This window comes from Nerophis ophidion, linkage group LG17, assembly GCF_033978795.1.
Source record: "Nerophis ophidion isolate RoL-2023_Sa linkage group LG17, RoL_Noph_v1.0, whole genome shotgun sequence".
In the NCBI taxonomy this organism is placed as follows: domain Eukaryota; kingdom Metazoa; phylum Chordata; class Actinopteri; order Syngnathiformes; family Syngnathidae; genus Nerophis; species Nerophis ophidion.
The window spans coordinates 44,058,625-44,202,803 of record NC_084627.1 but is presented as its reverse complement, the minus strand read 5'-3'; the positions used below and the strand labels follow the sequence as shown (position 1 = coordinate 44,202,803).

The 144,179-nt window shown below is 39.5% G+C and overlaps 3 protein-coding genes across 3 annotated transcripts in view; 1 reads left to right on the top strand and 2 right to left on the bottom strand.

The window, feature by feature from the left end:
- Positions 1–11,108, bottom strand: part of si:busm1-57f23.1 (uncharacterized protein LOC368621 homolog) — a 17,049-nt gene extending 5,941 nt beyond the window's left edge. The window contains exons 1-2 of the mRNA XM_061877013.1: positions 10,891–11,108; positions 10,638–10,804 (exon numbers count right to left, since the gene is read on the bottom strand). Of these exons, the coding sequence (XP_061732997.1) occupies positions 10,638–10,804; positions 10,891–11,093 (370 nt within the window). The 5' untranslated portion in view covers positions 11,094–11,108. The remainder of the gene's footprint in view (positions 1–10,637; positions 10,805–10,890) is intronic.
- A 17,143-nt stretch (positions 11,109–28,251) lies between these two features.
- Positions 28,252–137,958, top strand: il11ra (interleukin 11 receptor subunit alpha). Its single transcript, XM_061877008.1, has 12 exons — positions 28,252–28,405; positions 94,644–94,740; positions 104,494–104,560; positions 107,207–107,373; positions 107,784–107,898; positions 110,287–110,450; positions 113,472–113,635; positions 113,939–114,083; positions 119,375–119,467; positions 121,798–121,900; positions 124,423–124,502; positions 131,102–137,958. Exons 2-11 carry the CDS (start codon positions 94,644–94,646, stop codon positions 124,499–124,501), a joined length of 1,194 nt encoding a protein of 397 aa, XP_061732992.1. The 5' UTR covers positions 28,252–28,405; the 3' UTR covers position 124,502; positions 131,102–137,958.
- Positions 137,959–143,783: 5,825 nt separating this feature from the next.
- Positions 143,784–144,179, bottom strand: part of tmem267 (transmembrane protein 267) — a 7,669-nt gene continuing 7,273 nt past the window's right edge. The window contains exon 3 of the mRNA XM_061877007.1: positions 143,784–144,179. This exon is cut by the window's right edge and continues 152 nt beyond it. Coding sequence (XP_061732991.1) covers positions 143,996–144,179 — 184 coding nt within the window. The 3' untranslated portion in view covers positions 143,784–143,995.

Here is a 144,179-nt window from a genome sequence, read left to right as displayed (position 1 = left end):
GGATGCAAGTCTTTGTACTAACCTAAAACCAGTGAAGTTGTCTCGTTGTGTAAATGGTAAATAAAAAGAGAATACAATGATTTGCAGATCCTTTTCAACTTATATTCAATTGCATAGACTGCAAAGACAAGATAATTAACGTTAGAACTGGTAAACTTTGCTGTTTTTTTTTCAAATATTAGCTCATTTTGAATTTGATGCCTGCAACATGTTTTCAAAAAAGCTGGCACAAGTGGCAAAAAAGACTGACAAAGTTGAGGAATGCTCATCAAACACTTATTGGGAACATCCCACAGGTGAACAGGCTCATTGGGAACAAGAGGGTGCCATGATTGGGTATAAAAGCAGCTTCCATAAAATGCTCACTAATTCCCAAACAAGGATGGGGCGAGGGTCACCACTTTGTCAACAAATGCCTGAGCTAATATTCCAACAGTTTAAGAACCACATTTCTCAACCAGCTATTGCAAGGAATTTAGTGATTTCACCATCTATGCTCCGTAATATCATCAAAAGGTTCAGAGAATCTGGAGAAATCACTGCACGTAAGCCGTGACATTATGGACCTTCGATCCCTCAGGCGGTACTGCATCAAAAAAGTGACATCAGTGTGTAAAGGACATCACCAAATGGGTTCAGGAACATTTCAGAAAACCACTGTCAGTTGGCCGCTACGTCTGTGAGTGCAAGTTAAAACTCTACTATGCAAAGCCAAAGCCATTCATCAACAACACCCAGAAACGCCACCGGCTTTGCTGGGCCCGAGCTCATCTAAGATGGACTGATGCAAAGTGGAAAAGTGTTCTGTGGTCTGACGAGTCCACATGATTGTTCTAGGCGCAAAGTGTAAAAGCCAGCATCAGTCATGGTATGGGGGTGTATTAGTGCCCAAGGCATGGGTAACTTACACATCTGTGAAGGCACCATTAATGCTGAAAGGTACATACAGCTTTTGGAGCAACATATGTTGTCAACCAAGCAAAGTCTTTTTTCACAGACGCCCCTGCTTATTTCAGCAAGACAATGCCAAGCCACATTCTGCATGTGTTACAACAGCGTGGCTTCGTGGTAAAAGAGTACATACATACAAAATTTAGGCCAAAGAACCACCATTAAATGTTATGTAGTGTTTAGAATGTAGAAAAATTCCTATTTTGAGCCTGTTAAGAAATGTCAAACATCCATATTGGATGTCCTCAACGGAACTGTTCAGTTTGTCTAAGCCAGGGGTCGGCAACCCAAAACGTTGAAAGAGCCATATTGGACCAAAAATGCAAAAAAACAAATCTGTCTGGAGCCGCAAAAATTAAAAGTCTTATATAAGTGTTATAGTGAAGGCACCACATGACGTAAGTGTCTATTTTAGGTATATTAGCCTACTATCAAAATGACTTTAAAAGTCTTATCTAAGTGTTATAATGAAGGCAACACATGATGTAAGTGTTTATATTAGCCTACTATCAAAATGACTACGTGTCGCAGGCTGAAACAAATCTTTGTTGACAAAAATGTGGAAATGTAATATTTATTCTACACATTTTTACAACATTAGTAAATCAGAGGCTGCTCAGAAGGTGAGATAACTCTTGGAAATGACTGGTTCAGGATGGCCAAAAGTTTTCTAATGGATTTATTACAATCTTTGGCAAGCTAGGTAACGTTTGCTGTGGTCTGGAACAACATGGCACACACACAACTATCAGAAATTCAGCCAATATTACATACAAATAATGTGTCATGAGACATGCAAACAGGATAAAAGTAAAGGATATTAAATGATCTCAAATAGAGCTACAACTGAGGCACAATGATGCAATATGTACATACGGCTAGCCTAAATAGCATGTTAGCAAGTATTAGCTTGCAGTCATGCACTGTCCAAATATGCCCGATTAGCACTCCAACAAGTCAATAACATCAACAAAGCACACCTTTGTGCATTCACGCACAGCTTAAAACTTTTGGTGGACAAAACGAGACAAACAAATGTAAACAAACTGTTGCGTCACAGTCCACGAAATGGTGAGTTCAAGAGCCGCCGAAATTGGTAGGAGAAAACAATCTTCACCAAATAGTGTCATGAGTGAAGCATACACACAAACATATTAAACGGTGGTTGTTCTAACAGTTGGGAAGTTTTGTGTCATGTTTGTCCTTGAACTAAAAACATACTGAAAAATAAAATGTTCCCCCCAATCTTTTTCCAAGTTCAATCTTTTTTAAAAAATGCTTAAGGGAGCTGCCAGAGTGGCACTTAAGAGCCATGGGTTGCTGACCCCCGAGCTAAAAAGATGTTATGTCTCACACTCCAGCGGTTTGTGCACACAGACTTAGATTGGTCACATTCAGTCTGTCACACCTTGTTTTTTTCTTTCTTGTGATTTGCATGTTTTATTTTGAAAAGCAACTCCTTTTGTTTCAGATCACGGGCCCTTCCTCTTGTGTCACCAGTCTGACGTCATCCCTGACCCTTGATTGTTTCCACCTGTTTCCCATTACCCTCATGTTCCACATAAGCTCATGCCTCCCCTTGTTCTATACAAGATCGTCTCGAACTTTCTTGTCTCTCTAGCGTTCATGTTCATGTTTGTGTCCATGCCTTGCCTCTTCCCACGTCTACTCCCTTGGAACAAAGAATCCCACGCTGTAATTTTGAAAGTAACTTTTTTCCCTCCTCGGAGCGACTTTTGTAATCTAGCCTTTGTTCAACCGAAGTGGTGAGTTTTGATTTTTTTTCTAATAACCTTTTCTTCCTCAATGTTTTTGAATGATTTTTTTGTTTACCTTTATTAGAGTAGAAATTTTCATAGTGATTTTTGTTTTTCCTCCTGTTGGAGCGTTTTATGTTAAATTTTCATAGCAAAATACGACCCTAATTATGGTTTGTCTTTTTGTTGATATTTTCCTCCTTCTTAGGAGTGATTTTCGGTTGATCCCTTTTGGAACTTTTTCTGCTCTCAGTTTTTTTTTTGTTTATTCATAGAATGCGTATTACTCTGGCCCTGGATGTTTAATAGTTTTTCAAAATAAAAGCTTGCTGATCCGCCTCCGCTTGGGATGGTTTCCTGCTGGCTCCGCTGTGAACGGGACTCTCGCTGCTGTGTTGGATCCATTATGGATTGAACTTTCACAGTATCATGTTAGACCCGCTCAACATCCATTGCTTTCCTCCTCTCCAAGGTTCTCATAGTCATCATTGTCACCGACGTCCCACTGGGTGTGAGTTTTCTTTGCCCTTATGTGGGCCTACCGAGGATGTCGTAGTGGTCTGTGCAGCCCTTTGAGACACTAGTGATTTAGGGCTATATAAGTAAACATTGATTGATTGATTGATTTACTAAGAACCTCAACTCTCCATCTAAATCCACTCCTTAATCCAAGCCTGACAGTCTAAATTCTGGTCCAACTTTTTATTCTCCAAAAAGATGAAAGCGTGCCCAGGCAAGGAAGGTTTCGCCCTATTGTGGTGTAAATAAACCAACAACAAGGAAGCAACGACTCGATCAGAATCAAAGCCGACTGCAGTCATCAGAATGGAATTCCCCCTCGTTAGCACTTTGGTATTGTGTGGAAAAACAACTGCTGCCAGCCCAAAATCAGTCAGTAGACTAGAAACGACCACGTTGGCGTTCCATTCAGTTTTATTATTGGCACAAAAGGGACACCTCTTGTTGGAATATAAATAGTTGGGGCTTTGACAGCAAAATTCAAACTATATCTGATCAACCTGAGTCTATGAGCATGAACTGATTTGAATGAAAAGTCTTCTAGGAAATACTGAACAGTCTAGTTGCAATTGATTGAATTCCCTGAGAAATGAATAATATTCAGTCGTGGTCAAAACCATCCGCAAGCTTCTGGTTGACCACTCCTTTTGACAAAATTGGTGCAGTTCAGCTAAATGTGTTGGTTTTCTGACTTGGACTTGTTTCTTCAGCATTGTCCACACATTTAAGTCAGGACTTTGGGAAGGCCGTTCTAAAACCTTCATTCTAGCCTGGTTTAGCCATTCCTTTACCACTCTTGAGGTGTGTTTGGGGTCATCGTCCTGTTGGAACACCCAACTGCACCCAAGACCCAACCTCCGGGCTGATGATTTTAGCTTGTCCTGAAGAATTTGGAGCTAATCCTCTTTTTTCATTGTGCCTTTTACTCTCTGTAAAGCACCAATCACTCTTATCAAAAAAAAAAAAAATGAGTTGTAGAAATGATTGGAAACTCAAGTCATCCATGACATGATGTTCTTTACAAGTGTATGTAAACTTTTGACATAAATCCCATTACAAGAAAAAAAAAAGTGTAACTGCCCAAAAAGAGGGGACCTAAAGTGGTGCTTTGAGGAACTCCGCGGTTATTTAAAACACAAGTTTTGGATGACTATGTTCTATGTTGTTTGCTAGCTAGGTGAAAATGTCAACTCAAGGATCTGCCGACGTGGTTGCAGTGCAGGTCCAGCTTTCTCTACACAACAGTTTCTCTACACAACACTATCTGTCAGGGTTATTTGGTAGTGCTGAACCCCAAGATGCAGAGACGGAGGCAGGCATGGTATATGAAAACCTGATTTAATTAAAACTACACAAAAACAAACAAAAAGCACGCACGTGGGCGGAATAACAAACTAAGAGAGCTAGCACTGGGAGCTAGAAAAACAAAAAGGAACTTTAGCATGGAAGCTGGAGGATAACAAACAGAAAAACTGGAAATAGCTAATGGCTAACAAAAAACGGCTTACCGCTACGACGACCAGGACAAGATGCAGCACGACAGGTAATAGCTGAAATGATGCCAGAGACGACAGGTAGCAAAGACACAAGAGTGACATGAGGCAACAACAATACAATGATCCATGAATTGATTAACGTGGACCCCGACTTAAACAAGTTGAAAAACTTATTCGGGTGTTACCATTTAGTGGTCAATTGTACGGAATATGTACTGTACTGTGCAATCTACTAATAAAAGTATCAATCAATCAATCAATCAAAGCAACTGACACAAGACAAAGCAGGTACAAATAGGTGCAGGCTGATTGGCAACAGGTGTGGCCAGGTGCCGATCAGCCACAGCTGAGGAGGAACGCAGCACTCAGGGAACAAGACAGGAAGCTGACAAAATAAGAGCACTAGACAGGAACGAAAGACAGGAGATACTAAACACAGAGGAAACAGACAAATGCAGAGGAAAAAACTAAAACATAGACAAACTGTCAGGGGAAAGCCTGACAACACTTTCTCTACACAACAGGCGCACTCTAATGTTGTTAGGAATTTTCTGCAAGAACTATTGTCTCCCAAGTTTTGAACCAAACTCCACCCTTTGACTAGCCGTGCTACACAAGTACTTCTCTACATAATAATGATGACTGCATGATGCTGATAGTATATATTTGTACCATGAATTGAGTACCGTGGACCCCGACTTCAACAAGTAGAAAAACTTATCGGCGTGTTACCATTTAGTGGTCAATTGTACGGAATATGTACTGTACTGTGCAATCTACTAATAAATGTTTCAATAAATCCATCCATGACCTATTTTACTTGAATATGTATAATAGAGCCATTCCTAATATTGTGTTGTTTTTTTCTCCTGCCTCCACGCTCAGTACCGAATGACTCAGTTTTTCTTTCCAAGTGGTTAACAAACCAAACTCTGCCAAACCAAATAACAGCACAGCAATGACGGCTTTGGCCAACAAAGCCTCTGACTCACGCTCATGAGGCGTTCTGCATGTTGCCATTGTGTCATTCTGTCTGGCATACGCTGGCTTTAGTGTACAAAGTACTGAGTTCATCAGGTAGTATTGCAGTACAGCCACGGTGTCAGTTTGTCTATGTTTTAGTTTTTTCCTCTGCATTTGTCCGTTTTCTCTGTGTTTAGTATCTCCTGTCTTTAGTTCCCGTCTAGTGCTCCTATTTTGTCAGCTTCCTGTCTTGTTCCCTGAGTGCTGTGTTCCTCCTCACTTGCGGCTGATTGGTACCGGGCCACACCCGTTGCCAATCAGCCCGCTCCTATTTGTACCTGCTTTGTCTTGTGTCAGTTGCTGGATCATTGTATTGTCGTTTGTATTGTCGTTGCCACATGTCACTCTTGTCGTGCTACCTGTCGTGTCGTTTTGTTACAGCTACTACCTGTCGTGCTACATTTTGTCCTGGTCGTCGTAGCGGTAAGCTGTTTCTGTTAGCATTAGTTATTTCCAGTTTTTCTGTTTGCTATCCCCTACCTTCCATGCTAAAGTTCCTTTTTCGTTTTCTAGCTTCCAGTGCTAGCTCCCTTAGTTTGTTATTCCACGCACGTGCATGCTTTTTGTTTGTTCTTGTTTAGTTTTAATTAAATCATGTTTTCATATGAGCCTAGTGTTCATTAAATTTGTTCTAATTTCCATCCATCCATCCATTCATTTTCGACCGTTTATTACCTTTTGGGATCGCGGGGGGCATTGGCGCCTATCTCAGCTACAATCGGGCGTAAGGCGGGGTACAACCTGGACAAGTCGCCACCTCATCGTTTCATTGTATGCATATCTGGATGTTTTCCATGGGTTACAGTATTTGTGATAGGCCCTAATATATTGTTGTTTTTTTACATTTTGGCAAGGCAACATAATGTCACAATTCATGCAGGAATATTTTTAATGGCGGTTTGTATCTTTATTATATGAAACAAACTAATATGAACCCAATATGTTTTACACCAAAAATCACTTCATATTCTCTACTGCTCGCTAGTGTTACCATATCTGAGTTATTGTGCAGAAATATGTGGAAATAACTACAAAAGTACACTGAATTTGTCTTACAAAAAATATCAGCTATAATAATACATAATGTTGGATACAGAGAACATACAAAGACTTTATTCATTGAATCGAAAATACTGAAATTCCACGACATAGTGAATTTGCAAACAGCTGAAATTATACACAAAGCATAACCTGCTACCCAAGAATGTACAATAATTATTCTTAAAAAAGAGGAGAAATATACAAAATTTAAACATTTATTTTAAACATTTGTACGCACGCAGAACACTTCAAACCTGCAGTATATCAGTATGTGGAATGAGAGCAATTATTGAGAGAATAAATCAAACACTGTACTAATATGATCCACTTCAAGAAACTCTTCAAACTTAAAGTGTTTACAAAGTACAAAGAAGAAGAACCATGATAAACATTCTGAATTTATTCCATCCATCCATTCATTTTCTAGATCTTACTCATCTCACCATATAAAATATAACTGACAGTACTTCACAAATTATTATTATTTTTTTTTTTTATGTTATTACCTATGGAGTATATTGTGAATAAATTGAGAACGGGAAGTGAACAAAAGTTTTAGCAACTGCTATGTAAAAGAAAAGGGGTAGGATTAAATCAAGTCTGCTTCATCCTACCCCTTTTCAAGCATGTTGAAAAGAGAAACTGGAAATTGTGATGCATCATGTTGTATGTATGCATGTTCCAAATAAACTCAAACTATGTACAGTAAACAACACATTGATATCGCAAAACACTTTTATTAAAGGGGAACATTATCACAATTTCAAAAGGGTTAAAAACAATAAAAATCAGTTCCCAGTGGCTTGTTTTATTTTTCGAAGTTTTTTTCAAAATTTGAGACCTCCTGGAATATCCCTAAATAAAGCTTTAAAGCGCCTTATTTTCGCTATCTTCGCAACCACTACCCATTTCCCTGTGACGTCATACAGGGCTGCCAATACAAACAATGGCGGTTACCACAGCAAGATATAGCGACATTAGCTCGGATTCAGACTCGGATTTCAGCGGTTTAAGCCATTCAACAGATCACGCATGTATTGAAACAGATGGTCGGAGTATGGAGGCAGATAGCGAAAACGAAATTGAAGAAGAAATTGAAGCTATTCGGCCATAGTATGGGTGTACCTAATGAAGTGGCCCATAGCATGGCTGCGTTATTAGCATCGCCGGAAAAATATGTAGACCAAACGATCAGGACTTTCGCATCTTGTGACACTGGAGCAACTTAAATCCGTCGATTGGTAAGTGTTTGTTTCGCATTAAATGTGGGTATCTCGTTTCAAATGTACATACAGCTAGCGTAAAAAGCATGTTAGCATCGATTAGCGTAGCATGTTAGCATCGATTAGCTGGCAGTCATGCTGCAACCAAATATGTCTGATTAGCACATAAGTCAACAACATCAACAAAACTCACCTTTGTGATTTAGTTGACTTAATCGTTGCAAATGCATCTGCAGGTTATCCATATATCTCTGTGCCATGTCTGTCTTAGCATCGCCGGTAAAATGTGCAGACACATTCAATGGGGGTCTGGCGGTAGATTTCTTGCCAGTGGTGCAACTTGAATCCCTCCCTGTTAGTGTTGTTACACCCTCCGACAACACACCGACAGGGCATGATGTCTCCAAGGTTCCAAAAAATAGTCGAAAAAACGGAAAGTAACAGAGCTGCGACTCTGTGTTTGTAATGTGAAAATGAAAATGGCGGGTGTATTATCTCGGTGACGTCACGTTCTGACGTCATCGCTAAAAGACCGATAAACAGAAAGGCGTTTAATTTGCCAAAATTCACCCATTTAGAGTTCGGAAATCGGTTAAAAAAATACATGGTCTTTTTTCTGCACCATCAAGGTATATATTGACGCTTGCATAGGTTTGGTGATAATGTTCCCCTTTAAGGCTTAAATAAGCTCCGCTTTTTCCTACTCCTTTTCAAACATGTTGAATAGAGAAACTGGAAATTGTGATGCATCATGTTGTATGCATGCATGTTCCAAATAGACTCAAACTACTGTATGTAAACAACAAATTGATATTGTTAAACACTTTTTTAAAGGATTCAATAAGCTCTGCTTCTTCCTGCTCCTTTTCAAACATGTTGGATAGAGAAACTGGAAATTGTGATGCATCATGTTGTATGCATGTTCCAAATAAACTCAAACTATGTAAACAACAAATGTATATTGTTAAACACTTTTATTAAGGATTACAAAGACTCTGCATCGTCCTACCCCTTTTCAAACATGTTGAATAGGGAAACTGGAAATTGTGATGCATCATGTTGTATGCATGCATGTTCCAAATGAGTCACACTCAAACTATGTAAACAACAAATTGATATTGTTAAACACTTTTATTAAGGATTCAATAAGCTCCGCTTCTTTTTACTTCTTTTCGAACGTGTTGAATAGAGGAACTGCATTATGTTGAATGCATGTTCCAAACAAACTCAAACTCAACTCAATATGTATTTCCTATCCACTGTAAGGAGTAATAAAACCAGACAATAATTGACTATGAAATAAAAATATAACAAATAAAAGTGTTGGTGACCTTTTGGTAATGGAATGCATCTAATGAACGATTTACTGCAGTTGTCGACATCATGTCCTACACATTTATACTACATACTGTTAATATTCTAGTTATATACTCCAATGAATCCTCTTTATATCCTAAGTCAGGGGTGTCCAAACTTTTTCCACAGAGGGCCGCACACGGAAAAATTTAAGCATGCGGGGGCCATTTAGATATATTTAATTTTCAAACCATAACAAAAAATATGGATTTATAGTTTTAATCCTTAGGGGTCCTGTGGAGCATAGAGGGTGTCAGTCACTAAAATGATAAAAATAGGTCAAATTATTTTATTTTTTTTAATTTAATGCTTACAGTAAATCTCTATATCAACTTGAGGTTGATATAAAGTAAAACAAATAAGGTTTTATTCCTTTTCTGTCAAAGACAACTTTGTTTTTTATAGTAAAACTGAAATATGCAGTATTTAGATGGATAGATAGATAGATAGATAGATAGATAGATAGATAGATAGATAGATAGATAGATAGATAGATAGATAGATAGATAGATACATAGTACTTTATTGATTCCTTCAGGAGAGTTCCTTTATTTAGTAATTAAAGGCCTCAAAGATCAATAATGCAGGACACCATTGATTTTAATCATTTAATATTTTTGTGTAATCACAGTGAAAAGTTAAATAAAATCCTACTAAATATATTTGAGATCCGAAAGGTTCCCCACTCATAAATTGATACATTTTTTTTTTCATTTTTTTTTTTTACTTTTAACACTTAAATATCAAGATCAGCTTCTGATATATCTGTCGATTTTATGTGAGCTATTATATTGTTTGTTTTATGCTCTTTTGTCAAAACTTTGATGTTTTTATATGGCAACCACACAACACATGCAATATTTTTTCCACATAAAACATTTTAAAGTGGTCATTTTTAAATACTAATTCATTATAACATAGATTTTTTTTGTCTTTTTTTTTTTTTGAGCTATGGGAAAAAAAAGAAAATAAAGACAAAAGGAACAAAAAAACTGCCTGCATGGCAGCTTTGTGTCAACATTGCCACTTTTTCTCATTAGATTTCACCTCATTCCACATTTTTTTTATGTTTTTATTTTTTTATTTTTGCAATACTATCAATTTTGTAATTTTCGCAGAATGTGTGGCGGGCCGCAAATGGCCCCTGGGCCGCACTTTGGACACCCCTTTCCTGAATCAACTGTTCCCATTATCTCTGTAACCAAGTCCAATAATAAAGTTTAAAGTTTTTTTTTTTTTAAATGTCATAGTTTCCATGCAGCTTTACTTACTTGGCACGATGACTTCCTCCACAGTCTCATCTCCAGCACACAGCCTGACAACTGACAGACAAATAAGCACCGATAAAGGCAGATTCATCTCGGCTTGGTTTAGTCGGCCACCACCGAACCAAACTGGAAGTTGAGAGTGCTGATGAAATATCCTGAGGATCGACAGCCTGAGGAAATAAAGAAAGAAATGTCATGTAAATATCAACAACAGAAACAAGGATACAAAGTAAGAGGTGGTGTTTAAATAACTTGCCTGTGTGACTTCACCCTCTGGAGTCCTGCAGCTGAGTGTGTATGGTGGGGACTCTTCAGCATGTAAGAGAGCTGGTATGTTTCACAAGTCAGTGATGACCCAGCCCCTGAGCGCCAGTGACGCCACACTGGGATTAAACACTCGTTAGTGCCTTTTGTGTGCATGGGGGTCAGATGTGTGCTCTTCTCTGGGAGCGCTGACATGTTGGGCCTCTTTTAAGCTTTGTTATTCATCTTTGTTTTGGGCCAGTCCACCAAAACACTGCCATGTCTATAAAAACACACTTAAAAGGGGAACATTATCACCAGACCTATGTAAGCGTCAATATATACCTTGATGGTGCAGAAAAAAAGACCATATATTTTTTTAACCGATTTTCGAACTCTAAATGGGTGAATTTTGGCGAATTAAACGCCTTTCTGTTTATGGCTCTGGAGGGGATGACGTCGGATTGTGACGTCGCCGAGGAAATACAGCCGCCATTTTCATTTTCAACACATTGTAAACATTGGGTCTCAGCTCTGTTATTTTCCGTTTTTTCGACTATTTTTTGGAACCTTGCCTCGTCGGTGTGTTGTCGGAGGGTGTAACAACACTAACAGGGAGGGATTCAAGTTGCACCACTGGCAAGAAATCTTCTGCCAGACCCCATTGAATGTACCAGAGTGTCTTCACATTTTACCGGCGATGACAGACATTGAATTGACACGGAGAACAGACAGACATGATTATATTTACTGTGCAAAACATAAATCAGTGTCTCTTTAACGATGCACTTTCCACTAGTCTGCAGTAAGAAAGTTCGCTCCGCTTCAGGTCAGACAAAACCCAGTCCAAACCAAATGATTGTGTAATGATTTACTGTAAATACTGGGAACAGATACAAGAAAGACAGAAGGGAGAATAGCGTGCATTTTCATACAGAATGCATCCGGCTAGTCGTAACACATGCATATACTGTGCATAGCAACCCTTTATACTGTATAAAGCTCCTATGACTGCTGGTCAGACTGAAAAAAAGTATAATGCCACCCTTTGTTACTACATTGAATCCTCTTTTATCGCTGTTAATTGGTTCCAGGCCTGACCCTGGTCAATTAACATCTGCTAAAGAGGAATAAACAGTGGAACCTAAATTAATGAACTCTTTATTGTACATTTTTTTCTATTTGCAAACCACAGACAGAATGAAAATATGCTTTGTGTACAATCATTTCATCCACCCATTGTGTGCCTCCATCCCCGGTGCTCACTGCTCATTCAGTCAGCAAAATGTTGCTGTTGGCCACTGTGCTAATTGCTACTTTGTGTGCTTTTTAAAGGGGAACATTATCACCAGACCTATGTAAGTGTCAATATATACCTTGATGTTGCAGAAAAAAGACCATCTATTTTTTTAACTGGTTTCCGAACTCTAAATGGGTGAATTTTGACGAATTAAACGCCTTTCTGTTTATCGCGCTGGAGGCGATGACGTCAGAATGTGACGTCGCCGAGGTAACACACCCACCATTTTCATTTTCAACACATTACAAACACCGGGTCTCAGCTCTGTTATTTTCCGTTTTTTTGACTATTTTTTGGAACCTTGGAGACATCATGCCTCGACGGTGTGTTGTCGGAGGGTGTAACAACACTAACAGGGAGGGATTCAAGTTGCACCACTGGCCCAAAGATGCGAAAGTGTCTGCCGCCAGACCCCCATTGAATGTACCAAAGTGTCTCCACATTTTACCGGCGATGACAGACATGACACAGAGATGTATGGATAACCTGCAGATGCATTTGCGACAATAAAGTCAACGAAATCACAAAGGTGAGTGTACGGACTTCCTGCCGTCCTCGTGTGGGTTGCGGGGACACCTGACACAAGACGCATCATAGCATCGTTGGCGTTGATTTATTATTTCAACAAATCTTGGCCCTTTGGTCGAGTCACTTTTCAGTGCGCTCCTTCGTGCTGCCTGCTGCCGCTGCATGCCTTTCGGCGTCCGGGGTTTGCGTCCGCTGCGGGGGTGTGTCATTGCTCTCGTGGTGTGGGTTGTCGTGCTTCTGGTCTGCTGGCCGATGTTTCCTCCTCCGTGCTGCTCCCTCGCTCGTTCCTCCTTCGCCCTTTTTGTACTCTAGCAGCAGATAGACAGACTGTGAGCAGGTGTGTAGTATACGCACCTGTCTTAGATTGGCGCTGCAGTGTCGCTCCGCGTGTGTCACGCCTCTTCTTCCCGTCGCATTCCCCGCCTCCCGGCCTCAAGGTGGGCCCGCGCTGCTGCTTTCCGCCCGTTGTCGGCCCGTCGGCGGTGTCTCTCCACAGTGAGTTTTGTTGATGTTGACTTATGTGCTAATCAGACATATTTGGTCGCGGCGTGACTGCCAGCTAATCGATGCTAACATGCTACGCTAATCGACGCTAACATGCTATTTACCGGCGGTGCTAAAGCAGACATGACACAGAGATGTATCGATAACCTGCAGATGCATTTGTAACGATAAAGTCACAGAAATCACAAAGGTGAGTTTTGTTGATGTTGACTTATGTGCTAATCAGACATATTTGGTCGCGGCATGACTGCCAGCTAATCGATGCTAACATGCTATGCTAATCGATGCTAACATGCTATTTACCTGCGGTGCTAAAGCAGACATGACACAGAGATGTATCGATAACCTGCAGATGCATTTGTAACGATGAAGTCACAGAAATCACAAAGGTGAGTTTTGTTGATGTTGACTGCCAGTTAATCAATGCTAACATGCTATGCTAATCGATGCTAACATGCTATTTACCGGCGGTGCTAAAGCAGACATGGAACAGAGATGTATGGATAACCTGCAGATGCATTTGCAACTATATTACGTTTCCTTCCACCCACATTTAATGCGAAAAAAACACTTACCAATCGACGGATTTAAGTTGCTCCAGTGTCACAAGATGCGAAAGTCCTGATCGTTTGGTCCGCACATTTTACCGGCGATGCTATGGCTATGAATAGCGTCAATAGCTATTCGTCATAATTACACAACGTTTTCAAGACGAAACTCCCGGGAAATTTAAAATTGCAATTTAGTAAACTAAAAAGGCCGTTTTGGCATTTCCCCAGGGTTCGGTCCTTGGCCCTGTACTCTTCAGCATCTACATGCTGCCGCTGGGTGACGTCATACGCAAATACGGTATTAGCTTTCACTGCAATGCTGATGACACCCAACTCTACATGCCCCTAAAGCTGACCAACACGCCGGACTGTAGTCGGTTGGAAGTGTGTCTTAATGAAATTAAACAATGGATGTCCGCTAACTTTTTGCAACTTAACGCCAAAAAAAAACGGAAATGCTGATTATCGGTCCTGCTAGACACCGACCTCTATTTAATAATACAACTTTAACATTTGACAACTAAATAATAAAACAAGCTGACTCGGTAAAAAATCTGGGTGTTATCTTCGACCCAACTCTCTCCTTTAAGTCACACATTAAAAGCGTTACTAAAACGGCCTTCTTTCATCTCCGTAATATCGCTAAAATTCGCTCCATTTTGTCCACTAAAGACGCTGAGATCATTTGTTACGTCTCGTCTCGATTACTGTAACGTATTATTTTCGGGTCTCCCCATGTCTAGCATTAAAAGATTACAGTTGGTACAAAATGCGGCTGCTAGACTTTTGACAAGAACAAGAAAGTTTGATCACATTACGCCTGTACTGGCTCACCTGCACTGGCTTCCTGTGCACTTAAGATGTGACTTTAAGGTTTTACTAATTACGTATAAAATACTACACGGTCTAGCTCCATCCTATCTTGCCGACTGTATTGTACCATATGTCCCGGCAAGAAATCTGCGTTCAAAAACTCCGGCTTATTAGTGATTCCTAGAGCCCAAAAAAAGTCTGCGGGCTATAGAGCGTTTTCCGTTCGGGCTCCAGTACTCTGGAATGCCCTCCCGGTAACAGCTCGAGATGCTACCTCAGTAGAAGCATTTAAGTCTCACCTTAAAACTCATCTGTATATTCTAGCCTTTAAATAGACCTCCTTTTTAGACCAGTTGATCTGCCGCTTCTTTTCTTTCTCCTATGTCCCCCCCCTCCCTTGTGGAGGGGGTCCGGTCCGATGACCATGGATGAAGTACTGGCTGTCCAGAGTCGAGACCAAGGATGGACCGCTCGTCGGGACCCAGGATGGACCGCTCGCCTGTATCGATTGGGGACATCTCTATGCTGCTGATCCGCCTCCGCTTGAGATGGTCTCCTGTGGACGGGACTCTCGCTGCTGTCTTGGATCCGCTTTGAACTGAACTCTCGCGGCTGTGTTGGAGCCACTATGGATTGAACTTTCACAGTATCATGTTGAACCCGCTCGACATCCATTGCTTTCGGTCCCCTAAAGGGGGGGGGGTTGCCCACATCTGAGGTCCTCTCCAAGGTTTCTCATAGTCAGCATTGTCACTGGCGTCCCACTGGATGTGAATTCTCCCTGCCCGCTGGGTGTGAGTTTTCCTTGCCCTTTTGTGGGTTCTTCCGAGGATGTTGTAGTCGTAATGATTTGTGCAGTCCTTTGAGACATTTGTGATTTGGGGCTATATAAAAAAACATTGATTGAAATAGTACGTCCACGGGTGTCTTGACGCGCAGTGTCTCGGGGGAGTCGACGGCAGCTATGAAAGGGGCGAGCTCAGCTTTTCTCCGGTAAGAAGCGACTTTTTAACAACAATTTTCTCCCCGAAACCTGCTGGTTGACATTCCGTCGTGTTTCATGTTGGCTTGACCGCGCTCTGATCCATAGTAAATTTTCACCTCCAGGAATTTTAAACAAGGAATCACCGTGTGTTTGTGTGGCTAAAGGCTAAAGTTTCCCAACTCCATCTTGCTACTGTGACTTCTCCAATATTAATTGAACAAATTGCAAAAGATTCGGCAACGCAGTTCTCCAAAATACTGTGTAATTATGCCGTTAAAGCAGACGACATTTAGCTGTGTGTGTGCGTAGCGCTCATACTTCTTAAAAACCCGTGAAGTCTTGCGTACACGTCATCATTACACGACGTTTTCAAGACGGGAAATTTATAATTGCAATTTAGTAAACTAAAAAGGCCGTATTGGCATGTGTTGCAATGTTAATATTTCATCATTGATATATAAACTATCAGACTGCGTGTTGGGTAGACTGGTTTAGTGGGGCTGAAACGGGGCTTAGGCTAGATAATTATTCCTTTAATGGTTAAAGGACTTAGTGCAGACATGGCCTCAGAGATAGGACGACTGTGAGAAGCTCCGTCATGCCAGAGGAATTCCAAGTAAAGCCACTGCTTCTCCACACGTAGGAGAGATGAGGTGGTCCGGGGCAAGGAGCCACGGGAAAGACCGTGGGTCTCACACTCTCTGAGGGAGAACCCACCGAGCATTTCGGACGATATGTAATTACTGAGAACTTATTGGAATACGAAAATACATCCGACCACAAAATGGCTGCCTAAACATAAACTTTTATTTAGACAAGTGATGAAAAGTCAAGTTTTTCCTTGACCAGTGTGAGTGGCTGCAAGGCGCCGACTAGTGGTGAGGATGACAAGTCCTTTAACACAGTTCTGGGCAATTATTTTCACTCGGGGGGCCACATTTAGAGGAAAAAAATGTGTTTCCTGAAGAAACTGTTATGATTAGCTGCCCGGATCATATTCTGATTTAGGTTTTTGAGTTTTTTTGTGTTTTTTTGTGTGTATTAGACACTATCGGTTCATGGTTGTACTTCCTTGTTTAGTCTGTCACCATAGTTACGCATTAATTTCACCTGCCCCTTGCTTTTGACGCGCACCTGTTTTTGTAATTACTGACCTGATTTAAGCCTGCCTTCTTTGTTCACTTGTTCTTTCTTCCTAGTTTGTGTTACATGCAACAATTGACGACTCTGATTCCATTTCTGTACTTGCTAGCCTCCACGCTAATCCTTTGTTAGTTCCCTAGCTCACATGCTAGCGCTTTTGGTTCTTTCTAGCTCTAATGCTAGTTCTGTTCGTTTTGCTTTCTGTGCCTCGTGCAAGTCTTTCTGTTTCATAGTCTGTTTTATTTATTAAGCAAATCTTAATTTCTTACCTTCACGCTGGGTTCGAGCCCGACTGCATCAAGAAAGAACGAACTCGCATCACGATGCCTCGTGATCGTCACAGGAACTCTCCTGAAGGAATCAATAAATTACTATCTATCCATCTATCTATCAATCTATCTATCTATCTATCTATCTATCTATCTATCTATCTATCTATCTATCTATCTATCTATCTATCTATCTATCTATCTATCTATCTATCTATCTATCTATCTATCTATCTATCTATCTATCTATTCTTAGGAACACTAATACAAACCTTCAAAATAATATCTGATTGAATGCTAAAAACGGTCTGACAGACCATCTTACAACATGGAATTGAATTTTAAATATTCTGAATGAATGCGACACCCAGAATGTACATGAAAATAAAGAAAGTGGGATTTGCAATATTAAGTATGAAGGGTAAAACACTGAATATTGACAACATATGAAAGTCACACCTCTCGATACAATCACGCAAAACGCAACAGAAATGCAACAAACACTGTGAAATATGAACGTGAATGTCAGGCTTGTCCCTGACAGTTTGGCCATGTTTTAATTTTTCCCTATGCGTTTGTCTTTGTTTCCTGTCAGCGCTCTTATTTTGTCCGTTTCCTGTTTGTCTCCCTGAGTGCTGTGTCTCCCCAGCTGTGGCTCATTGGCACCTGGCCACACCTGGCGTCAATCAGCCAGACACTATTTAAAGCTGCCTTCCCTTCCAGTCACTGCTAGATTATTATCGTGTCCATGTCACCACTACCTGTCAATGTCATTATTAATTATTGTTGCAGCTGTGTCTACTTCTGTTCACTCTGCTCATGCCATAGTTATTTCGTGTCACAGTAAGTGGTTTTGTTCATAGCCTAGTTTGTTCTCCGCCTTGTGTGCGCCTTTTGTTAGTACCCTTTTGTTTGTTTTTGTTTTAGTGTTTTAATTAAATCATGTTTTCTCACTTAATGCCTGCCGCCTTCTCTGCATCTTGGGATTCGTCAAAAACTCACTCTGACAGTGAAGGTAAAAAAAACAAAACACTTACAATCTGATATATCTGTTGTATCACTAAGCCAGGGAAATGTTGAAAGAGCCATATTGGACCAAAAATAAAATAAACAAATCAATCTGGAGCTGCAAAAAAATTAAAAGCCACATATTAGTCTTATAAAATTGTATTTTGACTGTGGGGCCAATTTTACAGTTAAAAAAATGTGTCTGGGGGCTGGTATATCTATTTTTAGGAACGAAACCTTACAATAATGTCTGATTGAACACTAAAAAACGGAATGGAATTGTAATTTTTTTAACTTAGTGAGACACCCAGAATGTACATGAAAATGAAGTATATGGAATTTACAATATTAACTGTGAAGGATAAAACACTGAATATTGACAACATATGTACGTCACCTACCCTCTACATCCACATATTTTACAATCAAGCCAAACACGACAAAAATGCAACAAACACAGCAAAATATGAAAGTGAAGGATAAAAAAAACCCCACCTACAATCCTATATATCTGATAAATCACCAAGCTTTAGAACTTTGGTGTAAAAATCTCCGCTGGCTGCTCTGGAAACACTCTGTGGAAACGCTCCCCACCCACACTACTTGATGCCTTGTCTGAGCTGCTGTGACTTAGATTACCATAGTAACTAATTAGATGACCATAGTAACCAATTAGATGACCGTAGTAACTAATTAGATGACCATAGTAACTAATTTTATTACCATAGTAACTAATTAGATGACCATAGTAACTAATTAGATGACAATGGTAATTAATTAGATGGCCATTGCAACTAAATAGATGGCCTTAGTAACTAAATAGATGGCCATAGTAACTAATTAGATGACCATAGCATCTAATTAGATGACCATAGTAACTAATTAGACGACCATAGTAACTAGTATATCATGCAAAAGTGCAGATTCGACACTTACGGTCATTAGAAAACATGAGTGCACATCATAATAGCAGCTACACTTTCCGTCTTAAATATCTAAAAAAAATATTTGGGAATGTCCTTTGGGCCAGATTGCTAAATTTAATGTTTTTAATTAAGGCTCCGGGGCCTTAATTTGCCCAGGTCTGCTGTAGATGCATCAATATGAGTCTCGATTGTTGTGATCACTATAAAAGGTCCTGACAGTTTGAATGGGAGGGGTTAAATGCACAAAGGAATGAAAATGACAAAATCCGTCATGTCGTTGACAGTGTGAGTCTGTCTTTAGAAAAGCCACAGACTATAATATCAAATAAAGGTCTATGACAGGGTGTCAGAATAGTTTTCACTGAGGGCCACATGGCAGTTATGACTGTAACAGTGAGTAATTAATGAATATAATTGTGTAAGGATTGTGATATTATTATTCAATTGCACAATCATTGCATCATAATGTCATTTGTTTACCTTCTCTTTAGACAGGCAGCTCATCATTTTACTGTACAATTTACACAGTTTTTTTTTTTACAGCAAATTTTTGTAAATGTAAAAATGGCACCACTGTGTTTTTACGTTAAAATTCTGGCGACTGAGAGGCCATTATTTCATATCTACGCTTATTGTTGAATTACTGTACATTTGAAAAACTGTTTTTTTCTGGCCAGCAGAAAGTTTAAAAAACATTGTTTTACCTAGTGTCATTTTTACAGTGTACAATTAAATCAGGGGTGTCAAACTCAAATACAGAGCGGGCCAAAATTTTTAACCGAACAGAGCAATCGGGCCGAGGTTGAACTAATTAACCTTTTAATAGGGACCCAAACAAGTTTTGCATTGAATCTTGAACAAGCAAGGCTTACAGTATACAACTTTATGCTGACATGCAAAATCGAGTTTCAAATTATAATGATAATTAAAATAATGTATATTGAAGCGTCCCGGAAGAGTTAGTGCTCAAAGGGTTTGTGGGTATTTGTTCTGTTGTGTTTATGTTGTGTTATGGTGCGGATGTTCTCCCAAAATGTGTCATTCTTGTTTGGTGTGGGTTCACAGTGTGGCGCATATTTGTAACATTGTTAAAGTTGTTTATACGGCCACCCTCAGTGTGACCTATATGGCTGTTGACCAAGTATGCCTTGCATTCACTTGTGTGTGTGTATAAGCCGCATATATTATGTGACTGGGCCGGCAAGTTGTTTGTATGGAGGAAAAGCGGACGTGGCGACAGGTTGTAGAGAACGCCAAAGGCAGTGCCTTTAAAGCCCACCCCCAATATTGTTGCCCGGGATGAAATTCGGGAAGGACACTGAACTTCGGGAGTCTCCCGAGAAAATCGGGAGGGTTGGCAAGTAAGAGTATTAGCGGTGAATACGGTGTTACATCGGCGGGCCAGCTCTAATGTTAATTTGATATTGCCTCAAGGGCCAAGAAATATTACACGGCGGGCCAAATTTGGCCCGTGGGCCAGAGTTTAACACCCATGAATTAAATTGTTAACTCACTTTAAAATCATAAGTCAATCAGATATTTATTTTATTTAAATAAAAGTGTAATGTTTGATAAGAAATTATTTATAGCATTACTAGGAAACATGAATAATAACTAATATTATTTGTATTAATACAGATTACAACTACTTTCCAACCTAAATTCGTAGAAATTTAACTAACATTACATGAACATTAACCACATTATTATTTCACATTAATTGATAAGTACTTTCCCTTTCTAAATTCATACAAATTTAATTAAATTATTCAATAGAATTGAATATTCCTTACGTTATTAGATAATATGAAATATTAAATACGCAGTGGGAGAGTGGCCGTGCGCAACCCGAGGGTCCCTGGTTCAAATCCCACCTAGTACCAACCTCGTCACGTATGTTGTGTCCTGAGCAAGACACTTCACCCTTGCTCCTGATGGGTGCAGGTTGGCGCCTTGCATGGCAGCTCCCTCCATCAGTGTGTGAATGTGTGTGTGAATGGGTAAATGTGGAAGTAGTGTCAAAGCGCTTTGAGTACCTTGAAGGTAGAAAAGCGCTATACAAGTACAACCCATTTATTTATTTATTATATATGCAATCGCATGCAATACAAGTATTTTTTCAGTCCAAACAGAAAGAAGGAAAACATTTAGTAAAATAAAAAAAAGATAATGTACTCAACTTTTGCGGGGCCACATAACTGATGTGGCCTTTGGGCCTTGAGTTTTACGCAGATGACGGCTGAAAAACATATTCACTTGTCAAATAATTAGGTGTGGCTGCATAATTTAATAAGTGCTGCATCGTGATAAAAAAAATAATAATTTAATTAAAGTAGAAAAATTCCGCTTTTGATTCACACGACATATTAATGTAACAATATGGAACAAGCGGTAGAAAATGGATCGATGTAGCTAAGGAATATGATCCATATGCTGATGTAGCTTAGTTTACACCACTAGAAAACAAATAAACTACAATATTAAATATATTGTTCATTATTTCCAAGTTTTTAACAATTTTGGCCTCTTTTTTAAAATGTACAACGCAGCGTAATGACGTCACCTGACTGTTTTGTTTCCAAGGCTTGTTGCAATGAGTCCAAATGCACAACAGGGGGCGCAAGATGCATTATGTTCAACAGGTGGCATGCACACTCATCTACACCATGCAGGGGTGCCCACACCTTTTTCTGCAGTCCAGGACCAAGTGGAGGTGATCTACCACATTCATCCATCCATCCATCCATTTCCTACCGCTTATTCCCTTTCGGGGTCGCGGGGGGCGCTGGCGCCTATCTCAGCTACAATCGGGAGGAAGGCAGGGTACGCCCTGGACAAGTCGCCACCTCATCGCAGGGCCAACACAGATAAACAGACAACATTAATATATATCATTTATATTCATTTATTTTATGAAAGAAATGTTTTTGTCAACAAGTTAAAGGTGTTTAATATAATACATTCCTTTTTTTCATGAAGACAAGAAAATAAGTTGGTGTATTACCTGATCGTGATGACTTGCATTGATTAGAATCAGACAGTAGTGATGATAACGTCCACATTTTCCAAATGGAGGAGAAAAAAAATTCCTCCTTTCTGTCCAATACCACATGAATTGATTGATTGATTGATTGATTGATTGATTGATTGATTGATTGATTGATTGATTGTCCTTTTTTTTTCTTTTTTCTTCTTTGTCATGAAAAAGGGACGTTTTTGTCATGAAAAAGGGAGTTTTTTGTGGTTGGTGCACTATTTGTGTTTTTTATGTTGATTTAATGAAAATATATATATATATATATATATATATATATATATATATATATTTTTTTTTTTTTTTTTTTTTTTTTTATTATTATTTTATTTTTTTTATTTTTTTTTTTTTTTAATAAAAAAATTCTTCTGCGGCCCGGTGGTTGGGGACCACTGGTGTAGACAAAATAATAGGTGTATAAATGGCACAATATGTTACTGCATGCGTCAGCAGACTAATTAGGAGTCTTTGTTTGTTTACTTACTACTAAACAACAAGTTGTCTAGTATGTTCAACATTTTATTTAAGGACTAAATTGCAATAATAAACATGTGTTTTTTTTGTTCAAATAAAGTCAATAATGCCATTTGTTTGTTGTCCCCTTCACTCGGAAAAGTATCAAAAAGTATTGGTATGGAGACAACACTAATTTCTAGTATTCTCCCCTGTGTAGTACAAGTAGTTAAAGGGTGTACTCACTTGTGTGAGATGTTCCATATGCCAATTAAAGTTGTTTTCAATATATTATTTAATCATGAAGTGTAAATTTAGGCTTGATGTGTTTACCTACATGTGTTGTAACAGCAAAAAATACCACCAGACCGATCACTTCCCTTTTGATTGCTATATTTGCTGTCACTTTGACTTAATAATGAGAGTGACTCAGTCAAAGTCCGACTATTATAGGCTTGTTGAAACTTCCTCATCTCACGAGAGAAACTGATCTGAAGACACTTCTCAGAAAAAGACATTCATACAACTCCAACACTCCTTCTGAATTAATGGGGCGACCCACACCCGAGGGGGGGGGGGAGGGTTGGGGGCTGCGATGCCAGGGATGGCAGGTATGACCCTGGGTAACATGCTTTATCAGTATCATCATGCTTTAGACCGCAGGTCTCAAACTCAAAGCCCGTTTCATGTGGCCGGCGAAAGCCTGGAAATAATGTGTCGGAATAATTGTATCTAAGTTATCACAAAACGTTGTGTTACATTGAATTCAGCTCGCCCTGCGAGAGGACAGAAGCTGTCTTTGATCCTACCAAGCAGAAGGCCTGTAAAACTCCACTGTGTACGATGGGAAGCGACATGAAGGTGTCGGTTTCTTTGATGTATTGTAATCAACAGGAAGATATCATCTTGACCCGAGATCTACAAAGCGGAGAAGAAGCAGGACCTGACGCGAGCTCTGGGTACCTTTTCTTTGAACTGTTTTACGACTTTTTCTTTGAACTGTTTTGTAACCAAAGGCAATGGCTGTTTACGACCCCCCCTCCCTTTGAAAAAAGCTGTTGCCATATAATCAGGGAAAGTCCAAATAAAAGAGGAGGCGTACAATCTTACGTCAGAGCGTGGGACGACACAGTGCAAGGGCACAGTGTCTACGCGTTTTTCCTCAATTGAGCTGAATTGAATTCTGTCTCTGTTTAATTCCTTGTTTCTTGTCTTGTTTAATAGACGTCACCAGTGTTTGAACCTGACTATATGCGTTAATAAAATGCTTAATCTTTTCTTACTAAATACATTTCCCTTTTGACATTAAAAATCATGTACTGCATGCATTTGAATATGTTTTAAAATTCAATATTATCAAAATGTTTGTTAAAGTTAAGATAAATACTGTACTTAAATATCTGCTTGACTTATGATTTCAAAACAAATGAGCAATGAAATTGTAGACTGTAAAATTGACGATATATTTTCCGGTTAAATTCTACCGACTAAGTATTTTACCGTAAAATCAACTTTTGTACAGTTTTTTTTTTTAAATATACAGTAAGACATTATAACACTAAAAGACAAACCAAAAAAAATTATTTTTTTTCATTAAAACAACAAGATTTTATGGTAAAAAAAAAAAATTGGGGGGTAAAATAAACAAACAAACTGGCAGCTCTGTTGCATGAATTTGACCGCTAAAAACAGTGGTATTGTTTCTCCATTCCATTCTATTTATTCCATTTTTTATATGCTGTAAAAAAACAACAACACTGCTTTCACTGTCAAATTCTGGCGACTGAGCTGCCAATTTTTACAGTCCATCCATCCATTTTCTACCACTTATCCCTTTCGGGGTCGCAGGGGGTGTCGGAGCCTATCTCAGCTGAAATCGGGCGGAAGGCGGCGTACACCCCGGACAAGTCACCACCTCATCACAGGGCCAACACAAATGGACAGTAAAATAAAATAAAACATCATGGAGCTTATGTAAACAAATGTATTGTTAATGAACTATATGTATATTCATATATAGCTCATTCTTACAAGCGGTTCTCTAAAGCAGTGGTCCCCAACCACCGGGCCGCGGCCTGGTACCGGGCCGCAGAAGAATTTTTTATAATTTATTTATTTTTTTTTAAAATTAAATCAACATAAAAACACAATATACACTTACAAATAGTGCACCAACCACAAAAAACTCCCTTTTTCATAACAAAGAAGAAAAAAGAAAAAAAAAGGACACCCCCCGGGCCGCGGGACAAATTATTAAGTGTTGACCGGTCCGCGGGTACAAAAAGGTTGGGGACCACTGCTCTAAAGGGCAACCATAACTGTGATGTGGCCCTCAATGAAAACCAGTTTGGGGACCCCTGCTGTAGACCCTTGCTTGGAAAAGCTGTGCAAGAAAAACCTGCTCATTGTAGACCCTTGATTGATTGAGACTTTTATTAGTAGATTGCACAGTGCAGTACATATTCCGTACAATTGACCACTAAATGGTAACACCCCAATAAGTTTTTCAAATTGTTTAAGTCGGGGTCCACTTTAATCAATTCATGGTCACCATCAAGCCTGACTCCTGATGGAAAAAAAAAAAAAAACAGTAATATTTACCAGAGTGAAATACCAAAAAAAATCTAATTATGACTGACACATAAGAAAAAGGGAATTTTGCCAAGAAGTTGTTTATTCATATTTTATTTTAGAACATTTTTTTCAATTTCGAGTAATATCCTATTAAGACGACTAGCGTTGCATTATTTTTGAAGGATATAGCTCAGGTTTTAGTTTTATTTAATGATAGTTTTGTTATGGTAGTTTTATTTATGTAAGCACAAAATAATGAAAGTTTCTGTTTATCAAATGTTATGTTTAATCTAAACAAATCCAATAAATCAAGGATTTGTTTTTATTGACCAAGACAACAGTTTTCTTAGCAGTTTTGAGAATAAACCCCTGGTTAATCAGATCAGAGAATACGCCAGATCTGGTCAAATTAAGGCCTGGGGGCCACATGCGGCCCGTTAAGATTTTCAATCTGGTCAGCCGGACATTCCCAAATATATCTAATACATTGTCAAGAAGGAAGTATTTCAATGGTTGGAATCTGTGCTTTTGCGTGATAAACTAGTTAATATGGTAATGTATTTAGTTACTATTGTTACCTAATTAGTTACTATGGTAATCTAAGTCACAGCAGCTCAGACGAGGCTCAAAGCAGTGTGGGTGGGGAGTGTTTCCACAGAGTGTTTCTAGAACGCCGGCCTGAAATGTGGGTGTCAGAGACAGGCGCAGAAGGAGATTTTTACAACAAAGTTCTAAATCTTAATGATATGTCCGATTTATCAAATAGTAGGTGCCTTTTTTTTTTACCCTTTGCATTCATGTTGTGCTGTTTTTGTTGCATTTCTGTTGCCTTTTGCTTGATTGTAAAATATGTCGATCACGAGTGTGTGTGACGTTCATATGTTGTCAATATTCAGTGTTTTATCAGTCATAGTAAATATTGTAAAATCCACATTCTTTATTTTCTTTATTTATTTATTTATTTTTTGTCAGTCCAGCTTCTCAGGCAAATCATATAGTTGATGTAGATGTCCATATCGGCTGTTCAGATTTACTTTACAAAAGAGAAGTGTAGGATACTTCTCTTTATGCCTTATTTGAATTTGACTTTATTAAATGTATTTATATTATCATTTGGTGTAACGGGCCGGAGCAGGAGGGGGATAGAAAGAGAAAAAAAGGAAGACAGAGGGGGAAATTGTGGGGATAAGAGGGGGATTAGACAGAGAGACAAAAACAACAAAAGCAAATACAACAATAACAACAACAACAATAGAACCACACCAGCACATACAATATGTACAAATATGATCGTAAAAGTGATATCAAATAAACAGTTGGTGAAATAAATAATATAGTAATGACAATGACCATTTTTACACTAAAACTGGAGCAATACAAATACCAATAGAAAAAGCGCTATTGATCATGAACAAAACCAATAGTTTACCTCTATTATCAACAATACAGTTGTTCAAATGCAACAATACGTATACATAATGATAGCTAGAAAGATAATTAAAAAAAAAATACATGCAATAAAAAAAATAAAATAAAAAATTATAAAAAAATATATATCTTTATTTTCATGTACATTCTGATGTTTTATTCAGTAAAAAAAAAATGTAAAATTCCATCACGTTTTTAAGGCGGTCTGTCGTTCCGTTTTTAGTATTCAGACATTATTGAGAGGTTTTGTATTTTTCCCTCAAAATTTTGGACCCCCCGGTCCAAATATTTGCTCAGCCTTGGAATACACTGACCAATTGCAAGCGGGTTTAAGCCATTCCACTTCATTCTATACCCAGCCAACGTAGGGGTGTCCAAAATGTGGCCTTGGGGCAATTTTTAGCTGCATAATTTTTGGGGTGTGCGGGGAATTGGGGTTGAGTTAATGTTTTGCATCTGGACCTATTTGAAATGTTGTTGAATTCTCCTGATTTAGAGGTTTTGGTTTTAACTGTATTGGTAATTCATCATTTTGGATGTTCATATTCTTTTCATGATGTTGTTTTGTTGTTTCCGTAAGTGACATGGAGTTAATTGTTTGCATGAACCCCTGGAGCCCTTAATGGTTTTAATGTGTTTATGTCCTCACAGTCCCAGTCATAGATAAATATAGAAATAGATGAGCTTCCTGTAAGCTTGGTGTCCTTTTATAAATACTCACTCCTGTAACAAATTAAAATCTATTTTAAATGACGGTAAGTGATTGTTGCCAACCAGCTAACAAAAACCCGGCACCTAATGAAGTCATGCACATAGATTATAAATATATATAAAGATTATTGGCTTCACGGTGGCAGAGGGGTTAGTGCGTCTGCCTCACAATACGAAGGTCCTGCAGTCCTGGGTTCAAATCCAGGCTCGGGATCTTTCTGTGTGGAGTTTGCATGTTCTCCCCGTGAATGCGTGGGTTCCCTCCGGGTACTCCGGCTTCCTCCCACTTCCAAAGACATGCACCTGGGGATAGGTTGAATGGCAACACTAAATGGTCCCTAGTGTGTGAACGTGAGTGTGAATGTTGTCTGTCTATCTGTGTTGGTCCTGCGATGAGGTGGCGACTTGTCCAGGGTGTACTCGCCTTCCGCCTGATTGTAGCTGAGATAGGCACCAGCGCCCCCTGCGACCACAAAGGGCATAAGCGGTAGGAAATGGATGGATGGATGGATTTCTACACATAGAAGTAATTATCAACTTAAAGTGCCCTCTTTGAGGATTGTAATAGAGATCCATCTGGATTCACCAACTTAATTGTAAACATTTCTTCACAAAAAATACATTTTTAACATCAATATTTATGGAATAAGTCCACAAAAAAAATCTAGCTGTCAACACTGAATATTGCATTGTTGCATTTCTTTTCACAGTTTATGAACTTACATTCATATTTTGTTGAAGTATTATTCAATGAATTTATTTATAAAGGATTTTTGAATTGTTGCTATTTTTAGATTATTTTTGAAAAATGTCACGTACCCCTTGGCTTACCTTCAAGTACCCCCTGGGGTACGCGTACCCCCATTTGAGAACCACTGGTTTACATGACCAAATAAAAAACACCTAATGGAAAAAAAAAACAATCAGGAGGAAAGTTTTCCTTGCACAAGATAATATGAACTCCAGTCCAGACTTAGTGTGTTGAGTTTGCACCTTGCAAAATGAATGTAGGCACATTTGGTCCACAAACATCTCCCTCACACGCTGTTGTTATTCCCAGACTCAATATAATCGCTTTACAGTCACGCCCCGCCCACCTACGTCATGATTGACTGCGCTCTCCTCCAATCAGCTTGCAGATAGCACGCCCGGCCTCCTTCCTTCTGCCCCGGGTCGGACTTGCTGTGTGGCGCCGCTGGTTTACTTTTCTGCTTCTCGCCGAGGAGCTGCAACTATCACACTTCCAAACATGGACGGCGACAACATCATAATGTCCGCTTGACTCGGAGGGGTTTTCCAAGGTAGGTGCTGGTTCATTTTTTGAGCTGCTTAACGGCGAGGGAAGGGATTTAAGCAGCGAGCATGCGGTGGGGCAGAAAGTTTCTCTCCAATGTTTATTCCCGGTGGATGTGTGCACCTCTACAGAATATTTCAACATTTAATTCCACAGTGAGCTGGTGAAAAAGGTAAGTTGTTGCCACGGTGGATCATGTTTTTGAAGAAGCTGGCGCCGGGTCTATTAATATTTGTTAATTGTTATGTGACTGGTGTGTGTCTAGGAATTTTCCAAATGGGGTCCCAGGGACCCCATCAAGTCATAAAAATGGAGCCCCACTTTTTTGTAACCGTTTTCAAAACAAATGATGCATCACATTGTCCTGTTTTAACTCCATCCATCCAGCTTCTTCAGTTTATCCGAGTTAGGGTCGCGGGGGCAGCAGCCTAAGCAGGGAAGCCAAGACTTTCCTCCCCACAGCCACTTAATCCAGCTCCTCCTGGGGGGTCCACATAGTCTTCCCAACGTGTCCTGGGTCTTCCCCGTGGCCTCCTGCAAGGGCGTAGAATTGGGTAGGGACGCTAGGGACACGTCCCTACCAATATCCAGCCGCTACTGTGTAGTCAATATCAATACAAGCGCTGCCCGTAATGTTTAGTCAATGATTATGGCACAGAAAGGGTTAAATGTCGGTCTCTGCTAGAAGTCCCGCCTCTAACCTAATTATCGCTCCCTGATTGGTTTTCACTTTCATGCTAACTTACGTGTGATTGGCTGTCCCCGCTATCACTCCTTCTGCTTGTAAAAGCTAGCTTACATGCTAGTTGCTAGCGAGCGGACAAGAGTGTTACGCCAAATTTCTTCCCCCCTACAAAAACCTTACCCCCCCTCATTTACTTCCGGGGTCATGATTAATACAGACGTTTTGTTAACGCTATATTATGAAAATATAACACCATATTATAAAAATACAGACGTTTTGTTAACGTTATATTATAAAAAAAATTAAAAAACAATTTACAAACTATGGGATGACGCGTTTACTTCCGGGGTCACGTTTCCTCTTATGTCATCCCATAGCTTGTGTTTGTAAATTGTTTTTTTTAATTTTTTTATAATATAGCGTTAACAAAACGTCTGTATTTTTATAATATAGCTTTATATTAGATCGCCGGATTTCACCTTTCCGTTTTATTTTTGAAATTATTTTTTTAGTTTCATGTATTTGTGTAGAAGTGAGCAACGGTTTGAAAATACCAAAGTGGTGGAAATACAATAAACCCTCACTAGATGATCACGGCTTCACGGTGGCAGAGGGGTTAGTGCGTCTGCCTCACAATACGAAGTTCCTGCAGTCCTGGGTTCAAATCCAGGCTCGGGATCTTTCTGTGTGGAGTTTGCATGTTCTCCCCGTGAATGCGTGGGTTCCCTCCGGGTACTCCGGCTTCCTCCCACCTCCAAAGACATGCACCTGGGGATAGGTTGATTGGCAACACTAAATTGGCCCTAGTGTGTGAATGTGAGTGTGAATGTTGTCTGTCTATCTGTGTTGGCCCTGCGATGAGGTGGCGACTTGTCCAGGGTGTACCCTGCCTTCCGCCCGATTGTAGCTGAGACAGGCGCCAGCGACCCCGAAAGGGAATAAGCGGTAGAAAATGGATGGATGGATAGATGATCATGTGATTTTACAATGCTAAAATATAATTCATGAATATGAAGTAATATTCATATTTAGTAAAAGCCTTTTTGCTCAGGCAGTAACTGCACCATCAAGCTCTATGGTCATTGTCCTTAATGTATCTGTCGTGCATCAACATATTTTTGGCCAGCAGTTCATTTCTGTTACAGACCAGGCGGAGGCATGTGTTTGGCTCTTTCAAATAGGAACAACCAGTGGACACTAATCTGCTTGTATTTGAGTATTAGTGACAAACATATTTACAGTACAAAAGCAGCAATAGAAAGAAGTAGTTGAAGGGAAAAAGTGTGAGTGATTTAAACACAAGTTGGGGAAAAGATTATTACAGTTCATTTATGTTTATTTACAATGTTGTATTGCAGGAATGTATTTCTGATGTTGTTAATGGACAGTAGGCTATGTTCATTGACAGTATGATGCACAGTTGCACTACAGCCCTACACTAAAGAGTAAAGATGAGAACTCTTCCAAGTTGTCTCCTTTGCTTTCATTTTAGTTGCTTTACCCTATAATATATGCATGACGTGAAATTATGATTGCTAATGTAAAAAAAAAAAAAAAGTAAACTTTCAGAGTGCTGCCTTGGAGCACTTTTGTGTCCCCACCAATCTCAAAATCAAACCTACTCCCTTGGCCTCCTACCAGTCGGACGTGCCCTAAACACCTCCCTTGGGAGGCGTTCGGTTGGCATCCTGACCAGATGCTCGAACCACCTTATCTGGCTTCTCTCCATGTGGAGAAGGAGCGGCTTTACTCTGCGTTCCTCCCGGTTGACAGAGCTTCTCACCCTATCTCTAAGGGAGAGCCCCGCCACCCGGCGGCGGAAACTCATTTGGGCCGCTTGTACCCGTGATCTTATCCTTTTGGTTATAACCCAAAGCTCATGACCATAGGTGAGGATGGGAACGTTGTAGATCGACCAGTAAATTGAGAGCTTTGCCTTCCGGCTCAGCTACTTCATCACCAAAACAGATCGATACAATGGCCACATTACTGAAGACGCCGCACCGATCCGCCTGTCGATCTCACCATCCACTCTTCCCTCACTCGTGAACAAGACTACGAGGTACTTCAACTCCTCCCCACCTTGGAATGGCACTCCACCCTTTTCCGGGTGAGAACCATGGACGTAGTAGATCGACCAGTAAATTGAGAACTTTGCCTTCCGGCTCAGCTACTTCATCACCAAAACAGATCGATACAATGTCCACATTACTGAAGACGCCGCACCGATCCGCCTGTCGATCTCACAATCCACTCTTCCCTCACTTGTGAACAAGTAGAGGTACTTGAACTCCTCTACTTGGGGCAAGATCTCTTCTCCAACCTTGGGATGGCACTCTACCCATTTCCTGGTGAGAACTATGAACTTGGACTTGGAGATGCTGATTCTCATCCCACCTCCAAGTGCCATCTCCAGGTTGGGAAGGAGATCTTGCCGATATCTAAATGTATTCAGTTATAAACATTCATTCACTTTCTTCTTTCCTTCATGGATTTAAACTTTACCGCTGCCGGTAGTTTTTTTACTATATTTTAATTTTATAAGTTGTATGTGTATTTATTTCATTATAAAAGTGTAAAACCTTTTTTGCTCCAGCCATGAAATGATGATAATGGTGTGTCAGGGCATACATACATATGACAAAATGAATTGATTATTCTCACCTGTCAGTAGATCATCAGTCGTTTAAATAAACCGCTGCATCTACACTTTCATGGCAAATAGAGCCAACAAACTTAAAATTTCGAAAGTTAGTTTTCAATGTCATTTCCCTTGACAGGAAGGTATTACAAAGCACACGCAACCTTTTTTTTTTCAATCACATCCACCGGAGCTCGCATTCTCGTTGACTCTCCTTCAACAAGTGGACAAAGTTTTTCTTTAAGTAGAATCACAGCTGACCCGGGCATCTTGCCATCTAAGAAGTGTTGTATCCCAAATAGCTGCAGTGACTTTCTCTTAAGGTATTCATGTCTGATTTCCACAAGTGTCCGTACAGACGGAAGGAGAAACACGGGCATGTCTGGATGACTCGCGGCTAGCTCCGAGTTACGAAACCACTTTATTATGAAGCTGGCTGTGGCGCGTTACTTTCTGACGTCACTTCCTGTGCGGGGCACGGCCTTTCTGGTGTCACTCCCTCTCCGAACTCCGTCCGTTAACGATCAATGAGTCCATACAAAGCTAAGAGCCGGAGAGTCAAGAAATACACGGTGCACTTACCCTGTGTAAAAATTTGTCCGAGGACGGGGACCTTAAACAATAGTTTGGTGTGGCCGAAACGGGGCTTAGGCTGAATTATCATTGGTTTAAGGCAGGGATGTCAAACTCAAATACAGACTGGGCCAAAATTTAAAACTGAACAAAGCCGCGGGCCATGGTTGAAGAAATTAACCTTTTAATAGGGACCCAAACAAGTTTTGCAATGAATATTGAACAAGCAAGGCTTAAAATAGGGCAGCATGGTGGTACAGGGGTTAGTGCATCTGCCTCACAATACGAAGGTCCTGAGTAATCCTGGGTTCAATCCCGGGCTCGGGATCTTTCTGTGTGGAGTTTGCATGTTCTCCCCGTGACTGCGTGGGTTCCCTCCGGGTACTCTGGCTTCCTCCCATGGAACAGACAGAGCTTATATAACGTAATAGTGCAAAATCAACTTTGAAAAAACAAACGAAAAAACATCAGTGGTATATTAAATAAAATTTAATTAAAAAAATTAATGCCTCTTTTCTATTTGCAGCCTTCTGAGGTAAATATCAACATCAACTTTTTCCACAGGCTAACAAATTCGAAAATAAAATAAAAATGAGGTGGACAGGGTTTGGTGGTATCGGGGGGTGTATATTATAGTGTACCGGTAGAGTTAGTGCTGCAAGGGGTTCCGGGTATTTGTTCTGTTGTGTTTATGTTGTGTTACGGTGCGGGTGTTCTCCCGAAATGTGTTTTGTCATTCTTGTTTGGTGTGGGTTCACAGTGTGGCGCATATTCTTAACAATGTTAAAGTTGTTTATACGGCCACCCTCAGTGTGACCTGTATGGCTGTTGACCAAGTATGTGTGTGTGAAAGCCGCATTTATTATGTGACTTGGCCAGCACGATGTTTATATGGAGGAAAAGAGGACGTGACGGCATGTTGTAGAGGACGCTAAAGGCAGTGCCTTTAAGGTACGCTCCCAATATTGTTTTCCGGGCGGAAATCAGGAGAATGGTTGCCCAGGGAGATTTTCGGGAAGGACACTGAACTTCGGGAGTCTCCCGGGAAAATTGGGAGGGTTGGCAAGTATGAGTATTAGCGGTGAATGTGGTGTTACCGGCGGGCCAGCTTTAATGTTAATTTGATATTGCCTCAAGGGCCAAATGAAATTAAACGGCGGGCCAGATTTGAGTTTGACACCCATGATTTAAGGGGTTAAACGGCTTAGTGTAGACAAAGCCTCAGTTGTGCTGACGTTATCCTTCTTTGTGGGGACATTGTTTGATTGTCATGTCATGTATGGACACACGCTGCAAGTTTTTGCTGTCGTCCAGCATTCTGTTTTTGTTTACTTTGTAGCCAGTTCAGTTTTACTTTCGTTTTGCATAGCCATCCCTATGCTTCAGAGCCTTTTCCTAGCAGGACTTGCCTTTTGTTCATTTTTGGTTTAAGCGTAACATACCTTTTTATCTGCACACTGTCTCCTGCTGTGCTCTGCATATTGGGATCACCACAAACCATCCTCGAAACGTTCCCACTTCTACAAAGCAATAAACGTCCCGCTTCCACCTACAGATATGGAGTATCACATGTTTACCCTGCCGAGCTCTATATAGCACAGACACTAGACAACGGCACATTATTTGCAGATTATAATGATTTATTTTTCAAATTATATTTTTTAGACCAATTAGGTGAAGTTGCATAATTTCCCACGGCACACCAGACAATATCTCACGGCACAGTGGTTGAAAAACACCGGTCTAACCTGCACATGCTAATGTCTTCAAAAAACAACGTGCACTGTATGATTTGAACATAGTTGCTAGTCTTCCTTACAAATACAAGAGAGTTGGGCTGGAGTACTACAGATGTGCATTCCTGCAGCCAGTGGAGTGATCAAGGCTTTAAATAGAGCCCAACAGGAATGCAAACAGAGCCAGCACTCGGCGCAACCTTGGGGCCATCTCAGGAGGAGTTGAGTGAAAAGGTGTTTTGCTTAAAATAAGACCAATTTGTGCCCCTGGTTGGATGCCACTTAAATGAGAAAGGATTCTTGTGAAAGGAGATGCCACTCTTCTTTCTGCAGCTGAAAACCCACTAAAGCAGGGGTGGCCACACTTTTTCTGCAGGCCAGCTACTTTTCAGTTGACCAAGTGGAGGGGATCTACCTCATTCATATGTATCATTTATATTGATTTATTTATGAAAGGATAATTAACAAGTTAAAGGTGTTTAATGATAATATAAGCATGTTTAACATTCCTTTCTTTCATGCAGACAAGAATATAAGTTGGTGTATTACCTGATTGTGATGACTTGCATTGATTGGAATCAGACAGTAGTGATGATAACGTCCACATTTTCCAAATGTGGAAGTTTTTCTGTCCAATACCACATGAAAGTCCTTGCCTTTTGCCGTCTTATTTGTCCAGCTTCCATACTCCTTTTTATACACTTTACAAGAAATACATTGGCAGCAAACTCTGTAGCTTGCTGACTTGTGCACGCCAGCTTTCTGAGACTCTTATTTTATCAGCGCAGACAGGATGAAGCAGCGCTTTTACTGTGAAAGCAGGAACAGTGCAGTCAGTCTTTAGAGTTTTGACGGCAGGTACGGCACGAGAGTCTCTTGATTTCTTTGTTAGTTTGTATTTGTTTATTTGAAGGACAATGTGCAGTTACATTTAGAAGATAAATAAATAAATAAATGGGTTGTACTTGTATAGCGCTTTTCTACCTTCAAGGTACTCAAAGCGCTTTGACACTACTTCCACATTCACCCATTCACACACACATTCACACACTGATGGAGGGAGCTTCCATGCAAGGCGCTAACCAGCACCCATCAGGAGCAAGGGTGAAGTGTCTTGCTCAGGACACAACATGCCTGCACCATGTTAATTTCCATCTGTAGTCCTTTTATGGTGCATCTAACATCCACACTATTAATATACGGGATTAAAAATACACAATAATATTGAAATGACATAATGATAAATAATTTGAAATACAAGTACAACACATAGAGGGTGTGTGAGTTACAAATCAGTGGGCGGTCAAGTTCATTTAAAGTGCAGAAGTATATAAGGTGCAGCAGTTTTTTATCAAAGTCCACATGCAGTGCAGTAGCCATCAGATGGTACCCATAAGGGTATCATTCAAAAGCCATATACCCCATTGGTACTGCATACGTACAAACAGTTTGCAATGTTACGAGATTGAAATTGTACTCTGGTGACCATTAGACTGCTCCCGCCAAGGTATCATCTGATGGTCCAATACCTGCCGGGTATTGCTAGCAGGATTGGTGGTATAAAAGCCAGTGTTTGGTTATCCAGGGTAAATCACACCTAACCTTTTCCGTCTCCACACACAACAATGTCCAGTGTTGTGGTATTTCAATTAACTGGAATCCAGTGTGGTGTGGGGTGATTTTTTTTTTATTACGTATGTTGGTTCTCATGAAGTGTGCCATAATTAGTAGTAGTTGTTATTGTAGCAGGAATTGTGGAAGGGAAAAGCGTTTGTGAAATGAATGCACTGCCGTACGCCTAAAATGACCAAAATACCTAAATTTGACATGTTACTATGAATGTGCCTGATACATATATACTTACCGCACATATATAAAATGTTGATGGAAGTGTTTGGATGGTTGTTAAGCGCTTAATATGCAGAATAGAGCAACTCTCATAAGCTCCATTGTGGGAAGATTTATTTACTAGTTGGAGTGCATAAAAAAAGGAATAAAAACATCCATTATAGTCGCACATAAGGATTGTCAATGATGGACAAAATTCCTAAAAAAATTGCATTTCCCCTTCAACTGCGTGGCCTGAATGGCGGTGCGGGTTTCTATTTGGCCAGTAATTAAGTCCTTGCACACAAAAAGATGAAAGATGAGACCACTGTTGTGCTCGCTGGCAAATTTTACTTCAAAACAGACCAAGAAAGGACTTTCGATCAAACCGTGAACACGTATAGAGCAAATAAATGGCGTGCGTTCTTGTGTAGCATTTCAAAAATGTTGTTGTATGACATTCTGACAATACTGAAGAGTCGCATTTGTGTCCAAATATTGAAATTATTAAAGCAAGTAAGAATCTGTGAATAATCATGATTTATCCAAGTTCAAAAGTGAGATTTATCTGATTGATAAAAAATCATTTGAAAAAAAAAACATTCTTTTACAATTGAATAGGAATTTTCTTAAATTGCAGTGCGGATTTTGATAAGATGACTGGCGTTCAATGCTGTCACCTAAGGATGTCTGGTCTATACAGTTGTATCTTAGTTTATGAGCTCAATTGGTTCTATGACCGAGCAAGTTACTGCATTACTGCATTATTATCCACAATACTTTTATGTACTCCAGCGACACAACAGACATTTTTAAAACCACAATGAAACCATATTTGTTTCCCTGTACCTTTTATATATGCTTAGATGAAAGGTGGGGCTCATTGTGGACTGAGACCTGTCAACCACATTCGCATACAACTTAATGAACATAACTGTACTTCCTCATGTAGTGGCCTCTGGGGTTTATTTACTCAACTGCAGAGATTACCAGGCTGGCATTGAACTGAACAGCCCTTTTATATTTGCAAAAATAATATTTGGCCATTTGTATTAACTATGCTTCCATATGAAAATATTTTCTAAAATATGCAATACAACAGGTATGACGCTGCTTTTAAAAAGTCATTCACCTAGGAATAGATTTATTGCCAACACTAAATTGGCCCTAGTTGGTGTGAATGTTTTCTATCCGTGTTGGCCCTGCGATGAGGTGGCCTGAGGTCTGTTAAGCGTTCTCAAGTATCTTGAAAGGAGCTGTACTATAGTCCAAAACATGATTACTAATATGCTAATATTAGTAATCATGTTTTGACGGTGTGGCGCAGTGTGAGAGTGGCCATGCGCAACCCGAGGGTCCCTGGTTCAATCCCCACCTAGTACCAACCTCGTCACGTCCGTTGTGTCCTGAGCAAAACACTTCACCCTTGCTCCTGATGGGTGCTGGTTAGCGCCTTGCATGGCAGCTCCCTCCATCAGTGTGTGAATGTGTGTGTGAATGGGTGAATGTGGACGTAGTGTCAAAGCGCTTTGAGTACCTTGAAGGTAGAAGAGCGCTATACAAGTACAACCCATTTATAAGTAACTCAAAAGACGGATATTGCAAATTAGCGCTACTTATTGTTATGAGTTAAAGTCAACGTAAGCCGTGCTTGCCTCCCCACAATAGACCACCATTTTACATGTAACATGCTTTTTAAAATAACAAAATCAAACCCACTTTTAGATAAGAAAGATTGTATGCAAACAATACTATAAAATGTGCGACGAACAACTACAGGAGTTTTATGAAGTCATGTAATAATAATGTACAGCATTTACCTTGGAGAGTGGACTATTGTGATGTGTTCGTCCGTGCAACAATAGGAAAGACAAAATTGTTGTTTACACACGGACATCTTTGAGTGACGGACCTCAGAGTTGACAGCCACAGACACGTATGTCTGCATAAGACCCAGTGAGCAAGGCTAATGCTGAAATACGTCTTTTAGACCATTGGCCAGCTTCTCCATATTTTCATGGATACATTTTCGCTGTGTGAATATTTTATGAAACTGAATTCTGCTTTGGTGTAGTGCAGACTGGTGGTCGGACTGCTTAGTCGAGTCTGCTACACAGTAGGACACGTTTTCAACAGTTCATTTATTTTATAAGGTGGGTGTTGTCCTTCGCGCTCATTTCGTCAGTTCAGGTGGTTGGAGGGCAGGATTGTGTCGATCTCTGGCTGTGGACAATTACTACCCGCGACTGGGCAGGCTCCAAACTCAAATTATGTTTACAACCTAAAGCCAAAAGACCAATTGTTCTTCAAAATAGTCATAAGCTGAGTAGCACTGTACTTATGTGTACGTAGTTCATGCATGGATCCAAAAGCAGTCCTAGAGAAGTGACCAACAATTTGTAAATACATGAAATAATAGCTCACGTTGGTACCCAATTGCTATCATTAGCTGGCAATAAACATTATGTGGGTTGTAGTTTTACATTTTGGGAGCAGCATGAGCACTCGCAGGACTTTCGGAAGTTATTGCCTTCTCGGCAGCCACCTATCCGTGCAGTACAGCTTAAAGATGATAGAGGTGGGAGACTTTGAGAAACTCACGATTGGATTACAATTCAGGAGCTACGATTCCGGGCCTCACGGTGGCCGAGGGTTTAGTGCATCTGCCTCACAATATGAAGGTCCTGAGTAGTCAGGGTTCAATCCCGGGCTCGGAATCTTTCTGTGTGGAGTTTGCATGTCCTCCCTGTGAATGCGTGGGTTCCCTCCGGGTACTCCAGCTTCCTCCCACTTCCAAAGACATGCACCTGGGGATAGGTTGATTGGCAACACTAAATTGGCCCTAGTGTGTGAATGTGAGTGTGAATGTTGTCTGTCTATCTGCGATGAGGTGGCGACTTGTCCAGGGTGTACAGCGCCTTCCGCCCGATTGTAGCTGAGATAGGCACCAGCGCCCTCCGCGACCCCAAAGGGAATACGCGGTAGAAAATGGATGGATGGATGGAGCTACGATTCCATTAAACATCGATTATTGATGTAATTTATGTATATTGATGCAGTTTTACATTTCTTTATGTCTCACCAAGTAAGTGTTTATCACTTGCAACTTTTAGAAACAGTGGATTTGTAATAAGAATCGGTTAAATTAATTCCCATCACAATAGTGTGCAAAACTGCAACACAAATGCCCTATAATTAGAGGTGGAAATCTTTGGGCACCTCACGATTCGATTACAATTACAATTCAGAAGGTACGATTCGATTCAAAATCGATTATTGATGCATCTTTAATTTATGTATATTGGTGCAGTTGTGCATTTCTTTTCGTTTCACTAAATAAGCGTTTAACACCTGCGATGTTGAAAAAACAGTGCACTTGTAATGAAAAACCGTTAAAATAATTCCCACATTTATTACATGAAAGGAAATATCTGCAAAACTGGAACATAAGAGCCGTAAAATAAAGGATCTGATTGGATCGCTCGGTGAGGTGGCTCTCTGCAGTCAGCCAAAGTTTAGAACTCTCTGCATTACTTTATTTAAAATAAATAAATCGGTTAATGACGCTTACTAATCGATTTTATAACAGACCATGTCCGACTTATGATGCATCTAAATATCAATTATTTCCCCCACTTCCACTTATAATAAGGGCGCTAGTCGGATCTCTCAGTCAGGTGGTTCGCTGCCGTCAGACCTGTCTGCCTTACGTTACATACAAAAAATAAATCGATAATCGATTATTGACGTTTACTAATCAATTTTGTAATTGTTCATGTCGGAATTGCGATGCATCTAAAAATCTATTATTTCCCCCACCTGTGGATAAAACCAATCTAATCATTATCTGAAACAATCATTGACATTTTAGCTTTGTGTTGTGGCTTACAAATCAAAATAGTGTAATATCTAATACTATAGTTTTTTAATTATAAATTAATAGGATTTTAACATTGCAATGTGTAAAGGGACAATAACAAAGTAAAAACAGTCTCAGTGTAATTTTATAGTAGGTGGCCCCTTTGTAAGTGTAGGGATTAATGGGATATCCTAGATTGTACCCCTGGTGATTGGTTTGGGGAGAATAGCACATCATTATCATTGTAGTTTGTTGTCACTTTAGCAACGGTTGTCAAGTATAATGCTAAGTTTACAGCACAGGCTAACACTTCTGGTTGACAAGACAGTCTTAATGTGTTAATTTTTCACAGATTTACTGTGAAGTTGGTTAAGAGTACTACTGCACCAGATCACCACTATTTTCAATCTTCACCTTTATGACACGGTTTTGCTCTTGTAAACTCTACTTTGTCCATTTTTGGGAGACAATTGGATGTGAAATGCTTATGTAACCAGACAATCTCATGCTTATTCCACTGTCAAAGTAGGAATACACACAGATTAGTTAAAAAGCAATGTGTACCTTGCTGTTTTCTCCTGGGAATCAGTCCATTATAAATCCAATGATTTGTCTTCCAGGAAGGAATGTGCATAAATACATTTTAATGTTGCTGAAAGAAATTTTTTATGTGATTTTAGAGTATTTTGGATTCACCCCAAATTCAGATCTTTGCAACTTCAAGCCGCAGGGCAATTCACTGTACTGGTTTCACAGTATGTACTGTACCTCGGTTTTCGTACGCCCTACGTTTCGTATGTTTCGGTTTTCACCAGAAATTTTTACCAAAGTTTGCCCCGGTTTTTGTATCTTGTCTTGGTTCTTATGCGGCCAAACATCGCATGTAACACACTAATCCGTTTGCCTGCACATCATTCCGCTGAATCGTTTTCCATTTCGTACAGGCGAGTTTTTCCTCTTCAGAAGGCATTTTACTTGTTTTAATCGTGGGGGCTTGAGTGCAAACAATGATTACATAGATTTCAATTAATTTTAATGGGTTGATTTGAGTTATCAGCGTTTGGTCGTAGAACCAAATTAAGTAGGAGAGTTGAAGTACTGTTATATAATTATTTTTTTTATAAGATGGGCCTTATGTGTAGATATGTTTGGCGTTATTAACAGATCGATTGAAAATGCAATATTTATTATGGGAAAACTGATTTGTTTTCTGTATGATTTGGTCTTTATCTGACCTCTTGGAACAGATTATAACAAAACTGTACTGTATTTTCGTAATTAGTTTTACACTGGTTAATGTTATTGCGTATAGCATAGTCAAAGTGGTTGCCTGGATCTAGAAATATTTAAGAGGTTCCAATAAAACACAGTTATTGACAGATGTTTTGCATTTACACTTGCCATTCATTTGAATATACACGCGTGGAGAAGAACTATCTTTGAGTGACTGAGCCCACATTTTGTATTGATTCCCAGAACAATACTTTTTAACCTCAGTCAGTTCTTTCTGCTTTTTGGGAACAGTCTTGCATTTCAGGCAAGTTTCAGGTTTTTCAGTTTCTCTTCAGCTCCCCTTGATAGTCTGCAGACAACTCTTACTGGCAATCCAATCTTTGCTTTCATGCTGGCCAAAACCAACACACAGTGTATATGTGTACACAGGCTGACTCCATATGGACCGGGCCTCCACACACACTCATGCATGCACATACGGTATATACATTTTTCCACATGGTTTCAGACTCAGCCGTTTCCAAATGCTCATAAACACATAATCACATGTGCACAGAGTACTTACACGTTTTCATACTCTTCTCTGCACTCATATTTCAATCCTCACACACATGTGGGCCCTCGGTAATCAATTCAAAATTAGAGAGAAAGCTGCTGCAAGAGCAAGAGTATTGCTTGCCAACTAACTCTGAGGCCATACTTTTCTTGGTATGTGTGTGCGTGTGTTTTTCTATGTGTGAGGCAGAAAGAGCCAGCTTTTGATATTGAACCAACTCTGAGAGGCCTACAATGGGACAGTTCTTCTACTCGGCCCCTTTAAATTCAGCTTAAACCCCACTCACCAAACGCAGAGCTCAATTGCTCAGTGTTTTTTTTGGGTAGTCCTTTGGAACAAAACTATCTAACATACTATCAAATCTCTACGACTTGGCAGTTGGTGTCTTTTCACTACTACCGTGGTTCTCCATATTAATTGCAGCTTCTACATCTCCCAGCCACAGGGTGAAGCCACCAAAGTGGAGTCTGGTTTTGTGGCTCAGAGTTTTGGCTTCTTTCAGGCTGAGCTGGCCAATAAAAATAGCGATAGAGTTGTGATAATGATGGTTAAGTTATGATTGAAAATAAAGGTTGCACAAAAACTGGTTCCTTAAAGATAGTTGAGTAATGAGGCAGATTTGTGTTCGCATGCAGAATACTTTCAAAGCTACACAAGGCTAAATGTCTACATTTGATCGCCTATGCAAATCCTAGTTTATGGCTTTAGGTAATTAAAGCTATTACCAAAAACAGTATATTCCCTTATCCCGATATTTGGTTCATAGCAGAGATGTCCTGATCAACATTTTTGGCCTCCGATCCTGAACATAATTTTTGGGCTTTATTGAGCCCCTATCTAATCTTTGACCATAGATCATAGAGCTAAAAATGTTTCACCGCAAGTTACTAAAGTAAACACAATAACATATCTTTATAAAGCTTATCTTATTAAAGTTAGGATTTGCTAGTATTGTTGTAAATCAGATGATATATTCAATTTGTGGTTGTGCTACAAAGCAAAGTGGCTGGTGCACCAAAACTAAACAGTAGCAAAAGCAACCCACAAATGGTTGTGTAAGACATATAACAAGAAGAAAAATATCGATTTAATCACTTAAATATTGTTCATATACAATGCTATACTAGGTATTGACAATATTGACATTATTATTTTTTATCCTGTTTATTTATGTTTTTGCCTATCTGCAAGTGTGATTTGGTTACCATATGGTTCATATATACCATATGATTCATTAGTATCGCGGTACTATACTAATACCGGTATACCGTACAACCGTAATATGTATGTATATATACAAATGTATAGTCTGTGTATATACATACTGTATCTTTTGGACTATAAGGCACACTTAAAAACCTTTCATTTGCTCAAAAATCGACTGTGTGCCTAATAACCCAGTGTGCCTAATTTAGGGAATAATTCTGGTTGTGCTTACCAACCTCAACATTTTTATATTTGGTACATGGTGTGATAAGTGTGACCACTAGATGGCAGTCACACATGAACGATATGTGTCGACTGTATGACCATATGTTAAAACATACATATGGTCCTAAGTTTTTAAACTTTTTTAAAGTCCTAAAACAGTATGACCATATGATAAAATATGTAGACCATTAATATATGGTCTATATTTTTTTTCTATATATCTGTTTGAATCTAATAATGATTCATTGGAATCTGTTATTATTATTATTATTATTATTATTATTATTATATAGTATTACCCCTACTTTATATGTAAGTTTTAAAGCTAAGCACACTTTGTGTGTGTGTGTGTGTGTCTGTGGCATGCTTAGCCATTCACTTTCCTCTAGTCCTACAGTGATAATGATGCTTGAAAGAAACTTACTTTATTTTCCGCCATTGTGATGAGCATTAGTATCTTGGAAGCGGCTTTGCACTGCGTATAGACTACGGGTGCCCTTTACGTCGATCGCGAGCTACCAGTCAATGGCGGAGGGTGTGTCAGTCCATCGCCACCCGGGCGTTTAAAAAAATAGACCTAAATCTTCACCAACACGTCACTCAATTGACATTCACGGCACCCGCGGGTCTTGTGAGATGACAGTGGTTGCTGCGAGCTCATTATTAAGAAAAATTGACCGACAGGAAGGCGAGAAACACTTTTTATTTCAACAGACTCTCGCACCATACCTGCCGTCAAAACTCTAAATACCGAATGCACAGTTCCTAGTTCTTTACAATAAAAGCGCTGTTTCATCCTGCCTGCGCCAACAAAATAAGAGTCTCAAAAAGCTGGTGTGCACAAGCTAGCAAGCTATGGAGTTTGCCGTCAAATTGCGTCAATGTATTTCTTGTAAAGTGCATAAAAAGGAGTATGGAAGCTGGACAAATAAGAAGGCAAAGAGCAAGCACTTTCATGTGGTATTGGATAGGAAGGAGGACTTTTTTTGTCCTCCATTTTAAAATGTGGACGTTATCATCACTAGTGTCTAATTACAATCAATGCAAGTCATCACAATCAGGTAATACACCAACTTATATTCTTGTCTTCATGAAAGAAAGGAATTTATGTATTAAACATCCTTGTATAATCAATCAATCAATCAATCAATCAATGTTTGCTTATATAGCCCTAAATCACACTATAAACACCCTTAACTATTTGACAATAAACTCTCTTTCATAAATAAATATAAATGCTATATAAGAATGAGGTAGATCACCTTCACTTGGTCCATTGAAAAGTAGCTGGCCCGCAGAAAAAGTGGAGGCACCCCTCTTTGCAACGTACTCTCAAGACTTTAAAGGGGAACATTATCACAATTTCAAAAGGGTTAAAAACAATAAAAATCAGTTCCCAGTGGCTTGTTGTATTTTTGGACGTTTTTCTCAACATTTTACCGGTCCCAGAATATCCCTATATAAAGCTTTAAAGTGCCTTATTTTCGCTATCTTCGAAACCACTATCCATTTCCCTGTGACGTCATACAGGGCTGCCAATACAAACAACATGGCGGTTACCACAGCAAGATATAGCGACATTAGCTCGGATTCAGACTTGGATTTCAGCGGCTTAAGCGATTCAACAGATTACGCATGTATTGAAACAGATGGTCGGAGTATGGCGGCAGATAGCGAAAACGAAATTGAAGAATAAATTGAAGCTATTGACGCTATTCGGACATAGCGTGGTTGTACCTAATGTATTGGCCCATAGCATGGCTGCCTTATTAGCATCGCCGCTAAAATGTGCGGACCAAACGATCAGGACTTTCGCATCTTGTGACACTGGAGCAACTTAAATCCGTCGATTGGTAAGTGTTTGTTTCGCATTAAATGTAGGTATCTAGTTTCAAATGTACATACAGCTAGCGTAAATAGCATGTTAGCATCGATTAGCATAGCATGTTAGCATCGATTAGCTGGCAGTCATGCCGTGACCAAATATGTCTGATTAGCACATAAGTCAACAACATCAACAACACTCACCTTTCTGATTTCGTTGACTTAATCGTTGCAAATGCATCTGCAGGTTATCCATACATCTCTGTGCCATGTCTGTCTTAGCATCGCCGGTCAAATGTGAAGACACTCTGGTACATTCAATGGGGGAAGATTTCTTGCCAGTGGTGCAACTTGAATCCCTCCCTGTTAGTGTTGTTACACCCTCCGACAACACACCGACGAGGCATGATGTCTCCAAGGTTCCAAAAAATAGTCGAAAAAAACGGAAAATAACAGAGCTAAGACCCGGTGTTTGTAATGTGAAAATTAATATGGCGGGTGTGTTACCTCGGTGACATCACGTTCTGACGTCATCGCTAAAAGACCGATAAACAGAAAGGCGTTTAATTTGCCAAAATTCACCCATTTAGAGTTCGGAAATCGGTTAAAAAAATACATGGTCTTTTTTCTGCAACATCAAGCTATATATTGACGCTTGCATAGGTTTGGTGATAATGTTCCCCTTTAAGGAATCGTGTCTCCCTGAGCGTGCATCTCTTTTTAAGGGAATCTTTCACGTGAGTACAATCTTTACCATGTAAACACTGAGAAACCGCTGCGGTTCAGTTCAGCTTGGCTCAGCAGCTCATCAGTCAATGGCCAATCAGTTAAAAATGGCAATTGTCAGCCTTGATCCCATCTTATACTCGGGATCAGGACATCTGTAGCTCACAGTAGTTAGAGGGAGTATCAATACGCAAATGTGGGACTTGGATCTCGCTCTCATTTGATAGGGAATAACCGAGGCCGTCCTAAGAATACCATGCAGGCTCAAAATGTAATAGTGGAATGAAATGTTTGCGCATGTGTTCCCCTCTTATGCAGATGTTCTACTGGCTTGTCCAGAGGTTCTCTGGATTTTTATCGTTTAACCACAGTACGTTTTCTTAGAATCTGCACACAGGCTTTAGCAGTTACCATCCAATCTGCAAATTGCATGCTATCATGTATTGAGAATGTATTTGTGCCTGGCTTTTTGTGCACAATTGACATTTAGCTGCTAAGTTGGGAGTAAATGAAAAGAGGTATTTATACTCTAAATTCTTAGTTAACAGAAATACAGATGGAGATTTTCAGAGCTTGGTGAATATGATGCTATACAGGAGAAAATTAGTCAATGTATAAAATAATTTTGGCCAACTTGCCAAACCAACATGAGGCATACTTTTTTATTGAACACTTGTAAGAAAAAAAGAGAAGCTTTTTGGTTGGTGATTCACAATCACCCCTTTTAAAAGCTCTTTGTGACGCAAGTATTTCTAGGTCCCGGCCTGTGTCTTTGTTTTTAGTACTGCACCGATTTAAACAATCTGGTAAGATGCTTTGGAAGTCAGGGATGGTTGGGACAATTGTGCATATCTGTTGACGAAACCTGTTTCGGTTGGGCCTGCATCCCTAAGATGTACACATATATTTATTTGCATGTACGGGTGAAAATGAGGATGTTTGATGTCCTTTGTGTGATTACATTTGTAATTTTCTAATGGGATTGATCAAGTCCACATGCCTGTGTCATAAAAGCCATTTAGCCAGTTAGTTATGTTATCTAATAGAAATTAGCACACTGGCACTATGGTTGTGGATATCGACGATATCAATGATTTAAATTTGGCCAACGATTACTATTATTATATCATGATAATGCATGTTGATGACACATTCAAGCTGTATCCTGCAAATTTGAAACCAACAAGCAAACTTACGCATCCTCAACACAATGTGGCATTCTTGCTAGCGGCTAACATCCCTCCACAGTACAAAGATACTTCCAAGTCATCAATACATGCATTTATGGGTGCAAATAAACTACATTTCTTACATGTATCATTCCCGAAGGACGAAGAATACTTAACCATGCTACGGTACACACCGTAGGAAGATAAGCTTACCACTAGCTGTACGCTAGAGCTCTTGAATGTAAACAAAGGTGCTTGGATCAATAAAAATATCGACAGTAACGATACCAAGTAGGATAAAATTTGGTCGATCTCACAGCGGTTAGATCGATATTTCTTACTGTCAAATTTCTTTAAATCATTTTTGTTATTGTTTACAACCTCAGGAAAGAAGTCCCTGGACACAGGGGGGCTTTGAGGACAAAAACTCAAAATATATAGATCAGAGCCAAAAGTAGGAACTCATTTAAATACTCATTGATACACCGTTATCCAGTGTTTTTGTCTGATTGTAAGCTGCAATATATGTCGCAATATCGATTGTAAAACATCGTCCATCCCTAACTGGAGTACTTTATTGTGACTTTTGTGGGGGGAAGGCCTCGCTTTATCATTTTGTCATTTTGTTTTTTTTTAGCTTTAGGATTCTACAACCTAACATGCAGCCAGGCAAAGTTACTATTTTCGGCCGGTCCATTTATAATTGACAGACTTGCCAGTTTCAATTATGCACCATTTTTGTTATGATGGCGCTAAAGCTCTGTCTGAGACACATCTGCCGGTAGAAAAAGAACTGGGGGTGAATATTTCGAGACTCATTTGGGTCGGTCCTTTTGAGGGTGGTTTGAAGGGTTTGGTGGTTTTATTAGTCAATAGGTTCAGATATGTACACTCTGATATGTGTGTGCCTAAAATGTTCCAACATAATTCCGCTGGAATGTTAATTAAAGATATGCATAAACCTGCATTTTTAAAGGGAAATTGTATTTTCACCTTTGACACACATATGGGTTTGTTTCTTCCACCCCTTTTTAACTATGTTTTTTGTGATTTTATTGGCCTGTGTCTCTGTTTTTATGCCGCCAGGCTCCCCGCTCCTGCTGTGTTTGTTGTTTTCATAGAGCGTTACTGTTGTTAAAGGAGGTTAAAGGGACGTTATCGAGCGTGATGATGATATCACATTTGGCAAGTACATGGCAGAAACAAATGGAAATGAAGTTTAAACTCCACAAAATATTTACTTCAGATTGTGATCACACTGCGAAATGTGTTTTTTTTTCGCCAAAGCTAGTTTTCACCTGATATACCCTTGTTAGTCCCCTGGTTGTCATATTATCTTAGCCTGTCAGTTTATTACTTCTTTTTACACTTAATTTGACATTGAATGCAATTTATAGTTTATCAGCTGTTGCTGTTTAGGGTGTTGTGAAGATCTACCCATTTGTTACATGAACATTTAATGTATTTTCCTTCACATAATTGTTGCTTCGTATGCTACATTTAATGCAATGTCTGCTTACAAGTGGCAATTAACCTTTTGCCATCCTGCTTTGAGGATGTTCAATTATATGTAACAGGACAGGAACTGGTGTCTGGGAGTGGGCGCCAGCCCTGAGCAACACCGTTGTAATGCACTTTCTCCACTCATCACTAATGCTACAATTACCTCAATTGGTGCAGAATATGTCTAGAGCAGGGGTAGGGAACCTACGGCTCGCGCGATAAGTAATGAATGATTCCACTTGTTAAAAATAACGTTCAAAATATAAAACATTCTCATGCTTTTTTATGTTCAAGAAGTTGCGTTAATGGTAAGAAGTAATTTATTTATTATTGGTTAGTGTGGGGTTTGCCCTCCTGGGGGTTCTTCAGACCACCAAGCACAGACATGAGAGCCTGTTTCAGGGTTACAATATTGTTTTATTTTTCAATTATGCAAAAAAAGAAGGGGAAAAAACGAAGGGAAAAAAATGTAGACAGCAGAAACAAAAGGAAGAAAAAAAAAGATTAAAAAACAAATTTAAAATGAAAAATAAATGAGAAAAACCAAAAAGAAGAAAAACAAGAAAAATTATACAAAAAACTAAACAATAAATTAAAGGAAAAAACCAAAGGAAAAAAAATAAGACTACAAAATAAAAAGATTAAAAAACAAATGAAAAACTAAAAATTACTGAGATAAACAAAAATGAAGAAAAAGAACAAGAAAAATTGTACAAAAAACACAAAACAAAAATAAAAAGGGAAAAAAACAAAGCAAAAAAGTTAAGTCAACAAAAACAAAAGAAAAAAAGAATAAAACAAATCAAAAATGGGCTCCAGTTTCAACCCTGTCTCTCCTCCTGGCTGCTGCTTATAACAGAGCGACAGCTGATTAGATAACAAGGCCCAGATGGGCCATCTACGCACCTGTCGCTGATTTCGAGGCCGGTCCTGGCACACCCTGCTTTGCTGCAGGCCCGCAGGCCACGTCTCCTCCACAGTTAGCATCAGAATAACAATGTTTTTCCAAAGAATAAGAGACTTATTATACTCTAGAAATGTTGGTCTTACTTAAAAATGCACGCGTTATTTGTGTTCAGTGTTAAAAAAAATATTATACGGCTCTTACAGAAATACATTTTAAAATATTTGGCTTTCTTGGCTCTCTCAGCCAAAAAGGTTCCCGACCCCTAGTCTAGAGGATGTAGATTATCTATTGTCACTAGATTACCTTTGATCTACGAGTAGCATATCTACATTCATGATGAGTTAAATGTGACACTTGGCTGGCATTGTGGTGCGTGTTTGTTCTCTCAGGAAGCAGTCGGATATGGACACAGCGTGAATGTAGTAATGATGATTTATTTAACACTACAAAAACAGACTACGAACAGAAAACACTGGCACAAGGCACTAAAGACAAAACAAACAGAACTAGCATGGGAGCGAGAAGGAAATAAAGGCATGTATTCGTTAGCGTGGAAGCTAACGAATACAAAAAGTTCTTTACCACAATCAGGGATAGCGACGTCACCAGTTTCATCGTACAGCAAACTAGTCTGTGAGAGTGAGTAACTGAAAAGTCAGGCTTATATAAGGACAGAAATTAGGAGGCAGGTGCGCGTGAAAAACAAGATGCAGGTGACACTAATACGTGACTATGGCATTGGAAACAAACAAGTGCCACCAGGAACTAAGGGAGACAAATACTAAACAGGATGTGAAAGGACGGAACAAAAACAGAATATGACATGATCCAAGTAGTGGATCCTGACATTAAATCAGGGTTAGGGAACCTACGGCTCAAGAGCCAGGTGTGGCTCTTTTGATGGCTGCATTTGGCTCTCAGATAAATCTTAGCTGACATTGCTTAACACAATAAGTAATGAATAATTTCGCTGGTAATCACAGTGTTAAAAATAATGTTGAAAATACAAAACATTGGCATGCATTTTAATCCATCCATCCGTTTTTTTACCGCACCTGGTCAAGAAGTCACATGGAAATACATTTTAAAATATTTGGCTTAATGGCTCTCTCAGCCAAAAAGGTTTCCGACCCCTGAGTTAAATGAACATAATTGTTTTAAGAATGCATTTTACGTCAACTGATTTTTCAAGATGGTGTAAATTAATTAATTAGTTCAAGAGAGGCATACATAATCTATTATTGATGTAATAGTAAACAATATAATAACGCCCCACAGTAACATTCCAGACGGTTAGTAATACCGTTTAATTTTTTAATTACCAAAAAAACGTAATTTATTGAAGGAGAACTGCACTTTTTAAAAAATTGAGCCTATTGCTCACAATTATTATGAGAGACAAGAAGGCAGAAGTGTTTTTTTAATGCATTATAACTCGTAACTAGATATAAATAAAAGTCAGTTTACAATGGCACAATGAGAAGTCCTCTTTTATGCCCAAAAGACCCTCTGAAAATATATCCAAAAAACGCCCAACAATACTCCATTTACATTTCCTGACCTGAATTTTAACCATGTGATGTTATTTTAAGTGCTAATGCAGACAAACTATTATTAGCGACGCATTGTCAAAATGCTTGTTGCTGCTATGTTTACATCCGTGGCTGGTGAGCTGCATTCTTGCCTCTAAGCTTGTTAAAGTTTGTTCTAGATCATGAATAAGGTCTCTCACGTTGATAGTAGAAGGAAATTAGTCAACGTTGGCATCCAATTTCGACTTGAAAATGGTGAGAAGGACACAAAAAGACGTTTGGTTCTTCCCCTCCTTTTTTTCTCACAAGGGTTATAAGTCATTGTTCATCTATTTCGCATATATAATAGTTACCGTATTTCCTTGAATTTTCGCCGGGCCGCTAATTAATTTAAAACCTCTTCTCACTCCGGCGCTTACCAAAGACGTGGTAAAGGTAAGAATGCGCTAATTATTTCAAAATATCTTCTCACTCCTGCACTTACCAAAGGCATGCAGTAAAAAAATGAGTGTGATGTAAGGATACCATCATGAAAAGCACATTTAATTAAAAAAAACTTTATTATGGTCTTACCTTTACTTATAAATGAGGTCCATGCCAGCTCCTTCTGATCAAAAGCATCGATAACTTGTTTATAGAAGTCTCCTTATCCTTCTTCAGTTTTAAAAGTCTCTCTGTCTCGATGGAGATCTTCCTTTGTTACCTCCTGCTTCAATTGAAAGTCCAGTTTAGAAAACTGCTATCAGACCGCTGCTATCAGTTAGCTCGGCTCTTCACGTGCGGGCGACGACAGAATTATCCTCCCGTTCTGCTCCGTGGGTGATCTCTTTATCCCACCGCTGCCACCATGAATTGTTATTGTATAAATAATACACTGGGTATTTCGGACTGGAACATGCTTTATTTCAGCTCGGTTGTTCACATAGCCAGCTAAGGAGTAGTGGTGTTACATCCTAGAAGATCCGTCGTGTACCCCACGCGTTAAATCCGTTCCCAGCACATATCACGTCACTCGTTGTCATTTCTTCTGCAGCCGAGTAGTCGCAAGAAGGATCACTAGCGCCCTCTACCACCAGGAGGCGGGAGTCATTTAATGACTCATATTTGACACACGCAGCTATGTTATATTAATAAAACATAGCTGCTTACTGTTTCTTTATAGCATATTCAATAGCTTGGACCTTGAATCTTACAGAATAGCTCTTAATCTTTTTCCCTTTATGCGATTTCAATTGAAATCAGCCTCCTCCATTTTGAAAATAATGACAGGGGAAGTGTCACTTGTGACGTGACGAGTTTGACCCGGCGGTAATACTAAGCATGCGCTAATTATTTTACGAAGCGAGTTTGATCCGGCAGTAATTCAAGGCAGACGCATATTATATACCCGGCGGCAAATCAAGGAAATATGGTATACAACAAACAGACCAACAAACTATGGCGAAAACATAACCTCTGTGGCGGCGGTAATAAAGCGGAATCGGTCAAGGTGCGTCGTCTCGAGGAAAAGCACCTGCTGCTACCTGATAAGCAACCATCACCCGGAAAGGATGAAGCCTGCAAAGCTAAACGTCAATTTGCAAGGTATTTACATTTTTAAAAGTTAAAATGTGAGTCAACTTTTCTGAGAAACTGCATTTTCAAAACCGATAGAAACAAAATGTCCAATGTATAGGAAACTGCTTCTCTGGAAGAGAGACACAATTAATGTTCCGCACAATTCTTTGCACTTAAATGTACTTGTTTGTAGTAGTAGAAATAATTAGAACACTTTAGCATTATGTTTGTGTTCAATTACAGTAAGTATGGTTATCCTAAACATTCCTGTCACTTCATTTTACACAATATGACATTTTTAAATATTTTTTAATTTTTTACATATATCACAATAATATTGCACAGTGAGATTTTGATATTGTTACATCCCTACACTGGATTGTCATTTTTAGGCTAGATTTGATACCACAAATTTGGCAGTCCATGGTCATAATCTGATTAAAATCTCCCTACAATTTCAAATATCAAACAGGATTAAAATTTGGAAAAAAATAACGTTTTTAGAGACTCACTCTGTTCAAAATCATCTAGCTCCTTGTTTCCTCCCCGCTATTCTCATGTCCTTGTTCATGAGGGATCTATTGTTTGACTCTAGATATTTAACAACATATCTGCTTGACCTTGTGACTGTATCAAGGTCCCACTCGCTAAATATAATTCAATAAAAAGTTTATCAGCCCGTTGTAATTTCTTGGTTTTGTCTTGTTTTTGTCGGTCTAATTTCAGCTGCATGTTTCTGTGGAATCTGTGATGCTGTTTCCCCTTTGTTCTTGCGCTAACCAGAGCTTGTGACTATAAGTAGAATAGAATAGATATTTATTGCACAATAAGTACAGGACAGTGCAGATACATTGGAATTATTGTGCGTTTCTACCTGAGTCAACTTCTACAAAAACAAGAGTTAGAAAAAAAATGGCGGGGAGGTACACATTCACACAAAAACTGAGTATAAAGTAAAAAAAAAAATATTTAGATATGTTGTATTAATAGGTAAATACATTAAACTGAACTGTACAGAAGGTATAAACCAGGGGTGTCACACTCATGTTAGCTCAGGGGCCACATGGTGGAAAATCTATTCACACGTGGGCCGGACGGGTAAAAACATGGCATAATAACTTCAAAATACAACTACTACAACTACAGATTTTTTGGTTTGTTTTACTTCGGTCCAAAAAGAACAAGGACATTCTGAAAATGTACGTATCACAAATAATCCTCTTGACAAAACACTTCAAGTAAGTAAAAAAATATGAGGGAAACAAATTGGTGCAGTTTCAAAAACACCATTAAGAACACAATAAAATTAGACTTGATCCCAGTGTTACTACAAACCAATTAAGATTTTAATCACAGCCCATCCATGATTGAACAAAAACAAAATAAGGCATAAATAAAAATGCTTCTATGCATCAACTATATCCAGGTGCAGTGCCTCATGCAGTTTTTTAAAGTGGGGTTACCAATTGTTTATTTTACATAGAGGACGAGTCGCAGCCCTGCTTTACTGTGTACCTCTTGCTTGGTATACTTGTTCGCCCCAATATAAACTATTTGGTTGCCTGACAGAATTGCTATTGTGACATCCAATAGAAACTTTTAGAACAGCAGTTCCTTTCATTTATGAATGAATGAATGGTTTATTTTGAGCCATGCAAACAAAACAAGAGAATGACATAAAATACAAAAGAAATATATAAATACATTATTTTTACACCTACATTGAAAACATTACATGTGACTAATCTTTTGTAAATGTCAAGATTGGCTCAAAGGGAGTGGGAAGAAGTAAACTTATTAGGTCCCACCCCTATACATATACAATATATATATATATACAATATATAATACTATAATATGTATAACATAATTAAATTCAGTGGTTGCTGCATATATGCTATATATTATCTATATATAATACATTTAAATTCACACACACTTACATATATACATATGTACACACACATATATACACAACACACACATATATACAATTTATATATATATACATATATATATATACATATACATACATACAATACATACATATACACACATAATCACATACGTACACATATGCATGTACCCAAAATACACACACACACACACACACACACACACACACACACACACACACACACACACACACACCTATATAAATACTATATACATAATAGTATATATAGTATGTATATTTAAAAGTGCAGCTCAATTTTACACTTGGCAAACTCATCTCGCAGGCCGGTTTGAACCTGTTTGCGGGCCTGATCCGGCCCACGGGCCGCATGTTTGACACTCCTGGTATAAACCGTGTCAGTAATACAAGTAAATTAAAAAAAATATCAAAAAGGGGAACATTGTACAATGAAATAAAACAAGTAAATATGTTTTCCTATTGCACTTGGGGTTATTGCACGCATTGTTTTTATTATACAGTAACACTGTATTGTGTGACAATAAAAATGTAGCTGGATCAGTAAATTGAGCGCTTGACATAGGTTACGGCTCCCAACCCGGAGGGCACAACCCACCCATTTTTTTGCCATCAGAGAACCTTGGCCTCCAATTTTAAAGATGTTATTATTTATCCTATAAGCTTCACACATGGCTGCGAACAGCCCAAACAATTTCTCAAGGTCACTAGATGAGATCCTCAAGACGTCTGCAAATAACTGAGATGAGATTCCAAGGCTACTGAACTGGACACTGTCAACTTCCACAAATACAATCACAGGTTTTTAGAGCGTATTCTACATATTGTTGGCCTAATTTAAGCATATTCAAGCATGAAAAAATTAAATTAGGTAAACATGTCAATACCGGGCTTCACGGTGGAAGAGGGGTTATGGGTCTGCCTCACAATACGAAGGTCCGGAGTAGTCAGGGTTCAATCACTGTGTGGAGTTTGCATGTCCTCCCCGTGAATGCATGAGCTTCCTCCCACTTCCGAAGACATGCACCTGTGGATCGGTTGATTGGCAACACTAAAGTGGCCCTAGTGTGTGAATGTGAGTGTGAATGTTGTCTGTCTATCTGTGTTGGCCCTGCGATGAGGTGGCGACTTGTCCAGGGTGTGCGCTGCCTTCCGCCCGATTGTAGCTGTGATAGGCATCAGCGCCCCCCGCCACCCCAAAGGGAATATGCGGTAGGAAAATGGATGGATGGATGTCAATACCACACAGGTATTGGCACTAAATGAGATTTCATGTCTGGAGGGCTCGAATAATGATAAAAAATGTTGGGTCGAAAAAAGTTTTTTATGCTCTCTGAAAACAACCTCGTTTTTAGCACGTAATTAGTTTTGGAAATAGAAAACTTTTTTATTGAAGCACATTTTCTTCATAAGAAACTATGTGAACATGACTAATGGGGTCCAGACTCGACAAAAGTCTACATTTCAGTTGAAATTTTGACCGTGCGACAACGCTGTGGCTATTTTCTGAATGTTTCAAACCTCACATCGCTTGACCATTGCTTTTTTTGGACCAAACTGAGCTAAAAAAAATCAAATTGTTGTAGAAAGGCCTAAAAACGCTTAAAGGGAAACATTATCACAATTTCAAAAGGGTTAAAAACAATAAAAATCAGTTCCCAGTGGCTTGTTGTATTTTTTGAAGTTTTTTTCAAAATTTTACCGGTCTCGGAATATCCCTAAATAAAGCTATAAAGTGCCTTATTTTCGGCTCTCTGCGAAGACACTGGCCATTTCCCTGTGACGTCACACAGTGCTGCCAATGTAAACAAACAATGGGGAATACCACAGCAAGATATAGCGACATTAGCTCGAATTCAAACTCGGATTTCAGCGACTTAAGCGATTCAACAGATTACGCATGTATTGAAACAGATGGTTGGAGTATGAAAATATTGATGAAGAAACTGAAGCTATTGAGCGAATAGCTATTGACGCTATTCATAGCCATAGCATGGCCGAATAGCTGCGTTAGCATCGCCGGTAAAATGTGCGGACCAAACGATCAGGACTTTCGCATCTTTTGACACTGGAGCAACCTAAATCCGTCGATTGGTGTTTTTTTTTGCATTAAATGTGGGTGGAAGGAAACGTAATATAGTTGCAAATGCATCTGCAGGTTATCCATACATCTCTGTACCATGTCTGCTTTAGCACCGCCGGTAAATAGCATGTTAGCATCGATTAGCGTAGCATGTCAGCATCGATTAGCTGGCAGTCAACGTCAACAAAACTCACCTTTGTGATTTCGTTGACTATCGTTGCAAATGCATCTGCAGGTTATCCATACATCTCTGTGCCTTGTCTGCCTTAGCATCGCCGGTCAAATGTGGAGACATTCTGCCACATTCAATGTGGGTCTGGCGGCAGACACTTTCGCATCTTCGGGCCAGTGGTGCAACTTGAATCCCTCCCTGTTAGTGTTGTTACACCCTCCGACAACACACCGTCGAGGCATGATGTCTCCAAGGTTCCAAAAAATAGTCAAAAAAACGGAAAATAACAGAGCTGAGACCCGGTGTTTGTAATGTGTTGAAAATGAAAATGGTGGGTGTGTTACCTCGGCGACTTCACATTCTGACGTCATCGACTCCAGCGCGATAAACAGAAAGGCGTTTAATTCGCCAAAATTCACCCATTTAGAGTTCGGAAATCGGTTAAAAAAATAGATGGTCTTTTTTCTGCACCATCAAGGTATATATTGACGCTTACATAGGTCTGGTGATAATGTTCCCCTTTAAAAAGCACACAAAGTAGCAATTAGCACAGTGGCCAACAGCAACATTTTGCTGACTGAATAAGCAGTGAGCACCGGGGATGGAGGCACACAATGGGTGGATGAAATGATTGTACACAAAGCATATTTTCATTCTGTCTGTGGTTTGCAAATAGAAAAAAATGTACGATAAAGAGTTCATTAATTTAGGTTCCACTGTTTATTCCTCTTTTGCAGATATTAATTGACCAGGGTCAGGCCTGGAATCAATTAACAGCGATAAAAGAGGATTCACTGTAGTAACAAAGGGTGGCATTGTACTTTTTTTCAGTCTGACCAGCAGTCATAGGAGCTTTATACAGTATAAAGGGTTGCTATGCACAGTATATGCATGTGTTACGACTAGCCGGATGCATTCTGTATGAAAATGCACGCTATTCTCCCTTCTGTCTTTCTTGTATCTGTTCCCAGTATTTACAGTAAATCATTACACAATCATTTGGTTTGGACTGGGTTTTGTCTGACCTGAAGCGGAGCGAACTTTCTTACTGCAGACTAGTGGAAAGTGCATCGTTAAAGAGACATTGATTTATGTTTTGCACGGTAAATATAATCATGTCTGTCTGTTTTCCGTGTCAATTCAATGTATTCCCGCTCTTATTTTTTCCAAAAATTGGTTTCTCTTCATCGCTAATTTTCCATCCATACTATGTTATCTACTTTTCACTCTGTCAGCTCAGTATATGAGAATGGGCTGAAGCTTGGAGTTCCCAGCAGTGACTCACTTCTCTAGCCATTCGGGATTGGTGTGTGGGACAATCACTGTGTGTGTGTGTGTGTGTGTGTGTGTGTGTGTGTGTGTGTGTGTGTGTGTTGAGGGGTGGGTGGAAATGGATGGTCGGGCGTATGTGCTTCCAAATATTTTTACTTCCTGCTTAACACATGGTGGAAGCTTTTTGTTAAAGGTCATACGTCGGTGAGTGTCCTCCACGAATTGTGTAAAAACAAACACGGTGCCTACCAAAGTACGTGGACGTACAAAAATCATGATTATTGCTAATGGCAAGTCGTAAGGCGGAATAGAAGAAACGACACCATGGTGAAGCTTGCCAACAGGAAATCCATAATCACAGTGCTGAAACAGGGAAAGAAGCGAAAGGGTAGGAATTTGTAGATGTCGATGAATGAGCACCTCACTGAACGCAATGCTGACATCGCCAAGAAAGCACACGCTTTGAGGAAGCGGGGGAAAGTTCTCAGAACTTGGAGCGCCAACTCCAAAATCCACGTCAGGGGTGCCCACACTTTTTTTCTGCAGGCCAGCTACTTTTCAATGTACCAAGTGGAGGTCATTTCCCTCATTCATATATATCATTTATAATAATTTATTTATTAAAGAGAGGTTTTTGTGAACAACTTAAAGGTGTTTAATGATAGTACATACCTTTCTTTCATGTAGACAAGAATTTAAGTGGGTGTATTACCTAGGGGTGTAACGGTACATGTATTCGTAATGAAACGTTTCGGTATGGGGGTTTCGGTTTGGTTCGGAGATGTACCGAATGAGTTTCCACACGGACATTTTAAGTTGCGTGAACAATGCACAACACAAGGCATGCTAGCAGCGACTGGGCTACGATCGACTGACCATACCTCCTCTTTTCACCGGATATGTCCTCTTTTGCGGGGCTGTCCGGGTGGAGTTTCTTAAATGCCTCAAATTTTAAGTTAGGGTGTATTTTCAATGTACGTTCAGGGTTAAGCAATATTGCACGCAGCAATATTCGTGAGGGAGGGGCAGAGACAGAGAGAGCGAGAAAGTTATGATAAACGCGCATGCTTTTTACCCACAGATTTATCAGATTTTATTTTTCAATATCTATAGCAGAGGTGTCAAAAGTGTGCCCCGGAGGCCATTTGCGGCCCACAGCTACTGTTTTAAAGGCCCACGGCACATTCTAAAAATACTGTTAAAATAAACAAAAACATAACAAAAGTGAAATAAAAAAAGCTTTAAAGTTAAATGTAATTTAGAAAAGGTTGTAATGTTGACTAATAAAACAAAGCTGTTTTTTTTTCTTTCAAACTGTCATTGCTCAACATAATATTGAATCCAAATCAATATTATTATGAATTATTGACCTATTCAAGGTTCCGATTACTTCACATCAAATATTCCACTAAGAAAAATATTTTTGGTGGAAGATTTTGCAAATTTGGTAAATAAATAACTAAAAAAATATATTTTGTTGTTTTCTTACTGTACCAAAAATGAACCGAACCGTGACCTCTAAACCGAGGTACGTACCGAACCGAAATTTTTGTATACTGTTACACCCCTAGTATTACCTGATTGTGATGACTTGCATTGATTGGAATCAGACACTAGTGATCATTACGTCCACATTTTCAAATGGAGGAGAAAAAAAGTCCTCCTTTCTGTCCAATACCACATGAAAGTGCTTGCTTTTTGCCGTCTTATTTTCCATCTTCCATGCTCCTTTTTATGCACTTTACAAGAAATACATTTGCGGCAAACTCCGTAGCTTGCTCGCTTGTGCACGCCAGTTTTCCGAGACTCTTATTTTGCTAGCGCAGGCAGGATGAAGCAGCGCTCTTATTGTGAAGATAGGAACCATGCAGTCGGTCTTTAGAGTTTTGACGGCAGGTACGGGGCGAGAATCTGTTGAAATAAAAAGTGTTTCTCGCCTTCCTGTCGGTCATTTTTTCTTAATAATGATCTGGCAGCAGCCAGCGTCTTCTCACAAGACCCTCTGGTGCCGTGAATGTCAATCAAGTGACGAAAGTGACGTCTTGGTGAAGATTGAGCGCTAATTTTCTGGTCTATTTTTTTTTTTTAATGCCTGGTTGGCGATGGACTGACACACCCTCCGCCATCCACCGTTAGCTCGCCATCCACGTAATGGCATAAGGCACATGTGACAAATGTTTGTTTACTTTCAAGATGCCGTCACACACAAGCTTCAGCTTCGCTTGTTTTATTAAGAAGATCGTTTCGAAGACAAAGTTTTTCTCGAAATATGCGAGTACTGGAGCATCAGTATGTAAAATGTTTTTCATTGCGTATTTGTGTTTGAAGCCAATATTTACTTGCAGTAGCACAGGTTTGAAATCCGACTAAAACCATGAGTCATTATTACAAAAATCATTAGTTATGCTTATTACTTACATTTGTGCGTTTCTCTGGGTTTCTGGTCAGCCATCTTCCTTTTGGCACTCGATAGTGTAAGGAGGTCTGCCAGCTCGCTTCACTTTAAGGGATTTACTTTGCCCTTTCCCCCTACCTGACGGAAGATTCGAACGCCTTTTAACTGCAAAACCAAGGAGGGTGGGCAAAAACAAGAGTGTAGGTCATTTTTTTATTCATTATTTCCACAGGGCACAACTGGACATCCACCATGCTATTAACGCTCCTGAACATGCCAGCGCTACTTCTCCTAACTCACTCACTCACTCACTCACTCACTCACTCACTCACTCACTCACTCACTCACTCACTCACTCACTCGCATCACTCACCCCACGTACTGCCATTCTTAAAGGAGCCCACACACATACACTACTTTCACAACAGCTGCTTTAAAACACACCTCGCCAAATGCTTCAAACTTAGCTAAACATTTAAATAATAAGCATTCAAAGCTGTACAAGGAGTTTGAATACTGACAGGTAATAATGTAGTTGTTACACCTGTCCTGCTGTTTGGTCCGGTGCAGACCTTAGTCAAGGAGCACAGGGAAGACGTTCCCTTCAGGGTCGATGCTGTCACGCCAAATTTCTTCCCCCCTACAAAAACCTTCCCCCCGGAAGAAACTACTTGAAGGACCCCAATGAGGATGGAAGGGCCTTGAAGCAGCCAACTCAGCTGCCTGTTTTAAAAGCATTATAATTGGCTGATTGTCATAGGTGAAAAATAACGGTGAGGAAAAAATATTAGCATTCCAGCATGTTAACCTTTCAAGCTATTTTTGAATCGCTAATTTTGCAGCTGTAACCCTTAACGGTCAGGAAAAAAATATTAGCATTCCGGAATGCTAACCTTTTAAGCTATTTTTGCTTTGCTAATTTTGCAGCTGTAACCCTTAAGAGTCATATAACTTGGTATTGTCACGCCCTCATTGGGGTCCTTCAGGCAGTGGAGGGGCTCTCACGCCAAATTTCTTCCGGGGGGAAGGTTTTTGTAGGGGGGAAGAAATTTGGCGTGACAATGCCATTTCAATGCCTTTTAATTTCTATTTTAACCTTGTACAACTGTTCTTTGACTGACTGTTTAATGTGGTTCAATATTTTCTGTCAAAATAAAGCAAATATTTAATATTTTCTTAGTTTCCTTTATTTGGAAACGTATCAATCTACATTTTGGTACCGGTGCTAAATTATTGGTATCGGGACAACCCTACTGTGAACACAAAAAATAGTGGTTTGTGAAAACCGAGGACACGCACATGTGTGTTAAGTGTTCCATCTAGTACGCGATAACTAAAAAAAACAACTAGGTTTTTGATGTGTTCGAAAATTCATATGCTTCTTGTTACCATTGTTCCATTATATCTCAAAAATATTTTGAGCACACCAAGGGTATTCAAGGCCAACGCTGAGTGCTTGAAGTCAATTGTAGATCATATTTTGCAGGCTTTTTGTGTATCCTAAATGTTGCATAAAATGGCATTCTCTCTCCATTCCCAACTATCTGCTTTATGTCTCTACTGTATAATTGCTCCCAGCAGCAGTGTGGCGCCAGACAAATGCAATTGGACGCAGCATTTACTATCGCACACACACATTGTCAGTGTGCGGCAACACAGAGTTGGCCAGAGTTGTTTTGGCCTGTCAACCTGCTGCTGTCTTATAGACTTGGACTGAGTTAAGTACAGCTATCATTGTCTGCAGCCGAGTGTGGTCATGTGCTTGGTGAACTTATTTTCTTCCAAGCACTGCGAGCTAAACGTATCGCTGGTTTATCACAGTTGATATTGCAGCAGCAGATACAGTTGTTGCATTATTGGTTAGTTTGGCTAACTAATTGTTTACATGCAGTACATAAATATCAAGAGCAGATGCACAGTCTGACTTTTGTTTTGTTATTTATTTGTCTGGTCGAAGTTTGTTGAGCTGAAAATTGATCAAATAGTTTTAGCACTATGTGTGTGTGTAACTTATACACTATGTTGCCAAAAGTATTTGGCCACCCATCTAAATGATGAGAATCAGGCCTCCTAATTACTTAGCCACAGGTGTATCAAATTAAGCACTTAGGCATGGAGACTGTTTCTACAAACTTTTGTGCAAGAATGGGTGGCTCTCAGGAGCTCAGTGATTCCCAGTGTGGAACTGTCATAGGATGCTACCTGTGCAACAAATCCAGTCGTGAAATTTCGTAAATATTCCAAAGTCAACTGTCGGCTTTATTATAAAAAAATGGAAGAGTTTGGGAACAACAGCAACTCAGCCACGAAGCGGTAGGCCACGTAAACTGACAGAGAGGGGTCAGCGGAGGGATTATGGTGTGGGGCTTGTTTTTCAGGAGTTGTTCCAGTGAAAGGAACTTTGAGTGATCCAGGATACCAAAATATTTGGACAATTCCATGCTCCCAACATTGTGGGAACAGTTTGGAGCGTGCCCCCTCCCCTCCCTCTTCCAACATGAGCAAGGTCCATAAAGACATGGATGACAGAGTCTGGTGAAGATTGGCCTTGACTGGCTTACACAGAGTCCTGACCTGATAGAACACCTTTGGGATGAATTAGAAGGGAGACTGAGAGTCAGGCTTTCTCGACCAACATCAGTATGTGACCTCACCAATGCGCTTTTGGAAGAATGGTGTTAAATTCCTATAAACACACTCCGCAACCTTGTGAACAGCCTTTCCAGAAGTGTTGAAGCTGTAATAGCTGCAAAAGGTGGACTGACATCATATTGAACCCTGTGGGTTAGGAATGGGATGGCACTTCAAGTTCACATGTGAGTCAAGGCAGGAGGCCAAATACTTTTGGCAATATAGTGTATCTTGCAAGACTTGTCCACTGGAAAGCAGATGTGAATGGGTATGGACTGCATGTTTAAAAAGACTACCTCGACCATCATTTTGTTTTGTGCTATATTTGCAAACATATCGGAAAACCTGGGAGTCATTAGGTGGATTCCGTTCGTCCAATAGAGATCATGATTTACAATCTTTATTCATGTTCACCCCAAAGGTCTGTGGTCAGACCATTGGCTTAATGTATCATAGTAAGTACTGACAGGGATTTTCAATTTGAATTCATTATTAAGGCAGCCATTGTCATCCTAGTCCTCAAAATGATAGAAATAAAAGATGTCCTGTCTGTGCGGGTAAGCAAAAATCCTTCCAATGTCCGATATATGCTCATTCAGCCACGCCTCCAGCAGCTGGTCTCTGATGCAAACATGGCCATGGCAAAAAGACGGATTCAAAAATCCACAAAAAAGTAACGCAGAAGTCATGAAAGTGCCACCCTTTGTTGTCCAAACCAAAAGTGGAAAAAAACCCCACATGAAAACAAGAGGGAAACATCAGAGTAAATAGGACACTGATAAAGGAGGATTACGTCCAAATTATTCAGGACAAGCTAAAATCGTCAGCCCGGAGGTTGGGTCTTGGGCGCAGTTGGGTGTTCCAACAGGACAATGACCCCAAAAATACGTCAAAAGTGGTAAAGGAATGGCTAAATCAGGCTAGAATGAAGGTTTAAAGGGGAACATTATCACCAGACCTATGTAAGCGTCAATATATACCTTGATGGTGCAGAAAAAAGACCATCTATTTATTTAACCGATTTCCGAACTCTAAATGGGTGAATTTTGGCGAATTAAACGCCTTTCTGTTAAGCGCGCTGGAGGCGATGACGTCAGAATATGACGTCGCCGAGGTAACACACCCACCATTTTCATTTTCAACACATTACAAACAGCGGGTCTCAGCTCTGTTATGTTCTGTTTTTTTTACTATTTTTTGTAACCTTGGAGACATCATGCCTCGACGGTGTGTTGTCGGAGGGTGTAACAACACTAACAGGGAGGGATTCAAGTTGCACCACTGGCCCGAAGATGCGAAAGTATCTGCCGCCAGACCCCCATTGAATGTGCCAGAGTGTCTCCACATTTGACCGGCGATGCTAAGGCAGACTTGGCACAGAGATGTATGGATAACCTGCAGATGCATTTGCAACGATAGTCAACGAAATCACAAAGGTGAGTTTTGTTGATGTTGACTGCCAGCTAATCGATGCTAACATGCTACGCTAATCGATTCTAACATGCTATTTACCGCCGGTGTTAAAGCAGACATGGTACAGAGATGTATGGATAACCTGTAGATGCATTTGCAACTATATTACCTTTCCTTCCACCCACATTTGATGCGAAAACAACACTTATCAATCGACGGATTTAAGTTGCTCCAGTGTCAAGAGATGCGAAAGTCCTGATCGTTTGGTCCGCACATTTTACCGCGATGCTAACGCAGCTATTCGGCCATGCTATGGCTATGAATAGCGTCAATAGCTATTTGCTCAATAGCTTCAGTTTCTTCTTCAGTATTTTCATACTCCAACCATCTGTTTCAATACATGCGTAATCTGTTGAATCGCTTAAGTCGCTGAAATCCGAGTTTGAATCCGAGCTAGTGTCACTATATCTTGCTGTGGTATTCCCATTGTTTGTTTACATTGGCAGCACTGTGTGACGTCACAGGGAAATGGCCAGTGTCTTCGCAGAGAGCCGAAAATAAGGCACTTTAAAGCTTTATTTAGGGATATTCCGAGACCGGTAAAATTTTGAAAAAAAATTCAAAAAATACAACAAGCCACTGGGAACTGATTTTTATTGTTTTTAACCCTTTTGAAATTGTGATAATGTTCCCCTTTAAGAATGGCATTCCCAAAGTCCTGTCTTAAATGTGTGGACAATGCTGAAGAAACAAGTCCATGTCGGAAAATCAACAAATGTAGCTGAACTGCACCAATTTTGTGGTCAAAAATTGAAGAAGAAGCTTGTGGATGGCTAGCAAAAGCACCTTATTGCAGTGAAACTTGCCAAGGCACATGTAAACAAATATTAACATTGCTGTATGTATACTTTTCACCCAGCACATTTGCTCACATTTTCAGTAGACACATTATCAATTCGTAAGACCAACCAAACTTCATGAATGCTTTTTGAGACCAACAAGTATGTGTTCCAATCACAGAAAATAATAGTTGTAGAAATGATTAGAAACTTGAGACAGCCATGACATTATGTTCTTTACAAGTGTATGTAAACTTTTGACCGCGACTGTATCTGTATTTTTGTTATGCATTCATGTTTGATGACAATAATGTGTTCTATTCTATCCTTTCCTATTCTACTCTATTCATAGAACACAAGTCTGTCCCATAAAGTAGGAAGCAAAGACATATCTGTAATGTTTTGGTTTACTGAATGGACAATTCCATGCTCCCAACATCATATGATTAGGTCATTTTTTGCATAGGAATGGAATAGAATATTCCAAAAGCCGATGTTACGGTAACAGCAACAATAACGCTTTTCTAGGGTAGAGTCTTGGTACTTAGTAACAGCTGAATATAGTCCAAGAAGTCTAAACCTGGTTATGCAGTATGCTGAAGGATGTGGAAAAGTGGACTCAACCAACAATCTTTAGTAAACAAAGAGTAGGTTTCTGGCGGTCCGTTGTGACTCCCGTTTGGAGTGAATAAACGCTTGTCACAGGTGCTCCGGCACTTGTTTAGAACTATTAGGTCTGTAGAATGTCTTGTGTTGCAAAAGTAACAAAGGAGGTGTAATTTATATATGTAACGGGAATGAAACAATGTCTGACTGCGTTAAGAAACATGAACTTTTACTTCACCCATACATTTTCATGACCAGGTTTGTCAGTCTAATACAGGGATGTCAAACTCAAATACAGAGTGGGCCAAAATTTTAAACTGAACAAAGCCGCCGGCCAAGATTGAACAAATTAACCTTTTAATAGGGACCCAAACAAGTTTTGCAATGAATATTGAACAAGCAAGGCTTAAAATAGGGCAGCACGGTGGACCAGGGGTTAGTGCATCTGCCTCACAATACGAATGTCCTGAGTAATCCTGGGTTCAATCCCGGGCTCGGGATCTTTCTGTGTGGAGTTTGCATGTTCTCCCCGTGACTGCGTGGGTTCCCTCCGGATACTCGGGCTTCCTCCCATGGAATAGTGCAAAATCAACTTTCAAAAAACAAACGAAAAAACATCAGTGGTATATTAAATAAAATGTAATTTAAAAAAAATAATGCTTCTTTTTTATTTGCAGCCTTCTGAGGTTAATATCAACATTAACTTTTTCCACAGGCTAATAAATTCCAAAATAAAATAAAAATTAGGGGGGCGGGGTTTGTTGGTAGCGGGGGGTGTATATTGTAGCATTCTGGAAGAGTTAGTGCTGCAAGGGCTTCTGGGTATTTGTTCTGTTGTGTTTATGTTGTGTTACGGTGCGGGGGTTCTCCCGAAATGTGTTTTGTCATTCTTGTTTGGTGTGGGTTCACAGTGTGGCGCATATTTGTAACAATGTTAAAGTTGTTTATACGGCCACCCTCAGTGTGACCTGTATGGCTGTTGACCAAGTATGTGTGTGTGAAAGCCGCATATATTATGTGACTTGGCCAGCACGCTGTTTATATGGAGGAAAAGAGGACGTGACGGCATGTTGTAAAGGACAATGCCTTTAAGTCACGCTCTCAATATTGTTGTCCGGGTGGAAATCGGGAGAATTGTTACCCAGGGAGATTTACGGGAAGGACACTAAACTTCGGGAGTCTCCCGGGAAAATCGGGAGGGTTGGCAAGTATGAGTATTAGCTGTGAATGTGGTGTTACCGGCGGGCCAGCTCTAATGTTAATTTGATATTGCCTCAAGGGCCAAATGAAATTAAACGGCGGGCCAGAGTTTGACACCCATGGTCTAATATGTGATGTTTATGAATGTCCTAAAGCAGACCACAGTTTGTGGTCCTTGGGTTGTGTTGCAAGCTAACTTGAACACAATGGCTTGGCGTGTGTGTGGGTTATAAAATGTAGAGGCCATGAAGATTATTACCAGGCAAAGCAGTTGTTAGACACACCTTCAAAAAAAGTTTTTTTCCCCCTTTACAGCAAGAGCTGTATTGTAATGGTGCCGTGGCAAAATAAAAGCTGCCACACTTTAAAAATGTGTTTGTTTTTTTTACATGAAAACAAATTAAAGTATCATAATTAAGGCTGTCAAATGGTTAATTGATTTAATCAAATTAATTACATTTGGAAATTTGGAATAAACACAGGCGATTACTTACTTGCATAATAAAAATTTGATTAAGAATAGACCCCAATATTTTCACAAATGTAATTTTTAATGTCAGAATGTCATTCAGGATTTTTTTAATGAACGTTTTACCAAAATGGATGTCATTTATTTGCATAAAACTTGGCAACAGTTGCATGGGTCAGTTGTACGAAGAACAAGTCACAAAAGATTGGAGAAGTATAAAATAGAGCTAAACAATATAAGAAAAAACATATGTTAACACTAATTATCCATCCAACCATCCATCATCTTCCGCTTATCTGAGGTCGGGTCGCGGGGGCAGCAGCCTAAGCAGGGAAACCCAGACTTCCCTCTCCCCAGCCACTTCGTCTAGCTCTTCCCGGGGGATCCCGAGGCGTTCCCAGGCCAGCCGGGAGACATAGTCTTCCCAACGTGTCCTGGGTCTTCCCCGTGGCCTCCTACCGGTTGGACGTGCCCTAAACACCTCTCTAGGGAGGCGTTCGGGTGGCATCCTGACCAGATGCCCGAACCACCTCATCTGGCTCCTCTCGATGTGAAGGAGCAGCGGCTTTACTTTGAGTTCCTCCTGGATGACAGAGCTTCTCACCCTATCTCTAAGGGAGAGCCCCGCCACACGGCGGAGGAAACTCATTTCGGCCGCTTGTACCCGTGATCTTATCCTTTTGGTCATGACCCAAAGCTCATGACCATAGGTGAAGATGGGAACGTAGATCGACCGGTAAATTGAGAGCTTTGCCTTCCGGCTCAGCTCCTTCTTCACCACAACGGATCGGTACAACGTCCGCATTACTGAAGACGCCGCACCGATCCGCCTGTCGATCTCACGATCCACTCTTCCCTCACTCGTGAACAAGACTCCTAGGTACTTGAACTCCTCCACTTGGGGCAGGGTCTCCTCCCCAACCCGGAAATGGCATTCCACCCTTTTCCGGGCGAGAACCATGGACTCGGACTTGGAGGTGCTGATTCTCATTCCGGTCGCTTCACACTCAGCTGCGAACCGATCCAGCGAGAGCTGAAGATCCCGGTCAGATGAAGCCATCAGGACCACATCATCTGCAAAAAGCAGAGACCTAATCCTGCGGTTACCAAACCGGAACCCCTCAACGCCTTGACTGCGCCTAGAAATTCTGTCCATAAAAGTTATGAACAGAATCGGTGACAAAGGACGGCCTTGGCGGAGTCCAACCGTCACTGGAAGTGTGTTCGACTTACTGCCGGCAATGCGGACCAAGCTTTGGCACTGATCGTACAGGGAGCGGACCGCCACAATAAGACAGTCCGATACCCCATACTCTCTGAGCACTCCCTACAGGACTTCCCGAGGGACAGGGTCGAATGCCTTCTCCAAGTCCACAAAGCACATGTAGACTGGTTGGGCAGACTCCCATGCACCCTCAAGAACCCTGCCGAGAGTATAGAGCTGGTCCACAGTTCCACACTAATTATTAACACAGTTTTGTTATTGTTATTATTATGTTTCTTATTTTAGCCTTTTAAAGAAATTATTAAGCAAATTTTTGATGACATCATATTAACCACACCCCTTGCCATGCCCCCACTCCACAGGTTTACTGGCAATATGGGGGGGAAACCTGGTACTGTTCAATTATTTATATGTTAATCATTATGTTTTACATGTAGATTTAAGGTTTTAAACTATTTATTTTTAAGCACATATTGCCCCAACTATGTCCATCTGAAGTAAAAGCTTTCTATTTAAGAGCCACATACCTCTTTTTTATGTTTATCCCAGGTGGTGAGCATAAATCGCTCACACAAAGCTCCCATTGTCATCAAAACAAGGCATGGATATTTTAAGTTGAATTCAGTAAATTCATTTTCATTTGCACTTACATGCATCGGACTTGGTAAGGACTTAAGAATAAAACCTTTACTCAGTCGTCAGCTCCTTACATTATATTCTGTAATTTTGTATATTCAGTATATTAATTAATAATTAAGTAATAATATCAATATTATTTGCTTAAATTTCAAATTCCATTAGTCAGAAATAATGATTCTAGATTTAGCCACACACCCTGTTACCAGTGTGACTTTGCTTGCATTTTGGATTCTTGGCAATCCTCAATAGTCACTTTTTAATGCTCGAGTAGCGCTGCAGAAAGGCCCATGCATGCGTTTTTTTTTTTTTTTGGACTGTGGTTAGCTTTAGCACCTGGTGCTGTTTACAATGGCTCTCAAGCACCATGGAGGGAGTGTAATATAATCACCTAACACCTTGTGGCATTCACGACTGACTTATTTTTCTGTGCCGTGGGCTAAACAGTTGTCTCAGTAACTCTTCCACTGACCATCTTCAGACACTGTAAAGTTGTCACAGGCCACTGTAGGCCAGACCTGGGCGATATACGGCCTGCGGGCCACATGCGGCCCGCCGGACATTCTACATCATTTTTTTAGACCTTTAAACTGTCGCCGCCATTATGATGTCCAGTGGTGTTTTCAAATGACTGTAAGTCTTGAACTATAAAAAGTATTTCAATGGTCTAAATCTGCGATTTTGGGTGTTACAGGAGTTGTCAGGTTCAAACGGCGATGACATCTATTAGAAAAGACAAGAAGCAAGGAATCAGATAGACAGGATTCAATTTTGCTCATGAAGAGAGCACATGTGTGCCTGCACCCTTATACGCTCTCTGAGGAGGGAGCTCCCCACCTCATTTATTTGGGCATTTCCTGATTACATGGTTTTAGCTGTTTCTAAGGGGATGGGGGTCATAAACAGCTGCCGCAGTCGGTCATAGACAGTTTCAAGAAAAGGTGCCTGGAGTGGTGTCAGGTCTACTCCCTCTTTGCTTTGTAGATCTCGGGTCATGACAAGGTCTTCCTGTGGCTGTCCAATAGATCAGGAAAACCAACACGTCCATGTCCCATTCCATCGCACACAGTGGAGTTTTACAAACCTTTTACTTGATAAGAACAAAGACAGCTTTTGTCTTCTCGCCGTGCAGCCTGAACTCATTGGAAAACAAAGTTGTGTGATAACTTATAAACGATTATTCTGACAGAATTTATTACGGTAATCTACGTCACAGCAGCTCAGACCGGGAACAAAGCAGAGTGGGCCGGGTTTGTTTTCAGAACAGCCGGCCCCAAACGCAGGAACAGATGCGGAAGCAAATTTGTACCACAAATTTCTCCATAAAAGTGATAATATATCATATTGTAGGTGTTTATTACATTTTGCATTCATATTTTGTTGTTATTTTTTGTTGTATTTGCTTGATTGTAAAAGATACACAACTATCGAGGAACTGGTCTGAGAAGTAAAAGATGTTTATATGTTGTTTATATTCAGTGTTTTATTGTTCATAGGTAATATTGTAAATCCTGCTTTCTTTTTTTTTTTCATGTTAATTCAGTAAAAAACTGTAAAATCCGATTTAGTTTTTTTGAGGATAACGTTTTTAGAACAACGGACAACGTCACGTTTGGTATTCGTGTTCACAAAAAAAGGCAGCAGGTTTTTTCAGCTAAATGTGTACATATCATTTATACACACATTTACTTAGGTCCTCTCAGACACATTTTTTTTCTCTCAGTGTAGCTCCCCGAGTCAAAATATTTTGGTTGTGTTTTGCTCGATTGTAAAATACACTACTATCGAGGAGCTGGTCTGAGAAGTAAAATATGTACATATGTTGTTAATATTCAGTGTTTTATTGTTCATTGTTAATAGGGTAAATACTACTTTCTTTATTTTCATGTACATTCAGTAAAAAAAAAAAAAATGCAATTCTATTCCGTTTTTTTGAGGATAACGTTTTTACAACTCCATCGGACATTGTCACTTTTGGTATTAGTGTTCCTGAAAAAAAAGGCAGCAGATTTTTACAGCTAAATGTGTACATATCATTTATAAACACAGACACATTTTTTTTTCTCTCAATGTGGCCCCCGAGTCAAAATATTTGCCCAGCTCTGCTTTAGGCGGTATTGATTGGACCTGGTATCAGCATTATTTCCTTACATGAGTAAGGAATAGAAATCATGATTTTGCGGACACTGGATGAACGAGATTTGTTTGCGTTTACCTGGCACCAGCTCCACCTTTTAAGACGTCATCCATTGATGGATAACTTGGTGTTCTTACTCCATTTGTATTCTGAAACCTGGGAACACAAATTAATGCAACAACTACACTGTCCTTGTGTAATTCTTCAAACTCATATGCACAATTTAACAGTTTGGGACCCCAAAAATACAGTTTTAGCACTGCCTACCCAGTGCATATACCGTATTTTTCGGACTATTAGTCACAGTTTTTTTTCATAGTTTGGCCGGGGTGCGACTTATACTCAGGAGCAACTTATGTGTGAAATTATTAACACATTACCGTAAAATATCAAATAATATTATTTAGCTCATTCACGTAAGAGACTAGACGTATAAGATTTCTTTGGATTTAGCGATTAGGAGTGAAAGATTGTTTGGTAAACGTATAGCATGTTCTATATGTTATAGTTATTTGAATGACTCTTACCATAATATGTTGGGTTAACATACTAGGCACTAGAGATGCGCGGATAGGCAATTGTATCATCTTCAACCGCATCACCAAAGTCGTCATCCACCCGCCGTCCACCCGAACGAACATTTTATCAGAACCGCAACCGCCCGCCACCCGCCCGTTGAAATACATCAGAGGTCGGCCACCTTTACCACTCAAAGAGCTATTTAAACCCGTTTCACAGAGTAAAGAAGACAATGGGAGCCGCTAACGTTCTCGCGAATATCCAATAGTGTTCATCCTGATGACAAGAATAAGGGCGTGCTGTGAAGCCATTGCCTTTGACACCTTCAACAACATGTACAAACCGATTGTTAGTCCAGCAACAAGTTGTATGCAGATTCCGCAATCACACGTACAATATTGAAAGGCATACTGAGTGATACAGAGTACACTGATGGTTGTGATATAAACAATTTTAACACTCTTACTAATATGCGCCACGCTGTGAAGCCACACCAAACAAGAAGGACAAACACATTTCGGGAGAACATTCTCACAGTAACACAACATAAACGCAACACAACAAATACCCACAATCCTTTGCATCCGTGACGTTTCCTGAATATATTTTAAACCCCCGCGCCCCCAACCCAGCCCACCTTACCGACGCACGGGAGGGGGGTGTAAAATATATTCAGGAAATCTCACGGATGCAAAGGATTCTGGGTATTTGTTGTGTTGCGTTTATGTTGTGTTACTGTGAGGATGTTGTTCTCCCAAAATGTGTTTGTCATTCTTGTTTGGTGTGGCTTCACAGCGTGGCGCATATTAGTAAGCGTGTTAAAATTGTTTATATCACAACCGTCAGTGTACTCTGTATCACTCAGTATGCCTTTCAATATTGTACGTGTGATTGCGGAATCTGCATACACCTTGCTGCTAGTGGGTGTATAAAATAGTCATGCTTCGTCATGGATGCAAAGGATTCTGGGTATTTGTTTTGTTGCGTTTATGTTGTGTTACTGGGAGGATGTTCTCCCGAAATGTGTTTGTCATTCTTGTTTTGTGTGGCTTCACATCGTGGCGCATATTACTAAGAGTGTTAAAATTGTTTATATCACAACCATTAGTGTACTCTGTGTCACCCAGCATGCCTTGCAGTCGTGTGCGTGTGTCTGCGGAAGCCACACACAACATGTTGCTGGACTGTCAAAGCTGTAGATTGGCGACAAAGCCAATGGCTTCATAGCACGCCCTATTACTTATTAACTGGGTGAGTGCCGGCAGTCATTCTAGAGAATGTTTGCGTCTCCTATTGTCTTCTTCGCTTTGTGACATGGGTCCTAAATGGCTCTTTGAATGGTAAAGGATACCGATCCCTGAGCCATGTATATCAAATATTTCCGAAGGGTTCAACCGCCACCCGCCCGAATCTAATTAAAATCTATTTTTTCGTCATGTCACCCGCCCGACTCCGCGGATGAGTCCGTAAACCGCAAATCTTTTCTAGGCACCTTCTCAGTTGGTTATTTATGCATCATATAACGTACACTTATTCAGCCTGTTGTTCATTATTCTTTATTTATTCTAAATTGCCTTTCAAATGTCTATTCTTGGTGTTGGGTTTTATCAAATAAATTCCCCCCAAATATGCGACTTACACTCGAGTGTGACTTATATATGTTTTTTTTCCTTCTTTATTATGCATTTTCGGCAGGTGCGATTTATACTCCGAAAAATACGGTATATATTGTTTGTGCATGTATTGACGGTCTGTTATTGTAATTCTAATGCATTTGTACAATGCATGTGTGGCTTTCACGTTATGGTTCAATGTTTTAAGGCCGTATGCAAGCTAGATAGTGATATCCACATCCAATCATGTGCAGGCTTTTTTTGCACTGTATGAAAAGCTGGCATATGGTAGCCATCTTGCCCTGGCCGCTGAGCTTAAGGAAATTCCAGCAGTGTAGAGTGTGGGCCAAAATTGTACCGCAACACACCCATGCACACCCGCTTGCACACAGCACCGCTCAGGTTTGTGATGCTCGCTCCAAATTAATGTTGAAATACTTCTGAGGAGAAGTCAATAACAAGCCCCGTGGAGTTTGATATATTTCTTAGCATGTTATTATTCAAATCCTCTCACATAAAAACTCTCTCATAGACACGCTGGCCTTGGGACGCGGCTGAATGTTATCTCCGTATACACATGGCAGCCATTATTTTTTTTCTGTGTTTAGTCTTTGGCATTTTCCACAGGTTGTATATGACCCAAGCCATTGTAAAAGAATATCCTGCTCCGTGTCCTGTTGAAGAACACACCGCATCTGTTCTTCCTTACCCTAAAAGAGAATATACAGTCGCCATAACAAGTTTACTTACACTTGTAAGGAACATCATGTCATGGCTGTCTAGAGTTTACAATCATTTCTACAACTCTTATTTTTTTGATTGGAACACATACTTGTTGGTCACAAAAAACATTCATGAAGTTTGCTTCTTTTATGAATTTATTATGGGTCAATTGAAAATGTGAGCAAATCTGCTGGGTCAGAAGTATACATTTGCTTACATGTCCCTTGGCAAGTTTCACTGCGATAAGGCGCTTTTGTTATCATCCACAAGCTTCTGCTTGATTTTTTGACCACTCCTCTTGGCAAAATTGGTGCAGTTCAGCTAAATTTGTAGTTTTTTTTTAATTGACTTGTTTCTTCAGCATTGTCCACACGTTTAAGTCAGGACTTTGGGAAGGCCATTCAAAAATGTTCATTCTAGCCTGATTTAGCCATTCCTTTACCACTTTTGACGTGTGTTTGGGGTCATTGTCCTGTTGGAACACTCACCTGTGCCCAAGACCCAACCTCTGGGATGATTATTTTAGGTCAGGGGTCGGGAACCATTTTGGCTGAGAGAGCCAAAAAGCCAAATATTTTAAAACAATTTTCCGTAAGAGCCATATACTTTTTTTTTTTTTAACACTGAACACAACTAAATTCGTGCATTTTTAAGTAAGACCAACATTTCTAGAGTATAACAGGTCTCTTATTCTTTGTAACAACATTGTTATTCTGAAGCTAACTGTGGAGGGGGCGTGGCCTGCGGGCCTGCAGCGACAGGTGCGTAGATGGCCCACCTGTCGCTCTGCGCTCTGTTATAAGCAGCAGCCAGGAGGAGAGACTGGGTTTGGGCTGGAAATACAATTGCTGGAAAGCAACTAAGAGACTTATTAAATAAAAAAAATATATATTGTAACCCTGAAACAGGCTCTCATGTCGGTGCTTGGGGGTCTGATAAACCCCCAGGAGGGCAAGCCCCACACTAACCAATAATAAAAAAATAACTTCTTAACATTAACGCAACTTCTTGAACAGGTGCGGTAGAAAACGGATGGATGGATTAAAAATGCATGAGAATGTTTTATAATTTTAACATTATTTTTAACACTGTGATCACAAGTGGAATTATTCATTACTTATCGTGTTAAGCAACGTCAGGTCAGATTTATCAGAGAGCCAGATGCAGTCATCAAAAGAGCCACATGTGGCTCAAGAGCCATAGGTTCCCTACCCCTGTTTTAGGTTCTCCTGAAGAATTTGGAGTTAATCATCCTTTTACATTGTCCCATTTAAAGCACCAGTTCCATTGGCAGAAACACAGACCCAGAGCATAATACTACCACCACCATGCTTGACAATAGGATTGGTGCTCTTGGGATTAAAGGCCTATTTTTTTTTCCTTCAAACATATTGCTGGGTATTGTGGCCAAACAGCTCAATTTTTGTTTCATCTCACCACAGAGCTTTCCTCTTATCTTTGTCCATGTGATGTCAGATGAAACAAAAATTGAGCGGTTTGGTCGCAATACCCAGCAATATGTTTGGAGAAGAAAATGTGCGGCTTTTAATCCCAGGAACACCATGCCCACTGTCAAGCATGGTGGTGGTAGCATTATGCTCTGGGCCTGTTTTGCTGCCAATAGAATTGGTACTTTAAATTAGACAAATGAAAAAGATGGATTACTTCCAAATTCTTCAGGACAACCTAAAATCATCAGGCCGGAGGTTGAGTCAATTTAATTTTATTTATTTAGGATAATCTTCCAGTTACTGTACAATTCTACAGTAACGAAAAATAAAAGTGTATATCCTTTAAAATGGTAGCATGCATTTGTATTTTATATATGATGAATACTTTATGATCACTGTAAAGTTTTTATCAGTTATTTCTTCAGTTTAAGAGCATGATGTAGACCAGGGGTGTCAAACTCAAATACAGAGTGGGCCAAAATTTAAAAACTGAACAAAGCCGCGGGCCAAAGTTGAACAAATTAACCTTTTAATAGGAACCCAAAAAAATTTGCATTGAATATTGAACAATCAAGGCTTATATAACTTTATAGTGACATGCAAAATCCGAGTTTCAAATAATAATGATAATAATAATAATAATAAAAAAATAGCAATGGCATATCAAATAAAATATAAAAAAAATGTAATGCCTCTTTTCTATTTGCAGCCCTCTGAGGTAAATATCAAAATAAACTTTTTTCCACAGGCTAATAATACATTTGAAAATAAAATAACAATAATGAATGAATCAAACGCCTTGTGATGAGGTGGCGACTTGTCCAGTGTGTACAAGCTGAGATAGGCTCCAGCGACCCCGAACGGGACAAGCGGTAGAAAAATGGATGGATGGATGGAATGAATCAAACATTCAAGCCTTGAAGTAGCCAGAGAAAGTGCATGAATAAAAACGTTAATTATTGCTCAGTTTGCTACACTGATTTGCTTTAACACCGAATAAGGAACAAGCAACGCTTATATAACTTAACAGTGCAAAATCAACTTTCAAAAAACAAATGAAAAAACATCAACGGCGCATTAAATAAAATGAGAATAAAAAAATTGGTGGTAACGGGTGGGGTGTATAGTGTAGCATCCCGGAAGAGTTAGTGCTGCAAGGGGTTCTGGGTGTTTGTTCTGTTGTTTTTATGTTGCGAATGTTCGCAACAAAAGCCGCATATATTATGTGACTGGGCTGGCACGCTGTTTGCAGAGAGGAAAAGAGGACATGACGACAGGTTGTAGAGTATGATAAAGGCAGGGTCCTCAATATTGTTGAAATCGGGAGAAATTTGGGAGAATGGTTGCCCCCGGGAGATTTTTGGGAGGGGCACTGAAATTCTGGAGTCTTCTGGGAAAATCAGGAGGGTTGGCAAGTATGAGTATTAGCGGTAAATGCGGTGTTACAGCTGCACCATTGCTGTATAATACCGGCGGGCCAGCTCTAATGCTAATTTGATGTTGCTTCAAAGGCCAAATTAAATTACACGGCGGGCCAAATTTGGCCCGCGGGCCAGAGTTTGACACCCTTGATGTAGACAAAAGCTCTGAATCTGTTTGCATAAAGACAAGTGTTTTTGAAAGTAGATTATTGCACATTATGTGTGGCACTTTGAGACAAAAATATGCAACATGTCTTCCGTGATGTCATTTTCGCAGTTTTATGCGTTTATATGCAGAGGTGGGTAGAGTAGCCAGAAATTGTACTCAAGTAAGAGTACTGTTACTTTAGAGATGTATTACTCAAGTAAAAGTAAGGAGTAGTCATCCAAATATTTACTTGAGTAAAAGTAAAAAGTATGTTGTGAAAAAACTACTCAAGTACTGAGTAACTGATGAGTAACCTGTTCGTTGAATAATTACGGCAACAGATAATGCACAAAAACATAAAAATAGCAATGAGCAAATTCATAGCCAGGAATATCTCTTAAGCAACTAAAACAATAATATATATTAAAAAATAATACATTAAAATAAAACCATTAAGGCAAATTGAGCCACAATAACTTAACAGCACCATAGGCTCAGTAGGCATTTATTGATTGATTGAAACTTGTATTAGTAGATTGTACAGTACAGTACATATTCCCTACAATTGACCACTAAATGGTAACACCCCAATACGTTTTTCAACGTAAATCAATTACTTAATAAATGACCAAGTCGAGGTGATCTACCTCATATACACATACACACATATCATGTATATATATATATATATATATATATATATATATATATACAGTATATAATTTATAGTTTTTAATTTTTCTGTTTTTGTTGAAATGTTAAAGGTGTTTTAGTGAATATACATGCATGTTTAACATATAGATTCCTATCTTTCATGAAGACAAGAATATAAATTGGTGTATTACCTGATTCTGATGACTTGCATTGATTGGAATCAGACAGTATATTGCTGATAATGTCCACATTTTCAAATGGAGGAGAAAAAACGTTCCTCCTTCCTGTCTAATACCACATGAAAGTCGTTGGTTTTTGGCATTTTATTTGTCCAGCTTCCATATTCGTTTTTATACACTTTACAAGAAATACTTTGGCGGGAAACTCCGTAGCTTGCTCGCTTGTTTGTGCTGGCTTTCGGAGACTCTTATTTTGTTAGCGCAGGCGCGATGGAGCGGCGCTTTTATTGTGAAGACAGGAACTGTGCGATCAGTCTTTAGGCTTTTGATGGGAAGTACGGTTGAAATAAAAAGTGTATTTTTTCCTTTACACTTTAATTGATTGATTGAAACTTTTATTAGTAGATTGGGACGGCGTGGCGCAGTGGGAGAGTGGCCGTGCGCAACCCGAGGGTCACTGGTTCAAATCCCACCTAGAACCAACCTCGTCACGTCCGTTGTGTCCTGAGCAAGACACTTCACCCTTGCTCCTGATGGGTGCTGGTTGGCGCCTTGCATGGCAGCTCCCTCCATCAGTGTGTGAATGTGTGTGTGAATGGGTAAAATGTGGAAGTAGTGTCAAAGCGCTTTGAGTACCTTGAAGGTAGAAAAGCGCTATACAAGTACAACCCATTTAACCCATTTATTGCACAGTACAGTACATATTCTGTACAATTGACCACTAAATGGTAACACCCCAATAAGTTTTTCAACTTTTTAGGTCTGATTCGACGTGTGACGGTCACGTGACCGCCTGGTTTTGTTTGATTGGTCCAACGTCACCAGTGACTGCATTTGATTGGTGAAACGCAGGCATGCGTAGTTCCTACTTTGAATGTGTGTCTGACAAAATCAAAACAAACAAAGCGTGCATTAACAGATCGATAAAAAAAAAAGTAGCAAGCAACGAGCTGATTGTAGATAAATGGAGCGGAGTAAAAGTAGCGTTTCTTCTTTATAAATATACTCAAGTAAAAGTAAAAGTATGTTGCATAAAAACTACTCTTACATTAGATTAGATAGTACTTTATTTATTCCGTCAGGAGAGTTCCTTCAGGAAAATTACAATTTTCAGCACAATCCCATTCAAGATCAGACAAACATTACAGGGAGACAGAACAGGATCGCTGACGGGTCTGCCGGCTTCCAGCGCCCCTTACAAAAAAGATGACATACAGGTAAACAAGGGAGGGGGGGGGAGAGAAAAGAATAGAAGATTAAAAAAAAATAAAAAAAATCGGTCATAGCCTGGGCCCTGGAGTGGGGGTGCAGACTGAGGCCAAGGGAAAAAAAACAAAAAACAAAAAACAACAACTCATAGCCATAGTACACATCCCTCTTAAATGTGTGTAAGAGGGAAACATCAAACATCAAAGAACACAGAGGACATTAAAGACATTAAAGCAGCTGATACAAGCAGACACTTCTACATACAGCTATGAATAAAAAGTAAAATAAACATATCCACTGTGGTGGCCTCTGCGGTGTTCCACGCCATTGTCCGCTGGGGAGGAGGGAGCATGGCCAGAGACAGAAGCAGACCCAACAAAGCAAGCAGACCCAACAAAGCAAGCAGACCCAACAAAGCAAGTTAGAAGTACAATTTATCCCAAAAGTTACTCAAGTAGATGTAACGGAGTAAATTTAGCGCGTTACTACCCACCTCTGTTTATATGTAGAGAATATAAAAATCCCAAATGGAATCGCAACTTTAAAGAGAAAAATGTCATTGTGTGTTTTTTCTCCAAACAGTGCAGCCCCAGAGGACACTTGGTTTTGTTATCATGGCTGCTTCCTGCTATTGACATAGCACGTATTTAATCAGTGCAAGATACATTGGAATCTTAAAACTGTCAAGGCATTCTGGAGTAAAATGTGTTGCCCAGTGTTAGAGAGCCGTTTCAGTCGCAGGCTAAGGGTTCTCCAGCAGGTCAATGACCCAAAACATACTGCAAAAAAACACTCAAGAATGGCTCAGGGCAAAAATATTGAACTATTCTCAACTGGCCTTTTATGTGTCCCCATTTAAAATCCATTTAACATGAACAGAAAGCGATGATACATGCAGTTTAGGAGAAGGCAACGTTTACAAAACCCAAAACCAGTGAAGTTGGCACGTCGTGTAAATGGTCTATGAAACAGAATTCAATGATTTTCAACTTATATTCAATTGAATAGACTGTAAATACAAGATATTTAATGTTCAAACTGAGAAACTTCATTTTTTTTGTCCAAATAATTATTAACTTAGAATTTAATGGCAGCAATACATTCCAAAAAAGTTGGTACAGGGGCACTGATTTCTCCAGATCCTCAGAACTTTTTGACGATATTGCGGAGCGTAGATGACAAGATCCCTAAATTCCTTGCAATAACTGGTTGAGAAATGTTGTTAAACTGTTGGAAAATTTGCTCACGCATTTGTTGATAAAGCGGTGACCCTCGCCCCGTCCTTGTTTGTGAATGACTGAGCATTTCATGGAAGCTGCTTTTATACCCAATCGTGGCACCCACCTGTTCCCAATTAGCCTGTCCACCTGTGGGATGTTCCAAATACGTGTTTGATGATCATGCCTCAACGTTCTCACTCTTTTTTGCCACTTGTGCCAGCTCTTTTAAAACATGTTGCAGACATCAAATTCCAAATGAGCTAATATTTGCAAAAAAATAACAAATGTTTACCAGGTCCAATGTAAAGTATCTTGTCTTTGAAGTCTATATAAGTTGAAATGGATTTGCAAATCATTGTATTTTGTTTTTATTTACCATTTACACAACCTGACAACTTCATTGGTTTTGGGGTTTGTAGTTTTGATGACCAAATTTGGAGGAATTTAAAATCGCCCTGTAAAACGGCTAATGTTAGTCAGCAGCATGTATATGGGAAATCCAATGTAAGTTAGCATCGTGCTAGCTTTGGTTCTTTCCTGTACTTTTGAGCACCTCTTTGATTTGTTCGCATAGAACAATTGTAACCTATCTTAAGTGCTTGACTGCTTGTTTCCTGGTCAGGTGTTTGAGCCGGTGCCGAAGCTGCATTTGGATGTGACCTCCTGTGCAAAAAATTAGGTATTTAAATACGGCACTGTTTGATTTTACAAAAATCAATGGACTTTGGTTGGTATCTATAAGCATTCTTCAACTTTCTCAGTCTTTTTTGCCACTTGTGCCAGCAGTTTTGAAACATGTTGCAGGCATCAAATTCCAAATGAGCTAATACCTGCAAAAATAACCAACGTTAAGTATCTTGTCTTTGAAGTCTATATAAGTTGAAAAGTATTTGCAAATCATTGTATTTTGTATTTATTTACCATTTACACAATGTGACAACTTCACTGGTTTTGGGGTTTGTAGTTTTGATGACCAAATTTGGAGGAATTTAAAATCGCCCTGTAAAACGGCTAATGGTAGCCAGCAGCATGTATATGGCAAATACAATGTAAGTTAGCATCGTGCTAGCTTTGGTGCTTACCTGTACTTTTAAGTACCTCTTTGATTTATTGGCATAGAAAAATTGTAACTTATCTTAAGTGCTTGACTGCTTGTTTCCTGGTCAGGTGTTTGAGCCGGTGCCGAAGCTGCATTTGGATGTGACCTCCTGTGCAAAAAATTAGGTATTTAAATATGGCACTGTTTGATTTTACAGAAATCAATGGACTTTGGTTGGTATCTATAAGCATTCCTCAACTTTCTCAGTCTTTTTTGTTTTTGCCACTTGTGCTACCTTTTTTGAAACATGTTGCAGGCATGAAATTCCGAAATGAGCTAATACCTGCAAAAATAACCGTTTACCAGTCCCAACGTTAAGTATCTTGTCTTTGAAGTCTATTCAATTGAATATAAGTTGAAAAGTATTTGCAAATCATTGTATTTTGTATTTATTTACCATTTACAAAAATCAATGGACTTTGGTTGGTATTCATAAGCATTCCTCAACTTTCTCAGTCTTTTTTGTTTTTACCACTTGTGCTAGCTTTTGTGAAACATGTTGCAGGCATCAGCTAATATTTGCAAAACACCAACAAAAATTTACCATTTTCAATGTTAAGTATCTTGTCTTTGAAGTCTATTCAATTGAATATAAGTTGAAAAAGATTTGCAAATCTTTGTATTTGCTTTTTATTTACCATTTACACAATGTGACAACTTCACTGGTTTTGGGTTTTGTACAACGAAGAGAGCTGAAACAGTTTGCTACACACACAAACACATCAAATGCTTATTAATACACGTTTGTGGTAAGGTCGACTTATCTAAACAAAAACACCGGCGGCCAAGACTGCACTGAGGTGCTTCACATATGGACATATAACACACACACACACACACACACACACACACACACACACACACACACACACACACACACACACACACACACACACACACACACGCACTTGTCTGTCAGCAGACTTGTTATCGCCTCAAAAGGCCAGATGAGTGTGCTGTGGTTGCCGGAGAAACCTGGATAAACACGGGAGCCATTGTAGTATTTCCCCGATCGCATGGCACACATTTTGGCTGGACCCTTCAATCTTGTTGATTTAGTGCTTGAAAGTCTTCACGCACACAGTATCTCTGTTTTCTCACTTACTGACTCACACACACGTTGGTCGGACTGGGCTTTTAGATGATCCCTCAACTTGTCACCACTTATTTGATTATGAGCACAGCTTCCCTCGTAACACACAAACACGCACGTAAACACAACATGCAGACAGTAAATTGGACTAAATTAGAGTCTTTGTTGTATACAGTACACAGTCTGGTGTGCCGTGGGAGATTATATCATTTCTCCTAATTGGGTTAAAAACATATTTTGCAAAACCAGTCATTATAATCCGCAAATAATGTGCCCTTATTGAATGTCTGTGCTGTCTAGAGCATGGGTGTCCCCCCCTCCACTAGGGAGGGGGGGACGGAGGAGAAAAAGAAAAGAAGCAGCATATCAACTGGTCTAAAATCAATAAAGTACTTTCTATCCTATTCTATTCTATTCTATTCTATTCTATTCTATTCTAAACCAACAATAAACAAACGGCGAGTGACGCTAAGAAACGGTGTTGAAGCCTATGCATGGCTATGCAGAACGGAACTAAAACTGAACTGGCTGCAAAGTAAACAATAACAGAATGCTGGACGACAGCAAAGACTCACAGCGTGGGGAGCAGACGGCGTCCACAAAGTACATCCGTACATGACGTGACTATCAACAATGTCCCCACAAAGAAGGATAGCGTCCGCACAAATTAAATAGTCTTGATTGCTAAAGCAAAGCAGGTGCGGGGAGTAGCGCTCAATGGAAGACAGGAAAATACCAATAAAAACAGGAAAAGCCATAAAAAAAAATGAGCTCAAAAACAGTACACACAGGAAAACACAAAAAAAACTCCAAAATAACTCAGGGTGTGATGTGACTTTGAGACAAGAGCTACAGTGATGCATGCTTGGTTATGGTTTGAATTCACATCCAACAATTGCAAGAACAACTTTTTATCGTCTACCGAGTTTAATTTTTCAATAATTTCTGCCGGTGGTGTGCCTCGGGATGTTTTCAGTGCCTTTGCTCAGAAAAGGTTGAAAAACACTGCTGTACATGACAGACTGTGTTGTTTATGTTCATGAAGGGGATGTCCTGTTATTGACTGCATTTCAAGTGAGGATGACTTGGGAAACTAGTCTGGCTTTAATCAAACTACAAACGTGTTCCTGTAGTCCTGCCCTAGCCTGGTAGACAACACTCCCTCTCCCCGTTTTCAACTCCACTCCCATTTTCACTTTCTCATCGTTCACTGCCACTCCGTCTTGCTCCTTCGGCCTGCTGGATGAGTGAATGTGCAGTGGCATGCAGGAGTGTGGGTGACTCACGCTGTGGGATCGTGCTGCCACAGAGAGGAAGAGCTAAAAGCCAGTACTTCTAAATTGAATTAGTCATCATGCACGTGTGTGAAGAGTTTAATTTAGCACAAGGTTGTTCTGTCGTGTATCTTCTTCTGTCTTGCAACCGCTCATGGCAGGGCTTCAAGAATGAGCTAATGCCTGACCTTTGTCACCATTCCTTGCCTCTGTCAGCTCTTCTTGCAAGAAATGGTTTTTGAGTAATTTAAGTCTCCTTTTTTTTATACAAAACACAAAAGCAGTGAAGTTGGCACGTTGTGCAAATGTTGAATAAAATAGAATACAATGATTTGCAAAACCTTTTCGACTTATATTCAATTGAATAGACTGCAAAGACAAGATACTTCATGTTCCAACTGAGAAACTTAATTTTTTTTGCAAATAATCTTTAACTTAGAATTTAATTGCAGCAACACATTGAAACAAAAGTTGTCACAGTGGCATTTTTACCACTGTGTCACATGGCCTTTCCTTTTAACAACACTCCGTAAACGTTTGGGAACTGAAGAGACACATTTTTTTGTCATGATTCCTTGCCTCTGTCAGCTTTTCTCGTAAGAAAGGCTTTTTGAGTTATTAAAGGCTCATTTTTTTAAATATTATTTTATGGTTGTGGTTGCGTTGGAACCACAACCACAATTGCGTTGTGGTTCCAGTAGCTATTTTATACAAATTTAAATTCTTGACCGAAACTGACAATGAGAAAATCAATGCCAAAAACAGAAAACCAAAATAAATCATGTTATTTATTATTACCATTGCCATCCATCCATCCATCATCTTCCGCTTATCCGAGGTCGTGTCGCGGGGGCAGCAGCCTAAGCAGGGAAGCCCAGACTTCCCTCTCCCCAGCCACTTCGTCCAGCTCTTCCCAGGGAATCCCGAGGCATTCCCTGGCCAGCCGGGAGACATAGTCTTCCCAACGTGTCCTTGGTCTTCCCCGTGGCCTCCTACCGGTTGGACGTGCCCTAAACACCTCCCTAGGGAGGCGTTCGGGTGGCATCCTGACCAGATGCCCGAGCCACCTCATCTGGCTCCTCTCGATGTGGAGCAGCAGCGGCTTTACTTTGAGTTCCTCCCGGATGGCAGAGCTTCTCACCCTATCTCTAAGGGAGAGCCCCGCCACCTGGCGGAGGAAACTAATTTCGGCCGCTTGTACCCGTGATCTTATCCTTTCGGTCATGACCCAAAGCTCATGACCATAGGTGAGGATGGGAACGTAGATCGACCGGTAAATTGAGAGCTTTGCCTTCCGGCTCAGCTCCTTCTTCACCACAACGGATCGATACAACGTCCGCATTACTGAAGACGCCTTTGCTGAAGACTGAAGATTACCATTGCATTTATGGATATGACTGTTTTCAATAACCTCACTAAAATCAAAGCATTCCAATCGCACATATTAATATTTATCCTTTAAAGAATAACACAATCATACAGCCATGAACATATTTATTTATCACTGGTATTCCAGGGATATACAATTTAAATAATAATGTACAGGTCAAATACTGGATGGTGCCACAGTACCTTTCTTTTCTGTGCAGCGTCGTTCACATAATCCAAATGGCGACTGGAATGTTTGAATTTCAGGTGATTTAACCGGACAACTTGCATTCAGGGTACACAACTGAATCTTTAAATTGGTGTTTTTCAACCTTTTCTGTGCCAAGGCACATATTTTTCATTGAAAAAATCTCGAGGCACACCACGAGGAGAAAACATTAAAAAATGAAATTCAGCAGCCGATATTAACAATAAAAAGTTGTTCTCGCAATTGTTGGATATGAATTCAAACCATAATCAAGCATGCATCAATATAGCTCTTGTCTCAAAGTAGGTGTACTGTCACATCACACTTATTTTGGTTTTTTTGCTGTTTTTCTGTGTAGTGTTTTAGATCTTGTCCTGCGCACCTGTTTTGTTGTTGATTGTCATGTACGCATGTACTTTGTGGACGCCGTCTGCTGCTCCACACGCTGTAAGTCTTTGCTGTCGTCCAGCATTCTGTTTTTGTTTACTTTGCAGCCAGTTAAGTTTTAGCTTCGTTTTGCATAGCCATGCCTAAGCTTCAATGCCTTTTTCTTAAGAGCACTTGCCTTTAGTTTATTTTTGGTTTAAGCATTAGACAACTTTTTACCTGCACACTGCCTCCTGCTGTCGTCTGCATGCTGTGATCAGGACAAACCATGTTACCGACATCTACACAGCAATCAGCTACCTGCTGCCACCTACTGATATGGAAGAGTATTACACGGTAACTCTGACAATCTCTCGACGGCACAGACATTTAACAACGGCACATTTACGGCTTATAATTACTGGTTTGCAAAACATATTTTTAACCCAATTAGGTGAAATTACATAATCTCCCACGGCACACCAGGCAATGTCTCAAGGTACACTAGTGTGCTGCGGTTGAAAAACACTGCTTTAAAGTATGCATAACTGCTATTTTTTTTCATGTATAACTAGATTTTTCTCAGATTGATAAACCAAATACAGTGTTCTATTTAAGTTTGCATGTTAAAAGGATGCAGGTTTTAGAGCATTGGAAGTGTTTGTGTGTGTTAACTGTGTGGAGGGCTTATAACAAATTTAAATGCATACAATATACATACAAATCATAAAATAGTGTCCCTACTTTTGCAGAAATCAACCTACCATAGGGAGATGCAAGTTATTTTTTTACTGCTTTCTATCGTCTGTGTACGGTGTACACGTTACTGGGATGCCGTCTTTGCATTTTTTTACTGGCGTTCCATGCTTAGATCAGGTGACCCTAAGACAGGGGTGTCAAACTCATTTTAGATCGGGGGCCACATGGAGAAAAATCTACTCCCAAGTGGGCCAGACTGGTAAAATCACGGCACGATAACTTAAAAATAAAGACAACTTCAGATTGTTTTCTTTGTTTAAAAATTGAACAAGCATATTTTGAAATTCTACAAATCATAATGTTGTTGGGGGTGTTTTACACTTACATGTTATGGCTACTAGTATTCTATCTACTTGTCATTATTTATACTTTCTGAATGAATGATATGATAATGTTTATCAGTCAGCTCATTGGTGTTCATTTTCAATCTATAAAGATAAAAAAATTATGTTAAAAATCAAATTACAGGTTGCTATTTATGTAGTTTGCTCATTTTCCTCAACTGGAAGAACTAACATCATGTAGTTTATTTATTTTTTACATATATAGCATCATCTACAAAGATACAAAGAATTGCTATTGCGGCATCTAGTGGACAAATTTAGAACAGCAGTTTCTTTCTTTCGGATCATTTTTATACTTAGGGAACTCATCCCGCGGGCCGGATAAAATGTGATCAGGCCCGCGGGCCGTACGTTTGACACTCATGCCCTAAGACACCTTTGAAAAAGTACCATTAATATATACCAGATTTTAGGAGAACCCTGGACTATAGGAGTGGATGAGTCATTAAATCGTTAACTAGCATTTGTGGTCTAATCTAGTTGTCTTTTTCTTAATATTCTGCATATTCGTCTAGAGTTGATTGAAGTTATTTACTATTTGTAAACATTTCCTGCACACAGACAAGCATCAGTCTGTGGTGCGACTGTACAGTATCTCAGCATCACATATTTGGGATCATATGCACTCTGACTTTGTAAAGAACAGTCAACTTATGACTTGAAAAGTAGTTTAGTTTTCAGATTTTGTGGTTGATTAAAGTATGCGTTTTGGTTCGCCCTGCGTGCATTTGGCTTGTTTGGGAGTTGAACCCATCAAACGGGTGTAGATGATAATCAGTGTACTGAATATGGGCCTGTAAAGTAGAACTACTGGCCAACATCAGTGCATATGATCACGTCCAGCTTGGCTTTGGCAGACCACCGTGCAATTTTCAGTCAGCAATCCCAAAGTGGAAGAGGATATTTTCCGCAAGGTTAGGAATTAACCATGGTGTCAGGGGGACAAGAACATGTGTACGCATGCACACACTCCGCATAGTTGACTGTAATGTGGTCGCTCCCCACCAGTTAGATTTAATAACCGGCCTATGCCACAACACAAATCAATAAAAAATCGAATCCAAAATACTAAATTTTTCTGTCAGGCATACATGCAAGAGGTGGATAATCCATAAATTGGTAGTGTTGATACCAAGGGTTCAGGGCTATATAAATAAACATTGATGGATTGATTGATATATTTAATACCCAGTGATTTTGCTTTCTTAAAATCTAACTTTGTTGTTCTCGTTTTTGTTAATGCTTACAAACTAGGGGATTAAAGCCCCATGCACCGGAGGCATTTGAGGGGGAAAAAACAGGATTTCAATAAGTAATAGCAGATTTTGCTTTTGTTTAGGTATTGTTACGACTTAGTCACTGCTGACTTTGTTTTGATCAATTTTTAGAATAAAAGAAAGTAACAAACGAGGAACTCGTATCGTTAAACTGTCAATAGCATTCCCCATGAATAAACAATAAAAATGACAGTTAATGTGATTGGTGTCGGCCAATATTTACTCATGAATGATTGGAATTGGCAGCATAAAACTCTGATCGGATCGTCCCTATTTCTAGCTCATAAACAATATGTTAACTGATATATTCAAATGTGTTTTATGAGGTTTTTTAAAAATAAAGTACAACTGTTTTGAGAGCGTGTTTGTGTGAAAAGAAACTGGTTCAAAATAGTTGATGACATCTATTAAACAGACAAGAAGCAAGGAATCAGGCAGAGACAGAGTTTAATTTTTCTCATGAGGAGAGACGTATTGGGCTGTACACTCAGTTACAGTTCCAACCTACGCTCGAAGGCTCAGCCCATGTGCTCCCCTATTTATTCAGCAGGTCCCTAGTTACATCACCGAGGCTGCTTCTGAAGGGAGGGGTAATGCCAACAGCCCCAGTTAGACACAATACATGATTAGTCAATCAATCAATCAATGTTTATTTATATAGCCCCAAATCACAAATGTTTCAAGGGACTGCACAAATCATTACGACCACGACATCCTCGGAAGAACCCACAAAATCAGAATGGAAATGTGCTGAGACTCGTGATTTCGCCTTGTCTTTGTTTTGTCCGCACCAAGGTACTCAATGTCCGTCCTTGGCAGTTTGCAGGCATTGTCTGTAAACAAACTCTGATATGAGAGAACTCGCAATGCGAGATTTCAAGTTGTCACTTTGCACATATAGAACAGTACAACTTTAGCACAATTGATAATAACTATAGCAACAGCCTTTAAGCATAAGAGTTGTGTGATAATTTACACATACTTATTCTAACAATAGTACATTGTTTGACACTGCCTCTTAAAAGAATGGGAATCAAGAATCTCTGGGAACCGGAATTAAAACAACGAACTGGAACCGTCCAAATTCAAACAGTACTCAACCCTCGTCGGCAAACTCAATCAGTGTAAGAAAAAGAAAAAGATTAAGGGAGTGAGGAAAAAAACACCTTTAAAGATAAAGGGGGGTGGAAATATGAGATAGTTAGGCTGATTTGGAAACGTTTAATGGGAGCGACAGAAAGACGCAGTAGAGCAAGTGGTTGCTGCCAGTATTTGCTGAGCTCCAGTTACTCTGGAGGAGAGCACTAACAGGTAGAGGGCACACCATTAGAGATGTTGACACAAATGTGTTTGCTGAACCTTGAACCTCCTGGCATCAGAGTGCTGGAAAAACGTAGCCAAGGATCGACGTCAGAGTGTAGCGATAAACAAATTGTAAAGCAAAACAAAAACACTAACATTTCTGGGACCTATCAACATAGCAAAAGATAGTTCGACATGACAGAGTTGTACTTTGGTCCAATCTCCGTCATCAAAATGCCACATTCCCCCCAGCAGCATTTAATAAACCCCAACACTAATGCTTTGATTTGTACTCGATTGACTCCGTTTTCTAAATGAAATTTAACGAGCGCTGTTTCCGCTGGTTTGCAAGTACAGAATGTCCCCGATTTCAAAAGGCTTTTGATCAGAAGCAAGGTGGCATGGCTAGAAAAGGAGGAATGTAAACAAGAGGGGTTTGAATTTGCTGAGTGTGCTTTGAGAAGTCGCAGTGCCCGAGTGGTGAATGTGACACCTCCATGCCAGATTGAGACCACAATGCAGACTTTTATCTCAACTCTCATTTAGTTTTGATCACCACGGTGAACATTTCAAATAAGATTGTGAATGTCCCGCTTCGATATCATGACTATTACTACTTTCTGCATGACATTATTGGTTTCTCCAGTCCGAACTTAGCCATTCATCCAGAACGTGCGTCAGTTCAGATGTCGTTACTGTTTACCTACAATCTCTAGTTCAACCAAAATGTGTTGAGGCCCAATTGCAAGTTCTTTCACACCAATTCAGCTATGTCTTTTTGGCCTTTCCTAGATAGGAAGCATACGATTGTCTCAAATGTCTTGGTTAGATGAGGAATTAATGGTGTGTTTCATTTGTACTGGGTGGTCGGAATGTCCTGGTTGGAACGACCCCGACCTCGAAATTCCTACTTGGAATGTGGAAGAGTCCTCACCACACCAAAGTTGGATTTTAAGAAGGTTGCTCTGAGCGTAATCAATAATAGCTTCCGTAATGGCCGTTATTAGCGCTCCTGACTAGTTTTTGTCACACTAAATGGTTCTGTTCTACATGGTAGTGTGCTAAGAAGGACAGCTCCAGACTTGAGAAACTGATCAGGCGGGCCGGTTCTACAATGGGAATGAAACTGGACTCACTGGTGACGGTGGCAGAGAAGAGGACTGTTGACAAACTAGTAAGCATCCTGGATGATGCCAGTCACCCTCTGCATAGCGTTATCAGTAGCCAGAGGAGCCTGTTCAGTGCTAGACTACTTCATCCCAAGTGCAGGACTAATAGACTCAAAAACTCCTTTATCCCACACGCCCTTAGACTGTACAACTTCTCTCTGGGGAGTGGGGTGGGGGGTACAAGGATGACAGGGGATGCAAAACATTAACAGTGCAATACTTTTTCTTAACATGGTCACTACTGCCTACTTTGTCTTGTTATATTCTTATTTTACTGTTATATTGTTATTCCCATTGTTTTTATTCTTTTTGTAATATTTCTGTATTTTGTTTCCTTTTAAACCCCCATTATTTACTTTTTTTTTTTTTTGTAAATTGATCTCAACTCTGTACACTGCTGCTGGAATTTTCATTTTCCTGAAGGAACTCTCCTGAAGGAATCAATAAAGTACTATCTATCTATCTATCTATCTATCTATCTATCTATCTATCTATCTATCTATCTATCTATCTATCTATCTATCTATCTATCTATCTATCTATCTATCTATCTATCTATCTATCTATCTATCTATCTATCTATCTATCTAAATCAGCTTTATACGTTACATTGTTGGACGTGTATGCATGTTAATGTTGTACTTTAATATTTAGACAAGGCAAGTGCAAGAATAGCTTTCGTGGATGTAGCTATCTCGATTTCCGACTTTGTAACTGGTACGCTCATAGCTTGGCTGTGATGTCATTTCCAGCTCTGACTCCATATTTCCAAGATAATGAAACACGCCATAAGATTCAAGGCAATACCTGATATAGTTTTTCACAGATGAACCCAAGCCATTGGTCCATATACTTCAATATAGTGGTTAGTTAATCCACTAAGTGATAGATACAGTTTTGGTCCAAAGCTTACATACACTCGTAAAGAACATAATGTCAAGGATGTTTTGAGTTTCCAATAATTTGTACAACTCTTATTTTTTTGTGATAGTGATTGGAGCACATACAGCAATGTTAATATTTGCTTACATGTCCTTTGGCAAGTTTCACTGCAATAAGGCGCTTTTGGTAGCCATCCACAAGCTTCTGCTTGAATTTTTGACCACTCCTTTTGACAAAATTGGTGTAGTTCAGCTAAATATGTTGGTTTTCTGACATGGACTTGTTTCTTCAGCATTGTCCACACGTTTAAGTCAGGACTTTGGAAAGACCATTCTATAACTTTAATTCCAGCCTGATTTAGCCATTGCTTTACCACTTTTGACTTGTGTTTGGGGGGTCATTGTCCTGTTGGAACACCCAACTGCGTCCAAGACCCAACGTCCGGGCTGATGATTTTAGATGGTCCTGAAGAATTTGGAGGTAATTCAGTGAAACTTGCCGAAGGGACACGTAAGGAAATATTAACATTGCTGTATGTATACTTTTGACCCAGCAGATGTGCTCACATTTTCAGTAGAGCAATAATAAATTCATAAAAGAAGCAAACTTCATGAATGTTTTTTGTGACCAACAAGTATGTGCTCCAATCACTACATCACAAAAAAATAAGAGTTGTGGAAATGAGTGGATATTCAAGACAACCTTGACATGATGTTCTTTACAAGTGTATGTAAACTTTTGACCACGACTGTATACAATCAAAACATGCTCTTCTTCTTGTTTCTTGCTAGAAGTTTTCCGATAATTTCACAAGAAATATTTTGCTGATCTGTTGGAAAATGTCGGGCATTTTTTTAGCCATTGTTAAAATATTTGCAGACATACAATACAGATGGTTCGAGTTGCCATTTTAATTGCATTGTGGTCTTCTGGCCTTGGAGGAGGCATGTGCTCTGAGTGCTCTTCTATTTTGATGCTGTGATCCCTAGAGTCTAAAGTCCTCATCCTGTTTGACCTAAACTGTCTCGTCATCAACTTTTAAAATATCCCCGCAATCAGTTTTCATAATGCACCCCAATACCTTTGTACAAACACTGTTTAGATTCTGGCAGCGTCACTGCAGTTATATGAGCCAATGATAATTCTTTGGCCTGATGAAATGCTGTTGATTTTCTTTTCTTAATTATTTGCACAGAATGCCAAAAAATTGCATCTGGATTGCAGTCATTGTTCGTAACGATGTTTGCAAAAATGTCAGCATGACAGATGTGGAGACCGTGTGAGAGCGCCTAAGCGAACTTTCCTGATTGAATCCTGCTTCAGGTTTTATAAACAATATGTCTGAAATAGAATTGAAGATATATTTATCTTAAAAGCTGAAGTAGTACTACAAATCTCAGGCTGTACCTTGTCCTGTCTTGTGTATTGAACCACTTTTGTTTGATAAGTTGAACTCCCAGTTTAAGAAACGGGTATTTAATATCGATTACAATGAAGTTTAGGTGAAAGGGTATTGCCATGCTCTCGTATCTTAAAAAGAGTGCTATAACATGAAAAAACTGTCAAGCTACTGTCAGGGTGATGCATAAGTGTTTTTTTGAGTTTAGTAGTATATACACAACATAAGTTGTATACAAAATAGCTGGACAAAACTAGGAAATAGGTACCGAACAGGAAACGGGACACGGTATGTTTTCATCTATAGTATATTTTAGAAAATGTAACTTTATAGAGCCTAGTCTGGAAGTTAAATATCCCTAAAACCATACGAGAAAAACTCAGACTTTTTTTTTGTTTTTGTTTTTCCCCAAGTCCGAGTCCATGGTTCTCGCCCGGAAAAGGGTGGAGTGCCATCTCCGGGTTGGGGAGGAGACCCTGCCCCAAGTGGAGGAGTTCAAGTACCTAGGAGTCTTGTTCACGAGTGGGGGAAGAGTGGATGGTGAGATCGACAGGCGGATCGGTGCGGCGTCTTCAGTAATGCGGACGTTGTATCGATCCGTTGTGGTGAAGAAGGAGCTGAGCCGGAAGGCAAAGCTCTCAATTTACCGGTCGATCTACGTTCCCATCCTCACCTATGGTCATGAGCTTTGGGTCATGACCGAAAGGATAAGATCACGGGTACAAGCGGCCGAAATGAGTTTCCTCCGCCGGGTGGCGGGGCTCTCCCTTAGAGATAGGGTGAGAAGCTCTGCCATCCGGGAAGAACTCAAAGTAAAGCCGCTGCTCCTCCACATCAAGAGGAGCCAGATGAGGTGGTTCGGGCATCTGGTCAGGATGCCACCCGAACGCCTCCCTAGGGAGGTGTTTAGGGCACGTCCAGCTGGTAGGAGGCCACGGGGAAGACCCAGGACACGTTGGGAAGACTATGTCTCCCGGCTGGCCTGGGAACACCTCGGGATCCCCCGGGAAGAGCTAGACGAAGTGGCTGGAGAGAGGGAAGTCTGGGCTTCCCTGCTTAGGCTGCTGCCCCCGCGACCCGACCTCGGATAAGCGGAAGATGATGGATGGATGGATGGATGGCGTACGAGAAAAACGTTGACCAATAATACTAAATCAAACAAATGTTTTGAATTCGACAGCGGTCATTGAAGCGTTTCCGGTTAAAATGTTCTCAGAAGAACAATTTCAATAATGTGATTTATTCTAATTCCAATTGATTTAAAACTCAAGCAATTTGAAGTCTTGAAGTCTTAATATTGAACGTTCACCAACACCCCAGAATAGATTGTGTTGCTCCTCAAATGATGATACAGTTTTTGGTTTAAAAAAAGGGTGCTGTGCTAATATAAAATTCTGGAGCTGTTTCACAGTAGAAGGGCATATTTGGAAATAGAACATAACAACAAGCACAATTCTTCCATCAGAAAACGTCTTTTATTGCAGAAGTAAATATACGGTACATTATTGTATGTTTCTAAGTGGTTCCAGCTACAAATTTGCACTCGGACCTCTCGGTGTAAAATTAGCATGACCTCCTAAGCTTGCATGGGTTAACTCTGGTGCCACAGTTTGGCCCCACATTCTAAAAAAACCCTCACATGCTATCTTACTTAGAGCCTGTGGTTTGCCCATAGAAAGTAGAAGATGAGTGAATGAAAATCATGCAGCTCAAGGGCCCATGTTGTTAATGTCACTTCTAAAAAGCTGGACTGACTCGGCAGTAACTCTTCATGATTATACCTTCTGTGTCTTTGCAGATGCCAGGTCTTTTGTCTTGTCCTGGGAGTCTGACAGTCATCTGTTTTTTATCTTGGTCACTGTGTCCCAGTGGTGCTCAGAGTTGGACCCATGAAGGTATGGACACACACCTTTGCACCACACGCACTCCTCTTATCAAAAGGCCATATTTAAAAATGCATTTGCATTCAAACACTTAACTGTGCATTCTGCACGCATGCACACACACACACACACATACACGCAAGTCAAGTATTTCCCACTGCAGTACCTACGGTCCTGGTCAAAAGTGTACATACACTTGTAAAGAACATCATGTCATGGCTGTCTTGAGTTTCCAATCATTTCTACAACTCTTATTTTTTTGTTATGGAGTGATTGGAGCACATACTTGTAATCTGCTGGGTCAAAAGTATACATACAGCAATGTTGATATTTGCTTACGTGTCCCTTGGCAAGTTTCACTGCAATAAGGCGCTTTTGGTAGCCATCCACAAACTTCCGACAAGCTTCTGCTTGAATTTTTGACCACTACTTTTGACAAAATTGGTGCAGTTCAGCTAATTTTTTTAGTTTTCCGACATGGACTTGTTTCTTCAGCATTGTCCACATGCTCTCAATGGGGTTTACGTCAGGACTTTGGGAAGGCCATTCTAAAACCTTCATTCTAGCCTGATTTAGCCATTCCTTTACCACTTTTGACATGTGTTTGGGGGTCATTGTCCTGTTGGAACACCCAACTGCGCCCAAGACCCAACCTCCGCGCTGATGATTTTAGCTTGTCCTGAAGAATTTTATAGGTAATCCTCCAAGTCCATGTCAGAAAACCAACACGTTTAGCTGAACTGCACCAATTTTGTCAAGAGGAGTGGTCAAAAATTCAAGCAGAAGCTTGCCAGAAGTTTGTGGACGGCTACCAAAAGCGCCTTATTGCAGTGAAACTTGCCAAGGGACATGTAAGCAAATATTAACATTGCTGTATGTATACTTTTGACCCAGCAGATTTGTTCACTTTTTCAGTAGACCTGTCATGAATTCATAAAAGAAGCAAACTTCATGAATGTTTTTTGTGACCAACAAGTATTTTCTCCAATCACCTGTTGTAGAAATTATTGGAAACTCAAGACAGCCATGACATGATGTTCTTTACAAGTGTATGTACACTTTTGACCACGACTCTTTGTTTGACCACTTGTCATACGCACTTCACACAACAAAGTTGTGTAATTTGACCCCCCGCGGACCATTATATTTTTTTTATTCATTTTTATTGACTTAAATGTTTTGGACTCATGGGGTGACAAATTCTGATATCACGGGTCGAGCGCATGACTCAAATGTTAGGTTTTTGGTCCCTCCAGGATAGAAACACACACACACACACACACACACACACACACACACACACACACACACACACACAGACGGCGCAAACTTCAGAACTATTTTAGTGCTATTGACTCATCTCAGCACGTTTTGAAGCTGAAGCTACTTTTAAAAAAAAGAGCGAGGAAACCCATTTAGCATTTAGAATGAAATAACCGGTTACACTGTATGGTTTGTCTTCTCAAAAAACACCATAAAACTCCACATACTTTATTTTACCACAACATTGTCCATCCTCCTCTTTCCCCAATTATAAGCCCATTTAAATTTCCTGTTTTGTACCAATTTTTTTCCTTACCCAATTTATGGATAATGTCTCTGGTATTAACAAATGTTCATGTCTCATCTTTTTATATTACAAAGCTAGTTGTTACCCTTTCCATGTGTATAACCTAACTCAAGTTGAGGCTAACACATTAATTTCATTAATGAGTAAACTGGCCTTTAGCCATTAACACAACTTATTCTTTTATTGTTTGAAGAGCACTGAGTTTCATCGAACTGGAAATCTCTGCCTCTCCCCACCCATCTGATTTCAATGAAGAACCCTTTTTTTTTTTTTAAATACGTTTGTGTGAAAATATGCTTGCATGGAGACATGCACCTACAGTCATATGTGTGTGGTTGTGTGTTTGGTACTTCTGCGTGAGCTGCGGCTCTCTAACCAGAGGCAGAAATCAGATATGAGTGGAATGCTGCGGGTTTGGGGAATAATGTGCTCGACTGCCAATAAAGCATGAATACACACATTTAAACCAGCCAAATGTACGCAACACCAATGCTTTTGCACACAACACGCAGTGTGAGGGTAAACAATGCAATATGTGTTGGTTGACTCAAAAATACAATTTGATTAAAAGTTGTACAGTGTTGGATACATTTCTATTTTCAATGGAGTTCAGCCTTAATGTGACCCTTTTTGAAAAGTGTTGTTATCAATGGGAGGTAAAATTGTTGTATGCTTCCCCTAATAGGCCTCTTTTACACTAAGTAGGAGAGGAAAAAGATGGGAAAAGGCGGCCAAAATGGTCAAAAGTCCCAATTTTGTCCAAAATACCTTACCCAAGTTCCAGTCCCAAAATGTCCAAAACGCGCCCAGCAAAGACCCTCAGGATGGCGGGGAGAAAAGTGAGAAAAGTCGTCAAAAGTCCCAAAAATGTTCCAAAATCATACATAGGTTCGAGTCCCACAAGTCCCACCGCCGGCCGCACACGTCCCGGGATGCCCACAATGCTCAAAACGCGCCCAGCAAAGTCCCACGGGAAGGCGGGGAGAAAAGTGATAAAAGTCGGCAAAAGTCCCAAAAATTTTCAAAATACCTACCCGGGTTCGAGTCCCACAAGTCCCGCCAGGTATGAATGAATGATGGGTTCCCACTTCTCTGTTAGCGCTTTGACTGTCTAATTATAGAAAATCTAATCTATTATTATTATTATTATTATTATTATTATTATTAGGCCCCTTCTACACTAAGGTTATCCGGTAAATATCCCACCTAACCTTATCATTGTCCACATACACACAATGCCACCTTTTAAGACCCCTAACTCCGTCCGCCGGTGCAACGCGACCTACTACACATGCGTGGAAAATGCGCATGTCATAGGTGCTTTGTGGGCAAGTTCTTAAATAAAATTAAACTTATCTGAACAATATCTACTGTTGTGATATTTCAATTAACTGGAAACCGGCGTGCTGTGGGGCCCGATGAGAGTGACTCACACCTGAGCCATCATAAATTAATCAAATATTTAATGGACATGTGAAAGTAACCGACTTGTTTGCAAACGTTATTGTCAAGTTCAAACACAGATGACATCTATTAAACAGACAAGAAGCAAGGAATTAAACAGAGACAGGATTCAATTTAGCTCAATGAGGAGAGCGCGTACACCTGTACTCTTGTACAGTGTTGTCCCAAGCTCTTTTATTTGGACTTTCCCTGATTTCATGGCAACAGCTGTTTCTAAGGGAAAGGGGGTCGTAAACCGCTGTTGACCTTGGTCACAAAATAGTTCAAAGAAAAGATGCCTGGAGCTTGCGTCAGGTCCTGCTTCCTCTCCGCTTTGTAGATCTCTGGTCTTTGATCTATTGCGTATTACAATAGATCAAAGAAACCGACACCTTGATGTCGCTTCTCATCGTACACAGTGGAGTTGTACAGGCCTTTTGCTTGGTAAGATCAAAGACAGCTTTTGTCCTCTCGCCGGGAACTCATGGAAACAGAAAGTTTTGTGATAACTTACATGCAATTATATTCAGTTATATACTCTGAACCAAGACATTAAGTAATCGCTCAACATACATTAAAAAAATAAACTTCGCACTTACCCTTGTAAAAAAATATCCAGGGAGGGGAACCTTAAATGAAGGGTTAGTGTGGTTGACACGGGGCTGAGGCTAAATAATTATTATTGTCATTATTGTTATCCGGCTTAATGTAAACAGGGCCTAAAAGTACATCATCATCGGCAGTAACTCAAAGTGAGTATGACGATCCTCCTGGTAGGGGGGTATCCCTTTATGCCTGTGCGTGACTTTGTTTAACGTGGGGAGACTGGTGCACAGACAGTCACCACACGATCCTTGTCAGATCCGGGTCAGGGTCCAGTGGCATGGAGTCCAAGACCACTGGCAGCCCAGCCATTGTGACGCTCCATAGGATTAGCAATCACCCTCCACCTGTTCCACGGTTGAGGTCTTGGGTCGTTATTTCCCCATAACTGCACTGCAAAAAGTCAGTATTCAAAAACAAGAAAAAAAAATACAAAAATGAGCGGTATTTTATTTAAACTAAGCAAAATTATCTGCCAATAGAACACGAAAATTTGGCTTGTCAAGACTTTCCAAAACAAGCAAAATTAGCTAACCTCAATGAACCCAAAAATACCTTAAAATAAGTATATTCTCCCTAATAACAAGTGCACTTTTCTTGGTAGAAAAAAAATACCTTTTTGCTCAATATGTTGAAAAATATTCTTAAATGAAGTAAATGCTAGTGCCATTACCTTGACATAACGATATGCGCTTGGCATTACAATTTTTTTCTTTCATGCTTGAAGTAAGAAATTATTACTTTAAAAAAGCAGTTTTATACTTGCGAGTGTTGATGACACAGCTTTGCAACACTTGATATTCCAGGTTCAAGCATGTTTTACTCAATATAGGTCAGGTCTGGGCAATTATTTAGACTCAGGGGCCACGTTTAGAGAAAAAAACATGTGTCTGGGAGCCGGTATATCTATTTTTAGGCACACTAATACAAAACTTTGCAATAATGTCTGATTGAATGCTAAACATTTTATGTTGAAAAATATTCTTAAATGAAGTAAATGCTATTGCCATTACCTTGACATAACGATATGCGCTTGGCATCACAATTTTTTTTTTCATGCTTGAAGTAAGAAATTATTACTTTAAAAAAGCAGTTTTATACTTGCGAGTGTTGATGACACAGCTTTGCAACACTTGATATTCCAGTTTCAGGCATGTTTTACTCAATATAGGTCAGGTCTGGGCAATTATTTAGACTCAGGGGCCACATTTAGAGAAAAAAAACATGTGTCTGGGAGCCGGTATATCTATTTTCAGGCACACTAATACAAAACTTCGCAATAATGTCTGATTGAATGCTAAAAATGTTATGTAGAAAAATATTCTTAAATGAAGTAAATGCTAGTGCCATTACCTTGACATAACGATATGCGCTTGGCATCACAATTCTTTTTTTTTCATGCTTGAAGAAATTATTACTTTAAAAAAGTGGATTTATACTTCTGAGTGTTGATGACACAGCTTTGCAACACTTGATATTCCAGTTTCAGGCATGTTTTACTCAATATAGGTCAGGTCTGGGCAATTATTTAGACTCAGGGGCCACATTAAGAGAAAAAAATATGTGTCTGGGAGCCGGTATATCTATTTTTAGGCACACTAATACAAAACTTCGCAATAATGTCTGATTGAATGCTAAATATGTTATGTTGAAAAATATTCTTAAATGAAGTAAATGCTAGTGCCATTACCTTGACATAACGATATGCGCTTGGCATCACAATTTTTTTTTTTCATGCTTGAAGTAAGAAATTATTACTTTAAAAAAGCAGTTTTATACTTGCGAGTGTTGATGACACAGCTTTGCAACACTTGATATTCCAGTTTCAGGCATGTTTTACTCAATATAGGTCAGGTCTGGGCAATTATTTAGACTCCGGGGCCACATTTAGAGAAAAAAAACATGTGTCTGGGAGCCGGTATATCTATTTTTAGGCACACTAATACAAAACTTTGCAATAATGTCTGATTGAATGCTAAAAATGTTATGTTGAAAAATATTCTTAAATGAAGTAAATGCTAGTGCCATTACCTTGACATAACGATATGTGCTTGGCATCACAATTTTTTTTTTCATGCTTGAAGAAATTATTACTTTAAAAAAGTGGATTTATACTTCTGAGTGTTGATGACACAGCTTTGCAACACTTGATATTCTAGTTTCAAGCATATTTTACTCAATATAGGTCATCAAATCTCAGCGACAAGCTGTAATATCTTACTGAGATCATTTAGAACCAAAACACTTAAAACAAGTAAAACACTAACATAAAATCTGCTTAGTGAGAAGAATTATCTTATCAGACAGAAAATAAGCAAATATCACCCTTATTTGAGATATTTCATCTTACTCAGATTTCAGTTTTTACAGTGGGGGCCCACATGGATGTGGGGGTGCCTTCATCCGCCATCACAGCCGTTGTGGTAGTTCTTACATCCAGCGTCTTCCGCCTGCTCTGCCATTGAGGTCTTCACCGTATCCCTGCCAGGGGGCAGTCAGGTACTAGGCCTTTGCCAAGGGCCACCTGGGGTAAACAGTAGTAAAGGGGTTAACGTCCTAGTGCCCCAAGACCCCATAGAGGAGCCTCCACTGCCGGATGCACTTTAACGTCATGCCCCTTAAAGTACACACATAAACTCAAAACCCTTGTGAAGCACCAAGTACTGTGTATAGCCAATGAAATAACACAACTTTATATTGAGGTTCTGTAATTCCTTCATCTTGGGTGGGGGTTCAATTTAGAGACATTAAGTTGAGTTCCCGAATGAAGGTGGAGATGACTGACATGAAAAGCAAGGCGGTGAAAGGGTGGGCAAATAGCAGGTTGGCAAATAAGACATTACTGTGGCGGTGAATTAGATAATGTGTGTGCGCACAGCGCTGTACTGCCCTTTCAAATGTTTGTATCGAGTGTAAAAGCCTTCATTTATATCATGTGGCACTCTAAATATGCACAGCACACACACACACACACTTTCATGGCGAGGGCTACGTATCCACTGGGCAAATGACTCAAATCAAAATAAACACGTACTGCTCTTAGTTTTGCATCAAATCTGGCTTTCCGTCCAACCAAACATGTCAAAATATAGTCCTTAGTATACATTTTCTCACCAAACGATGAACGATTTGGTAACAAGCTACCGGATTCAACTAAAGCTACAGTGTGTGCCACTGAGGGTGGGTGAAAAATAATCTTTGTGATTTGGGGCAGAAATAATTGAGTTAACTTGTATGATCTGCTCGGTTATTTTTCTACACTTTCACTGCATTTTTTTGCACCTAAGATGTCCTGTGCTTCTCTCCTTTTTATATGCAAACATAGAAATCCACTTGTGCCTGAACTCCGACAGAAACGTAACTATTCCAAGTAGGGATGGGTATCTTTCACATTAGCATCGATACCAATTAGCAATACTTGGATATTGTTACTGACAGTGGTTTTCCTTAAGTGTTCTCGAGCCCATGTGGTGATATCCTTTACACACTGATGTCGATTTTCGATGCAGTACCGCCTGAGGGATCGAAAGTCACGGGCATTCAATGTTGGTTTTCGGCCTTGCAGTCTATTCAATTTGAATATAAGTTGAAAAGTATTTGCAAATCATTGTGTTTTGTATTTATTTACCATTTACACAACATGACAACGTCACTGGTTTCGGGGTTTGTAGTTTTGATGACCAAATTTGGAGGAATTTAATGCGCCCTGTAAAACGGCTAACGGTAGTCAGTAGCATGTATATGGCAAATCCAATGTAAGTTAGCATCGTGCTAGCTTTGGAGCCTTCCTGTACTTTTGAGCACCTCTTTGATTTGTTGGCATGGAAACGTAACTATTCCAAGTAGGGATGGGTATCTTTCACATTTGCATTGATACCAATTAGCAATGCTTGGATATTGTTACTGACAGTGGTTTTCCTTAAGTGTTCTCGAGCCCATGTGGTGATATCCTTTACACACTGATGTCGATTTTCAATGCAGTACCGCCTGAGGGATCGAAAGTCACGGGCATTCAATGTTGGTTTTCGGCCTTGCAGTCTATTCAATTTGAATATAAGTTGAAAAGTATTTGCAAATCATTGTGTTTTGTATTTATTTACCATTTACACAACATGACAACGTCACTGGTTTTGGGGTTTGTAGTTTTGATGACCAAATTTGGAGGAATTTAATGCGCCCTGTAAAACGGCTAACGGTAGTCAGTAGCATGTATATGGCAAATCCAATGTAAGTTAGCATCGTGCTAGCTTTGGAGCCTTCCTGTACTTTTGAGCACCTCTTTGATTTGTTGGCATAGAAACGTAACTATTCCAAGTAGGGATGGGTATCTTTCACATTTGCATTGATACCAATTAGCAATGCTTGGATATTGTTACTGACAGTGGTTTTCCTTAAGTGTTCTCGAGCCCATGTGGTGATATCCTTTACACACTGATGTCGATTTTTGATGCAGTACCGCCTGAGGGATCGAAAGTCACGGGCATTCAATGTTGGTTTTCGGCCTTGCCGCTTACGTGCAGTGATTTCTCCAGATTCTCTGAACCTTTTGATGACATTAAGAAGTGTAGATGGCGAAATCCCTAAATTCATTGCAATAGCTGGTTGAGAAATGTTGTCCTTAAACTGTTGGACAAGTTGCTCAGGCATTTGTTGACAAAGTGGTGACCCTCGACCCGTCCTTGTTTGTGAATGAGTGAGCATTTCACGGAAGCTGCTTTTGTACCCAATCATAGCTCCCACCTGTTCCCAATTAGCCTGCTTACCTGCGGGATGTTCCAAATAAGAATTTGATGAGCATTCCTCAACTTTCTCAGTCTTTTTTCCCACTTGGGCTACCTTTTTTGAAACATGTTGCAGGCATCAAATTCCAAATGAGCAAATACATGCAAAAAATAACAAACTTTTCCAGTTCGAATGTTAAGTATCTTGTCTTTGCAGTCTATTCAGTTTGAATATAAGTTGAAAAGTATTTGCGAATCATTGTGTTTTGTATTTATTTACCATTTACACAACATGACAACTTCACTGGTTTTGGGGTTTGCAGTTTTGATGACCACATTTGGAGGAATTTAATTCGCCCTGTAAAACGTTTAATGGTAGTCAGTAGCATGTATTTGGCAAATCCAGTGTAAGTTAGCATCGTGCTAGCTTTGGAGCCTTCCTGTACTTTTGAGCACCTCTTTGATTTGTTGGCATAGAAACGTAACTATTCCAAGTAGGGATGGGTATCTTTCACATTTGCATCGATACCAATTAGCAATACTTGGATATTGTTACTGACAGTGGTTCTCGAGCCCATGTGGTGATATCCTTTACACACTGATGTCGATTTTTGATGCAGTATCGCCTGAGGGATCGAAAGTCACGGGCATTCAATGTTGGTTTTCGACCTTGCCGCTTACGTGCAGTGATTTCTCCAGATTCCCTGAACCTTTTGATGACATTAAGAAGTGTAGATGGCGAAATCCCTAAATTCAGTGCAATAGCTTTGATTTGTTGGCATAGAAAAATTGTAACATCTTGAGTGCTTGACTGACCGGTCAGGTGTTTGAGCCGGCGCCGAAGCTGCTTTTGGATGTGACATCCTGTGCAAAATATTTGGTATTTAAATAGCATTTATATTGATTGATTTTACAAAAATCAACTGACTTATGTTGGTATCTATAAAAGTGCCAAATTTGGTACCCACTTGTGCCTGAATTCAAACAGAAACTCCAATATTCCAAGACAGTCAATAAATAAGACGATTGCTTTAAAAGGAAATAATTGCTTATATATTGTTGGTATTAAAAATATGTTTTTTTTAAGATGTCGACCCAAGAAGATTGAACTAACATAACCACCTAATAACATATTGAAATATATTTTATTACCGACAGCTTAGTGTTTGCTTTTTTTCTTAGTGGCTGTTCAATATCAGTAATATCAAAGCAGATTTCCTGATACTGAGTAATGCTGAAAAATAAACACAGAGGAGCCTTTTTACTACACCTTGTATGGTCATGCTACTGTGTCCCGGCTGCCAAGCGTGACACCTAAATCACACAAGTCCAGAACACGCAGACACGGTACAGTACAGTCGGCCGGCAGGTATTGTCAGTCGGCCAAAGAATGTGCATTGATGATTGATGTCATGCCTGTGTTTGCAGTATCAGACGTGCAGTACGGACGCTTGGACTCTAATGTGACTCTGGCATGTGGGAAGTCACAAATTAAGTAAGGACCTTAAAACTGTTGCTTTTATACTATTTTGTTTGCATTTGTGTTTTATAGCGATGGAATGTTGACAGCTAAGATATACAGGCTTTTGGGCTCATGTCTTACCTCCTTTACAATAGACAATCAAGCACTTTGAAGACAGACAAACAGATAAAAATCATTTAATTGTTGATTTATTTTTTATTTTTACCAAGACTTTTCCATGGAAAAGATCACATTTACTCAACCTGTGGCCCCCACTCTAATGCATTTTGCAGACCTGGCACCTGTAAAGCTGAAATGTTGCTTTTAGGGTTGTCCTGATACCAATATTTTGATACCGGTATCGCTACCAAATTGTATAACAATACTTTTTTTAGATACCTTTTTTTAAACAAAGGGCACCAGAAAAAATGGCATTATTGGCTTTTTTTAAACAGAATATCTTAGAGTACATTAATCATATGTTTATTATTGCAATTTAGTCCCTAAATAAAATAGTAAGCATACGAGAAAACTTGTCTTTTAGTAGTAAGTAAACAAAAAAAGACTCTTAATTAGTTTGCTGACGTATGCAGTAACATGTTGTGTCATTTATCTACCCACGTTATTAAGGACAAACTGTAAACATGAATTATTAATCTACTTGTTCATTTATTGTTAATATCTGCTTATTTTCCAATTTAACATGTTCTATCTACACTTCTGTTAAAATGTAATAATCACTTATTCTTCTCTTCTTTGATAATATACAATAGTTTTGGATAATACCACAAATTTTGGTATTGATCTGATACCAAGTAGTTACAGGATCATATATTGGTCATAATTGAAGTCCTTAATGTGTCCAGGGACATATTTCCTTAGTTTATAAACATAATATAAATTAAAAAAATGAATAAAAGAGATTTTGTGATGCTAAAATATATCGATGTAATACAGTAGTAGTAGTAGTATCGACTAGATACGCTCTTGTACTTGGTATCATTACAGTGGATGTTTATTATTGCAATTTCTTCCCTAAATAAAATAGTAAACATACGAGAAAACTTGTCTTTTCGTAGTAAGTAAACAAAGACTCCTAATTAGTCTGCTGACGTATGCAGTAACATATTGTGTCATTTATACACCTATTATTTTGTACACAGTATGAGGGACAAGTGGTAGAAAATACATTTTTGTTCATATACTGTTAATATCTGGTTATTTTCTGTTTTAACATGTTCTATCTACACTTCTGTTAAAACGTAATAATCTCTTATTCTTCTCTTCTTTGGTACTTTAAATTAGTTTTGGTTGATACCACACATTTAGGTATCGATCTGATACCAAGTAGTTACAGGATCATACATTGGTCATAATTTAAGTCCTCATGTGTCCAGAGACGTATTTCCTGAGTTTATAAACATAAGATACATTTCAAAAAAACTAAAATAGATTTTGTGATGCTAAAATATATCGATGTAATACAGTAGTAGTAGTAGTACTAGTATCGACTAGATACACTCCTGTACTTGGTATAATTACAGTGAATGTTTATTATTGCAAATTAGTCCCTAAATAAAATAGTAAACATACAAGAAAACTTGTTTTTCAGTAGTAAGTAAACAAACAAAGACTCCTAATTAGTCTGCTGACGTATGCAGTAACATATTTTGTCATTTATACACCTATTATTTTGTCTACATTATGAGGGACGAATGGTAGAAAATGAATTATTAATCTACTTGTTCATTTACTTTTAATATCTGCTTACCTTCTGTTTTAACATGTTCTATCTACACTTCTGTTAAAATATAATGATCACTTATTCCTCTCTTCTTTGATACTTTACATTAGTTTTGGATGATACCACAAATGTGCGTATCGATCCGATACCAAGTAGCTACAGGATCATACATTGTTCATAATTTAAGTCCTCATGTGTCCAGGGACGAATTTCCTGAGTTTATAAACATAATATAAATAACAAAAAAAAAACTAAAAAAGTTTGTGATGCTAAAATATATTGATATAATACAGTAGTAGTAGTAGTATCGACTAGATACGCTCCTGCACTTGGTATCATTACAGTGGATGTCAGGTGTAGATCCACCCATGGCATTTGTTTACATTGTGACGCCGGTGAGCAACGGTGTGTAGTGAAGCATGTTTAACTATTCCACTTAATTTTTCGCCATGGAGGCGAGGATTAGGAAGTTAGAAGTAGCTAAAACACTGCAGACTGCGGATAGACGTTAGCCATGTCTTAAAGCAGCTCTTCCTGAGGGTGTTTCCGTGTTATATTCACTTTTATCTTTACTTTTTAAGCCAAAATGTATCCATTCTCCCTTTTCTGTCTATAAACTTTTGTCTGCTTGTAAGTTCGCCGTGATTGTGCGGTACTTTTTAGAGGCGGTATAGTACCGAATATGATTCATTACAACCTTAGTTGCTACGTTCTGTAAGCAAATGCTGCAGAACATAGCAAACCACTAAAAAGACAGCAACATTTATCTTGCCAAAGTAAGGTCATAAGACACAATGTAAAATGACAAAACACTCAAACATAAAATAAATAAAAAAATATTGGTTTACTATTAATATTATTATTTATTATAAATATATAAATAGGAATGTCTCCTGTGAGCGAAGTCTTTCTAAACTTAACGTATTTCCTGGCAGCACACCCGCAGTATGGCATCTGAATAACAGCTCAGCGTTGCCATGGCACCAAGTAACATCAAATGGATCCTTGGTCCTGCTGCACGTCACCCTTTCAGCCCAGGGCGACTACAGCTGCTATGACAACCGCGGGCTCCTCCTCCACGCCGTCAAACTCCGGCTGGGCCGTAAGTGTCGTCGTGTCTTGCCTGTGCTCATTAAGCATTTCATTCAGCAACCCTGCAGCATTTTAGTCACTTTAATACTTTATTCAATGTTTTTTTTTTTACTTGATTTTGGCTATTTCTGTTTAATTCACTTGCCATCTTTTGTTATTCTTCACTCATTTATAACTATAGATTTGTTCTTGTTAAAACACTTTAGTCCTCAAGAGGAAACTGGCCTACACTTCCTGTGACTGTCTCAAACAGGAAATGTCTCCCTACGAGTCCTTCCTTTTGAGGGACAAGGTGCAAGATGATCGGAGTTTTAACATATTATTGGAGGACCCCGTTTCATACTCGTAGTTTTTTAACTGATGTGGACGTTAGTGCTTACATTATGCATTTGGAACTACCTCTGACTCCTTTTTTATCAGATCCTCCGGGGCTGCTGAGCATTTCCTGTCGACTTCCTAATCACACTTACATTAGCTGCTCCTGGGCGGAATCTGTAAATACCTCACTTCCAGTCCAGTACAATGCCTCCTTCAGGTAAAGCCCGATTATTGCAACCGAAGACTTTTATCTTTATCTTTGCCACATGCACATTCACTGTACAAACATACATATACTGTACACATACAGTACATATACAATCACTGTATAAACATACATATATACATTCACTGTACATACATACATATACACATACATTCACTGTACATACATACATATACACATACATGTGAAGTGAAGTGAATTATATTTATATAGCGCTTTTCTCTAGTGACTCAAAGCGCTTTACATAGTGAAAACCAATATCTATATTACATTTAAACCAGTGTGGGGGACACTGGGAGCAGGTGGGTAAAGTGTCTTGCTCAAGGACACAATGGCAGTGACTAGGATGGCGGAAGCGGGAATCGAACCTACAACCCTCTATTTGCTGGCACGACCACTCTACCAACCGAGCTATACCGCCCATATACATTCACTGTACTAACATACATATATACATACATTCACTGTAAAAACATACATATACACATATATGTACATATACATTCACTGTACAAACATACATGTACTGTACATATACAAGTACATCTACATACGGACACTCATGTATATAATTACGTTTCATCAAACATGTATTGACGTTGTTGCCCTAGGGGAAAGTGGGTAACACACGGCACACTGACAAAGCTTAAAGGGGAACATAATCACAATTTCAAAAGGGTTAAAAACAATAAAAATCAGTTCCCAGTGGCTTGTTGTATTTTTTGAATTTTTTTTCAAAATTTTACCGGTCTCGGAATATCCCTAAATAAAGCTTTAAAGTGCCTTATTTTCGACTCTCTGCGAAGACACTGGCCATTTCCCTGTGACGTCACACAGTGCTGCCAATGCAAACAAATAATGGGAATACCACAGCAAGATATAGCGACATTAGCTCGGATTCAAACTCGGATTTCAGCGACTTAAGCGATTCAACAGATTACGCATGTATTGAAACAGATGGTTGGAGTATGAAAATATTGAAGAAGAAACTGAAGCTTTTGAGTGAATAGCTATTGACGCTATTCATAGCCATAGCATGGCCGAATAGCTGCGTTAGCATCGCCGGTAAAATGTGCGGACCAAACGATCAGGACTTTCGCATCTTTTGACACTGGAGCAACTTAAATCCGTCGATTGGTAAGTGATTTTTTCGGATTAAAAGTGGGTGGAAGGAAACGTAATATAGTTGCAAATGCATCTACAGGTTATCCATACATCTCTGTGCCATGTCTGCTTTAGCACCGCCGGTAAATAGCATGTTAGCATCGATTAGCGTAGCATGTTAGCATCGATTAGCTGGCCGTCAACATCAACAAAACTCACCTTTGTGATTTCGTTGACTATCGTTACAAATGCATTTGCAGGTTATCCATACATCTCTGTGCCATGTCTGCTTTAGCACCGCCGGTAAAATGTGGAGACACTCTGGCACATTCAATGGGGGTCTGGTGGCAGACACTTTCGCATCTTCAGGCCAGTGGTGCAACTTGAATCCCTCCCTGTTAGTGTTGTTACACCCTCGGACAACACACCGTCGAGGCATGATGTCTCCAAGGTTCCAAAAAATAGTCAAAAAAACGGAAAATAACAGAGCTGAGACCCGGTGTTTGTAATGTGTTGAAAATGAAAATGGTGGGTGTGTTACCTCGGCGACGTCACATTCTGACGTCATCGCCTCCAACCCGATAAACAGAAAGGTGTTTAATTCGCCAAAATTCACGCATTTAGAGTTCGGCAATCGGTTAAAAAAATAGATGGTCTTTTTTCTGCACCATCAAGGTATATATTGACGCTTACATAGGTTTGGTGATAATGTTCCCCTTTAACCTATTGTTACTATAACAATCTATAAGGTTAATATAGTTGGCTTCTCTTTTTTCCCCTCCATTTATCTGCTGTCTTTTGTATTTCAAGTTATCATTACATATCTGCATTTTTGCATTTGAACAACTGTATTGTTGATAATAGAGATAATTATTGTTAATATTAATTATCAATATAGTGATATTTCTATTGGCATTTGTATTGATCCATTTGTAATGTAATAATGCTCATTGTCATTTCTGTGTTATTAATGTTTATTTCACTAACTGCTTCTTTGCTATCACTTTTACCATCATATTTGTACATATCCTATTAGCTGATGCTGTTATTTTGTTGTTGATGTTGTGATTGTTGTGTTTGTTATTGTTGTCTCTCTGTCTTATCCCCCTCTTGTCCCCACAATTTCCCCCTCCGTCTTCCTTTTTTCTCTTTCTATACCCTCCTGCTCCGGCCCGGCTAAAAAAAACAACACAAAAAAAAAAAAAAAAACCCTTGTCTTGTATGAGTGTTTTGGAGTAAATGTAAATTTTAAACATGTGTTTTTTCTTCTTCAAGGGGCACCGATCAGGAGTGGCAGCCATGCCTCATGGACACTGTCCACCAGAACTGTTATGTTGATCACCCAGCCTTCTGGCAGACCATTCACACCCTCAGAATTACCGCCACCAACGCCCTCGGGTCTGAGACGACGTTTGCCCGGTTTAAGTTAGACAAGCTCTGTAAGGAAACCTTTTGAGGAGACATTGAAATATTTTTGTCCTCATCCACTTTCAGTACTGCTTTATATAACTCATGTTATCCAGATGTCCTTTACACAGTAAAAAAACAAGCATTTTGGGGCACATGTGATTTTTACTACAGGTAATAGATAGATAGTACTTTGATTCCTTCAGGAGAGTTCCCTCAGGAAAATGCAAAATTGTTTCAGACTCTTATTCTCTACATTCAGACATGCTTATTTCCACGTTGAAAGATTTTGATCTACATTCAAAACACTTACTTGTGTTCCAGATCATTTGTATTGGATATGCTTTTGCGTAAAGTCTGCCCGACAGTCAATTTTAGAACCTGTTTTTTGGTTTCTGCCTGCAAGATTCTAGAGGCGTTCCCAGATTGCAAATGGAACCACGCCCCACCGTCTGCAAAAGTATCATAATTTATCTCTTGAAAATGTTTCAATTTTGATCTTGCTATTTTTTTCCAAACCCGGTCACAACATTAGGTAGACCTGCATACTGGCCGATTAATTAAGACCTATATACTGTATACACAGTACAGGCCAAAAATTTTGACATACCTTCTCATTCAATGCGTTGTCTTTATTTTCATGACTATTTATATTGTAGATTGTGAACATGTGGAGTTATGTACTTAACAAAAAAAGGTGAAATAACTGAAAACATGTTTTATATTCTATCCATCCATCCATTTCCTACCGCTTATTCCCTTTGGGGTTCGGGGGCCACTGATGCCTATCTCAGCTACAATCGAGCAGAAAGCGGGGTACACCCTGAACAAGTCGCCACCTCATCGCAGGGCCAACACAGATTGACAGACAACATTCACACACTAGGGACCATTTAATGTTGCCAATCAACCTATCCCCAGGTGCATGTCTTTGGAGGTGGTAGGAAGCCGGAGTACCCGGAGGGAGCCCACGCAGTCACGAGGAGGACATGCAAACTCCACACAAAAAGATCCCGAGGCTGGGATTGAACCCTGACTACTCCGGACCTAGTTTCTTCAAAATAGCCACCCTTTGCCACCCTTTTTGAGCTTCAAGTTTTCACTTCACAGGTGTGCTTGAAGCTCATTGAAAGAGTTTGCAAAGCAGTAATCAGAGCAAAGGGTGGCCATTTTGAAGAACCTTGAATACAAAACATGTTTTCAGTTATTTCACCTTTTTTGATAACCGTTTATAGTTTTGATGTGATCATCTACAATGTAAATAGTCATGAAAATAAAGAAAACACCTTGAATAAGTAGCGGGTGTGTCCAAACCTGTACTATATATATATATATATATATATATATATATATATATATATATATATATATATATATATATTAGGGGTGTAACGGTACACAAAAATTCCGGTTCGGTATGTACCTCGGTTTAGAGGTCACAGTTCCGTTCATTTTCGGTACAGTAAGAAAACAACAAAATATACATTTTTTGGTTATTTATTTACCAAATTTGTAAACAATGGCTTTATCCTTTTAACATTGGGAACACTATAATAATTCTGCCTCAATATGTTGCTCAGATTAAATAAAATGACCAAACTTTTCTTCTACATATAAAAAGTGCAACATTAAACAGTTTCAAGTCAACTCATCATGCTTAATTTATTACAGCATTTGGGAAGCCTGTAGTTGATTTTTATTATGTAAATGTTATATTTGTATCAACATGTGATAGCAGGGACCCTGCCATTCAAAACTAGGCTGCTACATTACTAATGATTCATGTAACAATTGTTGAAAAAATAGCACAATAGCAATAGGAGAGATTATTCATCCCTGAACACCATGGAGTTCATTTAGGCTTTATGATGCACTTACATTATTATATCCACTATCAGAGACAGAAACTCTTCATTTAACATCATGTCGTTTTTTGCTGCTTCAAAAACACCTCAATCAACACTGTCCGTAACACACACGCACACACCGCAAAATGAGCTAATGTTGCGCTAAAAGCTAATTAGCCTTCACCTCAAGCCAGGAATGCGAGTGAGCTGAGCTGCAGTTTGTTTCTAGAAGATCAACGAGCTCATAGTGATGTTAGTAGTAATAGATTTTGAAGTTTTTAGTATAATTTGGGGAGAGTCCGCTGCTCATCTGCTATCTGCTCGACGCTGAAGCGCTGACTAAATGCGCTCTGAATACGCACTGCTGATTGGCTGTTTCCCCCACGGTTGTAACCAATCAGATGGTTTTGTGGGTGGGACAATGCTGGGTGCTGTGTAGGAGACAGAGGCAGAACGGAGCGGAGCAGCTTATTAAGACCTTAGCATAGGCGGCTACTTCATATGTTCGTGTGGAACTTGTTCGGTATTCCTCCGCACCGAACCGAAACTCCCGTACCGAAACGGTTCAATACAAATACACGTACCTTTACACCACTAATATATATATATGTAAAAAAAAAAAAGCTGCTTTTATGTCATTGCATGTTGCATGTGTGTGATGTCATGCACAGGTGAAGACAGGATGACAACAATCCTTTTTTTTTCTCTCTCATAGTTCAAAATAGCGCTTTACTCAAGGTATAAATACGTACTGCAAAACCCCGCAAACAGAAGCATCCAGAACTGCGTGAACCTTATTATTTGATGCTTTGGCTTTGTTTAACATGAGTGTCCAACTTTGTAACATTTACACACCAGAAAAGACACAATTCACCATAAATCCTCCTTGTGTTGATTAATATATTCTCAAAATCGTCTTGCCTTTGTCGTTAATATGTTTTAATGAGCAGAAGATGTATCCTCAATGCATCTTCAGTTTATGTCGTAATTTGCTTTAATATGACACTATTTTTATCCTAAAAACCTCTGGAATTAAAATTTCTAAGAATTATTTTGTAGAAAAAAGCTTCACAATACAAGCACTAGTACATGGCAAAAGCACCAAAATAAAAAAGCAGAAATTCCAAGAAAATGTATCTCTTTCCAGAATGTGTTCAGTTGTTTCTAACACAAATTAAATTCTTCATTTTTTTTTTGTCCTTGCAGTGAAACCTGACCCTCCAGAGTCTGTGTTGGTGAAGGAGGTAGAAGGCCACCCCAAAAAGCTGAATATCTCATGGAACTTTCCTTTCTCTTGGCAGAGAAATGATGCTTTTCCCTTAGTGTTTCACATTAGATACAGACCACATGTATCACTTTACTGGTCCGAGGTCAGTGTCTGTTTCTGTACATACACTAGGGTCTTGAGGAACTATACATTATTTTTACAATTACTAGTCTGTATAAATTATCCTATTTCCCCATTGTTCATTAGACATATAAAGCTTGAGCTGCATATGAAAATAAATTTACTGTAATGTTTGAATGCATCCATTTACTCATTAAAGTTGGATAATTTGGATTTTTACATGCATTGAATGCAGATAAAAAATTGATTATAATACTTAATTGTCATCTCTCTGGTGCTTTTGGTGTCCTTATTCTGTTGTCTTTTCTCTGCCTCTTTACGTCAGGTCTACACAGAAGAGAGTCAGATCGTGATTTTTGACGCGCTGGCTGGCCACCTTCATCAGGTTCAACTCCGAGCCAGGGATGAGGTGGACTCTGAGAGCCAGTGGAGTGATTGGACTCATCTGCTTTTTGCACGACCGTGGGAAGGTTAGAACATTTTTCATTTCTGCAAAAAAAACCGCAACTGTTTTTAAAAAATCAGGCATTGTCATTTGTCAAGCTCCAAATGAATTATGTGCGTTCAGCCAGACTTTGCATAGAATAATGTAGACTCTTTTCTGAAATCATAACAAACTGGAGTAACACATTTCCTGTCCTGTTTGCTACGGTAAACAGATTAACAATCCCTCCAGTTTCATTGCCCTTAGAACTAATTTCTATGTTGGAGTGCAATGACTTTAGAATATTCTTCCATGACAAAGTTCAATGCATTAAAAATGCAATAATTCCCAGTAAAAAAATTGGTACTCTGCAGCCAGTTTGACAACTACAGCTGGCACAATTCATATCTTTCACTGACTAAATAGTCTGGATCAGTGGTCACCAACCTTTTTGTATCTTTTTTTATTATTTTTTTTCTTTGTCATGAAAAAGGGGACGTTTTTGTCATGAAAAAGGGTTTTTTATTTGTGGTTGGTGCACTAATTGTAAGTGTATATTGTGTTTTTTATGTTGATTTAACATTTTTTTTTTTTTTTTTTAATAAAAATGAATAAAAAATTATTCTGGGGCCCAGTACCAATTGGGCCGCGGCCCGGTACTGGTCTAGATCAGTGGTTCTCAACCTTTTTTCAGTGATGTACACCGTGTGAACATTTTTTTGATTCAATTACCCCCTAATAAGAGTAAAGCATTTTTGGTTGAAAAAAAGAGATAAAGAAGTATAATACAGCACTATGTCATCAGTTTCTGATTTATTAAATTGTATAACAGTGCAAAATATTGCTCCTTCTTGAACTTTTTGGGAAAAAAAGATATTGTGAGTGTGAATTATATTTATATAGCGCTTTTCTCAAGTGACTCAAAGCGCTTTACATATACATTTTTATAACATAAAAATAACTGAAAACTTGTTGAAAAATAAACAAGTGATTCAATTATGAATAAAGATTTCTACACATAGAAGTAATCATCAACTTAAAGTGCCCTCTTTGGGGATTGTAATAGAGATCCAGCTGGATTCATGAAGTAAACATTTCTTCACAAAAAAATACATCTTCAATATCAATATTTATGGAACATGTCCACAAAAAAATCTAGCTGTCAACACTTCACAGTTTATGAACTTACATTTAACTTGGAAGTATTATTCAATAAATATATTTTTAAAGGATTTTTGAATTGTTGCTATTTTTAGAAAATATTTTTTTAAAATCTCGCGTACCTCTTGGCATACCTTCAAGTACCCCCAGGGGTACGCGTACCCACATTTGAGAACCACTGGTCTAGATCATACACAGTCCAAGTCAATTGAAATGCGGCCTTGATGAGTTACCCGCTAGAGTTCTAAAACTTTGCTGAGCAGTTTTTTATCTTATCTAGGTAACATCTTACTTTAGACTGGAGCACTTCTAAAGCCCCTAAAAACCATCATCAAGCCCCTCTAAAGAAGAGTAGTCTTAAAGGGGAACATTATCACAATTTCCAAAGGGTTAAAAACAATAAAAATCAGTTCCCAGTGGCTTGTTGTATTTTTTGAATTTTTTTTCAAAATTTTACCGGTCCCAGAATACCCCTAAGTAAAGCTTTAAAGTGCCTTATTTTCGCTATCTTCGAAACCACTATCCATTTCCCTGTGACGTCATACAGGGCTGCCAATACAAACAACATGGCGGTTACCACAGCAAGATATAGCGACATTAGCTCGGATTCAGACTCGGATTTCAGCGGTTTAAGCGATTCAACAGATTCCGCATGTATTGAAACAGATGGTCGGAGTATGGAGGCAGATAGCGAAAATGAAATTGAAGAAGAAATTGAAGCTATTGAGCGAATATAGCTATTGACGCTATTAGGCCATAACGTGGGTGTACCTAATGAAGTGGCCCATGGCATTGGCTGCCTTATTAGCATCGCCGGTAAAATGTGCGGACCAAACGATCAGGACTTTCGCATCTTGTGACACTGGAGCAACTTAAATCCGTTGATTGGTAAGTGTTTGTTTCGCATTAAATATGGGTATGTAGTTTCAAATGTACATACAGCTAGCGTAAATAGCATTTTAGCATCGATTAGCATAGCATGTTAGCATCGATTAGCTGGCAGTCATGAAGTGACCAAATATGTCTGATTAGCACATAAGTCAACAACATCAACAAAACTCACCTTTGTGATTTCGTTGACTTAATCGTTGCAAATGCATCTGCAGGTTATCCATACATCTCTGTGCCATGTCTGTCTTAGCATCGCCGGTCAAATGTGAAGACATTCTGGTACATTCAATGGGGGTCTGGCGGCAGATTTCTTGCCAGTGGTGCAACTTGAATCCCTCCCTGTTAGTGTTGTTACACCCTCCGACAACACACCGACGAGGCATGATGTTTCCAAGGTTCCAAAAAATAGTCGAAAAAACGGAAAATAACAGAGCTGAGACCCGGTGTTTGTAATGTGAAAATGAATATGGCGGGTGTGTTACCTCGGCGACGTCACGTTCTGACGTCATCGCTAAAAGACCGTTAAACAAAAAAGGCGTTTAATTTGCCAAAATTCACCCATTTAGTGTTCGGAAATCGGTTAAAAAAAATACATGGTCTTTTTTCTGCAACATCAAGGTATATATTGACGCTTGCATAGGTTTGGTGATAATGTTCCCCTTTAATGTCACAGGACTGAAAAAAATCATCCCATATCAAACATGCCATTTTTGGGCAAAGTCCTATAGAATGTTGTATACCACCAGCTTAGTGACTTTGTCCTCTCTAACAATGCGTTTGATACCTTCCATTCGGGCTTTAGGCCTTACCACAGCACTGAGACCGCTCCGACAAAGATGACCAGATGCAGGTGTCAGTCTTAGTTTTTCCTTGACCTTGACATACTGTGGCCTGTTGATTCACTTTGTCACTCATGGAACAGATCACTGTAAGGATGCAAGACAATTATTTTCAACTAAACTTTGACAGAACTGAGACCATGGTCTGTGGCCCACAGACGCAAAGAGAAAGTCAGTGACTTTGACTAATCCATTTCTGTGTCTGCAGTAGTTTGAACTACTGAAATGGCCTTCTCAGCGGGCTCTCTAAATGAGCTGTAAAGCTTCTGCTCAAGATCCAGAATGCTGTTACGCAAGTCTTGATTAGACCCAGGAAATATGACCAACTCAGTCCAGTACTTAGGTCACTGCACTGGCTTTCTGTCGGTCAGAAAATAGACTTTAAAACAGCTCTGCTCGTGTACATGGTCCAGCACCAAAGTACTGTTTGTGAACCTTGGGGAGTGGTCTCCTGCTGATGCCGAAACTCTGCATGAAACATTGTTTGGCGACCAATCATTTTTATGCTGCTAAAATCTGGAACGGTCGTCCAGATGATGTGAGGCAGGCCTCAATTTTGGCAACCTTTAAAGCTACGGTCGTGGTCAAAAGTTTACATACCCTTGTAAAGAACATAATGGCTCTCTTGGGTTTCCAATAATTTCTACAACTCAATTTTTTTTGTGATGTAGTGATTGGAGCACATACTTGTTGCTCACAAAAAACATTCATGAAGTTTGCTTCTTTTATAAATTTTTTTGGGCTCTAATGAAAATGTGAGCCATTTTAATATTTGCTTACATGTCCCTTGGCAAGTTTCACTGCAATAAGGCACTTTTGGTAGCCTTTCACCAGCTTCTGCTTGAATTTTTTACCACTCCTCTTGACAAAATTGATGCAGTTCAGCTAAATGTGTTGCTTTTCTGACATGGACTTGTTTCGTTTAAGTCAGGACTTTGGGAAGGCCATTCTAAAACCTTCATTCTAGCCTGATTTAGCCATTCCTTTACCACTTTTGACATGTGTTTGGGGTCATTGTCCTGTTGGAACACCCGACTGCGCCTAAGACCCAACCTCCGGGCTGAAGATTTTAGCTTGTCCTGAAAAATTTGGAGGTTCTCCTCTTTTTTCACTGTCCCATTTACTCTCTGTAAAAATGGTCAATGGTCTGGTCAAAAATTCAAGCAGAAGCTTGCCAAACACATGCCAAAAATGGTAAAGGAATGGCTAAATCAGGCTAGAATGAAGGTTTTAGAATGACCTTACCAAAGTCCTGATTGTCATGATGTGTGGACAATGCTGAAGAAACAAGTCCATGTCAGAAAACCAACACATTTAGCTGAACTGCACCAATTTTGTCCAGAGGAGTGGTCAAAAATTCAAGCAGAAGCTCGTGGATGGCTACCAAAAGCGCCTTATTGCAGTGAAACTTGCCAAAGGACATGTAAGCAAATATTAACATTGCTGTATGTATACTTTTGACCCAGCAGATTTGCTCACATTTTCAGTACACTCATAATAAGACTTAGACTTAGACAAACTTTAATGATCCATCCATCCATCCATCCATTTCCTACCGCTTATTCCCTTTTGGGGTCGCGGGGGGTGCTGGCGCCTATCTCAGCTACAATCGGGCGGAAGGCGGGGTACACCCTGGACAAGTCGCCACCTCATCGCAGGGCCAACACAGATAGACAGACAACATTCACACTCACATTCACACACTAAGGCCAGTTTAGTGTTGCCAATCAACCTATCCCCAGGTGCATGTCTTTGGAAGTGGGAGGAAGCCGGAGTACCCGTAGGGAACCCAGGCATCCACAAGGGAAATTGTTCAAAATAAATTCATAAAAGAAGCAAACTTCATGAAGGTTTTTTGTGAGCAAAAAGTATGTGCTCCAATCATTACGTCACAAATAAATAAGAGTTGTAGAAATGATTGGAAACCCAAGACATCCATGACCTGATGTTCTTTACAAGTCTATGTCAACTTTTGACCACGACTGTAGGTTGAAAACACTTAATTTTTGCTGCACTTATGGCAAGTAAAACTGTTATCTACACTCTTTTAATTCAATTATTTGAATTATTTTTATGTTGATTTTATTTGTATTTATGATTTAATTTTTTTGTTGAATTTATGCATCCCCAAAGCACCTTAAATGGTCCTGCCTCTGAATAGTGCTTTATAAATAAACGTTCCTCGTCTATTGACATCGGGATACATGTGACAGCTGAGCCTTTGATTATAATTAAAGATTTGACATGTTAGTTATTCTCTGTAATTAAAAGAAAGTGTGTAAATATATAGTAGATTTTCTTGTTTATCTTTTTACTTAAAACAGTGTGGTCACTCATGCTTTTTGCGCAAGTTCCCACAAATTCTTCATGAGGACACATCACATTGAGCAACTGTTGGTGTCGACAGCAACATTGACAAATGTGTGTTTGTGTCTTCCCCCTGCAGACTACGTCACATCTGAACCTCCAGAGGATAATTTTTTGGACAACTTTTTTTTTACCAACACAGAGACGGAGACCTCCACTGCAAAGACTCACAGTAAGCTTCTTCAAATGACGCATTCACCATTTACCTTCCTTACCATACACGTGATATAAATGTACTTTAATGTCAATATTGTCATTTAGAATGTCTTTTTAATTAAATTTTTATTTTTGTACATTACAAATGACTTTCCTTCATAAGAGATTATACTTTATCTTGCATACAAGATTTATTTAAAGATTAAAAATACCTGATATTTATGTTGTAGCATGTTACTTGATAATTAGCATTATCTACCATTATTGACAAAATAGCAGGCGTACCTTACTTTTAGAACAAATACCTTGTAAAGTGTCCCCCTCTATCACATATAATACAGTAGACTACACATTTTATAGTTAAGTGGAGGCATGCACGCTTAAAAAAAGTAAAAGTAAACCAGCACCATTCTCAAAAGTCTTATAATGCACTCACTTTTGCAGTAGAAAAATGCATCTGCTAGTGATCAGAGCTACTAAATTTGCCGTGAACCAGATGTGTTCCCATTGTGTCCTCAGTCAGTCAACATCAATCAGTTTCATGCCAGAATATTTTATTTTTGTTCTTCATATGTGGCTTTGTTTAGGTTTGGAGTTGTTTCCACCCTTTGTGTTGTCAATAGTAATATCAACTTTTGCTTATTTAAGGGGAAACTTTTATGATTTGATAATTAAATTGTGATTTAACACACTTCCTTGTCGGGGTTCCCAACCTTTTTGACCTCGGGGCCCAACATTTCCACTACGGAGGGGCCTCGGCCCCACTCAAATTATTTATTTTACTCTTGATTGTAATTTTATACAATATTTATATCTAACCTACTTATAATTTAAAGCAGGGGTAGGGAACCTATGGCTCTAGAGCCAGATGTGGCTCTTTTGATGACCGCATCTGGCTCTCGGATAAATCTGAGCTGACATTGCTCAGCACGTTAAATAATGAATAATTCCACTTGTAATCAAAAATAACGTTCAAAATATAAAACATTCTCATGCATTTTTATGTTCAAGAAGTTGCGTTAATGGTAAGAAGTAATTTATTTATTATTGGTTAGTGTGGGGCTTGCCCTCTTGGGGGTTCTTCAGACCACCAGGCACCGACATTAGAGCCTTTTCCTGGGTTGCAATATTTTTTATTTTTCAATAAGTCTCTTAGTTGCTTTTAGCATTTGTCTTTTTCTCTTTCATTCTCGCTCTCTCCTGGCTGCTGCTTATAAACAGAGTGACAAGTGATTAGAAAAGAAGGCCCAGCTGGGCCATCTACGCACCTGTCGCTGATTTCGAGGTCAGCCCTGGCAACACCCCGCTTTCCTGCAGGCCCACAGGCCACGCCCCCTCCACAGTTAGCCTCAGAATAACAATGTTATTACAAAGAATAAGAGACCTATCATACTCTAGAAATGTTGGTCTTACTTTAAAATGCACGCGTTGAGTTGTGTTCAGTGTTGAAAAAAATATTATATGGCTCTTACGGAAAAACATTTTAAAAATATTTGGCTTCTTGGCTCTCTCTGCCAAAAAGGTTCCCGACCCCTGATTTAAAGGATACACCTTTTAAAATGATATGAAACCATGTGTTTATCACAAAGATTATTTTTAAGGCTTAGGTCAAGCTGATTACAAAAATAAATAGTAATCAAATATACTGCAAAAGAAAGGACTTGTAAAAACTGATTTAAAAATACATTTGCATACAATTACACAGTTTTAAAATAAATAATGGAAACATTAACATTGAATAACAATAATACATGTTTCTTAATGAAACAATCAATAACATTAAGTACAAAATGACAATACAGCTTGACCACTTTAGTCATAATTTTTGCACTTAAACTTCTCAATGACGTTAGCTGCAGACTTCTTCTGTTATCGTCATTACTGCCACAAGTGGTGGAAAAGTGCATTACAACTGAGTACCGCTGCAGCCCATATGGACCACAGCTGAGAAACATGTATTTTTTGGCGGCCGTCTGGGTGTGGCTCTCAGCCCAACACTAGTCCATATAATAGATAGTGCTTAACATTTCGCATCAATATTGCTCCACAGTCACATTTATAACTTGTCTTTTTTTCTGTCTGCAAAGGGTTCGTGCGTGGAGGTGTTTCCAGATTGCAAATAAAACCCTCCACGCCACAAAATTAGGCACATCTGCCCACCAGATCAATACACAACCACATTTAAAAAAGCCAGGAATTTAACACCTTGACATTGTTTAACACAAGTATCCAACATTGCAACATTTATTAGTCAGAAAAGAGGAAAATCATCATTGGTGCCCTTTAAAAATGATTTGCCTTTTTTCGGGGGTTAAGTTTGGTGAAATTATTCTTCTCCCCTGACAGGTCCGGCTCCGCAAGATGACGGCAATTTGGGTCTGGTGATTCTGCTGGTTTTGTTTGCCGTGGTTATCATCGCCACCGTCCTTTCTCTCATCTGTGTGGTTTGGTAAGACACTCACTTGCAGTTCTCATCTACTAATCACACCCTTTTTAAAGGGAGACTGCACTTTTTTGGGGGGAATATGCCCATTTTTTTTGTCCTGTCCAGCTTCTCAGGCAAATCATATAGTAGATTTAGATGCTCATATTGGCTGTTTAGATTTAATTTACAGAAGAGAAACGTGGGATACTTCTTTTGTTGCATTATTTGTATTTGACTTTATTAAATGTATTTATATTATCATTTGGTGCAGCCGGGCCGGAGCAGGAAGGGATAGAAAGAGAAAAAAAGGAAGACAGAGGGGGAAATTGTGGGGACAAGAGGGGGATAAGACAAAGAGACGACAACAACAGCAAACACAACAATAACAACAACAACAATAGAGCAACATCAGCAAATAGGATAAGTACAAATATGATAGTAAAAGTGATAGCAAAGAAGCAGTTAGTGAAATAAATAATAATACAGATATGACAATGAGCATTATTACACTACAGAAATCCAAATACCAATAGAAATAGCACTGTTGATAATGAACAATACCAATAATTTGCTTCTATTATCAATAATATAGTTGTTCAAATGCAACAATACATATATACGTAACAATAACTAGAGATACAAAAGAAAGCAGAAAAATGAAGGGGAAGAAAGAGAAGCAACCTATATTAACCTTGTAGATTGTTATAGTATTAATAGTTTAAGCATTGTCAGTGTGCCATGGATTATACCGATCGTTCACAATCATACTAAGACATGACGAATGGATTTATTTCTAATGCATCTTAACTAGTAAATAAATGCGAAGAAAAGTCATCTTACAATGGAAAGTAAGGGAGCCACACTATTCTGCCTCTAAATGGCAAATGGGTTAATACTTTTAGAGCATTTTTCTACCTTGAAGGTACTCAAAGCGCTTTGACACTATTTTCATATTCACCCATTCACACACACAACGGGAGCTGCCATGCAAGGCGCTAACCACGGCCCATCAGGAGCAAGGGGGAAACTTCTTGCTCAAGGACACAATGTACGTGACTAGGATGATGTAAGCTGGGGATCGAACCAGGAACCCTCAGGTTGTCGTAAAAAAAGCCCCTAAAAATGATCCAAAAACTTCCATTAAGATTTTATATACATAATGTAAGTATAAATGTTATGTAGTAACAAACATATTTATAATAACATTTAATATTTACGTATTGGGTGTACCCCGCCTTCCGCCCGATTCTAGCTGAGATAGGCACCAGCGCCCCCTGCGACCCTAAAGGGAATATGCGGTGGGAAATGGATGGATTATTTTAAGCATTCATTTCACAAAGCGTTTTTTTTAACAACATCACTGATTATTACCCATTGCAGACTTAATGAGTGACAACAAACGTACACTCACTTACTGTACAATGTCTGCTGTCATTAGGATGCCAACGGCTAAAATGTTCATACATTCCCGTTGGATTCAAAATGACTCATAATCCTGGCGAAGAAAAGGATCAAACGTCTTTTTGTGTTGTTTCCTTTACCGGGTCTAATTTGGCTATCAAAGTGTACTAACTTGTCGGAATACGTTTTTGTTCTTATAATATCGAGGTGATTAATTATACGCAATAAAGTTGGACGAGCAAGGAAGCAGCTCCCCAGTCAACATTGGCACGCTTGCTATAAATAGTTGGTCTGCGTTAGCGCTTATAATAACAATATCACTAATACTTGTTAATATTCAAGCATGGAGTATTCCTGGCACTTTTTCGGATAGTTTTTGATTGGGTTTTATGGGCGGAATAGAGGACCTCCTATTGGCTTTGTTGTAAGCAGACTTTTCTTTTGAAGTTAGACATTTTTTTAAATAAAACATCCGTCGTCTTGTCTTTTGTAATGATTAATAAAAAAGAAAATAAATAAATAAATAATAATAAACAAAATAAGATATTCTTCTTCTCAGTACGTTAATAATGACCGACTTAATTATTTATTACAAAACTGTTGTATTACTCATTCACAGATGTCATTTTACTATAAACAAGTCAGTAAAAGAATGTATATATTTTTAAGCGCTCTGAAGTGAGAAAGTGGTAGGATTAAATAAAGTTTGCTTCTTCCTACTCCTTTCCGGAGTGATGTATTATGCTATTGCTATGCTATTGGTTGTTAGAGCAGCCGTGCCAGCAACTTCAGGGTTGCAGGTTCAATCCCCGCTTCTGCCATCCTAGTCACTGCCGTTGTGTTTGTGTCCTTGGGCAAGACACTTTACCCACCTGCTCCCAGTGCCACCCACACAGGTTTAAAAAAAAAAAATGTAACTTAGGTATTGGGTTTCACTATGTAAAGCGCTTCGAGCCACTAGAGAAAAGCGCTATATAATTATAATTCACTTCACTTATGCTGTAAGTGTGTTCATGTTCCAAATAAACTAAAGAAAGAAAAGAATGATTGTGAACGAAAGGCAAAATTCCAAAAAAAAGTGCAGTTTCCCTTTAAGTTACATTTATTTACTTGTAATCATAATTAATCATCATTTTTTTCTTCAGGGTGAGGCAGAGGCGGCGTGAACATGTGACCAAACAGGAACTCACATCAGTGGTCAAGATGAAGTCCATGCCAATTTGATGTGAGACAAAACCCTCTTTTCCTCTGAGTGCTATTCAAGGTTCAAGGTTCAACTTTATTGTCTCCGCGGGGAAATTTGTCTTGGGCACAGTGCTTTCTTAACTTACACAAAAACAACAGAACAAAAACACAAGCACAGACACAAACACAACCAGACAACTAACATTTAAACATCAGAACATGGAGCTTGATAGACATAGGTGGCACTTTGATGTAGGCATAACATCTACAGTATGGAGATAAAGATAAAGTACCAGTGTGCATTGCACTAGAGCTCATGGATAAATTGCTGTGTGCTAAAGTGCTATGTGCTAAAACATTCTATTGTACATTGTTGGTCATCTTAATGGAGGCTGGGACAAATGATAATTTAGGACGGTTAGATTTGCACAGTGGGACCTGGAGTCTTCTCCCTGGTGGCAGGGTTTCATATACTGGAACCCTGCCATTCATCTCTGGAGTCAGATAGAAAAACAGAATTAAAGCAACATGTTTGCAAATGGGCTTCACGGTGGCAGAGGGGTTAGTGCGTCTGCCTCACAATACGAACCTCCTGCAGTCCTGGGTTCAAATCCAAGCACGGGATCTTTCTGTGAGGAGTTTGCATGTTCTCCCCGTGAATGCGTGGGTTCCCTCCGGGTACTCCGGCTTCCTCCCACTTCCAAAGACATGCACCTGGGGATAGGTTGATTAGCAACACCAAATTGGCCCTAGTGTATGAATGTGAGTGTGAAGGTTGTCTGTCTATCTGTGTTGGCCCTGCGATGAGGTGGCGACTTGTCCAGGGTGTAGCCCGCCTTCCGCCCGATTGTAGCTGAGATAGGCGCCAGCGCCCCCCGCGACCCCAAAAGGGAATAAGCGGTAGAAAATGGATGGATGGATGTTTGCAAATGTATGCACCAGTTTAGCAATTTTTAGACCGCTTATCGTTAATCCCAAAAATGGATCGCCAGATGACCTCACTGCGAATATTAGTGGGAATCAAATGGCCTTCCTTACAACTTGAATCTCAAATTTACTCTCAAATTTAAATCTCAGCGATCCTGTTCTGTCTCCCTGTAATGTTTGTCTGATCTTGAATGGGATTGTGCTGAAAATTGTAATTTTCCTGAAGGAACTCTCCTGACGGAATAAATAAAGTACTATCTAATCTAATCTAAATGGCCTTCCTTACAACTTGAAAAAAACAAAGAATGAATAAAATGTAATGACATTTATTTATTTGCATGGTTTATTTGCAACGGTTTGCATCTCTCCAATGAGAGGTGATCGATTACTTACCCAGACACCTGGAGAACGATACCAGTCAGAAATGACACATTTCAAAATGTAGCGATTAGATTTGATGCGATTTTGATTTTAAAGCAATCTGGTACAGTTCCCTGTTGAAAATAGATTTCCATTTTATGCTATAAATCCTAGGTCACGTCTCTAAATTGGCACTGTTTATATTTAAATTAATATAATATATAAAGTATATTAATTATTTGGAAATTACTAAAAAACAATATACCCCAATTTAAACTTATATAAACACATTTCTGTCTGTACAACTAAACTATTCCATCCATTTTCTACCGCTTGTCCCAATTGGGGTCGCCGGAGCCTATTTCAGCTGCATTCAGGCGGAAGGCGGGTTACACCCTGGACAAGTCGCCACCTCATCGCAGGGCCAACACAGATAGACAGACAACATTCACACTCACATTTATTCAATTGTGCAAATTAAACTTACAAGCTGTGCTCTCTTGGAACACAGTGATGGTTTTATTTTTAGAGAAATATGTTTTATGGTGCTTTCAAGGATTGCTGAGCAGAGTAGGACGCCACGACGCCCACCAAAAATATTAAATAACAATATTGACTGATTGACTGAGAAGATATTTGACATCTTAAAGAATTGTATCCTTATAATGCTTTAAAAAGGTATAAGGCTCATTGCGGTCCATAATATATATTTGGGTCCAGAAATATATTTTATTTGTTTTGGAATTTTCATGTAAATAAAGTGCTACAGTGCAAAGCAACATTTAAGACAATAAAAGCTCAGCCATCAAGACTAAAACACTGCCAGTGAAGTTAAGAAACACAAAACATGCAAAATAGTGTGTTTTCTGACAGTGTGGTTGTTTATTTTAGTAATTAAAGTAGAAATATGGTCAAAATATTTCAGTGTGTGTATAAGTACTCTTTGAGCACACTCAACAATACCGCCAGGATAGTAATAATCGTGATACTTGTGGTCACAGTAACCATGATGTAACATTTTCATAATTTTAAAACTCAAATCACAGATCAAATCAACTTTATTTATAAAGCACATTTAAAATTTACCACAGGGGTAGCCAAAGTGCTGTACAATGGACAGGTTAAAATATAATACGGGCACCGAGCAAACAACACAACACAAACAGAACATGATACAAAATAAATAAATAAAACATAAAAACAGGTTCACAGCAGGTGTATAATGGGGCGCCATTGCAGGATGGATATCACTTAGAGTTAAAAGTCAAGGAATAAAAGTATGTTTTTAAGAGAGATTTAAAAACAGGAAGAGAGGAGGCTTGTCTAACACTCAGAGATAGGTCGTTCCAGAACTTGGGAGCAGCAGCGAAAGCTCTAGTCACCTCTAAGCTTCAGCCTTGTGTCAGGGACCGTCAGTAGCAGCTGATCGGCTGATCTTAGGGATCGAGTGGGGCAGTAAGGCTGAAGGAGGTCGGAGAGATATGTTGGTGCGAGGTTGTTTAGACATTTAAAAACAAATAGAAGGAGTTTAAAAATTGATTTGATAACGCACAGGGAGCCAGTGAAGGGACGCTAATATAGGGGTGATGTGCTCACGTCTGCGGGTCTGTGTTAGCAGACGAGCAGCAGAGGGAGGCCTGGCATTGCAGTAGTCTAAACGATTCGAGATAAAGGCGTGAATGAATTTCTCGAGGTCATGTCCTGACAGAAGCGGTTTCACTTTCGCTATTTGGCGTAATAGATAAAAGCTTTTTTGAACGACGCTGCTGATTTGTTTTTCGAATTTAAAATCTAAGTCAAACTTTACCCCCAGGTTTGTGACACAGTCGCTGAGATACGGGGTCAGAGTGCCGAGGTCAACGTTGGGGGATGGAGAGCGACTTGGACCGAACAACATAACTTCTGTTTTGTCTTCATTTAGACTCGGGAAGTTAGCTGGAAGCCAGGCTTTGATGTCGTGTAGGCAGTCAATGAGACGTTGAACTGTGTTGTTTTGTGCCATGGGAAAATAGATCCGGCAATCATCGGCATAAAAATGAAATGCAATGCCATACTTCCTAAAAATAGAACCAAGGGGGAGAAGGTAAAGCGCAAATAAGATTGGGGCAAGGATTGAGCCCTGTGGTATAGGAGCTGTGGAAGACACAAAACTGTCTATTTTTACACAAAAACTCCTGTCGACTAGATACGACCTGACCAGTTGAGGGCGGCGCCCTTAATACCCACACAGTTCTCAAGACGAGTGATTAAGGTGGGATGGTCGACGGTGTCAAACGCAGCAGACAGATCTAAAAGCACCAGGACGACATATTTGCCGGAATCAGTTGACAGGAGGATATCGTTAAAAACTTTTAGAAGCGCTGACTCTGTGCTGTGGGTTTTAAGTACTAAAACCAGTCCATCCCAGTATCTGCTTTCTGCATGAATACACAATTTTATCTCTTTTTCTAACTTTGTTGTTGCACATGTGTTCTGAATACGTCCAATTCCCACACGAGTGGTTGTGCGTCTTCTCCAGCTTTGCCCGTTTTGGGAGATAGTTGTGCAGGGCACACACACGGCCTCTGTGGTGAAGCTAATTATAAACCTGAAGGGCTTGCTTGCTTATGCTAAATCCTTTTTGCAGAGTTAAAAGAAAAAAAGTGACATGGTAGTCAGGCAAGTAAACAAACATTTAACTTGGTTGAGGTCATTGAACACCATTTTGACCATTACATTTCACTAAAAGCAGGCCTTGTGTTGCCATAAACAACAAACACATATAATAGGCTGCTCAAAAAGGGTCGTTATGTCTTCTTATTCATATACTTTTTTAAATGTTCTTGTAATCAGACCGTATTTTTGGTGCATTGGATGGAATTTGTCGTCTGCAGTCTTATTCAGAAGGGTCACCCGACCACCGTGACGTGTTGCCCATCAGCTGTTCTTATAGGCGTGGCTAAACAGGCAGAAAAGACAGTTACTTGTGCATCCAAAAGACAAAATAGAACAAAACAAGAAATGCAATGTCATTTACGAAATCCTGCAAAAAAATCCTACATGGGAGAAACCGCGAGGACATTCAACACAAGGAAGAAAGAACATCAGAAACAATGCGAAAAAGAGACAACTGGGAGGTTTACAAGAAGCCTAAAACAAAAATCCAAACAGGAAATCTTCAAATCAGCCAAATAACCACATGACCGGGACAACGGCAAAATCATCGGCACGGAAAGTAACACATTCAAACGATGGACTAAGGAGGCGATCGAACTAAGGAAGCAGCCCAAGGAAACCATTAATCGGGATGAGGGATCATACCTGGGACTCCCTCCTCCATTAACCATCAAGAAATATTGGATAGAGCTAACCAGGTGGACTTGACAGGTATGCCTGTATGGCCACGCCTATAAGAACAGCTGATAGGCAACGCGTCACAGTGGTCAGGTGACCCTCCTGAAAAAGAGACAGCTTCTTTCCCAAAACTGTCACCATGTTGAACTATAATAATAATAATAATTCGCCCCTACACAATATCCTGCCCTAATACCCTACTGTGCAATACTACCCTTCGATAACTGATTGTTATTTATTACTTCGGTACTCTTGTCTTGTTCTGTATATTGTACAGTATTTTTTATTTCTACAGTGTTTAGTATATTGTACAGTATTTTGTATTTCTATAGTGTTTTGTATATTGTACAGGATTGCTTATTATTTTTATTGGATAGTAGTCTATTTATTTCAATTGTTAGTTTTTTCCTTTTCTCTTGTGTTATTTATTTTTACCCCATATTTGTTCCCACTACCGCACCTTAAATTGGAGTCTTTAATCTCATTATATGCAAATATAATAACAATAAAGTCCATCCATCCATCTTCTTCCGCTTATCCGAGGTCGGGTCGCGGGGGCAACAGCCTAAGCAGGGAAGCCCAGACTTCCCTTTCCCCAGCCACTTCGTCTAGCTCTTCCCGGGGGATCCCGAGGCGTTCCCAGGCCAGCCGGGAGACATAGTCTTCCCAACGTGTCCTGGGTCTTCCCCGTGGCCTCCTACTGGTTGGACGTGCCCTAAACACCTTCCTCGGGAGGCGTTCGGGTGGCATCCTGACCAGATGCCCGAACCACCTCATCTGGCTCCTCTCGTTGTGGAGGAACAGCGGCTTTACTTTGAGTTCCTCCCAGATGGCAGAGCTTCTCACCCTATCTCTAAGGGAGAGCCCCGCCACACGGCGGAGGAAACTAATTTCGGCCGCTTGTACTCGTGATCTTATCCTTTCGGTCATGACCCAAAGCTCATGACCATAGGTGAGGATGGGAACGTAAATCGACCGGTAAATTGAGAGCTTTGCCTTCCGGCTCAGCTCCTTCTTCACCATAACAGATCGGTACAACGTCCGCATTACTGAAGACGCCGCACCGATCCGCCTGTCGATCTCACGATCCACTCTTCCCTCACTCGTGAACAAGACTCCTAGGTACTTGAACTCCTCCACTTGGGGCAGGGTCTCCTCCCCAACCCGGAGATGGCACTCCACCCTTTTCCGGGCGAGAACCCCGCCACACTGGGATTAAAGGCCTCACCTTTTCTCTGCCAAACATATTGCTCCATTTTTGTTTCAACAGACAGCAGATTTGCTCCCATTTTGGAGGTGCTGATTCTCATTCCGGTCGCTTCACACTCGGCTGCGAACCGATCCAGCGAGAGCTGAAGATCCCGGTCAGATGAAGCCATTAGGACCACATCATCTGCAAAAAGCAGAGACTTAATCCTGCGGTCACCAAACCGGAACCCCTCAACGCCTTGACTGCGCCTAGAAATTCTGTCCATAAAAGTTATGAACAGAATGGGCGACAAAGGACAGCCTTGGCGGAGTCCAACCCTCACTGGAAATGTGTTCGACTTACTGCCGGCAATGCGGACCAAGCTCTGACACTGATCATACAGGGAGCGGACCGCCACAATAAGACAGTCCGATACCCCATACTCTCTGAGCACTCCCCACAGGACTTCCCGAGGTACACGGTCCAATGCCTTCTCCAAGTCCACAAAGCACATGTAGACTGGTTGGGCAAACTCCCATGCACCCTCAAGAACCCTGCCGAGAGTATAGAGCTGGTCCACAGTTCCACGACCAGGACGAAAACCACACAGTTCCTCCTGAATCCGAGGTTCGACTATCCGGCGTAGCCTCCTCTCCAGTACACCTGAATAAACCTTACCGGGAAGGCTGAGAAGTGTGATCCCACCATAGTTGGAACAATAAAGTCTATTCTATTTGGACGGGTGTTCAAATACTTTTGGCAAAATGTCTTCATAGCACCACTTACTGTTCTAGAAATGCTTGAACGTGGCTCCTTGTCTCTCATTTCAGGTTGATGTCAGACATCATCTCCTCCTCAGCCCGTTCTAGGGCTGCTCTATTAGGACATCATGCGGACTTCCCATATTCAAGTGCAGAATCCCGTCAGGATCCACGGAGGCACTAAAGGGCGTCGGGGGTCTGGCCCCAGTCAGAACAATGTCAGGTAAGACCGGCAGTGGTCATTTCCCAGCATGCCGAGGGCCTCCAGTGGGATATGTTGGACTCATTCTTTAGAAGACGAACTGCGACAGGAAGTCAAGTCCAAAATACACTTTTGTTTTGGCGAGGAGTCGCGTGCTCACATTAAGGCAAGGAGGCCTGAAGGAAGGCAGCTGAGAACTTCAATCCGACAGACGTCAGATTTGTTTGTTTTTTTTAATTCCTCTTGTTTGTTCCTTCTGGTAATACCTCTTCCTGACCATGCATCCACTGAAGACACCCACAGAATGAAGCCTGCTCACGCCACACCCGCGTTAAAAGAAGACATACCAAGCAAAACCTTGAGTGCTCACGTGTCCTAGCAGACAAATGTTCTGTGTGAAATGTAAATTTCAATGACATTATATATTTGTTTGATGCACCTTTGGCTCCTTCACAGGTCACCTAAAAACATTCATGAAGTTTGCTCCTTTTATGAATTTATTATGGCTCTACTGAAAATGTCACTGGGTCAAAAGTATACATACAGCTATGTTAATATTTGCTGACATGTCCTTTGGCAAGTTTCACTCACTTTTGGTAGCCATCCACGATTTAATTTTTGACCACTCCTCTTGACAAAATTGGTGCAGTTCAGCTAAATGTGTTGCTTTTCTGACATGGACTTGTTTCTTCAGCATTGTCCACACGTTTAAGTCAGGACTTTAGGAAGGCCATTCTAATACCTTCATTCTAGCCTGATTTAGCCATTCCTTTCAATCAATCAATCAATGTTTCAAAGGACTGTACAAACCATTAAGACTACGACATCCTCGGAAGAACCCACAAAAGGGCAAGGAAAACTCACACCCAGTGGGCAGGGAGAATTCACATCCAGTGGGACGCCAGTGACAATGCTGACTATGAGAAACCTTGGAGAGGACCTCAGAAGTGGGCAACCCCCCCCCACTCTAGGGGACCGAAAGCAATGGATGTCGAGCGGGTCTAACATGGTACTGTGAAAGTTCAATCCATAGTGGCTCCAACACAGCCGCGAGAGTTCAGTTCAGAGTCCCGTCCACAGGAAACCATCTCAACCTCCGGGCTGATAATTTTAGCTTGTCCTGAAGAATTTGGAGGTAATCCTCCTTTTTCAACGTCCCATTTAAAGCCCCAGTTCCATTTGCAGCAAAACAGTCCCAGACCATAATACTAGCACCACCATGCTTGACGGTAGGTGTGGTGTTGCTGGGATTAAAGGCCTCACCTTTTCTCTGCCAAACATATTGCTCCATTTTTGTTTCAACAGACAGCAGATTTGCTCCCATTTTCTGTAGATCCATAATAAATTCATAAAACAGGGGTCTTAGACAAACTTCATGAATGTTTTTTGTGCTCTAATCACTCTAACACAGGGGTCACCAACGCGGTGCCCGCGGGCACCAGGTAGCCCGAAAGGACCGGATGAGTCGCCCGCTGGCCTGTTCTAAAAATAGCTCAAATAGCAGCACTTACCAGTGAGCTGCCTCTATTTTTTACATTTTATATATTTACTAGCAAGCTGGTCTCGCTTTGCTCGACATTTTTAATTCTAAGAGAGACAAAACTCAAATAGAATTTGAAAATCCAAGAAAATATTTTAAAGACTTGGTCTTCACTTGTTTGAATAAATTCATTTTTTTTTTTTGCTTTGCTTCTTATAACTTTCCGAAAGACAATTTGAGGGAAAAAATACAACCTTAAAAATGATTTTAGGATTTTTAAACACATATACCTTTTTACCTTTTAAATTCCTTCCTCTTCTTTCCTGAAAATTTTAATCAATGTTCAAGTAAATTTATTGTTTTTATTGTAAAGAATAATAAATACATTTTAATTTAATTATTAATTTTAGCTTCTTTTTTTTTGACGAAAAATATTTGTGAAATATCTCTTTAAACTTATTATGATTAAAATTTAAAAAAATTATTCGGGCAAATCTAGAAAATCTTTAGAATCAAATTTAAATCTTATTTCAAAGTCTTTTGAATTTCTTTCATAACATTTTTTTTGAAAATCTAGAAGAAATAATGATTTGTCTTTTAGAAATATAGCTTGGTCCAATTTGTCGTATATTCTAACAAAATGCAGATTGGATTTTAACCTATTTAAAACATGTCATCAACATTCTAAAATTAATCTTAATCAGGAAAAATCACTAATGATGTTCCATAAATTCATTTTTTAATTTTTTCCAAAAGATTCAAATTAGCTAGTTTTTCTCTTCTTTTTTCGGTTGAATTTTGAATTTTAAAGAGTCGAAATTTAAGATAAACTATAATTCAAAATTAAATTTTTCCTTTTTTCATCCATCCATCCATCTTCTTCCGCTTATCCGAGGTCGGGTCGCGGGGGCAACAACCTAAGCAGGGAAACCCAGACTTCCCTTTCCCCAGCCACTTCGTCTAGCTCTTCCCGGGGGATCCCGAGGCGTTCCCAGGCCAGCCGGGAGACATAGTCTTCCCAACGTGTCCTGGGTCTTCCCCGTGGCCTCCTACCGGTTGGACGTGCCCTAAACACCTCCCTAGGGAGGCGGAGGAAACTCGTTTCAGCCGCTTGTACCCGTGATCTTATCCTTTCGGTCATGACCCAAAGCTCATGACCATAGGTGAGGATGGGAACGTAGATCGGCCGGTAAATTGAGAGCTTTGCCTTCCGGCTCAGCTCCTTCTTCACCACAACGGATCGGTACAACGTCCGCATTACCGACCTTTTCAATAAATAGTTTTTTTCATCATTTATTCTCTACAAAAAACCTTCCGTAAAAGGAAAAAAAATGTACGACGGAATGACGGACACAAATACCCATTTATATATACATATATAAAAGGCAAACTGAGCAAATTGGCTATTTCTGGCAATTTATTTAAGTGTGTATCAAACTGGTAGCCCTTCGCGTTAATCAGTACCCAAGAAGTAGCTCTTGGTTTCAAAAAGGTTGGTGACCCCTCTGACAGTTGTAGAAATTATTGGAAACTCAAGACAGCCATGACGTTATGTTTCTTACAAGTGTATGTAAACTTTTGACCACGACTGTATTCGCAGGTCAAATGTAGACATTTGAGGTCCTCTCCAAGGTTCTCATAGTCATCATTGTCACTAGCGTCCCACTGGGTGTGAGTTTTTCTTGCCCTTATGTGGGTTCTTCTGAGGATGTCGTAGTCGTAGTGCTTTGTGCAGACCTTTGAGACGTGTGATTTAGGGCTATATAAATACACATTGATTGATTGATTGATTGATTGATTTGTTTTAATCCAGCAGATGGCAGCTGACTTGATTATGAAACACTTACATCGTGTCAATACAGCTAATGAGTGTGCCAGGCACTCGTGACCTCGGACTAAGTAATCCTTCATCTTAGCTTTTCCTCTGCACCTCACAACATTTCTAGAAACTGCGTTTAAACTGCTCCTCCTCGCCAGGAGAGGTTTTAGCAACAAGTCTGGTGGGCAGAGGCCCGGGCTGGCGTTTTGAGGGGGGGGGGGGGACCTTCTCGGTCATGTGGTCAGGACGGGCGCTCTCTACTTAGAAAGTGGACAAAAAAACTTTTAGCGGGGTTAGTTCGCAGCCACCTTTTTTTTTTTTTTTACTCATATATATATATTTTTTTGACCTGGCTAAATAGTTGTAAATCCCTGCTAAATGAGAAACGGCAGCAAGCGAGGTGAGAACTGTTCCACGGCAGCCGGGTCAGGTCCAGTTCTTTTGTGTGCACAGCCGTCTTTGCGGCCTGACGAGATAGTCGGTTGCCATGGTTACCTGACAAGTCAACTTGTAACTCACTCGGAACTGCCTTTGTAAAAGAACGACGTCTGGGGGCGGTTTGTGCTCATGGAAAAGCCCCCAAAATACCTCAAATTTTAACGCATTCGGGTTTCTTTCACTCTTCATCTTCCGTGCGTGTCGTCCGCGGAGGACGTTTTTCTCCAAAGCTGTGCGGTCCGTAGAGAAAACGGACCTCCTGTGCATAGAAGTCAAGCTGGTGTGTGAAGACTTGTTTTATACATCACATCTACTTTATGGACACAAACACACGTGTATGTTGTTTTGTACATAACCTTGTTGGGATAGTAGATGAACTCCATAGTTTATTGTCATCGGATGGAATTCATGGAAAATGCATCAAATATTGAACGTTTGTGAGGAAATATTGTATCATAAATAATGTGGGTTATAATCTCCATGTATGAGTTCCCAACATTGTGTATTTTTCGTTGCCTTCCCCAGTTATATGAAGCTCCTTTTTTTGGTTTAAAGGCCTACTGAAATGAGATTTTCTTATTTAAACGGGGATCATTCTATGTGTCATACTTGATCATTTCTCGATATTGCCATATTTTTGCTGAAAGGATGTAGTAGAGAACATCGATGATAAAGTTCGCAAGTTTTGGTCGCTAATAAAAAAGCCTTGCCTGTGCCGGAAGTAGCAGACGATGTGCGCGTGATGTCACGGGTTGTGGAGCTCCTCACATCTGAACATTGTTTATAATCATATCCACTAGCAGCAAGTGCAATTCGGACCGAGAAAGCGACGTGTTCGCCATTAATTTGAGCGAGGATGAAAGATTTGTGGATGAGGAAAGTTGGAGTGAATCCATCCATCCATCATCTTCCGCTTATTCAAGGTCGGGTCGCGGGGGCAGCAGCCTAAGCAGGGAAGCCCAGACTTCCCTCTCACCAGCCACTTCGTCCAGCTCTTCCCGGGGGATCCCGAGGCGTTCCCAGGCCAGCCCAACGTGTCCTGGGTCTTCCCCGTGGCCTCCTACCGGTTGGACGTGCCCTAAACACCTCCCTAGGTAGGCGTTCAGGTGGCATCCTGACCAGTTGCCCGAACCACCTCATCTGGCTCCTCTCGATGTGGAGGAGCAGCGGCTTTACTTTGAGTTCCTCCCGGATGGCAGAGCTTCTCACCCTATCTCTAAGGGAGAGCCCCGCCACCCGGCGGAGGAAACTCATTTCGGCCGCTTGTACCCGTGATCTTATCCTTTCGGTCATGACCCAAAGCTCATGACCATAGGTGAGGATGGGAACGTAGATCGACCGGTAAATTGAGAGCTTTGCCTTCCGGCTCAGCTCCTTCTTCACCACAACGGATCGGTACAACGTTCGCATTACTGAAGACGCCGCACCGATCCGCCTGTCGATCTCACGATCCACTTTTCCCTCACTCGTGAACAAGACTCCTAGGTACTTGAACTCCTCCACTTGGGGCAGGGTCTCCTCCCCAACCCGGAGATGACACTCCACCCTTTTCCGGGCGAGAACCATGGACTCGGACTTGGAGGTGCTGATTCTCATTCCGGTCGCTTCACACTCGGCTGCGAACCGATCCAGTGAGAGCTGAAGATCCCGGTCAGATGAAGCCATCAGGACCACATCATCTGCAAAAAGCAGAGACCCAATCCCGCGGTCACCAAACCGGAACCCCTCAACGCCTTGACTGCGCCTAGAAATTCTGTCCATAAAAGTTATGAACAGAATCGCACATAATTTTTTTTTATTATTATTTTTTTTTTTTAGTGCTTCAAGTTAGAGTGAAGCACTAAAAAAAGAATTTAAAAAAGGCGACGGCAGTGGGAGCGATTCAGATGTTATTAGACACATTTACTAGGATAATTCTGGAAAATCCCTTATCTGCTTATTGTGTTAATAGTGTTTTAGTGGGATTATAAAGTCATACCTGAAAGTCGGAGGGCAGCGGTGAACGTCTCTCAGGGAGTTCGCATAATCCACTCAAGTTTCCGGTAAGAGACGACTTAATATCACAATTTTCCCATCCGAAAACTTGCTGGTTGACGTAGAGAAACATGTTCGCTTGACCGCTCTGTGTTAAAGCTTCACAACAAACTAAGAAACACCGGATGTGTCTCGGTGCTAAAGGCAGCTGCAATCCACCGCTTTCCACCAACAGCATTCTTCTTTGACGTCTCCATTATTAATTGAACAAATCGCAAAAGATTCAGCAACACAGATGCCCAAATTAGTGTGTATTAACGCGATGAAAATAACGTCACAAACACGCGTCATCATTCCGCGACGTTTTCAATAGGAAACTTTGCGGGAAATTTAAAATTGCAATTTAGTAAAGTAAAGCGGCCGTATTGGCATGTGTTGCAATGTTAATATTTCATCATTGATATATAAACTATCAGACTGCGTGGTCGCTAGTAGTGGCTTTCAGTAGGCCTTTAAATACTCAATCAGCTCACAATACTCATCTGTTGCAATGTCCAATGCAGAAAAGTCACTTTGTAGAACTATGCGTTGGTATTTTATTTTTACTCTTTCAACACATTTGACTCCATTTTTTATTGGCTTTTGGAATATTTGATGTTGGACCGACCGGATGAAATTAATATGCTGCATTTTAATACCATTCACAATAATAAAGTAAGGACAATTTTTTGGGGGGGGGGAAACATTACAATTTTCTCTGGGCAAAGTGCAGTATTAGAAGATGTCCATCATTTCCTGTGAGCCTTTTTCCTGTGCAGTATGTGATGCCAGAAGGTGCCTGATGTTTTTCTTTATCTTTTAAAGCACGCATCCATCCTCAGATGTACATAATTGTTTGTTTTTGTTTTTTTAAGCTTCACGTGTTTGTCAGATATCACATAAGATGCTCTTTCCTTATTGTCTTTGTAATGTTTCTGTAAAATAATAAATACTATTTTATTATCACACCAGCACACGCTTTTTTGGACGCCTCTTTTTTTCATCTCACACACATTTAGGGTGTTATTTATTGGGATGTAAGGATGTGAGTACACCTAAGATGTGGATAAAACAAAATTGAATTTAAATAATTGACTAAATGTCCAAAATAGTCCACATATTCACTTTTAAACCATGATAATAATAGTATACAAATGGAAAAAACATTTTATTTTGAAACGCAGATTATGAAAAACGAATACCGTAATTTCCGTTTGGTTCTTTGGCTCCATCTGGTGGACAAATGTTGATATGGCTGTTTTGTCCCATTTAGGCATTAAATAAAAAAATGTCAAAAAATAAATACTACTTAAATATCACATACGTGCAAACTTTCTGGGTGCCTCTTTTTTCATCTCACACAAATTTTGGGTATTTTTTTTATTGAGATGTAAGAATCATTTTGAAAAAAATAATCTTAATCTTAATTTACACATTTATTATAAGTACACGTAAAATGTGTAAAAAACAAAAGTAAATTTAAATATTTAACTAAATGTGCAAATTTATATTCATATTCACTTTTAAACCATGACACTAATAGTATACAAATGGCATAAATATCTTATTTTGAAACGCATACTATGAAAAATAATTAGTTTCCCTTTGGTTCTTTGACTCCATCTAGTGGACATATGTTGATATGGCTATTTTGTCCCATTTAGCAGTGGTCCCCAACCTTTTTGTATCCGCGGACCGGTCAACGCTTAATAATTTGTCCCGCGGCCCGGGTGGGCGGGGGCGTTCCTTTTTCATTCTTTTTTTCTTCTTTGTCATGAAAAAGGGAGGTTTTTGGTGCATTAATTGTAAGTGTATATTGTGCTTTTTATGTTGATTTAATAAAAAAATAAAAATAATACTAATAATTATTATTATTTATTTATTTTTTTCAAATAAAAAAATCTTCTGCGGCCCGGTGGTTGGGGACCACTGCCATTTAGGCATCATATAAAAAAATGTCAATTTCTGGGTGCCTCTTTTTTCATGTCACACACATTTTGGGTATTATTTATTGAGATATAAGAATAATTTTCAAAAATTAATCTTAATTTACACATGTATTATAAATACAAGTACAATTTGTATAAAACAAAAGCAAATTTAAATAATTAACTAAATGTGCAAATTAGTCTTCATATTCACTTTTAAACCATAACACTAATAGTATACAAATGGCAAATACATCTTATTTTGAAACGCATATTACGAAAATATATTTGTTTCCCTTTATTTCTTTGGCGCTATCTAGTGGACAAATGTTGATATGGCTGTTTTGTCCCATTTAGGCATCATATAAAAAAAAAAATGTCAATTTCTGGGTGCCTCTTTTTTCATCTCACACACATTTTGGGTGTTATTTATTGAGATGTATGAATCATTTTGAAAAATTAATCTTAATCTTAATTTACACATGTATTATAAATACACCTGAAATGTGTATAAAACAAAATTAAATTTAAATAATTAACTAAATGCGCAAATTAGTCTTCATATTCACTTTCAAACCATGACAATAGTAGTATACAAATGGCAAAAACATTTATTTTGAAACGCATATTATGAAAAATAATTAGTTTCCCTTTGGTTCATTGGCGCCATCTAGTGGACAAATGTTGATATGGCCGTTTTGTCCCATTTAGACATCATATATAAAAATGTCAAATAATAAATACTATTTTATCATCACATACGTGCACACTTTCTGGGTGCCTCTTTTTTCATTCCACACACATTTTGGGTATTAAGAATCATTTTGACATAAATTGATCTTAATCTTAATTTACGCATGTACACACATATACCTAAAATGTGTATAAAACAAAAGTAAATTTAAACAATTAACTAAATAGGCAAATTAGTCTTCATAGTCACTTTTAAATGATGCCAATAATAGTATACAAATGGCAAAAACATTATATTTTAAAACGCAGATTATGAAAAATGATTAGTTTCCTATTGGTTGTTTGGTGCCATCTGGTGGACAAATGTTGATATGGCTGTTTTGTCCCATTTAGGCATCATATAAAAGTAAATATTAGAACTAGTGATGTGAAAATGTCAACAATAAATACTATTTTATTATCACATTAGTGCAAACTTTCTGGGTGCCTCTTTTTTCATTTAGATTTAAGGATGTGAGTACACCTAAAATGTGTATTAAACAAAATTAAATTTAAATAATTAACTAAATGTCCAAATTAGTCTTCATATTCACTTTTAAACCATGACAATAATAGTATACAAATGGCAAAAACATCTTATTTTGAAACGCAGATTATGAAAAAATATTACCGTCATTTCCCTTTGGTTCTTTGACGCCATCTGGTGGACAAATGTTGATATGGCTGTTTTGTCTCATTTAGGCATCATATAAAAAAATGTCAAATGTTAAATACTATTTAATTATCACATACGTGCACATTGTCTGGGTGCCTCTTTTTTCATCTCACACAAATGTTGGGTGTTATTTAAGAATCATTTTGAAAAATTAATCTTAATTTACACGTATTATAAATACACCTAACATATGTATAAAACAAAAGTACATTTAAATAATGAACTAGATTAGCCTTCATATTCACTTTTAAACCATGACAATAATAGTCTACAAATGACAAAAACATCTTATTTTGAAACGCATATTATGAAAAATGATTAGTTTCCCTTTGGTTCTTTGGCAACATCTGGTGGACACATGTTGATTGATTGATTGATTGATTGATACTTTTATTAGTAGATTGCACAGTACAGTACATATTCCGTACAATTGACCACTAAATGGTAACACCCCAATAAGTTTTTCAACTTGTTTAAGTCGGGGTCCACGTTAATCAATTCATGATATGGCTATTTTGTCCCATTTAGGCATCAAATAAAAAAAAAGTAAAATAATAAATACTATTTTATTATCACATACGTGCACACTTTCTGGGTGCCTCTTTTTTCATCTCACACACACTTTGGGTATTAAGAATCATTTTGAAATAAATTAATCGTAATCTTAATTTACACATGTATTATAAATACACTTAAATGTGTATTAAAAAAAGCAAATTTAAATGATTAACCGAATAGGCAAATTAGTCTTCATAGTCATTTTTAAATGATGACAATAATAGTCTACAAATGGCAAAAACATCTTATTTTGAAACACAGATTATGAAAAATGTTTCGTTTCCCTTTGGTTCTTTGGCGCCATCTGGTGGACAAATTTTTATATGGCTGTTTTGTCCCATTTAGGCATCAATTAAAAAAAATGTCAAATAATAAATACTATTTTATTATCACATAAGTGCACAGTTTCTGGATGTCTATTTTTTCATCTCACACACATTTTGGGTGATATTTATTGGGATGTGAGGACAATTTTGAAAAATTAATCTTGGTCTTAATTTAGATATTTTCAGCAAAAATATGGCAATATCGCGAAATGATCAAGTATGACACATAAAATGGACCTGCTATCCCCGTTTGAATAAGAACATCTCATTTCAGTAGGCCTTTAAGCAGTGAAGCTGTATTTTAATTTGCACTTTATTTTATTGACACATCAGTTAAGAAACATTTATTCATTTATTTTAGCAGAATATAATTGTGTGTGCATTTATTTGTGTCCATTTTTATAAAGTACTGTATGATTAGTACTTTTTTATTGCTATTTTAGTACTTATTTTTTTCAGCCTGACCTCGCCCTACCACATGGATTGATATCGTTTGACAAGGACGTAAACTGTAATTAAATTAGGTATAATTATTGAATACTTTTAAAGAGTAATAGTAGTAATTTAGTGTTAACACTGACCTGGCTGCTGCCAGATCATTATTAAGAAAAAACGACCGACAGTAAGGCGAGAAACACTTTTTATTTCAACACTCTCGCGCTGTCAAAAGTCTAAATACCGACTGCACAGTTCCTGTCGTCACAATAAAAGCGCTGTCCCATCCTGCCTGCGCTGACAAAATAAGAGTCTCAGAAAGCTGGCTCTACAGAGTTTGCCGCCAATGTATTTCTTGTAAAGTGTACAAAAAGGAGTATGGAAGCTGGACAAATAAGACGGCAAAAAGCAAGCACTTTCATTTGGAATTGAACCGAAAAGAGGACTTTTTTTTCCTCCTCCTTGTGAAAATGTGGACGTTATCATCACTAGTCTGATTCCAATCAATGCAAGTCATCACAATCAACTTATATTCTCATGCTTGTATTATTATTAAACACCTTTAACTTGTTAACACAAATCTCCCTTTCATAAATAAATGAATATAAATATGTATGAAAGAGGTAGATCCCCTCCACTTGGTCATTTAAAAAGTAGCTCACCTGCAGAAAGTGTGGCCACCCCTGTTTTAGATCAGAGTTTATCTTCTATTTGATTGCATTCTTGCACATTGCAGCAGTAAGACAATAAATAACATATTTTAAAGGCCTACTGAAATGAGATTTTCTTATTTAAACGGGGATAGCAGGTCCATTCTATGTGTCATACTTGATCATTTCGCAATATTGCCATATTTTTGCTGAAAAGATTTAGTAGAGAACATCGACGATAAAGTTCGAAACTTTTGGTCGCTAATAGAAAAGCTTTGCCTGTACCGGAAGTAGCAGACAATGTGCGCGTGACGTCACAGGTTGTGGAGCTCCTCACATCTGAACATGTTTACAATCATGGCCACCGGCAGCGAGAGCGATTCGGACCGAGAAAGTAACGATTGCCCCATTAATTTGAGCAAGGATGAAAGATTTGTGGATGAGGAAAGTGAGAGTGAAGGACTAGAAAAAAAAAAAAAAAAAAAAGACTATACAGTGGGAGCGATTCACATGTTATTAGACAAATTTACTAGGATAATTCTGGAAAATCCCTTATCTGCTTATTGTGTTACTAGTGTTTTAGTGAGATTATATGGTCGCACCTGTACAACCTGAGGGTTGGCCCCGCACATTTCTTCAACACCAGTCGACGGGTGGTGGCGATACCCATCTCTGCCCTTCGCAAGGGACCCTCCTTGAAACACGATCTTTCGAAATGATTGCTGTATAATACACTGTACTTTGTGTATGTGGTCCAATCCAACCGTGTTCGCTTGACCGCTCTGTTCCATAGTAAAGATTCACCGTCATCTTTTGGGAATGTAAACAAAGAAACACCGGCTGTGTTTGTGTTGCTAAAGGCGGCCGCAATACACTGCTTCCCACCTACAGCTTTCTTCTTTGACGTCTCCATTATTCATTGAACAAATTGCAAAAGATTCAGCAACACAGATGTCCAGAATACTGTGGAATTATGCGATGAAAAGAGACGGTGCTGGAACAAAATGTCCTCTACAACGCGTCATCATATCGTGACATTTTAGCATGATACTTCCGCGCGAAATTTAAAGTTTCAATTTAGTAAACTAAACCGGCCATATTGGCATGTGTTGCAATGTTAATATTTCATCATTGATATATAAACTATCAGACTGCGTGGTCGGTAATAGTGGGTTTCAGTAGGCCTTTAAATAGTAACTCATTGTGCAGAGGGGAGTGGCCCGCGGGCCTGCAGCGAAGCAGGGTGTGCCAGGGCCGGCCTTGAAATCAGCGACAGCAGAGTAGATGGCCCACCAGGGCCTTGTTATCTATTCACATGTCGCCCCGTTATAAGCAGCAGCCAGGAGTAGAAACCGAGTTGGAGCTGGATTGAGAGCGAGAATGAGAATTGCTGAAAAGCAGCCTGGGACATTTCGTAAAAAATAAAACAATATTGTACTCTGTCGGTGCTTGGTGTTCTGAAGAACCGCCAGGAGGGCAACCTCCACACTCATATTCAACATTTTTATCGTATTTATTCCTTCCCACATTGTTGCTATTAAATAGTCAAACACAAGCACCTTCCAAAAGTACACGATAGTCAAAAAGAAGTGAGAAGGAAGCAAAAAAGTGCTTTTAAAGGCGACCTTCTGAATAAATAGTTGAGGTGTGAAGTTTTAAGTTGGAAAAATAAAAGTTTTCCCATCTTTCCTCCACGCGGACGGAGGCTAAACGTCGATGGCGACTCCGTGTTTGGTGGAGATGACGTCCCTGGTGCCCGTCAGGTACATGAGCACCGAGCACAGGTGAGGGAGTGTCGCCGTGGTGCTGACGTAGAGCCAGTAGGGGAGCGGCGCCGTGTTGCCCAGAGGCCACACCCACAGGCCGTGGCGCACGGCGTCCCTCACGTGG

Coding starts and splice junctions, on each gene's coding strand:
- il11ra (XM_061877008.1), top strand. CDS start 94,644: ATGCCAGGTCTTTTGTCTTGTCCTGGGAGTCTGACAGTCATCTGTTTT. Junction 114,084..119,374: donor TTTTGCACGACCGTGGGAAG/GTTAGAACATTT, acceptor TTCCCCCTGCAG/ACTACGTCACATCTGAACCT. Junction 121,901..124,422: donor TCTCTCATCTGTGTGGTTTG/GTAAGACACTCA, acceptor TTTTTTCTTCAG/GGTGAGGCAGAGGCGGCGTG.